Source organism: Myxocyprinus asiaticus, chromosome 36 (genome assembly GCF_019703515.2).
Source record: "Myxocyprinus asiaticus isolate MX2 ecotype Aquarium Trade chromosome 36, UBuf_Myxa_2, whole genome shotgun sequence".
Taxonomy (NCBI): domain Eukaryota; kingdom Metazoa; phylum Chordata; class Actinopteri; order Cypriniformes; family Catostomidae; genus Myxocyprinus; species Myxocyprinus asiaticus.
In genome coordinates this window covers 13,432,401-13,536,211 of record NC_059379.1, presented here as the reverse complement: position 1 = coordinate 13,536,211, position 103,811 = coordinate 13,432,401, and the positions used below count along the sequence as shown (strand labels likewise).

The following is a 103,811-nucleotide window of genomic DNA, read 5'->3' as shown; positions in this document are numbered from 1 at the left end:
CAGACTAATGGAAAACAGTAAGATACCGAAACACAGTAAAAACTTTTCTCTTTCCATGAATATACAGTAATATCCTTGAATAGTACCAAGCATTTTGAAAGAAATAAGTTTACAACAGATTAAATACATGCACGTATAATACCTGATTATTCCATGACCCCCACTGTGAGCATTCCAATTGTATGGTCCATAAACAGTACTGTAAATATTTACTTTAGGTGTAAGGATTTATCTACAGTAAATGGTGCAGAATTTTTCCTGTGGTCTTCCTGCTTATCTGGTCACACACAAATAGAATAACAATGCTCCCTGAATAACAGGAAAAAGGAAAATGTACTCCACACAGAACTTCTCTCATAACAAAGAATAATGTTTGGAGAGCTACACCTTCACTGAGACTAAAAATGAATTCAATCTGAATGAGTAAAATGTTGCCAGGAAAAATAGTAATGCATACTAACTATTATGAGATCACTTTCAATCATTGCATCAACAATTTACAGAATTACTTTTAATACCCTCGAATAAACTGTCAAAACAGTCACAAATTCAGTGACAGATTTCATTGTATGAGAATGTGTTAATGCACTTGACGCAGAGTTTATGAACAGATAAACAAGAATGAACGGGAACAAAGAGCATCAGGCTCACATGGTCTTTCTCAATGAAAATGTCACTGTAGGAGAGGACAACAGAAGCATTTCATGCTTCCAGGATATGACAGATCTGGCTTTTTCCCATAGATGCAGTGGGCATGTTGTGTCAGAGCAGCTTACAACACAGCTGAATGCAACAATGTGACCCATACAACAACAGTTATTATCTGCCAATGCTCTATTGGACTCCCACTTGGCTTCAGCTTTTTGACTGAATTATACTAGTGAGTCTGAGTCAAGCGATCCCATTCAGGTGACATATATTTGCAGGGGCGGATTATGACTAGCAAGGGCCCCAGGGCCAATTTTCTTTTAGGGCCCTTCTGGTCCAATTATCTTTTAAAGTTGAGATCTACAGAATCTGTTTTCATTGATTTAAGTCTCTTTTAATATCGGTTCTGTTATTTATAGACGGATTAATTCAAACACACAGCATAGATGTGGTAAGGAAACCACTTAACCGAAACACGCTGAACAGCCACTGTTCTTAAAGAGACAGTACCATTTTAACATTTGTTATACATCATGTAAACTCAATGTAAATACTACAAATTATGCATACAAAGTGCATATATTTAAAGGGGCCACAATAGATTATGAAATATTTTACTTCAAACACATTATTGATTAATTTAGCAAATATAGGCTCCTACAGTATCTATGCAAGTGTTTGGTGAAATTCGGCAAAGAGTTCAGGCAGTTCTGGCTTGCGCTGCTATATCTTTTCAACTCATCTGAATGATGGGGTGCTTTCCGTTCAGAAGTGATCATCCTTACACCCTTTACCCTCCATTGTGAGAGCTTTGAAGGGCTGAAAAGTGTGGGGCTCAAAAATAGTAGTCATTTGGTCATTTTTTGGGAAATTCTGTTTGTTTGGAACGACCGTACAGCTTGGCTACCATTATCATTCTTCCACTGAAAAGCCCTGCAAAGGTATCACTTAAGCCTTTTCAAAGTGTCCAAAAATTCCTTAGACCGTTGGTTCCCAACCCTGTTCCTGAAGGTCCCCCAACACTGCACATTTTGTGTATCTCCCTTTTCTGACACACCCAATTCAGGTGTTGGAGTCTCCACTAACGAGGGGATGAGCTGAATCAGGTGAGTTTGATTAGGGAGATATCCAAAATGTGTAGTGTTGGGGGGCCTCCAGAAACAGGGTTGGGAACCACTGGACTATATTACATTGACAGAATGTTTAAATGAGATACGAGTCTGTTTTGGAATGTTCGTAATTTCAAACTTCAGCTCTCAAAACTTACAGCCAAGCCCTTTAATCTGCTTTAAGATGCTATCTTCTTTCTTTCTTTCTTGGTTTCTTTCTTTCTTACTGTTAAACCTGTAAAAATGTCTAATTTCAAGCACATAAAACTATTTAAAACTTTCAGACAAGGTTTTGTCATAACCAACACTATAGTTTGTCTTGACAAACTTTACATATTTAATCAGTACTATTGAACCACACAAAGTAAAATATCAATATTTTCTTTTTCCCAACCACCTAAGCGCACTTATTTTTGTAATGTAGGGTAAACATTTAGTTATAACAATGCATAGTATAATAAACGTTTTTGTTCGACTTTTATACAAAGATTAATGCTTAACCATACAAAGCCTAACATATGAAATCATCTTTTTTCTATAAAATAATTAAATGTAGCTTGAATTCAATAAATAGTAATGAAATATCAGTAACTTGAAATATCAGTAACAATATAAACGTTATTGGCAATTTTACATAAAAAAAAGATGAGCGCATCAAAATATGAAGGTAGCCCTTTCGGAAATTATGTTACAAGGTCTTCTACTTCCAGAAGAGCACGGAAACTTTCACCAGGGATCAGTAGAAATCTCATACATATCATAATGATGTAGAGGCTATAGAAAGTCATGTATCAAATATGATATGTGCAGTGTTATACGGTTAAAGAGTTGCTCAACATTTTTTATTAGAAACAGGGAGGCAGAAGGTTCCTATAAGAGGGCTGGGGACCCTCATAGTCACAGTGACCTGTTGAGGGGGCCTTGTATAAGCTCTGGGGCCTACATATTTAAGCATAGATAAACATTTATTTCAAGGTTGATGAGACCTTGCAGCCCAGGTTATTTTTGTGTATAAGGAAGCTGTGCAGACGCAGCTAAAAATATCCTTACCTCAGACACTGCATATCTTAAAACAGTATGTTCCTTTTTATCAATAATATTGACATTAATACCGAGTCCACTCAAAGGTCTCTCTAAAACAATAATCCTTTCCACTATCAGCAGTTTAAAATGAAGAGTTGTCAGTATCCTTATTCTCAGAGGCCCAGATAAATGTGCATAAAACTTGTGCAATGCGCATTAAATCTGTGGTAATGTCTGAACACTAGACAAAACAAACTGTAGAACCCCCAACTTCTGTTTGATTTTATCAGTTAAGAAAATACATAGTTTGCAGCCTTCTTTATTTTAAAGGTGCACACAGTAATTTTTTATGACTGTCACCTTGGACATACACGGACACCTAGGGGCATGGGTGCAGCATCATTCAAATGCAAACATTTTTAGTTACCAAATAATGCCATTGTAGAAATTCATTATTCAGTCAGCCATGATGATTAATTTAATCCATGAATGAAAGTGTCCATTAACAGGGCGGTTTCTGAGATCAAGCGAATAGTATTCAGATGGTCATGTGATCTCAACATGGCAGCCCCCCTGAGGGGACCCTATCCATGTAGATTTATACAGCTTTTGGTGCGTTCAAGTCATGTCGCAATTATCATATTTACGAGTTGAGAACACATGAATGCCACCACAAAGTCGTAATTACGAGTGGGAAACTCATTCATTTTTTTTCAGCCCCGACATTCCAAGTTGAGGGCATGTCGCTTTAAGAATCATGGCGGAAGTAAATTGTTATTGGTAATAATAAAGTTATTGGTTTTGCTTGTGGATTGACTGTGCAGTCTGGTTTGTATGCATTTTTTATACTGTTAATGAAGAATAATAATAAAGCTTGCCATAAAATAAGACAAATGTTAGCTGGTTTATAAAGCGACAGGCTTGTGCAATAAAAACTACATTTCCCATCATTATATGGTGCACTGTCTTCTTTAAAAAAAATAATAATAAAATAAAATAAAATAAAATAAAATAAAAAAGAATAAAAAAAGAAACTCTCGTCCTCCTTGTTAGGGGTACTTCTCTAAACAATTTTGAAACTTGTATTGCAGCGCTTGTGTTACTACTGCCTTCTTGGATGATTCGTTTCTGTTGTTTTTGTCATTTGTAAGTCGCTATGGATCAATGCGTCTGCTAAATAGAAATATGAAATTGCATACATTGTTGAGGTAAAACAAATGGCAAAAGTAATTGTTCCACGTATTGCCCTTATCGTGTAGCAATCAAACCACAATAATATTAAAAAATAAAACATTAACAACAGAAACAAGATTAAGCCATATCAAAAAAAATTTCTATTGTTTTATATCTGAAAACAGATTTATCTAGTTTTTTTTTTTCTCCTTAAATGTAAACGTTCAAGATATCAAGAGTCAAGACACAATGCGCAGGAATTTCTTTCAGGCATGTTGAAGGCAGCCCTCTGCTTAGGGGTTAGGTCTCTGACTGTCAGCAGAGGGTGGTGTGTGTTGATTTGATGTCAGCATGGAGGGAGTAAAGGATCAGCCCGCAGCAGAGACTTCCATTGGGATGACAGCTGATGGCGCCGTGGCGTAGGTGACCAGCAGGGTTGGATCATCTGCAACGTGTGAGTCGAGTAATGACAGGCAGAAGAAAACTCCTGCCGCCCTGATCTGATATCTTGTTTTGCGTAAGCCACATTAAACGTTCAAACGATACAAACTTAATAGCAAAAGGGAAATTGGCACACAAGCATCAACTGGATTTTGAAAGTTCCCCTGGGTTTCCTTGGTCGCGCCTTTTCAAGGCTGTAAAACCACTTCGAGGTCATTTGTGATCACATAGGTGAGTGCATTTTTTATTTATTTATTTATTTTTTATTTTTTTATTTTTTTTGTGGCAGTGTTGGATCTATTTACAGCATCTAGAGCCCACACAGAATTCCAGAATCACTTAAGGAACGCTGAATGCAACATTGTAACATTGCTAAACCGCGAGTGGTTCAGTTGTAACATTGTTTCTTCTGTTTGAGTTTGTTACGCTGTTGTTGTTTTTTTTTTTCATTCCTGGTGGGAATTTCGCTTCGTGTGCGTCCAACGTCGACCAACATTTGTCTACTCTTTTGGAAAATGATTAGTAAACAAGCACTTCCTTAAAATGTTATTATTGTTTCGTACAAACAAATAAGAAATTATATTTTGCAGAAAGAAAATGAAGCCAATATTTAGGACTATTATGATTGTAACATCGTGTTATTATTTTCGTGACAGTTACACACACACACACACACACACACACACACACACACACAACCAACAATAAAACTTTAAATTATAAAGTATTTAGCATACATCATAGCAGCCCATGGCACTGGCTTTTTTTTTTTTTTAAGCTGATTTTAATATTTTTTTTATTTTGTATTTATTTATTTTTACTAACATTGTACATTGTGTAATACAGTAAAAAATGTGTTACTGTAATAAGAATAATCATTGAAAACAGTAATGGTAAAAATGCCTGGATGTGTTTTGTGTTTCCGGGCCAATAACCGATAACTTGCAACTCATTGCGGCCAATACCGATTAACCGATATTTAGGAGAAAAAGGAGAAAACAGAGGTTTTAATTTTCCATCCTTCAACCTGGAACTTCTTGCTAATTAATTAAAAGCTTCTCATTTTAAAATAGGTGTCATTTAAAAGCTTGGAGGTTGGCTGCCGATATATTGTGCATCCCTATTCATTTCTCTTTGTAAATATATAATTTCCTCTTTTTGGCATTGATTTGGGGTTAAATATGACCAGGACATTTTTTTTTACAGAAATCACTTTGTTCATGCATTCTAGCCCTGCTTACATTTGAGTGAAAAATTGAAAAGTGGTCCCTTGCATTAATCGTTCATTTCAAATGTGGCGACTCTAGGGCAACTTCAAACCATAAATCTCAATAATAATGCTGAAAATTACAGCACGTGTTTTATTAGACCACGAGCATGTTAAAACACCATGTCTTGAGGCTTGTCACCTGTCACATGGCAACTGTCTCCAGTTGTTTCGTCTCTCTTGCTGAGGGAGAGATTGTACTCCAGGCTTTGGGACACTATTCATTAGTGCAAAACAAACTATGCAGACTATTTATCAGCCCAGCATTAACTTGTATAGGTGTTGGCCTTTGTAACTGTGCTGTATTTACACAAAGATTAACTGAACACTCTTATTTGTCAAGTTTGTAATCCAACAGCCTATAGTCAAACATTGTTTGTTAGTCTGTCAGTCAATCTATACAGATTCATTTAGTTCTTATTAAACAGGTTTAAACCTTTAATTTTGTGAAGCTTTCAGTGTTAACCACTGAAATTCTGATGTTTAAAATAAGAACAAAGTGAACCCAAAAAGTATTTGGACACTTCAGTCACACTTAAATATATCTAAATATCATTGCATTAGACACAAAATATCAAACAGATGACATAAGACCTTTTCTCAGAGCTAACTTTTCTGAGCCATTCTTGCAATAAAGGTGTCGATGTGAATTTTAGTGGATGTATGAAGTTATTTCACAAAGATATCAGTAGTTCACTACATTAACTATGATCATGTTCAAAATGTTTGATAACCAGATAACTCTACAACTTTGTAGTCATCAACCAAATAGAGACCTGTCACTTAATTTTGAACAATATATCTATTTTACCATCCCTTTTTAGTGAAATAAAAAAAAAATTGGTTTGTGCTATATTTATTTAAAATGATGCCACTTGGTTTGATATTTTGTGATATAATGCAGAGACATCCATGCATTTTTAAGTGTAGCTGAAGTGTCCAAATCAGTTGGGAAACTGTTGTATAAACTGGATCAGTTGGGAAAATGCTGTAGCAGTTATTATAAATGATCCACATCTTCTGCATATATTTGTGAAATGCTGCATTAGTGAGTCCATTTACTTTCTTGCCAATATGCTGATAACTCTTAAAAATCAGCTTGTATAACCAACTATGGACTATGCAGGAAGATCGCGTTTACATGAGATTTGAAATCATATTCTTCTTTCGGCTGCTCCTGTTAGGGGTCGCCACAGCGGACCATCTGTGATAGAGGTTGGCCGATATATCGGTTTTGCCGATTAATTGGCACCGATAAAAGATTTCAGGAACAATCTGTTATCAGCAAAAGTTCCACACCGGTAGTATTTCCCCATTGTGTCCTGTGCTGGAGCAGCCGGGAAGGGTCCTCTGTTGTTATACAGTATGAGAGTGGCCCCTAGAGGTGAAATAAAAGTTCACTGATGCCTTGTGATGTTTGTTTTGACATGTGAGACTACACTCTGCATGGAGCGGAACACTTCAGATGCAGATTTAAAATGTCAACAATAAAAAGGTATGTATACAGTACACGTTGTCATATCATTATAAAGTAATTAATTTGTTGACTAAATGCTGCATTTGTAGAGAACAGTAGTATGTTTGCCGACAAGCAATTAGAACAATGTGACAAAAATACAGTCCTTCCCAAATGTTTAAATGTCACGATTGTTACCATCTATTTGCATTAGTTTATATCCAGCTGGTCATGTTTATGCATTCATTAGCCAGCAAAGTTGCATATATAAAGCTAGTGATGTGGAAAGCAAATTAATATCTTCATGCAGCTGAGAGAAGCGTATAAACAAATCAGAAATGCATCTGATTTCAATAAAAAAAAAAAATGTATCCTCACTGTAATACGATGACTTCAGATCGATCACATTCTTTTGCAAAAAAGGCTAGACACAGCGCAACGAAAACAGTTTAACAGCAAGCAGGTGTCTCAATATGCATTTTAAAGTTCTTTTTAATTAGACACATTATCTAAAAACAGCGCTCATGCACGAGATGCTGAATAAAAAAAGCAAAGGGAAACAAAGACGTTCGTCTAGTGCACGTTTACATAGAAAAACAAATGGATAGTTGCAGAAGTGTGCGGTGTGAACAGCCCCTTACAGTTGGTGGAGGTCTTTGGCTGTTGCGTCTTGCTCTCCTATAAGCGTTTCTCAGATTAAGCAATGAGTTGTTTAAATGCTTTGTCAGGAAAGATGTTCAACTTGGAAATGTGTTTCTCGAGATCCTCGCGTTCAGTTCCGGTCTGTTGTGTTCCGTCTGTTTGAACAGCCCCTGGCCTGGGCTCATAGACTGAGCCACTTCACCACCGAGTTAACCGAATACCACTGCTATCTGTGAATATTGTTACTCTACATACAACTGTAATGAATAAAAAACATTGTGGTATTTCACTGTTATTATGAAGCTTGAGTCTGGAGTAGTAGGAATCAATGCAAGTGTAACCCCATGTGAACTGTCTACTGAATTGTGTTCCCCTCTCATTTTACTTTTGACATAACATTTGAGAATATGGGCCAACTTAAACGTTTTATTTATTTATTTATGCACATTAGTTGAAAATGAAATGCTCTTTTTTTTTTTTTTTTTTTTTTAACAGCCAGTATAGGAATGTTCTATGCAATAATATAATGGTGCTTAATGGTTTATGTATTTATTGCGGCCTCTTATGGACTAAGGAAACAACGTCAATTTAAAAATCAGCTGACTTTAAAATTTGAATATTTGTTCATATATATTAATATTTATATATTTATTTCATTTAAAAAAGTACAATACATTTTCATGGTTCAGTCGGTACTCTTTAATTTATAATAAAGTTTTATTTTACTTTGAGTGTTATTTTTTCATTCAGTATCAATTAAAAAAATATCGGTTGATTAATCGGTTATCGACAGGTACTGCCCAACTTAGTTATCGGTATCGGTAAAATGCATCGGTCGACCTCTAATCCTTGATACGCATATTTGACTTGGCACAGGCCGGGTGCCCTTCCTGATGCAACCCCCAGAGGCTGGGGGACTCTCACTCACACCTACGGGGCAATTTAGAGTCTCCATTTCACTTAACCTGCATGTATTTGGATTTATGAGGGAAACCGGAGCTTACATGAGATTTGAAATAATCATGTTATTTTCTACTTTTGACATCAAAATGTGACGAGGCATGCACACAACACCTGCGTTCATTAGATAAGCTGGTAAGAATGCAGGTTAAGGTGATTATGTGCAATGCGAAATTGGGGTAATGGGTGTCGATCGGTTTATTCTTATGCCGTTTATGACCTTACACCTATAAAGGAAAGCAGTTTAATGCGTTTACATGACCACACACACGTCGTCGGCTTATTTAGCATAATACGTGCATGTGAATGTGCTCGGTAGCTTTAGTCTTCGAAATACCAGCTTGAGACTTCATACCTTTTTACACATGGAGGGGTTGAATTATTGATTTAGTTTTCACTAAGATTCCCTGTCCATGCTTGTCATTGGAGCTTTATTATGTTGATGTTGTAAGTTTAGGCAGCATGACAGCTAGGCCTGTTCAACATGACACCTAATACAGTGTGTTTACTGTTGTCTGATCACTACATCTGTACAGTTCTGCTAAACATGACTTGTTCAATTTTATGCAAAGGCAGTTATTGACCTGTGTCCTTAATCACAGATGTCATTTTGATTTAATTGGGTACACTGAAGAGTGCAGTGCTGGTAAAGTTCACAAAGTGTAGAGTCTTTGCTGTAGGGCTTCAGATTCTTCAGAAAAGAAACTTAAAAGATTCCAAAAACAATTTCCAGCCAGAACTGAAGTTCACATAGCTTTGGTAAAATGATATTAAAGCATCAGGGAAATGAGACTTGGCCTTGTCTGTGTGAGAATGCATTATTTCTAACGACACAAGCCTTACGAGGGAGATGGGGAGGTAGGGAAAAATGAACAAATGACATGCTCTGACTCAACAGTAAGCTTACAATGTCTCTGTCAGAACATGTACTGTCGTTGATTTCAGATATAGCCTTAGTTTGTTTTTAAGTCATCTGCACCATACAGATTCAGTGGTCAACAATAATCTCACAACATCTGATGACTAACATTTGTCGAGCTCCTGCTCAAAATTCTGCAGTGCCACAGAGTGCAACTCCTATAGCATAGTTTTCCATTAAATTCTACCCAAATCATTATTAAAGGACATATATTATTTACTCTAGCTCTGCCTACTCTCACTGGATGATATATTGTGTGAATGTATCTTTTATAGAGCCTACACAATGTTTTTTCAAGTTTGTCTTTTTGTGGTTTGACAGCTTGAATGAAACCTATTTAAGGCTACATACAGTGTAATTGTAAGTAGTACGTCATCATTTCTAATCATTTAGTTTGCGCAGTTACTCCAGTTTCATATACCAACCTGCAAACTCATCAACATCACTTTTTTATTCTTGAAGTACAAAAACCTTTGTAACTTTTGTATGTATGGTCACTAGATTCACAACTTTTGACTGCCACTCCTCTCGTCCTGTGTGTGACCGGCTTCTGTAAATGCTAGGCTATATTAAATCTCCCAAAGCTATTACGACAGACTACAGTACATTAAACGTAAGGCCAACAGTGAATTGTATAGCATAAATTAGGCTTCTAATTTAAATGTTGATGTTAATAAATGTCTAATGTTAATATATCGATGCCTCAGAAACACTTTGAGAAAATAACATGCCGATCAATAATCGATCCATCGATATTTTATGACATTCCTATTTTTCTGTCATTATGACTATCAACACATTTGCCTCCAATAAATCCCATGCTCATTACTGTAATGCGACAAAGATTTTTTTTATTGTAAAGTATTTATAAATCACTGTATTATTTTGCAATGCCCTATGCTGATTTAAAAAAACAAAACAAAAAACATTGAGTTAAAATAATTTTCAGTTTTTTTTATCTGTAATGCAGTAGGGGAAATTGTGCTTAATTGTCATGAAAATGATGTCATGGTCAATTTTTTATTTTTTTTTATATCCTGTGTTGTCCTTTTACTAAATATAATTCCTTATTTATTTTTATTTGGGGTGAAATGTTACCTGGACATGTTGTCGTGAGATTCTCCCACAAGCATGCTACATGCCACATGACATCACATGGTGATGGGGCCCAGCAGAATGGATTTTCGTTGTAAGATTGACGTGGCATTTGGACCGTTTCAGTCTCTTCTTGCTCTTTGGTTTTCATGCAGAGAATAAGTTATGGCCTGATGTGGATGATGCTCTTTTTTTTTTGTTTGTTTCTAAGAGACACTTTATAGGGCCACATTCCAGATCATTTGCTCTCACAGCTCTCTCTCCATAGCCAGCCTCACATGGATCTAAATGGCACCTCTCCAACTCAGTGTGAATTAGTGCTTGCATATGGTTTTGTGTGTTCAAAATGAAAGTCAAAGCAATATGATGCAACTATGATCGAACTACATATGGAGTTGGGGTGTAATGATCCATCGATGTGGATCGATGCATCGTTCAGATAACCAACGATTCAATGTTATCTATTTAACATTCAAGTTGCACTCCCATCAACCTGGCTTTCCTCCGGTAACAGGATAGCGCATGCGGCACATTTGATTTCTACTTGAGAATTTTCTATTTAAAGTGCTATGGAGCAGTTCAACCATGTCAAACAGACAGACAGCCCCGACATTCTTAACAGCACTGACAAGGGAAAGAAAACACCTGCCCTGCACCAGCATCAATTACAAGATTTTTAACATTTACACATCAGCACTCTTACTTTCATTCATTGCAGTAAACTGTAACAGAATTTTTCAATACAACTGTGGAAGTTGTAGCCAAGAAAAAACACTGATAGCACATACTTAACTGTAGTGTTTACCTTATTCCTTATAGTTGCATTTGTGAAATAATAAATGTAATTGATTGTGTAAAATAGGCACATCATTTCGTAATATTCATCGCAGGCCCCTGAATCGAATCAAAACTAAATCGCATCATGGCAGATTTTGAGGTTTTGCAAACATTGGATTGTTGGCTAAGAGAATTGATATAAGATCATATCGTGATGAAACTTGTGATTTACACCCCTAATATGGAGTAGTGCAATTTTCTTAAAGTTATATCGAGACGAGCAGTGAACTTAGAGGATTTTCAGTAGCGAGTTGCCACCAGGTAACAGGAACTTTAAATTCAAGCAATGCTCCTGGTCACCATTAATTGCAGTAGTAATTTGTTTCTGATCCTTTTTTCAGTAATGCAGACAAATTACTTTGAATTAAAACAGTAACAGGAACTAGCATTGCTGTCAAAAGAAGGTCCTGGTAGTATTTTAGGTGTTTTGCAGTCATCTGCCTCACTCAAAGCACTCATTGATTATTGTTTGATAGATTTGTCTTCATTTCCTAGAAACTTCTTTGGGTAAACGACATCCCAAACTATTCTTCCTTTGCATAACATTGGAGCTACTTTAAGCCTTCGTGGTGGGCAGTAGTCCAGTAACCTCATTAGATGCTCTGTTGGTGAGTTTTCTGCATAGCCTGTCAAAAAAGAACAGCCTCCTAAGGTTGTGTTTGTGGGGGGAGATGTGTCTGTGTGAATGTGACATTTCAGAAAGTCCTCTCTTACAGGCCCACAAACATCTTGATCTCCATAGCAACCTTGTCCATTTGGATTGCACTCTGTTTTTCCCTTTGTGCTTGTGCTGGGGAAGTTCTCCACCCCAACCATGGTCTCTTGAGTAACATGGATTTCCCCATAACTCCACTTGGACCTGTCAAAGAAACACCTCCCACCCTCCTTCTTGTGAAGTCAGCCTAGAAACATGGCACCCAGAGAAAGCAATGGAATGAGGAAGTTTGGGTGCTCTGAGAAATTATCTTTACAAAAAAAAGAAAAGAAAGGTTATTTAAAAAATGGTGAGAGAATGAGAGAGTGTTAGCACCTTCATTTATGTCTGCTGTCTTAAATTACTAAAAACCAAAGCAGAACTATGGAGAAATACAGAAGTACCAAACCAAACAGTCATAAATACCAACAAGAGTGAGGTACTCTCAACTCTGTCTCTCACATTTTACTGTTCAAATCCATTACACGTAATTCTGCAGGTTTTCTCCTAAAATCAGTACAGAAAATGCAAAAAAAAAAAAGGTTCCAGATTTGATCTGGGCCTGATTATTATGAGCACTGTTTTAAATTACTAAGAAGAGAACAAAACTGTGGGGAACTGAGAAGTCAAAATTATCTTAAATACAAGCCTAAAAGAACTCTGCATGGTAACATTCTATTTTTGTTTAGTCCAAAACCACATCTTTTAATATGTAGGCCTCGAGGCCTACCTTAAATTCAATTCACACCTTTCCCATAGCCTCAATCTGCATCCTTGGCAGACAATTTACTGTACAGTATGCAATGTGACAGAATGTGTGATGATGTTCAAGTTGAAACATCTTTTAGGCTTTGTTGCACAATAATGAGTTATTCTTCCAAGATTTCTCCATCAAACTGTTTATCTCACATATTTGGATCAGATCTTGGCTGTATCTAAAATCTGAAAAATGCTGCCTTAGGCAGTACAGTATATTGTATACAAAGGTATAAAGGCATCAAAGCATGTCTGAATTCAGTGGTTGCATCACATCCTTCATCTGGTCAGTCTTGGAGAGCAACATAGATGTTTCCTTCACTGCTTATGATATTTCACTATCCTGTGTGTGCAGAGTGGTGGTTTGTGGAAGGAGTAAATATGGAGTCTGATGGAGAAGCTGAAAGTTAAAATTTAGTCATTGTAATTAAGGTTCGTCTTTGGATCAGAGGAGGAAGCGGGAGCCGGTTTTCACAGTCCACGTGAGTCAGAGTTTTATTAATAAAATAATAGAAAAACGCTTTGCAGCTTTACACTAAAAGTCTGCTTTCCAGCATAAAGGATAAGACAGATCCGCTTTTCAGCACAACACTCTGGTAGCAGACACGTAGTCTCTGGCCTGTCTCTCTCTCTCTGCGGGCTGGGCCGTCTTTTATCTCCCCCGAATCTCACTGTGCACATAGAAACAGTAATTAGTAACAATTCATCTCAGTTGGATGTCCTTACTGCTTTCTCTCTCCCCAGACGGGTGCTCAACCACGCCCTCACCTCCACAGTCATATACATTGATCAGCCACAACATTAAAACCACCTGCATAATATTGTGTAGGTCCCCCTCGTGCTGCGAAAATGGCGCCAACCTGCCTATTCTTCTCACCACAATTGTACAGAGTGTTTTGCTGAGTTACCGTAGACTTTGTCAGTTCGAACCAGTCTTGCCATTCTCTGTTTTTGATGCTTGGTCAAAAACGTATTTTTTTTGCAGTGTATAATGGGGCGAAGACTACCCTCTCTCACCTTTCTGTTCACTTCAATCCATCTTTAGCTCACAAAAAACAAACTCTCTCTTATTAATAAAGCTGCATATTACCAATTTTCTTCACGATATGAAATGCACAGTTAAATAATGTTATGATTCAATGAGTCACGAGCCATCATTTTATAATGTAGCTGCAGAAAGTGTGCGCGCTCGAGGGAAGAATATTTTCAGTCTCTACCCCTTAGATCAGGAAACTTCACGCAATTCATAGTAGAGGCGTTGACCGCACAGAGAAATGCCAGTTTCGGAGTTTGTAGTTATTTACATGATCTGCTTACATATTATTTGAACTTTAATAAAGCTATAAAGCATTAAATATAACTGCATTTAAGATATAATGCTGGGGTGTTTCCTTTAAAGAGCTCCAGCTCTGCTTATTCAACAACTAGAGTGCTTCTGTTTTTACTTCGTGTTTTTGTATAATTCCCTCATACTTTGCGATCTACATCACCTGAAGCTGTTTGGAACGTTTAGAGTGCATCTAGACTGTGAGCTGTGTAATTCTTCCTCTCCTCAGTCAGGTGGGAACTGCAGTGCTGCTCTCATTTTTTTCAAAATTTTTGAAGAAAATTTTTTCCGATAACGTTGACTAATCGTTTCAGCCCTACTTTCCATCTAAGATGAGACCGAGCCCAGAGAAGTCCACAACACTTTTGGACAGTGTTGATGTAGGGCTTCTGCTTTGCATAGTAAAGTCTTAACTTGCAGCTGTGGATGCAGCAGCGAATGGTGTTGACTAACAAAGGTTTACTAAAGTAATCCCAAGCCCATGTTCATGATATCCATTACAGATGAATGCTGTTTTTTAAGACAGTGATGTCTGGGGATCAGAGATCACGTGCATTCAGAAGGGGTTTTCGTCTTGCCCTTTATGCACAGAGATTTTACCAGATTCCTTGAATCTTTTAAATATATTGTGCACTGTAGAGGGTGAAATGCCCAAAATCCTTCCAATTTGTCTTTGGGGAACATTGTTCTCAAAGTGCTGTATTATTTGCTGCTGAAGCATCTGTTGGCAAATTGACAAGTCTCGAATGATACTTGCTCTTGAAGGACTAGGCTGTTTTAGGAGGCATACTATATACTATGACATGATTGCCTCACCTGTTTAACATTTCCTGTTTCACATTGCCGTGTTATTTTAACTCGTCAAATTGTTATTAGTCTTAAATTGCCCGTCTCAACTTTTTTGGAGCGTGTTGCAATCATCTGATTTGAAATGACTGTACATTAAAAAAAATTAAATTACAAGGTAAAACATCATATAATGTTTAGTTTAGTGCTTTCAATATAGCAAAGGTGAATATAATTTACAAATCATTCCTTTTTGTTTTTGTTAGCATTTTTCATACTGTCCCAACTTTTTTGGAATTGGGTTTGTAGAGTAATTTCATCGTGGTTGATTAGCCTTATTGTTTCTTTAATCACAGCTAATACAAAATCCTGTTATCAAAGCCTTTTCGGTTCTTTGTTTATGGAGTAGTATTACAACCATGATCTTTTCAAAAGCTGCTGGAGTTGCTCACATCTCCATCACATGGAGTGAGCTCATCTAGAATGATCCAATTACACCTTGTGTTAGGGCTGTTTTTAAATGAATGCTTTTAAGTGGAGGCAGCATTCTCACATGCCACACTGTGGGCACAAACAATGCCAGTGTGGTAAACAACCAACAGTAATATAAAAAAGCAGCAGAAAACTGCTACAATATGGAAGCTTCCAGCCCTGAATGTGTGTTGCAATAGCGGACAGGGGCAGGGAGTGTCCAGCCGTCCCTCATCCACCCTCTGTTCCTCATCTATCCCCCCATTGTTGGCACGAAATTGGACCTGTTCGATAAATAAAAGCAGACGGTCAGCAGATCAGGTTCCAGAGAGGGAGCACTGCAGCAGAATTGGAAAAGAGTGAAGAGACAAGAGAGGAGTTAGGGTTGGGTTTTGGAAGGCGTATCTTGGATATGAAGGGAGATGGTTTGGAAGACTGTTGACATGTAGCCAGGGAAAGGATGTTAGACTACGTCCAGGGCTGGATCAAGGGCACTTATGACGGAGAGAGAGAAAGAGACGGATACAGAATGAGAAAAAAAATAGAGGTGACGCAGGCCTTAGAGAGTTTAGAAATGTCAGCAAGGGATGGTGGATATTTACACTTGAAAAAGGTTATTCCTGTTGGGCAAGGCAAAGCCATATGTTTTAGCTGGGGTCTTATACCAGACAAGTTTCCAGTGACAGGTATTTTTTTACTTGTTGGTAATTTACTCAACCTCTGAAGTGACTTTTCCTTTAGGCTGACGTCGGCAAACTCCTCTTTATTCTCAAACCTTTCCGATTACTTGTTATGTTGGCTGTGTCCACACTAATACGTTTTTGTTTGAAATTGCATATATTTTGCAATGTTTACGCCTCTCATCCACACTGGAACATTGTTTTCCTCCACCAAAAAAGGGCACTTTTGAAAATGCTTTCTAGTACCGAATACTTAGGAACACGATGACTCTAGGAAACGGAAAACAGGGTTTTCATTCGAAAACGTGTTAGTGTTTACGTAGCCATAGAAGACCATCTTTCACGATCCAATCAGTTCCTGATGGATAAAATCCAGCCTGTTTGTTTCTCTTTAAAAATCCTGTTTCAGTTAGAAATATGTCCCATGGAAGTAAAATGCTTTGTTTTCTTTAATATAAATTGAATATACAATTATGTGGAGCAGAATTTTGGACCAATGAGATCTGCATATACACACTCACTCATTGATACAAATACATGTGAATGCACAAATACACAGAAATACATCAGCGATGTTACATCAGTAATCCTCAATGCCGAAACTTTGTCTGATACACAGTTGCTTCAGTGTCTTTATGCCAGTTGTTTGAGTGTGTGTATGTGTGTGTGAGAGAGTGTGTGACCCCAGTGAAAGACCGCGAGTGAGTGTTAGGACTTTGTTTATAAAGCTGCCTGTCGTTATACCACCACTGTCACCCTAGTGCCAAGTGACACACACACACACACACACACACACACAGACAGACAGCCTCTCACTCACTCTGGTTTTCTTTGTTCATTCATCCTTATATATAAGAACTGGAATTTTGCTCATCATATTATGTTGATTTTAATTTTTAAAGGTTTTTTTTATTGAAGATTTGCGTTTATTGGCCAAGAAAGTTACACTTACAATGAATATAATTTCATGGGTTGCTTCCAAATGTCATATCAAATGCTTATAAATATACAAAAATGAACTGTGCGCATGCACAATATGCAGAATATGAAATGTACTGTACTATACACAGATGGGTGTGTAATAGTGTACCAGGTGAAAAAAATAGAAATTGTAATGAGAAAAATAGATAGACTCTGGTTGCAATAAATTACAAATAAGTAAACCGGTGAATAAATAAAAAACACTACACAAAATATGCATGTATATTATCCATTGTAGCAATGGATGTGGAAAGTCAGCAGTGAAGTTCAATAGCCAGGTGCAGATATTAATGGAATAGCAATAGTAATCCTTTTTATGACCTGAGATAGAAGGCGTGATCAGTGATTAGACGAGACAGAAAAGGCGTAATCGGTGACCACGTTGATTCCAGGGTTTTAGTAGAAAGCGGCATTCTGAAACGTAATGTAAACAAAAAAGCTGATTTCCTTATGCCTTTTAAGGGATTAAGAGAAAGTGATTTAACACACCTAGGTTTCTCTCTGAGAACGCGACATGTTGTGATCATGTAAACAAATAAGCTGCATTCTGATGGGTGTTTGAAGAGTGCGTGTGCATGGAACATGGATAACAAACGTCATAGGATTGAGCCCAACAACATGTCAACACAGCAGAAAGAATTCAGCATTTCTGGGAGTACAGAGGGAAAATCACATACACTAAAAACTATACCCATTTATACACGCGTCAAATATCGACTGTCCCTAACGTCCGCATATATGTGCTCGTACACTGGGGGAATCCCAGAGTTTAGTGTAAGAGGGGAAACCCCACTACGGTTGCAATAGTAAGTTAAGGAAACAAACACAGCAACAGCTCTGGAATATCTGGAAATGAAGTGAAACAACAGAGAGTAAAATAGTGAAGTCTTCTTCGGATGCCGTGTTTATTTACACAGGCATCACAGAAAAATGCTTTCTAAAAAACCCGCTTTCTAAAAATAAGCCGCTCTCTGTTGTCCATGTAAACATAATCAGTGATTGAATGGTAGAGAGAAGGCATGATCAGTGATTAGACGAAACAGAGAAGGCATTATCCTCATAAGAGGCTTGCGCATTGGTTTTAGTTGCCTTTTAGAAAAGAATGCATTTTAAGTGTTCAGCCTTGTAGCCAAGCTAAACACACAATCATTGAATGAGCATTGTAGAACCCAGCTGATTTCTATTTTCTTCGGAAATGTTGAACGTAAGAAGCAAACAACAGTGCTTGAGAATTAATGAGTACTCAAGTATTGAACTTAGATGAACTTAAAGTCCTTTAAAAGTTTGATGACATGTCTGTTGACTTGTTGTTTTTCTTGTAAATCAGTGGAAGCATTTTGTTTATTGCACCTAACACAGGTGTGTGCCAGCAGAAACCCTCTTTCCTTCTCCTGCCTGGTCAACTAGTGATCTTTACTTGAGTGGTAATCTGGCTTAGTGACCTCCTCACCCCCCAGCGGGACAATATGCTCTTTCTGTATTACTGAGAGCTCTGTGTGACAGAGGGCTTCTGGGACAGTGTCCTCTTGTCTTGCCTTCTGACTACAGGATAATGGAGTCTAGACAGTGTTACAACAGTTCAGATACTATATGTCTGTAAGGATAGAGGGTTGTCTTGGCCACAAGGAACAGTAAGTTAAAAATGTCCCATAGTAGTGCCAAGCAAATTACATTCAAACCAGTCCTGACATGAAATGACTAACCTTTAAATGTAAATTAATTGCAAGTTAGATATGTTATCTGATTTATTTTTAACATCTTCATTAGATCATTTGTATTAAGGATATATCTATGTAGGCCTCTGTAAGCTTTAGCCTACATATACAAATTTGAATAGGGATGTCTAAGCATAATGTAATTTATCATGAAGTATGGAGTTCTGCTGAGTTATTTCCATTGAGAATGTTCTATTCCTTCAATAGGTGAGGTGAAGACCCTTCTGTGTCAGAGGAACAGGAACTGGAAGAGAACAAGAAGCAAGCTATACATTTTTGTCAGTGAATGCATTGCTTGGGAATCAAGCCCATGACCCCTAAATTCACAGCCAAAACTTTTCAATGTGTACGTGGGCTATGTTAAGCAACCTACATTTTTACCAAAATTTTTAATAAAACTGAAAATGGATATGTGAGACATTCATAGACACTTTAGATATCTTAGACTCAATATCTCAGCTGTATTAAATCAGATCAGACCATATTCTTTGTGAATTATAAATTACTCACGTTCATCACAGTTGGCAGGTAGACTTTTAGCTTTTTTAGCTCTCTGCCTGATGTTCACACATGATGACTCATGGGAACTGAACTGATTAGTCAGATGGAAATATCCAGCCTTTTTTCTGGAATGAAAAGCTAGGATCTCCCAATTCTTTGGGATTTTTTTTTTTTTTTTTGTGTGTTTTTTTTTTAAGATCTTAACGTGTTATTGTAAAAGACATGCTGTTACTCACTCTCTCTTACACACGCACAGCCTGTGCCTTTCTTCATGTGTCTGAACATGTTCACATTTTCCCACCTATTATTGACAGCAACTTATTATTTTAAACTTGCAAATTAGTTTAGTCTTATTAAAGTTGTGTGTAGAGAGTGACTAATGACAAGAATCTATTACAAGTCTCAACAAGTATCCCATTTTTACATATTTGTTTTTCAAACGGGTTTCCCTTGTTTTGATCATAAAACAAGAAGAAAATACATGGTAAAATGGTTGTTTGAGTTTGTGGGTACTTTGTTCTCTTTCCATAGGTGTGATCAAAGCATATGAAATTTCTGAAAATCATTTTACCCTGTTAAGTGCTCTGATTCCACCTGTTTTCCCTTGCGAGTAAACAAAGCAACAAATAATGATCTGATTGCTCTGGGGAAATGCTTTGAAATGTGTGACTCAGGGTCAGAAATTAACCAGGGTTTGAAGCAAAACTGCATGATTTTTAAGATGCCACTGTGAATTCCACTTTTTATTTTGTCCAGCATTTGGTAGATTTCAGTGAATTCTATTCAGCACATCTAGATATGGGTTTAGTGACAATGCAGACACCATACGACCTGTAGCTTTCAGATTTCTGTATTGGCTGTCTCAAAGGCATTTGTGAATGCGTAGCTGTTATGATGTGAAATGTCATGCTTAGTGCCCGACCGATATATCGGTATCAGCGTATATGTTTACCGATATGCGCAGATATGAAAACTTTTTTCAGAACATATAATGCAGAAAACAGTGCTTTAGAATTGGTGTCATTATGTAGTTTGTCCAGCAGAGCGTGCTCCATCTCCATTGTTTACAGAGCTGACTCTGAGCTGATGGTGGCTCTGCAGACAGGGTGGAGTTAAGCGGTGTGGAGTTGAGTGGTATCTTTTCGGTAAGTTGCTAACTAGTTTGTGAAATGCATACTGGAAAGTTAATAAAAAATGACCCCATCATTTTCCCTTTTCAATATAACTAATATAACATTAACCTTGTCCCTGACAACCATGTCACTCATGTCTGTTTGCTGTTAGCCAGCTATAGTTTGTCAGTGCAGTAAGTAATGTAGCAGATTGAAGGGTAAACATCGGAGCATCTTTTTGCAGCTCAGCAGACAACGGTACGGTGGTGGATTGTGTCTGTTGAGTGTTGATTTCACGCTACGCTGTTACCTAGTTGGTGAGACGCAGTGCTGGTCCATCTTTTACTCTCCATGACAATGAGCTTATAGCTAACTAGCTAACCACGTAGCTACTTTCATTGCTTGTCAGCTGAGTGGAAGCTAATGTGTAAACATGTATTCACCAAACTGTTTTGGTCAGGATTCACAGTTTGGTGCCCCGTTCAACTGAACAATTCTAGTTGTTGCATTTATATAATGTAATATTTAAAAGTCTGGTTTTCCACCATTGAAAGTTTCCCCTGAACTTATATAGCAGAATACGGTGTAACACCACTGCCGCTGTGTTTCTCTTGTCTCGGCAGGTGTAAATGCTTCTTTTTTCTTTTTTTTTTACAATCTGCCCCTAATTGACTGGCAGAATTAAAATAGTCAGCATTTGACTGATACTAAACATACAGTACTGATGTTTATTTAGCTATTTATTTTATTTGAATTTATTCTTTATTTAAATGGTCAGCAACTGACTGATACTGAACATACAGTACTGATGTTTTTTTAAGCTATTTATTGTATTTTTATTTATTCTTTATTTTCTCAGTGTTCATTTCTAGAATTTGTTGACAATGTATAATAATAATGTCAAATATTCTTTGATAAAAAATATTTGTTTAAGAAAGGTACCTTCTGAGTACCTTTGCATAGTCATATCGGTGCAAAATTGGTGCACAATCCACATAGAAAAGGTCTGTTTTCATTCCAGCTCAAAAATTAACTATATCGGCCATTGTATCAGTAATCAGTGAATTTTCCCTTTCTAAAATCGGTATCGGTATCAGTCTCAAAAATCCCATATCGGTCGGGCTCTAGTCATGATATCATATGATATCCCAAGACTTGAAACAGTGATTATATCAAAATATACCAGGCCAGTTATTTAAAACAAAATATAATCAAGCCCAGTGTTTATTGTGTTATATCTAGTGTATTGTTTGATGCTACTTTTGTTTTTGATTTGATTTCATAGATAAGAGCCATAAATGATCAGATTAAGAATTTATTTATATTAATTCATTCAAATGAAGTAGCCTTTGTGAGATAAATGTGTTTTCATATGGTTGGAAAAAATGGCTTAATAAAGGTAAAAATGCCCCAGAAAATCAGAATCAGCTTTATTGCCAAGTATGCTTACACATACAAGGAATTTGTCTTGGTGACAGGAGCTTCCAGTGTACAACAATACAAAAACATCAGCAAGACATAGATAATAATAAAAAATAATTGTACACACGTACATACACACATACATACATACATACACACATACACATACGTAGTGCAAATCTATTACAAATCTGTTATCTGAATCAAACTATATTTTGAAACTACATGTTGAAAATCAACACTAGTTGGCAGTAATTATCACCCTTAATAAATAAAAGAGAGTTCATTCTGACAGTTCTTGGGTTAGTAGAATGATTATCTAAATGCCCTCAGTACCTCAGTAATGTTAAGGGTATATTGATGGTTCACTCTCTGCTGTGAATCCTGAAGCTTTGAAACTCCCTAACACTCTTGACCTATTTAAGTGCACATTCTTTCTGTAACTAACTCACATTGGCTCTTCACTATGGACTTAATAGAGAGTAGGAGCAAAAAGTGTACATGTTGCTACATGACTGGTCTAGGTCTGGAACATAGATTTTTTTCTAAATACCTCACAGATGCACATGAATGGGTTTTCATCTGCTTGTGTGATTCACTGTGAATTACTTTGCCTGTTTTAGGGCTATGACGATTAATTGCCTGTTTTAGGTCTTTCACGAATATGATGATTAATTGTCATACAAACTGTCACTTGCTTCATGCACACACAAAAAGTCATTTATAAAATAAGGGTATATGACTTCCTTTTCTGGCTTCAAAAATGTATGAGTAACAATAAAATAATAAAGTATGCATTTTAAAAATAATTAAAATAATAATTTAATTATCAACACATTTCTAAAAAACTAAAATATATATCTCTTATTTTTCAAATGTAATCTTGGTCCATTTTACGTTTTCTGTTGTTGTTTTTTGTAACCCAGCCAACCTGAATAGCTATTCTATTCTATTCTATTATATTTTGCAATAGTAAAATACAGTTCATAATTTAATAATCATGAACTATGTTGTTTAATATTGTGCTTCACTCTTGTCGTCTACAACCAAAAGCCATTCACACATCTGCCTAAAGTGACATGCCTTTCTTGTTATACTTTTGTCAGTATTCTGACCATTAACATGCTTTTATACACCCATCTTTGCAGTAGTATCAGTTTCATCAAAAAAATACAATAACAGGCAGCTGCCTTTGTAGGCCTATGCAGCTCACTAGGTTTTGGAAAAGTCCTAATTGCACACCTGGCAACCACTACCATAGCAACTACATAAGTCCTGCTATGACCCATGTCACCTCAGTAGGGTCACCTGTTACCCCTCACTCTGACATTTGAAAGGTCCCGAGTGAGAGACACACACTCCTACACACACACAGCAGACAGAGGGCTCTTTGAGCATCTGAAACGTGTCTCAGCTCTCATTTCCTCTCTGTATCATTCTCTGTCTCTCCCGCATTCACACTTTCGCAGTGGTATTTAATCCTCCATTCAGCCCAGATTGGCTTCATTAGTGGGATAGTTCAAGCACCATTTGTATCAGAGGAGTGTCGTGACAATTTAGCTATGCAATCCTGGCAAAAAAATATGCTCTTTATAAACATTTTCATATGCTCTAACAATTGTTTCACAGTTGCACACACACATTTAAACACTCGTGCGCACAGAACTTTATGACTCATCATTGTCTATTAACTTTGGACCGCACAGTCTCTCTCTAAGGGGATCCACCCCATTGCTTTTTTGTGAATTACTGAATGTGATTTAGAGGCTGTATAAACACATAATCTCATCTTGTAGAAGAGATGATGTCCAGAGAGATGTTAATCAGTCTCTCTGTTTCCTACCCCTATAAAAGCTATATATTTATTTAGTGAGTCATCAAAGGTTAAAATTAAGGATGGCTTTATGGCCCAGGGCCAGTGTTGGAGAGTTTGTGGCTAGTTAACAGAATTGTCACTTACCTAATCGGGCCAGTGCTGCATTTATGCCATGTTTGCGCATCCATAGAGATGCTGTTGGGTGAGCAGAGACCCAAAGGAGTGAGGGGCCACACACACAGGATATGTTCTTGCATACAAAATAGCTACACAGAGTGCAATGGAATGGAACAGAACACAGGTCTTAAGACTTATTTTTAAAACTTTTCTCACCATATTAAAAACACAACACTTATTTCGTGAAGGGTTAAAAAAAAAAACAGCAAGAAGCAATGCAAAGAGGTTTATCTAATGCATGTCCGGCATAGATAAAAAATTAAAAATACAGCTGTAGTGCATCCTGTGTGTGCGTTTTTTAGTTAATGTTAGGGCTGTCACGATTATGACGATTAATTGTCTGTTTGAGGGCTATGAAGATTAATTGTTCCTTTAGGGCTTTCATGATTAATTGTCATATAAATTGTCATATTTCTTAAGGCGCATGTGTGCTAAATACATTTTAAGAAGTCATTTTTACATATTTAACTTCAAATATATAAATCAAATAATAATACAACAGGGATATAAGAAGTCCTTTTAAGGCTTTAAAACTATATGAATGACATTAAAATATGTTTTTAGATATCAAAATATTTCTAAATACTTAAAATATGTCTTTTTGGTCAACTTTAGTTTTGGTAAATTTTACATTTATACTGTTGTTTTTGGAACTCATTTAAATATTTATATTTAAATATAATACAAAATATATTTTTATTGTATTTATATAATATAATGTAATATTATGTTATATTAAGCAATAGTAAAATATTTCTGTCCTAATTTCTTCACTTTCACATGTTATTTTAACCATTTCAAATGTACCGTCACACATATGTGACGGTTAAAAACTGGGCCCCGCAGAGTAGCGTCACACATATGTGTTTCTTAAACAGCCAGTTACGTTATAAGCTGACATATTCAAATCGGCTTTCGTGCCGACACGGGCTGTGCTGGTCAAAATGTATATTTGCTCAAACAGTTACTCATACAGTCTTTTAAACCACAGAAAAAGTTTATTTTGTATACATACATCCAACTCGTCACCAAAGTGCCACGATAAAAAGTTTACTGATCTTGTATGCACAGTCAATACATCAAATGCGATCTTCTTCCAATGCGTGCTGTCATTTGTTTACATTAGTAGCGGTTGTCATTCGTCAAACAAACAGCTACTCGAGTCTTTTCAAGCACATAATATGTTTATTTTATGTATCAAACAGCCAAATTGTCACAAATTCCACAACAGTTCACAGCTTGTATATGCCATCATATCTAAACGGGATCTTCCCATGCACGCAGCCACATCTACTTATTAGGTGCAGATGCAGTTCATTCCCACAAACAGCAACTCAAACAGTCTTTTCATGCATATAATATGTTTGTTTTCTGAAAGAGACAGCCCAAATATCACAAAAGCACCACGATAACAGTTTAAAATTAATATACTCACAGATGCTGATCGAGTGCGATTATCCATGCACGCAGCCAAGTCTGTTTTTATTAGCACTTGTCACACACACACACTATCTGTGATGTCAAACGCATGCGGCTGAAAGGATGCGTGTCTGAGCAGGTGGTTAGCTGCACTTTATACCTCAGACTTCCAATACATCTCGGAGTCCTGTCATCTGCAGAAATTTTCAGATGACTTTGCAGTTGTGGGGTGTGTCAGTAGTGGACAGGAGACTGAGTATAGGGAACTAGTGGACCGCTTTGTGGCATGGTGTGGGAACAACCACCTACTCTTAAATGTGACAGAAGAAGGAGATGGTTGTGGATTTTAGGAGGACCAGGACTAAGCCGAACACTATTTCCATCCTGGGAGAAGAGGTGGAAGTGGTGGAGGGCTATAGATACCTGGGCATTCACTTGGACAAAGGACTGGACTGGAAATGTAACACTGAGGCTGCCTACTGGAAGGAACAGAGCAGACTGTACATTTTGAGGAAGCTTAGGTCCATCAATATGTGCAGCAATATGTTGCATATATTCTACCAGTCTGTTGTGGCAAATGCAATTTCTTTGCAGCCATCTGTTGGGGCAGCAGCATCAGAGTCAGCAACTCTAAGAAACTGAACCAACTGATTGAGAAGGCTGGCTCTGTGCTGGGGAATGCATTGGAGCCCCTAGAGGTGGTTGTGGAAAGAAGGATGTTGCACAATCTGCTCAACATAATGGACAACACTACACACCCACTACACAACCTACTGGCCAACAGAGTGTCTTCAGTCGGAGGCTCCTTCAATTCCGCTGCAATAAGGACTGTTACAGGTCTTTCCTGCCCACTGCAATAGCCATCTACAATGACTCCTCTCTGTGCAGGGAGAGAAGACTCCTCTGAGTGGCAATGCACAATGCACATTTTACATTTAATTTGCACATTAATAGCAACATCTTGCCGTATAGTAGTTTTTTGTAGATATATGTGTATGGTGTGTGTGTGTGTGTGTATACATACATACATATGTATGTATGTGTGTGTGTGTGTATACATACATACATATGTATATGTGTATATGTATATGTATATATGTATATATATGCGTGTGTGTGTGTGTGTGTGTGTGTGTGTGTGTGTGTGTGTGTGTGTGTGTGTGTGTGTATATATATATATACACACACACACACACACACTCACTCACTCACTCACTCACTCACTCACTCTCTCTCTCTCTCTCTCTACCGGTCAAAAGTTTTGAAACACTCATTCTTTATTATAATTTTTATTCTTCACATTTTAGAATAATAGTAAAGTCATCAAAACTATGGAATAACATAAATGGAACTATGGGAATTATGTTGTGACTAAACAAAATCAAAAATAAATCAAAACTGTGTTATATTTTAGTATCTTCAAAGTAGACACCCTTTGCCTAGAATTTCCAGACATGTACTCTTGACATTTTCTCAACCAACTTCTTGAGGTATCACCCTGGGATGCTTTTTAAACAGTATTGAAGGAGTTCCCATCTATGTTGGGCACTTATTGGCTGCTTTTCTTTATTATTTGGTCCAAGTCATCAATTTCAAAAACTTGTTTTTTTTAATTACATTTTAGTTTTATAATGAAATAAATTAATATGGTGGCACGATTATATTTTTGTCTCCATCCATTCATCCATCCATAAACCTGACTGCTGATATTATTTGTTCATTTGTTTTTTACAGCTATAACTAAACCAAAAACAGCACAATAGACATAACCCATTTGTTCATGTTTATTATATTATATACAGTATTTTTGTTTTTGACAAGAAACCAAAACTTTAAATAAAATAATAAAAAAAATACACGTCTACACTCTGACTCCCTCTTTTGCAGTGTCACATGCAAACATAACTCACTCCAGGGGGCATTGCAGAGGGATTTAGACCCTACTCATGAAAAGGTTAATGCTCTTTGATGAAACCCAGGAGCCCTTATTTCTCATGAAGCAAAACCTTTGAGATTTCATCATTTTATCACTCCACGGAATGTTTGTCTTTGTTTGTTTATATTTTCACGGGAATTTGGCATGAGCCTCAGCTGATTGCTCGTGCATCAGAGCGTTTGAGAAGCATTTCACACGCTCTTCCAGACAGGAGCTGCTCAGGGTTGATGTACGCGGTGTGCCACTCGGAGTTCAATTGACTGATGCACAAACGTGCCGTTTATGGCATTTATATATTGGCTTAAAAGTCCCTTATTTGGGCATTAAAATATGATTGGAATTTAAAGTGCACAATAATCACAGTATTATCTCAAAAAAACATAGTTAGATCAAATAACCGCGATCAGACGATTAATTAATAACCGCGACAGGCTTAGTTCATGTTAAGTTTGCTCATCATAGAGAATTGTTGTAAGTTTCTAACAGCTGGTATGAAGTCATGTTTTGAGTTCATTGCTTTAGAATGTGATATGACTACATGCATACATAGGAAAAGGTATTAGTTAAGAACCAGAAAAGAAAAGCATTGAAATATAATTGTTTTTTTGTATGTCATCTCTGTTGTTTGTGATGGTCAGGTAATGAGTGAACATGGAGGCTGGAACGGTGGTGCGTGCCGTCTTCGAGTTCCTCCCGAGCGTATCCGAAGAACTGCCTCTTTTTACTGGAGATGTCATTGAAGTGGTCAGTGTTGTTGATGAATTTTGGCTGCTCGGAATCAAAGATGGAGTCACAGGTAAAACCTTGCCTTTAACCCTCAATACATGTAGTCTTATGTACCAGTGTTGATTATATTTTCATTACAGTGCTTTCAAGGCAGCACTATATTGCTAAATCTTTCTTGTTAGGGGTATTTCTAGACCCTTAACCCCAAGTATAAATGAATGTAATTAATTCATCTTAAACCGCTTAATTTACAGACTCCTCCTACTTCAAAATGTTGTTGTGGATAATTTAATCCTTAAGTGTGCTATAATTGGTTTATATTTTTATATATATATATATATATATATATATATATATATATATATATATATATATATATATATATACACACACACTATATTGCCAAAAGTATTCACTCACCCATCCAAATAATTGAATTCAGGTGTTCCAATCACTTCCATGGCCACAGGTGTATAAAATGAAGCGCCTAGGCATGCAGACTGCTTCTACAAACATTTGTGAAAGAATGGGCCGCTCTCAGGAGCTCAGTGAATTCCAGCGTGGTACTGTGATAGGATGCCACTTGTGCAAGTCCAGTCGTGAAATTTCCTCGCTACTAAATATTCCACAGTCAACTGTCAGTGGTATTATAACAAAGTGGAAGCGATTTGGAATGACAGCAACTCAGCCACGAAGTGGTAGGCCACGTAAAATGACAGAGCGGGGTCAGCAGATGCTGAGGCGCATAGTGCGCAGAGGTCGCCAACTTTCTGCAGAGTCAATCGCTACAGACCTCCAAAGTTCATGTGGCCTTCAGATTGGCTCAAGAACAGTGCGTAGAGAGCTTCATGGAATGGGTTTCCATGGCCGAGCAGCTGCATCCAAGCCATACATCACCAAGTGCAATGCAAAGCGTCGGATGCAGTGTTGTAAAGCACGCCTCCACTGGACTCTAGAGCAGTGGCGACGCGTTCTCTGGAGAGACGAATCACGCTTCTCCATCTGGCAATCTGATGGATGAGTCTGGGTTTGGCGGTTGCCAGGAGAACGGTACTTGTCTGATTGCATTGTGCCAACTGTGAAGTTTGGTGGAGGGGGGGATTATGGTGTGGGGTTGTTTTTCAGGAGCTGGGCTTGGCCCCTTAGTTCCAGTGAAAGGAACTCTGAATGCTTCAGCATACCAAGAGATTTTGGACAATTCCATGCTCCCAACTTTGTGGGAACAGTTTGGGGATGGCCCCTTCCTGTTCCAACATGACTGCGCACCAGTGCACAAAGCAAGGTCCATAAAGACATGGATGAGCGAGTTTGATGTGGAAGAACTTGACTGGCCTGCCCAGAGTCCTGACCTCAACCCGATAGAGCACCTTTGGGATGAATTAGAGCGAAGACTGCGAGCCAGGCCTTCTCGTCCAACATCAGTGTCTAACCTCACAAATGTGCTTCTGGAAGAATGGTCAAAAATTCCCATAAACACACTCCTAAACCTTGTGGAAAGCCTTCCCAGAAGAGTTGAAGCTGTTATAGCTGCAAAGGGTGGGTCGACGTCATATTAAACCCTATGGATTAAGAATGGGATGTCACTTAAGTTCATATGCATCTAAAGGCAGATGAGTGAATACTTTTGGCAATATAGTGTATATATATATTATACATTTTTTTTATTTTTTATATAAATGTTACACTTTTTAAGATGTTTAACTTTTTCAAGAATAAAGTTTGAAAATGTCATGTTGACATAATGAATAGAGCATTCAGCATTCATTTTCTAATTGACATTTTTTTCTGCCTTGCAAGTGCTGGTATTTCCTTCAGTAAATGCAAATCTAGTTCTTTCTTTTTTCTTGGTATTTCCTCAGGCCAGTTTCCCAGCACTTTTGTGGAACCTGTTACAATCCCAAGCACCAAGACAGGAGAGAATCTCTATGTGTGCATCAATGACTTTAACTCGGTGGAGCCTGGAAACTTACCATTAAAGAGAGGTACATACACCACTCTCTCTGTTACTGAACATGTTTTCTCCAGATCTGATAAGGTCACTCATTTAAGGGGGACTCACTATAATGCTGGGTACAGAAGGGACACAAGTTGGTGAAAATATAAAATATATATCAAAATATATATGGTGACATGGCTAAAAGAAACATACTAAGAAAATTGTTAAAGAAAAATATGTGGTCACTTATGCTCTTTTTAAACACTTCTTGTTTATTTAGGTTAATCTAACATAATAGATTCATCACTGACTGTTTGCCATAAACATTTTAGGTTGTTGACAATATTAAATCCCTTTGTACTGCCATTTTCTCTCTTCCTCAGCATAAATCCTGCTCACTCAAAGCGGCGTAATGTCATTTATGAGTGCTAATTTAGTTTTTTTAGAACAGAGAGCAGAGCTCTACGTCATAATTCACAAGATTGTAGCCACAGGAACATGGGGAAAAACACGAACTGCTGGGGATATAGAGGTTTAATCCATTTGTTTGCTATTTAAAAAAGTAGAGACTTGAATTTAAGTAAGGCACAATTCCATAAGGCAATGATAGATCATTTAAATCTTCATGAATTATTTTTTTCAGTGTTTGAGCACTGTGCTTTTTAAAAATAGCATGTATAATAAGTCTAGTTCCCAGTTCTCCACTAGATGTCACTAGTTGTGTGTTTATATTTAATGGTAAATGATCCTCCTATTTTCAATGAATAGTAAAGAACAGTAAAATTCTGAATGTATGTGTTTATTATATATTCTGTTCTGTAGTTTATTTCAGTTTTACTTTGTTCTCTCTTCTCATTGCTCACAAGCATCATTTTAGATTATTAATTTGTTTGTTTAGTGTTGTTCATTTGAATGTTATTCTCTGTGTAATGGTCTGTAGTGATTTTATGTGGAAACTATAATTTGTAGAGCACACACTTCCTTTGTTTTGATATGAAAATCACCATTATATGAATTTAGTTTTCTCTATCATGGTCAATGGGGATCAAAAATGCTGTGCTAGTTTATTTTCCAATGTGTGGAATGTGACCCCTGTGACCCTAGTGGACATTCTGGCTCCTGTTGTTGTCTGTGTGTGTGTGTGTATGTGTGTGTGTTTGCTGACTGAAACTGACCACAGTAATGACTTTACTACTGCCTAAATTAAGGTCAGAAGTGAGCTTAACACAGATGCAATCATGGTACATGGTACATTAAAACAAGCATTAAAGTATAATCGTAAATATCTTTATACTTTGTCTCAAAGAACTTGCAAGAAATTGGTTAGTCATTATTTATTTTAGTTATTTAAATGTATTTTTTACGAATAGATTTAGACAGATTTTTACAGGTAGAAAAGTATATGTATACAGGTGCATCTCAATAAATTAGAATGTCGATGGAAAAGTTCATTTATTTCAGTAATTCAACTCAAATTGTGAAACTCGTGTATTAAATAAATTCAATGCACACAGACTGAAGTAGTTTAAGTCTTTGGTTCTTTTAATTGTGATGATTTTGGCTCACATTTAACAAAAACCCACCAATTCACTATCTCAAAAAATTAGAATACATCATAAGACCAATAAAAAAAACATTTTTAGTGAATTGTTGGCCTTCTGGAAAGTATGTTCATTTACTGTATATGTACTCAATACTTGGTAGGGGCTCCTTTTGCTTTAATTACTGCCTCAATTCGGCGTGGCATGGAGGTGATCAGTTTGTGGCACTGCTGAGATGGTATGGAAGCCCAGGTTTCTTTGACAGTGGCCTTCAGCTCATCTGCATTTTTTGGTCTCTTGTTTCTCATTTTCCTCTTGACAATACCCCATAGATTCTCTATGGGGTTCAGGTCTGGTGAGTTTGCTGGCCAGTCAAGCACACCAACACCATGGTCATTTAACCAACTTTTGGTGCTTTTGGCAGTGTGGGCAGGTGCCAAATCCTGCTGGAAAATGAAATCAGCATCTTTAAAAAGCTGGTCAGCAGAAGGAAGCATGAAGTGCTCCAAAATTCCTTGGTAAACGGGTGCAGTGACTTTGGTTTTCAAAAAACACAATGGACCAACACCAGCAGATGACATTGCACCCCAAATCATCACAGACTGTGGAAACTAAACACTGGACTTCAAGCAACTTGGGCTATGAGCTTCTCCACCCTTCCTCCAGACTCTAGGACCTTGGTTTCCAAATTAAATATGAAACTTGCTCTCATCTGAAAAGAGGACTTTGGAACACTGGGCAACAGTCCAGTTCTTCTTCTCCTTAGCCCAGGTAAGACGCCTCTGACGTTGTCTGTGGTTCAGGAGTGGCTTAACAAGAGGAATACGACAACTGTAGCCAAATTCCTTGACACGTCTGTGTGTGGTGGCTCTTGATGCCTTGACCCCAGCCTCAGTCCATTCCTTGTGAAGTTCACCCAAATTCTTGAATCGATTTTGCTTGACAATCCTCATAAGGCTGCGGTTCTCTCGGTTGGTTGTGCATCTTTTTCTTCCACACTTTTTCCTTCCACTCAACTTTCTGTTAACATGCTTGGATACAGCACTCTGTGAACAGCCAGCTTCTTTGGCAATGAATGTTTGTGGCTTACCCTCCTTGTGAAGGGTGTCAGTGATTGCCATCTGGACAACTGTCAGATCAGCAGTCTTCCCCATGATTGTGTAGCCTAGTGAACCAAACTGAGAGACCATTTTGAAGGCTCAGGAAACCTTTGCAGGTGTTTTGAGTTGATTAGCTGATTGGCATGTCACCATATTCTAATTTTTTGAGATAGTGAATTGGTTGGTTTTTTCTTAAATGTGAGCCAAAATCATCACAATTAAAAGAACAAAATACTTAAACTACTTCAGTCTGTGTGCATTGAATTTATTTAATACATGAGTTTCACAATTTGAGTTGAATTACTGAAATAAATGAACTTTTCCACGACCTTCTAATTTATTGAGATGCACCTGTACATGCTATAAAATCAGTGGACATGTTGTAACTAAAAGTTGGGAAAAACTTCTGCCATTTTCCAGTGGACTTTTTTAATAGTAAGGTCATCAAATACTAGGCAGATTAAATTTATATCAAGCTTTACTGGCAAGATAAACTTAAGCGTACATTGCTAATGCATTATAAGACACTATACATACAGATATTATGCAAATTGAATGCTGAAGTTTAGAATCTCAAAACTATAATTTTTTTTTCTGGCTACGATTAAGTCTCCGTTGTGCACACGCTGGGTCTGTCTCGCACGGTTTCACTTTTGGCACTGGTTCAGATGACAATGAGCGAGTGTTTTCGGGTGATACAAAGAGATACGGGAGCTTGCCTGTATCTCTCCCAAACCTGGCTCCATTCTCCTTACAGTATTTCCGCTCCCGTGGTAATCATGCCTGGGACATGCAACACGCATAATGAATAATCTGTGCTAGGATGTGCAGTCGAGTCAGACGTGTACCTCCTGGAAATGTACATATGCCAATTTTAGCCACAGGAATTGGGGACAAACATTAGTGAAGTTTCAGGAAGGGATACTACATTAATTGTTTTTTTGTTTTTTAATCTCCCAGCCCTAGTATTAACACAGTTATCCTTCTGAAGTTATATCTTCTTAAACATTTTAGACATTTAGCAGACAGTGTTCTGCAAAGCAAGTAATTTATTAGTAATATATTACCAAGCATATATGTCTTATCACTTTTTCCTGCTGTAGGTGATGTGGTTGCTGCTGAAGGCAGTGTGGATGTGGTGTGGATGAGAGGGCATAATGCGTGGGGCTCATGTGGACTCTTCCCCACGTCATGTGTTAAAGAGCTGGAGCTTTCAGGTCGATCCAGACAGCTGTCAGAGCGCAGCGCGGCTGCCCAGGCCTCTGAACTCCCCCCACATGCACTTGGCCAGGCCCGTGCTCTCATGAGCCTCCACGCCCAACTGGATGAGGAGCTGGACTTCCGGGAGGGTGATGTCATCACCATCGTCGGCCTACCAGAGCATGGCTGGTTCCAGGGTGAGCTGGAAGGCAGAACTGGTGTTTTTCCTGAGGGCTTTGTGGAGCTGCTCGGACCCCTGCGCTCACCATTGGAGGGGCCCGAACCTGAAAGCCTGGAACAGTACCCGGCTTACATCATAGAAGAAGAAGAAAGAAGGGAAGAGGAAGAGAGAGACGAGGAAAATCCTAAATTGGAGATTCAACAACAGCAAGAGGAAGAGGAAGGAGCGCTATATGGTGTTGCGTTGTATGAATTCCGGGCCCTTGAGCCTGGCGAGCTGGACTTTGATGTAGGAGATAGGATCCGAATCCTGGCGACACTAGAGGATGGCTGGTTGGAGGGGCAAATACATGGCAGAAGAGGAGTTTTCCCCCATCGATTTGTCAAGATGGAGGGGCAGCTGCAGACTGTACCTCAAACTGAGATGTTAATGAATAAAATCAGTGTACCTGAGAGAGAGGAAGAGGAGTGCTATACTCCTGATGATAACCTGGCTCTTCAGGATCACACAGTGCCAGAATACGGCCAAGAGTGGGCAACTCAGGAGGACCATACTGTTTGGGACCTGGATTACTTTGAACGCAGGGAGGAGGAAAGAAAGGAAGACAATGTTAGCTACACACACTTCGATAGAAGTCCTCAAGACAGAGGAGTGATTCAAAATCAACCACAGGTTAAAAAACGAAGGATCGAGAGACCCCCACCCCCTCATACCCAACCCCATAGAGTTGGTAGCTCAGCCCAACGAGCAGTCCAAAGGACCAATACAGGAAGCCCCACATTTGGTAGACCCCAGTTGCCACCTAGGCCGAGTCTACATGCTCTCAATAAAAGACAATACAGCACAAGTTCCCATTTCAGCTTACAAGAACATCCCCCAGCACCCATCACAAGGAACCAAAGTCTGGACCCACCCACCAGAACGCCACCTAATTCCACGTGGACAAGAAACAATGGCCACTATGCCTCTCATGGCAGCAGAGATCCATTTAGCAGTAAAATCTCGACACGTTCTGGTCAGAAGAACAGGGAGAAGAAGTTGACTCGACATGCAAGTGTCAGCGATGCTGACTTAATCTCTGGTGGCCACAGGGACCACTGGGCATGGTCTCAGGGACAGAGCTCAAATGGGTTGCCGACATCTCAGACACTTGGGACTCTGGCTGTATCTGCTGGGGATCTTGAAGCCAAGCTTTCCCAGCAGCTGACAGAGTTTGAAAGGAGTTTGCCGGGTCATAGCAATGGAGCCACTGAACAAAATAGATGGGAGGAGGTTAGTGGCGGATGCGGCAAAGTTTCCCGCCATTTCTCCATTATGGACTACAGCAGTGAGAATGACATAATCCGTGGCTCCTCACACTCCTTAATGGACCGTCTGTCCCCTTCCACTTCCTCCCCTTCTGGCTCTGCCTCCTCCTCTTTAGAGAGACGGAAAACATTACGCCCACCTCCTCCTCGGCCACGGGTCTTAAGGCCACCAGCTCCTACAAACTTGCATTGTCTTTCCACCAATGACCGCATTGCTTCTCAACCTTATAAGCCTGCACGCCCAGCGCCACGTCCACCTCCTCCCTGCCCACGCACCAGCACCGTCACACCTTGTCCTCCTCCACCCACCTCCAACCCCTTCTACACCTTGCCAGATGAGGAAGAGATAGTTGAAGAGATGGAGGAGGCAGAAGATGCTCTGGAGAAAGAGATGGAGAGAGAAAGGGAGAGGGAACAGGAGCAATACAGGTTGCTCCTGAGGTTGGAGGAGGTGGAGAGGGACATTGATATGTACTCTCACACAGCCGAGGAGCTGCAGGCCATGCTGGAAGAGGAGCAGGATGAGCCTGCAAGACAACAGGCTCTGGAGAATCTAGAGTTCTGTACCTATTCCATGGAGACACTTACTCTAGAACAACAGCAGCTACAAGGTAAAAGTCTCAGATTATTCTCTATACTCACAGATATTGATTGACTGATATGGCTTTTTTAATGACTGATGTCGATATCTATATATCAGAATTATATCATGCAATTTAATATGATAGTATATGACATACATAACTCAAAATTTCACACAAAAACTTTAATTTATAAAACAAGAAAATACTGTAAATCTTAAAAGAATTGTGTCTTTTAAATGGTAGAAGATTCTCCTAGTTTCCGTTTAGTCATGACATTTTAGTAATTTGTTCACACAAAGAAATTGTTAAAACATATTAATAAAAGGAAGAAGAAAATATAGTGCACACAGTAGATCAGTAATCATGGAAGGTATTTAAAAGTAAAATCGGTCAACCTCTACTTACAAATTAATTGATTGATTGTTTTGAAGTTGAGGTCGACCGATCTTACTTTTTTTTTTTATGACAAATAGTGAGTATTTTTTAAATATCCAGTTTTTTTATAGTTGTATTTCTACTTTTTGAATATTATAACATTTTTGAAAATGATTGACGTCAGCATGTTCCACAAGTGTGACATTGTGCCATTTGGTACAAAATAAAAGCATTTCAAAACTAACTTCCTAGTTAAACATTAAAGCACAGTAGTGTGATAAATAGTACAGAATTATTACATATTTAATATTACCAAAACTATCCACAAATAATGCTTTTTTTTTTTTTGTCCTCACTCAATAACAGAGGTGCATAAGCTCAGGTCAGTGAGGCCTACGATCAATATATTGGTGATAATATAGCATAACGGGAGATTCATATGCAATGTTTTGACCGGAAACACCAAATTAGGTAAAAAATTTCAACACAACACAAGGGTTGACAGTTTCCTGTAACTTTGAACTTTCTTGACTAATGATAAAAAGGCAAATATCTTCTATAATATACCATCCACAAACATGCAGATATCTCATGTAAACAGATTTAATTCAAGAACCTCAAGAAAATCCAGCGCTTTCTTCCTGTTGAGCGCTCATATAATATCTTCCTCTGAAGCTGCTATCAGCCAGGATCAAAACTCACAGTTCCTCTGTTACATGATGAAAATATTACATGATGGTCAGTCCATGACAATCCAAGCAGGCGATCCGGGCCGTGTAAATTGTCAGAGCAACTTCAAAGTAAAAGTGCTTCACGTGCGCTACGAGTAAATGTCATATTCACTGTGCCATGGATGTGCAATTGGTTTGATTCTGTATTTTGTGAGAAAATGCATTTGCATTTGCACATGCCATCCATGGTTGCTAGACTACTGTGTGCAAGGTATGTCCTTCTTCCTAATGTATATTAACAATTTCTTTGTGCAAATAAATTACTAAAAGTGGATGACTAAACAGAAATCAGAAGAAACAGCTGTCTACCATTTAAAACACCATTTTTTTTTTTAAGATTCTTTTTTAAAAAGTTAAAGTTTTGAGTGAAATTATTGCTAAATAAGAGTTTATTAAAAATTTTTTTATAATTTTTCTTTTTTTTTTTTAGCAATTTTATGTACGTTATTTATTAAACAGTGTGATATATCGGCATTATATCGCCTATCGGCCACCCTGCTCTCTGGATAATGGCCATTAAAAAAAAACATATCGGTCAACCACTAGTGTTATGTAACCATTAAGTTTAAAATGCTTTGTGTTTTTCACTAAAAAATCAACTGCTGTCATGTTAGTTTTTTATGCAAACAATACATAAGTTACGTTCTCTGAATACCATTGTTTCCTGTTGAATGCACAGTGGTGGTGTTGGTTGTTAATCTGTCTCCAAAGCCCAAGTTGGGTACAGGTGCAGGGAAAAAAATATATCAAACATAGAAAAAAGGAATAGATGTTCGTACACTGATATTTAAAATCCAGATATATTATAAAAAAAAGTTACATTTCGACTAGTTAGGTCTTCATCAGGCAAAACCCCCATATTGAACTAGACCTTATAGGGACAGGTAATGACGTCATCCACAAGTTACCTTCCAACAGGAAGTCACATGATATTAAAAACAATTCAAAAAGATCATCAGTACATTACAAGGGATGTATGTTCATTACAGATACATACAAAACACATACTAAACCGCATATGTACCTATTACAGATATTTTTCTTATAAAACTATTTTTTTTATTCTGTTATATCAGCGTGCATAAATGTATTCCATTTTTTTCAATGTTTGCTATTCTTTAGAGACCAAATGGGGACATTTATTGGTAGACCCAATATTAAAGAACCAATTAAGTAGGAAGGGGTGAATATCAGTAAAAAACAAAAACAAAAAAAAACATTGGTCAAACGGATTATCAGTCTGTCTCTCTTTGAGATGGACAACAGGGAGTTCTCCCTGTAAGAATTAATGTCCCTTTTAACTCTTATCTGTTGGCAGGGTTGGAAGGTAACGGAATATATGTAATGGGATTATGTATTTAAAATACAAAATATAAGTAACTGTATTCCACTACAGTTACAATTTAAATCATTGGTAATTAGAATACAGTTACATTCAAAAAGTATTTTGATTCCTGAAGAGATTACTTTGCATTTTATTGTCATTTGTTTCATTTAATATTTAGTCCTTTCAGATGGAAAACATTTATACATATACATGATGCGATCCAAAGTGCATTTGGACAGCAGTGAAACACTTTCTTGTGATGTGTTACATTCATACGGGCAGACAGAGAAGTAAGTTTGAAGTAAGTTTGGAGCAGAAGAAAGAGAAATATACCTTGTGTAAATTGTCAGCTTTATGCTAAGCTAAAATGCTATTTCTAGCCATTTTACAAGAACGTTACCAGGCACGATCATATTTCTTATCAAGAAAATTCACGTTGGATCATAATTTCTTTTTTTCTAGTGAGACCTTTGATATTAGGGCAAAAATCGTATTCTTGATGATAATTTTTGTATTGTTTTCCTGAAAAAATATCTGAAAATCCTTAAAACAAGATCAATTAGATTGATCTTGTTTTAGAAACAACACTGCATAAGACATTTAGGTTTTTCAGAGAATGTATTTTTAACATGTGTATTTTGTCTTACTGTACTGGCAGAGTTTTTATAGTCAAAACAAGTGAAAAAAATCTACCAGTGCTGAAGAAGTAATCCAAAGTATTTAGAATACGTTACTGACCTTGAGTAATCTAACGGAATATGTTACAAATTACATTTTACAGCATGTATTCTGTACTCTGTAGTGGAATACATTTCAAAAGTAACCCCCCCAACCCTGTCTATTGGTCACTCACTGAATAAACAGAACCAACTTCAATCCTAGAAAGCAACCTGTGTGGCTGTGTGTGTTGCGGATGCAGAGGTTTGATTTGAATACCTGCATGCTTGGATTTGCATAGCAGTGCTGTTGCTTGTGTCAATGATTTGAATCGTATAAAATACCCATACCATTCAGCCACTATCCTCTTTTTGAGGTCAAATGAAGTTGCTGTGTTACAGGTGTTCCCTCTGAATACTTTCAATTATAACAGGGATGGGCAACTGGTGGCAACGGCCCTCTGTATCGTTGAATACGGCCCGTCGGACGAGACTGAGGGTTGATTTTATTTCTTTGAAAAAGGGATTATGTAAAGATTACATTCAGTTTATGATGTTATTACAACTATTGACCAAAAGAGGTCGCTTGTTCTTAGCAGACCTGCCGATCACTCTAGGATTCTAGCATGCAATATCTTACACTTGCTCATCATTTATAAAGCAAGTTGAGATAAATTTTACCTCAGCTTGTCAGCGACAAGAGCGCACTATTGTTAATGTACGCAGGTGGAACCCATGTCTTTTGTTTGCCTGGATACGAAATCTGTCATTAAAGATTTCAGTTTGATTCGCAAATACACCATTGATAAGTGATCAAAGAGGCTTACAGTATGAGAGATATATACACCAGAGCTGCCCTCCTCACAGATGTAAAGTTTAAATAAAATACAAGGGTAAAAGGCATCAAAAGTTTTTACAAAATCCGTGACAGTGCGGGAATCACCAAAGTCTGAAGTATATTGCTTGTCAATTGAACATGAATTTGTACATGTGAACGGCATGTTTTAGTAAAAACGCAAATTATAAAATAATTATATTAGTTTTTATAAATATTGTTAAAGATTTTAATATAGGTAAAAAAAACTTTAAAAGAACATTGCATTAATTGTGCATAGATTACCCACAATAATGTGGAAACTGAGTAAAGGGGTGAACATTGCAGATTTGTAATACGGCCCCTTGGTAGAATGGAGAAAAAAATGTTGGCCCTCGCCCCCTTCAAAGTTGCCCATCCCTGGATTATAGCATTGAAACCGTCATCCGAGATAAAGTTCACTGTACTGGGTGTGTCGATACATACAGCTTTTAGTTGAATTTCTCCTCACCATGTGAGTCAACATGACTTATTTCAAGGGAAATCTGTCTAATTGACTATGTATTGGCTGACTTTCCCACAACTTTTAAAAGTTTTTTTGCCAACAATATAATCTGAGAGAGGAAATTGGAAGGATCCTAGAATGGAGAGTATCAGTAGACAGTGGCATTTGGGATTTTTTTCTAAACCATTAGAGATTAGTAATATTTTTCTGTTGTTCAGTATTGTTTCACATTGATTCATTGGAGTGTTGTTTCACAGCTGTTGCTAGAATGTGACATGAGGCATTATGTTCATGGTTCACTGTTCAAAAGAACATTATGAGATCTCTGTGAGCCAGATCTCTCTGACCTGTTGCCCTTAACACTGGCCAGCTTTTAAACTGCTCTCAAGTTAATCTTAGCATGCTAAAAGATCATTTGCTGACCAGACAGAGATTTTGGACTGGTGACCCTTTCAGGGTTACAATGCAATGAAAATAAAGCACCATAAACATACTCCATTTGACTTGTGCGCTGTATTCCATGTCTTCTGAAGCACGATAGCTTTGTGTGAGGAACAGAAGAAAATGTAAGTCTTCACTGGAAATCTTCCACTCCACCATAGCTCTCAAACCTCATTTGCACATCTGCTTAATTGCTTCCATGTCATGATTGAAGATTTTCAGTGAATAATGACTACTTCCCTTACCAGTTTCAGACATCTATCTTTATTATGATTTAATAATTTACATTAAAAATAATTGAATAATGAAAAGCAAAGCAATATTTTATTTGCACTAAGACAATTACTTGCAAGTACTTTTAGCCTCACAACTCAGACAGATCTGATGGATGTGGTTGTGATTTAAAATTAATTGCCTCGTAATTGCCTTAGCGTGGGTATATTACTTTAGTGTGGAATGCTGGTCCTGTTGGTTAGACCTTTCCCACTTACATATGAAATACATTTTGAAACTATAGTGAGAGGAAGTGGTGACCAAGGGCCTCTCTTTAAGCCCTGTTACTGTTTTCCTCTCTCTCTCTCTCTCTCTCTCTCTCTCTCTCTCTCTCTCTCTCTCTCTCTCTCTCTCTCTCTCTCTCTCTCTCTCTCTACCTTTCTCTCCATATCTCTTTACCCTCATAATCCCTGTCTCAATCCAGCTTCCTTTTGGGGAAGTGGTAGAAATACCTCAGTAATCAGGGTTCTTTGGAGATCATGGGCACCAGTGGATTAAGAGCCAGACTTTGGAGCTCTTTGGTGCGGCCTATGGTGCGCCTCACGGCCCTTTTTGGCCATGTTCTTGGAACCAGAACCACACGTGTACCAGGTAAGACTTAGGGGCTTTTCACACAGAATACGCTCTTGCGTTTAAAAAAAAAAAAAAAAAAAAGCTAGGTGCAGCATAAAGGAATGGAGAAGAATACAGGTGTTTTAAGATGCTTTTTTATTTGCTGGTAGTTTTTGTATTAATATTTTGGTAAATCAGTCATACGAGTCATTCTGTACAAGTCTCTGCAAATTGCATGTACAGTAATTGTCCCAGTAGAGCCAAACCTCTTCAAATAAAAGCAATTTAGCAATTAACAAATTGACATGTCTAATATAGGAGCTGTATTCCAGGTTTTATTTATACTTTTGCATGCCATGTTTTTCTGTTTTCAACGTGAGACAAGTTTTTGACTTGATACAGCATCTTATAAACCCTGTGCTCATGGCACGAGATGCTGAAAAAGCAGCAAGATGAAGTTCAGTGGTCAAAGACGTCGGTATAGTGCATGTTTGCATAGAAAACCAATTCTAAAATGGTTGAAACGTGGCCTGTGTGAATGGCTCGTTAATAGGAGATGGATTGTGTATTAACTTCTCAGTATGTGGTGTAATAGATTTCGGCTAAGGATAATCTATGAACTTTTTTTTAATGTTTCCTTTCCATTCCAAAATTTATTTTGTGCTCCTTCGCTATTTTTGGCATACCGTAGTCAAGGCATTGCTCTTTTCTTTATGTGTGTTCATAGCATGTGACATCTTTGTGCGTCACACACAAATACACTGTTTGCACACAGCTGTGTACACATCTTCATTGATAAGTGTAACCTACTTCTTGCTAGGTATATCTATCTACTTTCAGAATAAGGGACAAGGAATTTCATCTCAAACTTGGATCATGTTTTGGACTTGATAATAGGATATAAACCTCTCAATATAAACCAAAGGATGGCTTGCTATGAATGATTATCAGGCACAATGATGCATGTCTTTGGTTTGGAGCAGTGCCCAAGGCATGCTGAATACCACCAGTTCTCTGTGATGTCTGTTTATCTTGGGTTAACTTCAGCAGATCTGAGCAACAGCATTTGTATACAGTATGTGAAATTGAATTTAATTTAAAGTCCTCTCTTTTCAGTCAGTCTTTTTCTTCTTTTTTTTATGCTTTTGTCTTTACTAATCAAAAGACCTTTTATGTAAGCTAGATTGGTGAATGTAAACAAGATTAAATTGATTTGTTACGCTTACACTCAGTGAATTACACATGCAGAGAGGTTCAAAAGCCTGAGTGCACTTTTTTTCTGCATTTGTTTTCATTTGTTTTAATTACAAATTATGTTTTCTGCATACCAATTTAAGTGAAAAGTTGAATTTAAAGATTCCCATGAATTTCTTCAGTTTTCGTTATTTTACTTTATAAAATATAAGGCATGGACTGGCATGTATATAATAATGTAAAGGCCATCTTATTTGCTTCAATGGAACAAGGAAATCTGACCTTTTGTACAATGCTGTTAACATTGTCAGTGTCACAATATCCTTATTTGATTATAACAACCATGAAATCGTAAATATTTGGTAACACTTTACAATAAGGTTGTATTCATTAACATTAGTAAATGCATTAGGTATCGTGAATAATGAATTGTTACAGAATGTATTAATTTGTTTATTTTAAAAATTGATACATTCGTTTTTTTTGTTTATTTATCATTACTATTGATTACTAACTAATACTATTTCATGTTAACGTATACAACTTTAAATGTAAATTAAATGTATATGTTTTATTAACATTACCCAATATTAATAAATGCTATAAAAGTATTGTTCCTTGTTTGTTCATTATTGTAAAGTGTTACTAAATATTTTCATTAATTTTATGTCATCAAATTTAGTTGTTTTGAATTTTTCAAAATCCTAAAACTTTCTTATATTGAGGTTTAAATTAGATTTTGAATCCCAGATTTTTTATGTGGACTCAGACTTTTGACACCCACTCTATAGTTGAATGATGCCAACAGAATTAATTAGTTACATACAATGTGTGTCAGGTCTAGACTTCCTTCAAACCCCAATCTCGTATTGAATCATCGTGCAAGTAGCAGCATTTCCTGATCTGTTTCTCTTATCCATTTAAGGGAGGTGTGTGTGTCTCCACATTCATCATAAAAGGGTGTGTTTCCCAGCAGGGAGGGCAGAAACAATGGTTATTTATTGTTACAGTATAGGGAGTCAAGAGCATATCAGCTATGTGGAGCCATGTTTGCTGTACAGTTGTTTTCAAGAGGTGGGAGGAGATTAATTTCTTATTTCATCATCTCTATAGGAATGGAAAAAAGAAATAGAAAAAAATTGGAATTAAGACAGGATTAGCAGTTATTTGACACAAGAAAGAGAGAAAGAAATGTTTATTTATTTAATAAAATATGTCCGTACATAAAATTTTACATTATAATTTATTATTATTTTTGTTTTGTTTTTTGTTTTAGAGCCAAAGATTTTATGTGGAAACAAATCTTCCCACAGTGAGATTATTGTAACACAGAAAGTTCTGTTTATGACGGGCGCAGTTATGCTTGTATATGGGATTTTGTGTCCCATTCCAGCCTTCAGCTGCCCTGTTCACCCTTGATCTAACTGGAACTGGTCTGTTTTGGTGCTCATAAAACGCATCAAGCTTATTTGTTTCCTTGATCTAATCTTTAGCACACAGCTTTTCTATGCCCGTCTCATGCATGAAACTATATTCAGGTTAACAGAAGGCTTTTTAAAGAGCTGCACGATCCCATCGCCTGCTGGAAAGGCTGTGAGGGAGCAGATGGAAGGCGGTTTTTAATAACAGAGATGAGAGGAGTGGTATACAAGACTTATGTCCTCACCTCTGTCTCAAGCATGCTTCTTATGCTGTAATTGCTTTTTGGATCCTGTTGTGTTCTATGATTACTTTGGACCAATAAAAATGTATGAGACAGGTACTCATTGAGAGACATTGCCTGTGCCTCAAATGCTTATGATCTAGAGGCCCAAAATGTGTCTTAAATGAGATTCATACTTTTTTTCTTAGAGCAACTGGTTTCACCTCCTTTTTTAAAAAAATCTTGGGACATTAAGAGCCACTCATTACAGAATAATGTTTGTTCACGTACACTTTCTGCCATTTGCATGCATCTATTCTTTTAAATATTAACCTAAAACATTCAACAGAATTTGATTAGCAATTTTTTTATGTGAATGCATGAAATGCATCTTTTGATGTAAGGCACCAGGTGTGAAATGTTTAAAAGTGAGTTCTGTTCTTAGTTTCAAAGGCTTGCACTTGTGTAAACAAACAAACTCATGTGCCTACCCTTACACAAGAGGAATGTCACTCTTGATGTCCCTGAAGTGAAAAAAACACTGTAGTTTCAGTCTGCCCTGTGTAAAGTAATGTGAGATCTTAAACACTGATTATCAAAATACCATAGTTCATAAAAAAAGAAAACAAGCAGTCAGGACCAGAAAATCTCCCATTCTCACTTTTCAACCTTAGCGTTTGTGATATCTTACATTTTAATCCCGTAAGTACTAGTAGCAAAACACTTCAGCACTTTTATTTCCTCTTTTAAACACATTTTCACAGTACTGGGATTGGTGTTCTGTAGCAAATTCCCTGTACTGTGTTCTGTAGTAAATCATAGAACTGTGTACTGTTTTGTCTTTACTGTTGAGGGGAGTGATATACTATACTGAAGCATATGAATAGCGGTTTTTTTCATCCTCGCGTGAAAAGATGCCATAGACTGTGAATCCAGGGGACGTCTTTAACAATGGCTCATTGTGGAGTATGAAGGCACTCATCAGAGTGTGGTGCTCTCTGGAATAATCGGCTTGTCAAACTTTCCCAGGTCATCTCGTTGAGACATGAATGCAGATTATGAAATCATGGGAACCTCACTCATCTGAGTATCAAACTAATGTGCATACATTGTTCACAAGTTACTAAACAGGTTCTGAATTATTATGAACAAGTTAGAGCAGATATGATTCTGCTTTTGAAAGAACAGATACTGCCAGGGTCTTCTTAGCTAATTTTTTTCTTTCTTGACTTTTTAAAGTCAAGTACTGTAGATTAGTAGACAGAGATTCAAGATGTTTCTTTTAGTTCCAAATTCAAAAGAGTTAAAATAGACCATACGCATCATCAAGAGGCAGATAAAGTTCTTCTCATGAGCATTGCTAAGTTTAAAAACACCTCAAAGAGGGAAGGCTGTGAATCCCAGCCTGTGTTTTCCTGCAAGCAGAGACTTCAGCCAATTGCAGCCTCCCTGTAATCCATTCATGTGACTGTGTTCAATGATTAACCCCAAATCCTCCCACTGGCCTCCCTCCATTCTTTCTGCCTCCCTCCCCCAGATCCTTTCCTCTCCTGTTCCTATTGGCTGAGTAGAGAGAGAGAGAGAGAGAGAGAGATTGAGTTTCTTAGGTCTAAACCAGACAGTCCTGTTTTGTCAGGCATCGGAGAAGGAGAGTTAGAGTGAGACAGATAGTTAGAGAGCATGTCTAACAGGTGGACTCCTCTAGATCTGGAATGTAAAGACTGGGGAAGCTAACACAGCTTGCCCTGCTTGTGGGAACAAAGTGAAGTCTCAAAGCCATTATGAAGGGACAGGTGGTCCTGGGACACCCTATACCATTTGCCCAAGTGCCTTGGGACTTCAGCAGAACTTCTCCCAAGAGAGGTAAGAGCGTGGAGGAATTGGTAAGTGAGAGCTGGGAGAAGGAGCGATGCATGGAGATGCTGCATTTTCAACAGCAGCAACAACTTCAACAGCAGCAGCACATCATATGCAAGCGGGACTTCAGACCTGCATCCGGACACTGGGAACACCAGGCCTACCTCGGACAACCCCTCGGACAAGCCAGTGGGTTCCATCAAACCTGCTGGGAGTACGAAGATTGGGACAGGGTCACTTATCGAGAGGCCCCTCCCCAGCAATTCTTCTATCAATCCCCAGAGGCTGTGTATCAGGAGCCCAGGAAGCCACAGGAATATACAGGCAATCATTGTTTTTATGAGTGTAGAGATGATGTGGATTACTCCGCCCACAGAGAGAACAGAGACTACGTTTCAAGCTCAAGTAGTAAGGAACTTCCTGGCCATGTGAACCGGTACAACTCTTGGGAATCAGATGATTACTGTGGAGAACGAGAGCCTTACAGTTGTAGAGATCTGTATGCACACCATTTCGACCATGAAAATGTGGACTACTACGATAAGGAGGGAGAAAATTACAGAGATGGGGACCGCAGAGGCCGGGATTACCATGATTTTAAAGAGCTAGATAAATATGACTGTTATGACCGTAGAGATAAGCATTATGACAGTAAATATCAAGAACATTATGAAAACAGAAAAAAGGACAGGTACAGATATAGAGAAACCGACCTGGATGATTCCAGAAACCGTGACCAGTATGATCGTAGAGAGAAAGACCGCTTTGAACACAGAAAAGGAGACCGCTATGACTATGTGGACTGTGAGGAAGGCCGTAGGAGAGGTAACAGCTACCAATATAGAGAAAGAGACTCATGTGAACGAAGAGACTATGGCCGATATGCACAAAGTAAAGGAAATTACTGTGACTACAGAGAAAAGGAGAAGATCCGCAAGGATTTTAGGAAAGCTGACTACTGTGACCATGGAGAAAGGGCAGATGCTGAACTTAGAGACAGAGACCACTCTAAATACAAGTCAGGTGACAACCTAGATGCCAAGGACAAGGACTGGTATGAATGCAAGAAAGAGAACCATAATGACCTAAATGAGAGGGACCGGTATGATTACAGAGAAAATAGCAAGCCTGAGAAGTGGTATTGCTTTGAGCCTAAGGAAAGAGACATAATTGATCTCCATAGGGGAAAAAAGCACTATCATGATTTTAGAGACGAGGATGAAAGAAACTTCTGGAAAGATGAACGATATGACAGTGGTGTCAAAGACTGCTACGAAGATAAGGGATGTGAGAGTGATCAGTATGACCAGAAAAGCTGGGAACAATATAGAGATCTAAGGTCTGTTTCAGAAGAATACAAACAAGAGGGTTACGATAGTGACTACAGCAGTGGAAGACACTGCAAGGAATGGGAAAAGGATGTTTATCACAAGGAGACACTCAGGGTGAGACGGTCTTATGAGGATCCTCTTAACCTTAGCTATGACCACAAGAACCAGGATGGTAATCATTTGGGTTCAGGAAAACTGGATGTGGAAAGTCAAGTTCGGACACGAAAGCCAGTTTATGTGGGTTCACTTGACAGGAACAGCTTCTATAGGAAGACAGCACCCAGCTTTCTGAGGAAGTCGGAGTATGCCACCAACAGGAAAAAGAAACCAGGTAAAATCTGCTCCACAAGCAGCAAATCCAGTACCATAACAATAAAACTATGAGTTCAGAACAGGGTCAAAACACACCTTGAGGTAGATATGGATGTTCTATGATGTAACGGAATTAGTTGAAAATGAAATAACAGAGCTATTAGTAAGCCAACCAACGCTGTATAGACTTATCCACATGGATATTGCCCATGTTTATAGCTAGCTTTTGACCTTCAGCTTTGCAGAGGATGTCTCAGATCAATACCACAGGTGCTGATCGTGCTGTCACCATCTTAATGCATAGGTATGCATGTCTGTGAGACTGGCTATTGAAGCTCTGAGTGTGGAGTCTCAGTTTCACTTGCGTTTTTCTTTTTGGAGAGGTGAACTTGGAACTGGTCGAACGGGTTATGTTACTTTTCTGAGTTTTTGTTGTCTGTCCCTTCACCCCTCCCTCTCTCTGTTTCTTTCTCTCTGTTCCTTTTTTGTCTTCTCTATTTTCCTTGGTAAACACTAGTCTTTGATAACCATTAGTGTTTGATGGGACTTTGATGTCAAACATGATAAAGAATAAGAAAAAACAATGAAAAACATCCACCAAGAGCCTTTCTTTGGCCCCCAAACATTATTTGGACACTTAATCCACACTTGTAAATATATGAATTTAATTGCATTAGATAAAATGTCAAACCAAGTCACGTTTATTTTAATAAAACAAGCTCTCTTTTCAAGCAAAAAGAAGTTTTTCACTGAAAGATGTTTGTTAGGGTCTAAATGAAAAAGCAATATTTAAACTGTTTAAAATTATGACATAAAAGTGTCTTTTGTGTCAAACTTTGTGGAATAGGTCTGTAGTTAATTAAATGAAGGACACGTGGTTAAACTGCCAGGACACCTGTTAAAAAAAATTAGAGGAACGGACTTCATTCTCAGAATTCTGAGAAAAGGTCTAGCATCATTTGATTTCAGATGACACTTACTTTGATGTTTTGTTATTTAATCCAATGAAATTCATGCATTTGAAGTGTGGCTTAAGTATCCATATGCTTTTGGAGTCACTGTACATCTTTACTGTTTACATTATGTCTGCTCCTTCAGGTTTCTCTGACAGTATAGAGCAGCAGAATGAAGGGTCCTGCCCATAGCAATTTCATCAGTGTGATTAGCTTTCAAACATGAGGCGTCAGTGTTTGCTTTCATTGTCAGGGTTGGCGATTGGTTCTTGCAATAGGTGTCTCACAGGAAGATTAGTTTTGCCAGTGTCATGTCTGATACAGAGCAGGTGGCTAGTTCAGCCCAGGGTAATCCTCTATAGCCCAGTGCACCAGTCAGCATCTAAAGGGGGAGGAGGATGACAAGAGTCTCAAGGGGAAATCTCTACTCTACTATTGAGTTTGGGGCACTATGAAGAGAAGGCCCAGGCTGACCCTCTCTGATTCACAGTGTAAAGTTATCGGTTTCAAGCTTGACAGAATTGTACTCCCCCCTCTCTTTTGGTTCACCTTCAGTCTTTCTTTGTCTAATTTTGTAAATGTTCCTCATGTAATCAAATCAAATCAAATCACTTTTATTGTCACACAACCATATACACAAGTGCAATAGTGTGTGAAATTCTTGGGTGCAGTTCCGAGCAACATAGTAGTCGTGACAGTGATGAGACATATACCAATTTACAATTAACATCAGATTTACAACACAATTTAAAATCTAATATACACATAATTACACATAACACAGTATACAAATAATAACATACAATGTACAGTATACAATTCACACAATATAGAATACACATTATACAATAAAAAAAAGTATATATAAAATATACAGTAGGTTGTATTGTACTGTATTGACATTCAGGCTGTCGGTTGATAGTAAGTTGCCAGTGTGTTGTTAAGAGAGAATATAATATAATAATAATAATATAATTTATGACAGTCCGGTGTGAGATATAAGAGTAAGAGTAATAAAGTGCAGTGCTGATGTATTTTGATCGTGGGAGATCAAGAGTTCAAAAGTCTGATTGCTTGGGGGAAGAAGCTGTCATGGAGTCGGCTGGTGCGGGTCCTGATGCTGTGATACCGCCTGCCTGATGGTAGCAGTAAGAACAGCCCATGGCTCAGGTGGCTGGAGTCTCTGATGATCCTCCGAGCTTTTTTCACACACCGCCTGGTGTATATGTCCTGGAGGGAGGGAAGCTCACCTCCGATGATGTGTCTGGCAGTTCGCACCACCAATAGAAAGTGTGCTGTCTAATAGCAGTTCCTAGAGATATCAGTGTTGGTGAAGTTACTGAAAGAATGTAATCCACTACATACTATATACTTTTAAATTAAATTACTTCTAATTACTTTTAGGTCTTATTTGTATTGTTTGGATAAACTGCAGCTTTCAAGCAAACATCTAGCCTTTTTCTAAACAACCTCTTGTTGTTATTTAGGATAGGTGCTGGTTGTGACACATCAGTCGTTAATCAACAATCAAGTTACTTGTAATTTTAGAGTTCATTTGTTGCTAACGATCTCACACTGATGATTATTTGCAAATTGTGTGTGCATGTGTACAGTATGTATGTGTTGGTGTGCCTATAATCCCTGTGCAGCTGGCCATGCCAGTGGGCTGGAAGGGGATTAGGTGGAAACCTTCAAGCAACCCTCACACAACATTTGTATAATGTTAAGTCAAGGGCCAGCTTGGCAGACAATAGCCTCAAGTCACAGGCTGAGGAGGTAATTAGTTAGTTAATGTAGGTCAGGAGCTCTCATGCACTCCTTGGAAAACAAATGCTGGAGGCCATGCGATTGCTTTCTGCCACACACCATTGCCTTTGCCCTTGACTTACTGCATTGTTTCAGAATATTTACTATTTGTTCAGAGGATTTTTTTTCTTTCATGTGTTAAACTAGCCCCAAACACAGACTGACATAGACAAGTGTGCATATATTGTATGCCATGTTTACCTACATAGTTTTGCATCCTACAGTCAGTAGCAGAGGTGGCACCTATTCAAAGAGAAGAGGCTCATGCCCCCTCAGTTTTGAGCCAAGTAAAGTTTGACTGCATCTTTCAAAAAAACAAAAAATTATTATAAATTATTTGGTCTGTCCAACTGAATCACACCTTTCACAGATAATTTGCTTTCAAATTCTGAACATTCTGTCAACAGAAAGTTCTACCTTCATCTGGCCATCTTTATATTGCTCAAAATTTGTATGACCGAAAGTCCAAAACATTTTCTACGCAAGTACATGAATTCAGACGCTTATAGCTACGCAAGCTCAATTTTGTGCATCGTTGCATTCCAAAATAGTCAGACCGCAGTTCATAACACAACTTAAGTACAGGTTGCATTCTTGAAGTTGCCGCAAGGTGCTATAGCAGACATCTATATGCTATAGCTTCTTCTGTGAGTTTTCTCATTGAAGTCAACGTGATGGCAGAGCAATAGCTTGAATAGAATATTGCTGAGCAGGTAGGTTAAAGTCAATATCTTTATAGCAACTTAACTGAATAACAACACATCCAGTTAAATGGCACAGACTTTTCAAAGTAACTCTTATCACGTGGACCGCGTGTTTGCAATGCGTTGGCCCAATTATATATTAGGTCAGGATTTGAACATGGGTCACCTTGAATTCTAAACAAATTTACCATTAGTTAAAATTTGTTTTTTGTTTTTTCTGTGGTCTATGTCTGATCTCATATAGGGCACCAAGTGAGACAGGACTGCCACTGGGTGCCCACTAAAAAAAAAAATTGTTACATGATGCCTCTGGTCACAAGTGTTTCAATTAGGGATGCACGATATTGGATTTTTGCCGATATTTTCCAACTCATTTTGGCCGATAGTCAATACCGATATACATACAGGTGCATCTCAATAAATTAGAATGTCATGGAAAAGTTCATTTATTTCAGTAATTCAACTCAAATTGTGAAACTCATGTATTAAATAAATTCAGTGCACACAGACTGAAGTAGTTTAAGTCTTTGGTTCTTTTAATTGTGATGATTTTGGCTCACATTTAACAAAAACCCACCAATTCACTATCTCAAAAAATTAGAATACATCATAAAACATTTTTAGTGAATTGTTGGCCTTCTGGAAAGTATGTTCATTTACTGTATATGTACTCAATACTTAGTAGGGGCTCCTTTTGCTTTAATTACTATCTCAATTTGGCGTGGCATGGAGGTGATCAGTTTGTGGCACTGCTGAGGTGGTATGGAAGCCCAGGTTTCTTTGACAGTGGCCTTCAGCTCATCTGCATTTTTTGGTCTCTTGTTTCTCATTTTCCACTTGACAATACCCCATAGATTCTCTATGAGGTTCAGGTCTGGTGAGTTTGCTGGCCAGTCAAGCACACCAACACCATGGTCATTTAACCAACTTTTGGTGCTTTTGGCAGTGTGGGCAGGTGCCAAATCCGGCTGGAAAATGAAATCAGCATCTTTAAAAAGCTGGTCAGCAGAAGGAAGCCTGAAGTGCTCCAAAATTACTTGGTAAACGGGTGCAGTGACATTGCACCCCAAATCATCACAGACTGTGGAAACTTAACACTGGACTTCAAGCAACTTGGGCTATGAGCTTCTCCACCCTTCCTCCAGACTCTAGGACCTTGGTTTCCAAATGAAATACAAAACTTGCTCTCATCTGAAAAGAGGACTTTGGACCACTGGGCAACAGTCCAGTTCTTCTTCTCCTTAGCCCAGGTAAGATGCCTCTGACGTTGTCTGTGGTTCAGGAGTGGCTTAACAAGAGGAATACGACAACTGTAGCCAAATTCCTTGACACGTCTGTGTGTGGTGGCTCTTGATGCCTTGACCCCAGCCTCAGTCCATTCCTTGTGAAGTTCACCCAAATTCTTGAATCGATTTTGCTTGACAATCCTCATAAGGCTGCGGTTCTCTCGGTTGGTTGTGCATCTTTTTCTTCCACACTTTTTCCTTCCACTCAACTTTCTGTTAACATGCTTGGATACAGCACTCTGTGAACAGCCAGCTTCTTTGGCAATGAATGTTTGTGGCTTACCCTCCTTGTGAAGGGTGTCAATGATTGTCTTCTGGACAACTGTCAGATCAGCAGTCTTCCCCATGATTGTGTAGCCTAGTGAACCAAACTGAGAGACCATTTTGAAGGCTCAGGAAACCTTTGCAGGTGTTTTGAGTTGATTAGCTTATTGGCATGTCACCATATTCTAATTTTTTTGAGATAGTGAATTGGTGGGTTTTTGTTAAATGTGAGCCAAAATCATCACAGTTAAAAGAACCAAAGACTTAAACTACTTCAGTCTGTGTGCATTGAATTTATTTAATACACGAGTTTCACAATTTGAGTTGAATTACTGAAATAAATGAACTTTTCCATGACATTCTAATTTATTGAGATGCACCTGTATCTCTTTTTTTTCCCCTTTGTTTGGAAAGAACACCAAGTCTCTCCTGTAGCAGAATTAACCGTTTACTCTTATTGTAATAACCTACTTGTTGCAGATGAAGACAGAAAAAACTCCAATTCAACCTAAAATTTATAGGCTACTTTACAAATGCACACATTCACTGACTAAAACAAGGAAATGACTTCAACTTGGGCAAGATGTGAAACATGACTTTTTTTTTTTTTGTGTTATGTTTTCAAACAACACAAAATATGTTGTGCTCGAGAGCACCAAGCAAAGGCAGCTTAATTTAGACTTCAGCTAAACATTTATTTAGAGAACAATGAACAAGGTTGGATAAACTTGAACAGTGAATGAGCTGACTTGGCCAAGCTGCACAGCTTAAAGCTGGGTCACCAGCAGCACTGTAATTTTAATTTAAGAATATTTACTAAATGAATTCAAAAATAGGAGCATACTGTGGCTACTTTAAACTGTAAAAACAAAACCAGAATCAGCTTTATTGCCAGGTATGCTTACACATACAAGGAATTTGTCTTGGTGACAGGAGCTTCCAGCGCACAACAATACAATACAGCAACAAGACTGTAAAAAATAAAATAAAAATGGAATAAAACAAAAATTTAATAGAAAATAAAGTATATATAGAATACACAATAAGACAAATACACACATATATATATATATATGTGTATATATATATATATATATATACACACACACACACACACATATATATATATACATACACACACATATATATATATACATATACATACACACATACACATACGTAGTGCAAATTTAAATACAAATCTGTTATATAGTGCAAGGGAATGTAATGGCAGAAGAGGTAGAATGTGTTGGATAAAGCCAATGAATGATGTTTAACAAAAAAAAAAACTGACTATAGCCTATTCCTTATTAAGCAGAGGTAGGTTTTTCTGAACAAAAATCAGCATCTCTGCTTTTTCGCCATCAATGCGATTCCTTTTTTTCGTCCATCACATGAGAGTCTGCGCTAAACAGGTGTTCGCTGTCAATGCTTGTGCTGGGTGCACTGAGGTATTTGCGTGCTGCATTTATTTTTTTGGGAGAAATTTTATTTGCCAGAAACATCAATAACGAATGATGATTTAGTATAATTTTTAAAGGCTTATACCATTGCCTACCTGTAAAGGTTTCGGTGTTGATTTGCTCTTCCAACAAGACATACTCCTCCAAAATACATGTCCAGCAGTGATGCTGTTCAGGTCTTCTACTCTGGTGGATCCTCTGTGTTGGCATCTCTGCACTGAACATCACTGCCCATCATTTCATTCACGACTTTAAGCAGCAGCTCGCGGGCACTCCTCTTCTTATCCTTGTCAAAATAACGGTCTTTGTATCGGGCATCGAGCATGGTTGCAACTAAATAAAGTGGTTTGCATTGCACACCATTGAAATGATTACTGACTGCTTTCAGTAGGGTACTTTTGGCTATCTACACGCCTCTGCCTGTGTCACTGCTCTTGCCAAGCAGCCGTGTCAGTGCCATAACAGCAGGAATCACATCAGCTGCAGAGGCCACTGCAGAAATGATTTCGCTGGTCAGCTGCTCAAAGGGGGAAAGTAGTGTGATCATATTTTCAAGAATTCCCCATTGATTTGCCGTCAAAGATGCAGGAAGTTCAAATTCAGCTGTATATGCAGCTAGTGCCCTCTTCTACTCAACCAAGCTTTGCATCATGTAAAACGTTGAATTCCACCTAGTTATGGCATCTAGTTGAAGTCGTTTTATTGGCATCCCGAACTGCTTCTGTATCCCTTGTAGGCGACTGCATGCAAGTTGCGAATGCCTGAAATGCCCCACCATTCTCCTTCCTAAGGCCACAACATCCGCAATGCTGCATTGCGAAAGGACATCTTCATGCACAGTCAACTGCAGCATGTGTGCCATTGTCTCATAGCACTACATGCACCTTCTCTTTGGGGATTTTCCACTTCTCAATCATCCCTTCAAACACGGACGCAATCGTTGCTGCTGTGTGAGAGCCCGGGCACTCTTGCGAGGGTAGAATCGCCTTTTTTAAGGATGAAATTCTTGTCAATCCACTGGGCAGTGGGGCTCAACATACTGATAGGGCTTACACTTGATGTCCAGATATCCATTGTAAAGCTCACAGAAGTGACATCAGTGAGGAGCTTCTCTATATATGGACATAGATGACACTATATAGTTCAGGTAAGGCCACATCTGAAAAGTGGCGACGGATAGGCATAGCATACCTTGGCTCTAAGTAGTAAATCAATCTGTGAAAGCCTACATCTTCCTCCACGCTAAAGGGTTGATTGTCAAGAGCAATCATTTCAATAATTTTTTTGTTGAGAGCTTTTGCGTGGTTGCTGCTGATTTTTTTATTTTGTTTCGAGTTTTCACTGGCGCTGTTTTTTCTTTTCACTTCATAAATAGGTAATGATAGAATCATGTTCAGGATGGCGATTCTTAAGATGCATCCCTAGTTTTGATAATTTTATGGCTGCCTAGTTTATCAGTGCTCTGACACTGCCAGATCTGTGCTGTTCAAGGCTTGAGGGTCTGTGACAGTGGACATGAGGATCTATGATTGTAGTAAAGATCATCTTTGTGTAGCTGTAGAGAGAGCGTTCACGGTGGAGCTGTATATCAAGTCTTTCTTTTTGTGCTTAGACATCTTGCTGTGTCCCTGTAGGCGCCCTGATAAAGGGGCCCGGGGTGTTAGGATGCGTGTAATTACAGCATCTCTGTAATGCTAATGTCAGCTTGTTTAGGGGATTATATAAGGCTAAATAACTTAAACTGCACAATTATGCACTTTGAGTCATGAGCATGATCTTATCAGATTCTGAAAACGAGGAAGGTGTGGGAAAGAAGTGGTTTTGTGAACTTGATATGCAGGCGTAGCATGTAGATTAGCTGGGTTAATGGTGAGATTTTGATGATGTTAAATGTGATGTGGGTAGATTTTACAAAGTATATGCCAGTGTTTTTGATGAAAGACAACTCTTGGTTTGTCCACAACAAGAGTAGACGAACTAACTTGTTGCCAGCTGACCGATAATAAGGGTGACTAGACGTCCCGGTTTACACAAGACAGTCCCGGTTTTACGATATGTGTCCCGACAATTCACAAATGTTTTGTATATTTCTTGATTTCTGCTATTAGATTCACCGCCTCACTTAGGGATCCTCAGTATCCTTGTATCCATCTCTGGAATCAATTGTGGTTCTCAATAGGATGACTTTGCAGAGAATGAAAACTTAATTAATTTACCTGTACTTTTATTTTAAAACTTATTCCAGCAAATAATCTTTTTGCCATAGCAATAACTTCACCCACCAATAGATGACAGGGGAGGGTTTGGGAGACCTGTTTGAAAACAAGCATTATTTTTGCAGTTCCATTTGGGGACGCTAGTGGTGCAGAAATTACACAATTCTGCTATAAGCTGTAAGTATTTAATGTAAAAAATACACACTTCATCTTTAAACTAAAAATATGACAAAAAATATTGGTATCTTATATCTAGGGTAATATCTGTTTACCCCATTGATTAATCATAAAAACTTTTTTAGGTACAGTAGTTGGTATTTGTGATTCAAGTACACTTGTAGCCAAGTGTGTACTTTGGTATCGATTTCAAAGCAATAATGGATTCCTTCAGAATGCTTAGTCTAAATCACTTCACTAAAGTTCCATTTGACATTCTTGTTTATTACTTTGCATAATTACCACAGAGGAGAGACCTTTTAGGGTGTCAAAATTTGGAGGTGACATTTAAGGCTACAATAATTCATCTGTTCTCACTCTTATAGCAAACAGGGACATCAGAACTATCTTTATTAAAATTTCCAAGTAAAGTTTCCAGGTAGGATGTTTTGAAACAAATATGAGTCTGAGTGGATGTGGAGTGGTTAGTCAGAATGCTTGCTCACGTTTAGCAGCCCTTTGAACAACAACAAAGAAAAAAGATTTAAAAACAATAACAACAGATTTCTACACCAGAATACAGTTGTGCTCAAAAGTTTGCATACCCTTGGAGAATTTGTAATATATGTACCATTTTTAAAGAAAACATGAGTGAGCAGGCAAAACACATTTCTTTTATTTCTTATGGGATTCATATTTAACTGTAGGTTATAACAGAATGGCACAATCATAAAACAAAACATGGTAACAAAGAAAAAAATGAAATGACCCCTGTTCAAAAGTCTGCATACCCTTAGTTCTTAATACTGTTTATTTCCCCCTTTAGCATCAATGACAGCTTGCAGTCTTTTCTAATAATTGTCTATGAGGCCCCAAATTCTTGCAGGTGGTATAGCTGCCCATTCGTCTTGGCAAAATGCCTCCAGGTCATGCAAAGTCTTTGGTCGTCTTGCATGAACTGCAAGTTTGAGATCTCCCCAGAGTGGCTCGATGATATTAAGGTCAGGAGACTGTGATGGCCACTCCAGAACCTTCACCTTTTTTTGCTGTAACCACTGGAGGGTCAACTTGTCCTTGTGCTTAGGGTCACTGTCATGCTGGAAAGTCCAAGAGCGTCCCATGCGCAGCTTTCGTGCAGAAGAATGCAAATTGTCTGCCAGTATTTTCTGATAACATGCTGCATTCATCTTGCCATCAATTTTCACAAGATTCCCCATGCCTTTAGAGCTCACACACCCCCAAAACATCAGTGAGCCACCACCATGCTTCACAGTGGGGATGGTATTCTTTTCACTATAGGCCTTGTTGACCCCTCTCCAAACATAGTGCTTATGGTTGTGACCATAAAACTCTATTTTGGTCTCGTCACTCCAAATTACAGTGTGTCGTAAGCTGTGAGGTGTGTCAAGATGTTGTCGGGCATATTGTAACTGGGCTTTTTTGTGGCATTGGCGCAGTAAAGGCTTCTTTCTGGCAACTCGACCATGCAGCTCATTTTTGTTCAAGTATTGTCGCATTGTGCTCCTTGAAACAACTGCGTCTTTTTCCAGAGCAGCCTGTATTTCTCCTGAGGTTATCTGTGGGTTTTTCTTTGTATCCCGAACAATTCTTCTGGCAGTTGTGGCTGAAATCTTTCTTGGTTTACCTGACCTTGGCTTGGTATCAAGAGATCCCTGAATTTTCCACTTCTTAATAAGTGATTGAACGGTACTGACTGGCATTTTCAAGGCTTTGGATGTCTTTTTATATCCTTTTCCATCTTGTTACGCAGGTCTTTTGACAGTTCTTTTCGCTCCCCTTGGCTCAGTATCTTGCCTGCTCAGTGCATCCACGTGAGAGCTAACAAACTCATTGACTATTTATACACAGACACTAATTGCAATTTAAAAAGCCACAGGTGTGGGAAATTAACCTTTAATTGCCATTTAAAACTGTGTGTGTGTCACCTTGTGTGTCTGTAACAAGGCCAAACATTCAAGGGTATGTCAACTTTTGATCAGGGCCATTTGGGTGATTTCTGTTGTCATTATGATTTAAAAAGGAGCCAAACAACTATGTGATAATAAATGGCTTCATATGATCACTATCCTTAAATAAAAGATGTTTTTTTTTTTTTTTTTCCATGATCAGTCATGTTTTCAAAATCAATGCCAAAATTTCACAATTTCTGCCAGGGTATGCAAACTTTTGAGCACAACTGTAAGACTGAGAGATGAGAGACTCAGAGTGTGTGGTGTTACTAGAATAGTTTGTAAAGACGTTGTAACAAGCACTGTTTCTGTTCTTATGTAATAGAATGGGAATAATTGTTTTATTTAATTTTAATAATACTTTTTAAGCCCTGCAATTTGCGTAGGATTTTACACAATGTCTTTTTCATTAATAATGAAGTATTATTTGGGTGACTTGCTTAATACTAATTCTGTTAATCTGCCTGAAGGATCTGGATATTATTTGTTAAATGAATTATTCCTCCGTGGCTTGCAAGAACAAGGAACTTGAATTTTACACAGACTTGTGTTCACTCACATACAATGTGTAACTTGCTCCCACACTTACTCTCAGTTGTCAAAGGCATCCATGATAGCTGGGCGTTCTTATGTGTACTTTGTGTTGAACACACAGCCCTGATAGTGTGTATGTGACCTTAAACTAGACAGGGACACACAAACAGCTCATTGAACACAGTCAGACCATAAAACACCCTTGAGTTACACATTAATATCAGTGTTATTGTTCTTTTTTTATTTCACAGAGTCATAAAATTGTGTTTTCTTAAGAACATTTTGTTTCTTTTGTAATACAGTTGTTCTTGCAATCTGGCCTAATTGGTTGACTTTGTAGATTTAAAGCTGGAGTGTGAAATAATTCTGTTTATTTGTTTAAATACTTTTACCTGTCCCTGCTTGATATGCAGAGACAACTATTAGTAAGCCATATGTAGGATGATTTCTCAAAAAGGTGTAAACACTGTGGTTCTGTGGTACATTTTTTCTGTTTGTTTGAAAATCCCAACCAGCCCGATTCAGCAACATTGTCCCAACCAATGCTATGAGTTTGGGGCATGACTATCTGTTTATTCGTCAAATGGCAGACTGGGGGAGTTTTTGGGAAACCTGTTTGAAAACTGTAATTTTTGCAGTTCCGTGTGGTGACCCTAGTGGTACTGAAATTACAAACTCCAGCTTTTTTTAAAGATTTATTTTAATCATGTTTATTGATAGACCAATACTGTATATCAGATAATCCATTTCACTATTTTGAAATTATTGGCATTGGGTGTTAAACATGCCCGTTTGTCTGATTAGCAGTAGTGTTAGCTCTCCCTTTTGCCAGTTGCAAAATCTATACCGATAGCAACAAAAAAATTTTTAATGTCAAATATGTTTAGTGAATTTTGTGTAAATATTGTGAAATCATCATATTGGAATTGTAGCCAACCAATAGACTGAACGTTATTTTAACAACATTTTTGCAAACTGAGTTTTATGTGCTGCGTTATATGTTTCGCCGCAGGTTCCTGGTAAAATTAACACTAGAGGCGCTACAAAAACTTAATACTTCATTTTATTCACTGTTACACAAATCACAACTACAACAGCTGATTATGACTTTATAAACACCTATTTTCTATTACTCCCACACTGCTATGTTATATCGAAACACTTTTACTATAACACAGAATTTGAAAAACGACACATTTTAACGCTTGCATTACAGACCCACCTACATTTACACACTTATTCCAACGTGATTGGCTTGCGTGGTAGCTCTTCCGATACAGTGTTAGAATTTAGACTTGGAAGTCCGTGGTTCAAGCCCAGCCAAACACGCCAGCTGACACATGAGATGAAAGAACGGACACTAAATGACATGATTGCTTCAGAAATTGTTTTCACCACAATTACAAAGTACAAAAAAATGCATAATATTTCTGAATTTTTGGGAAGAAGAAATTTCTAAGCGCTAAATCTGTTTATAAACTAAAACGCGCTGTGCACGGCATGACGGAAGCCCGCAGGGCACAGCAGCTCTCATAAACTGCCGCCGATGTCCTCTCTTCTCTAGCTTCTTTAAGACTTTCTGCCCTGTCACTATACAATAACTGTAATACTGTGATTTTCTGCATGTTTAATTTTATTCTGGAAAGGAGCCGTTCATTCAGGTACGTTTAACCACTGATCAAACTTGTTTTTAAAATAGGCAATGTTTTAACTGTGTCAAACATTAACACAATGTAGTTTGACATATATGTGGGGATATCTTGTTTACTTGCTACTATGTGTCTAAAACAAACTTTTTATATACCTTAGAAAGATACAGTGCCAATAGTGTTGGAAATTGACGGGGACGCAGGACAAAAATGCCACCGAAATTGACAAATTCAAAATATGGGGGCAAAAAGATGCCCACGCAATGAGTTCCCATTTTTTATTAATGATATCTGATATAGTTACAATTACATATACATTGCATATACAGTGCAATCTTCTTTTAAATTTCAATGAACATAATTTTTTTTCACTGCCGCCTGGTTCCTCACACCATTGCTCACACAGACGGGTCTGCTTCTGTCAATCCACATCAGTTCGGTATTGTACTCCCGCATTAAACTCCGTAATCGTTCACCCCTCTTGTTCAAAATAAACTGTCCTAGCGGGTAACACTCACGGTGCTGTACTGTACTTCCCTGCCCAGTCTCACCCGCTAGAGGCCAAAAGTGTGCAAGGGATGGATGATATATAAAGAAGGTATAAGAAATCTATGTAATGTAACCAAATGCTACAATTTACTTAAAATAATATCTCAATATGTTAAATAACCATAATGTTAATTAAGACTTTATTATTAGAACTGTAATACATATACAGAACAACCACTTGTAGTGTTTGAATCAATCATATCTCTCACTAAACTGTGTGAAATGTTTATTTTTGCCTTATTTTATTCAGTTGGCATGTAGGAGGTGATAATGGTTTACTTAATCTCGTGGATAATTGCTGCAATTTCATTGAGGATAAATTTCCTCCTCTTCGATATTGCATTATATTAGTTTTGTACAGTATGTTAACTTAGCCAAAATACTTGGACATACATGAATGAGATTAAACCTGAAATATGAATGTGTTTCAGTCACAATGCACATTATGTAGTTTAGAGATGATTTATAGACATTTGGAATGTTACAAATGGCTATTTCTATTTAAATAAATTTTGTATTCTTTTTCTTTTTTTTTTTTTCGCCCAATTTGGAATGCCCAATTCCCAGTGTGCTTTTAAGTCTTCGTGGTCGCGTAGTGATTTGCCTCAATCCGGGTGGCGGAGGATGAATCTCTGTTGCCTCCGCGTCTGAGACAATCAACCCGCGCATCTTATCACGTGGCTTGTTGAGCGCGTTGCCACAGAGACATAGCGCATGTGGAGGCTTCACGCCATCCACCGCGGCATCTGCGCTCAACTCACCACGCGCCCCACCGAGAACAAACCACATTATAGCGACCACGAGGAGGTTACCCCATGTGACTGTACCCTCCCTAGCAACCGGGCCAATTTGGTTGCTTAGGAGACCTGGCTGGAGTCACTCAGCACGCCCTGGGATTTGAACTAGCAAACTCCAGGGGTGGTAGCCAGCGTCTTTTACTACTGAGCTACCCAGGCATAAATGTTGTATTCTTAAAATGTTCTGTTTGTCCAAGAATCCTCTTGCAGCAATGCAGGTCTTTGGCATTTAGAAGCTGGTAGTTTAGAACCTGTGAGGAGTCTGTTTCTCAAACTAGAGACTGTGATTTACTTGTCTTTTTGTTGTGCATCTGGCCATCCACTTCCCTCTCTATCCTGGTTAGAAATAATTTTTTCAAAACAGTAATGCATGGAATAGCCTTCATCTCTCTAAAACAATAGACTTTAGGAGAAAATAGAATTTCAGGAGAAATATGTTTCTTTTTGCCTATTTTTAAAACCAAAATTTGACTTGCAAGTATAAATCAACTTGTAAGAGAATTCAATACCTCAGCAAATGGGGAAAAAACCCACTGTATTGTGATTTGCGCATGGTAGCGCAACCATTTTCAATTGGTCTAATAATAAGAACATTTTCTTGAGTACCAAATTAGCACTCTAGACTTCTTTTGTAAGGAATAGATGACACAGTATATGTTTGCCATTACAGGTAAAGAAAAAATTGAATAAACCACTGATTATGACACCATTTCACTCACTTTTGGTGCCCCCCACTGGACATTTAATGATACATTGGATGTGTAATGGAGGATGTAATTTCATTTAGCAAAAATGTTGCCACGGTCACGTAATGTTAATGATAACAGGCTGATTATAGCGCACTTCTGCCCCCTAGATATTAACTGGCATTGACCAATGAAAAACGCATATCGTCTACTTATCATGCTTGTAATTGAATGAACTCAAAGCTCATAAAATGAAATGAGTGCCCACCTGCTCCTGCTCTGGTACACCTGAACAAAGCATCACACTTAGAAAAGAAATACTGAGAGGCAAAGAGGCCTTGGCATTGACAGATCCTCAAGATCTTAATGGGATTCAGGCTGAATAGGGTGGGGCCAAGCCCCAAGGGGCTGGTCACTCCCAAAATGTGAACTAGACCTACCCAAATGAGTTGGCAATGCAGTGTGAGTGTGCAACAGCAACATAATTCCAGCTCCAGGCTTTAGTTTGCAGATAGCTTGGGCTATGCTCACTCAGTTGTGTGTGATGATGCTGGTTCCCATGCATTCAGATGGTAATGTGAGGACAGAATGAAGTTTGTCTCCTCGAGAGAGCCTTCCATGTTGATACATGTGGGATAGAGCGATTCAACTCAAGCTTTAGAAGAATGCACTGCCTGTGTCCTCTGTTGTGTGTGGCAAGGAAGACAAGATGTTTGAGGGGTAACAGGTGGGTCCTCTCACACTCTTTGAATGCTGCCGATGCAGAGGCGCCTCAAAGTCTTTTGAAGGGAAACTGTATAAATTGGTACTGGAGAATTGGTTCAGGATGATTTGCAAAGTATTGGTTAAAGTGGTGTTTTTAATAGAAAGTGTTCTGTTACTAGGCACATTGGCTTTTGCCTCTTGGCTTTGAAGATGAGCATCATGTTTAGTTTGATTAGCCATGACAGCACTGAGGCCTTATCAAATCAGTGTGCTTTGCTAATGTTTTTATAGTGTGTGAACTTCAAAAGGCTTCAAATCTTTATTCTCTGAAAGTCTTGCACAATTTTGCTTCAAGTAAATAAATCTTGCTGACAGATCTCACAGTGAATTCAGAAACAGTAGGTTGACTTTTCTAGAGCTGAATTTGGACTGTGCTTACCGAAATTCAAAGCACTGCCCCCTGTTGCCGAAGTGGGAAATGTTGTTTAATGAATGGGCACGTTTGAGCTCCAGTTTCCGGGTGAAATGCCCACAGAGGGGTGCCAAAAACGAATTGTAAGGCAAGTTGTTTTTAGCTGTAAAGGATGTAATACAGTGAAGAGGAATGCATGTTGTATTAAGCCTATCCCAAACCTGGACCGCAACCCTAAACCTAACCGCCAGTAGAGCAAAAATGTAAGCTTAGAGGGAAAATGGAACCTCATAATCACTCTCGTCAATGATAATGCAAACATGATTACTTCCTTGTTTCAATGCGGGACGAGAACCCGGATCTGTCACGTGGCTGATGCAATGCTCTTTCAGTCACACCACAGTAACTTGGCATAATGGGGTCCATGCGAGTGTACTGGAACATTCGGAAATAAAATTACGACTTCCCGTGTGATCATGTTGTATTTTCACTGGAAAACCAGACAAAAATGTATTGTAGTGTTGGTTTTTGGTTTGTTGACAAGCAGTCAGCAAGATGATCACCCTTGAAACTATTGATATTCTTTCTTTAGAGTACAATATGTTTATTGGTTCAGAATTTTAAACATGGCTTCCCCCTGTCTCATGTGAGCCACATGAAGCGCACTGGCTGGAGCACGACCCTAGAAGCAGACCAAGAATAATGTCACAATGAATTACATCCACAGAGACTGAAACAGAAGCCATTGTGTATGTGTGTGTGCCTGCTCGAGATTACCCTCTCTGCCATTCATCCGACCATGGCACACATTCTGATCTCTATGAGCACTGGCACACATAGTCCTGGCATTAAATCTTAGCTCTCCCACACTTTGATCTTACCGAATCTTCTCCCTCCCTCTCTCTGTGTCTCTGGCTATCTGTATGTATCACACATTGACACTCTACACCTTCACTAAATCTTAAAACTCTATACACCCATGGATTGTCAGCCACCCTGATTCGACTCAGTTTTCATTACACTTATTGGAAACCATGTAAGCTATCATTAAAAGTTTGTTTTATTCCTGTTTCACTATGATACAGCAAAAGTAATCTAACTATCCAAGGTTTTTCAGGATGAAATCGACCCATAAATGAGTCAGTTTCCTTGTCTGCTCGTGTTCATATTTGTTTTGAGTGGACATTCAACAGCTCTCGTCTGTCTGAGCTCAACGTTAAAAGGACAGATCTGTCATAATTTTCTTACCCTCATGTTCTGAAACCATACAACTTTCTTCCGTGCAACACATAAAATGAGATTTTAGGCTGAATGTTAGCCTCAGTCACCATACACTTTCATTGCATCTTTTTCCCAAACAATGTAAGTGAATGGTGACTGAGGTTAACATTTCTGCCTAGCATCACTGATTGGGTTTGAAATGACATGCGAGTGAGTGAATGATGAAAGAATATTCGTTTTTGGGTGAACTGTCTCTTTAAGCTTTATAGCAGTGTCGATACTCTAAGACCATCTGAATGAATCATTGTGGGAGAATTTACTCTTTGAAGATTATTTTGTTGAAAACAATGAATACACTAGGCCTGTTAAGCAAATGTGGGTCAGAACAGAATTGTAGAGCTTTGTGTGTGTGAGTGTGTGTATAAAGTAGAACAATTAGCGTATGGATTGGTGATGCTGTATAGACCAAACATTGTTGTTTTTTAAATTTTTTATCCCTAGTTATTATGGACCTCACACTGTGCATCATGTAAACGGGCTTTGTACAGACACTTGGAAAATAACTGTACATTACAGGTAAACACTATAAAAGTGAACAGTCTATACATGTTGTCAACAGGTTGGATCATTCCGAGTTTTAGTTCTATTGAGATAAGGAATAAGGATATGGGTGGTAAAAAATGGGAAAAGGCAGTTAATCATGCCATCCTGTAATGCATGGTGTGAGTTTAAAGACATTTAAATCAGAATTGAGCCCATTTACTTTATTAATAATGTGCCTGGTTTAAGTGTTACAAAACAAAAAAATATTTTTAATTTCATTAAAATTTCTCCGCCTCTGAAACTTCTTTTCATTACTGTTGACATAAACAAAGCTGCACTGGCAAAAAAAAAAAAAAAAAATATTAACCAACAATGTAATAGACCACTTGTCGTTATCCATTTAAATCCTGATGTACAAAATCGATCCCCACCCTAGATTATTTCCAAGTATTCTCGTAAATATAATGTTGCAAGCTTTTTCATGTGGTTGTTAACTTACTACACTGCAAACTTACACTCATCTTATAGATTTTTTACTTCCCCCATGTTCAGAAGAACATTTAATTTAGGCTGGGGTTTTTTTTTTTTTCAGGTTTGCTGAAACATTTCAGAGGTCAAATATGCAATGTAATTACAAAGCCAATGTAGCTCCAATCTCTCATCAGTCTTTTAACGAATCAGCAACAATACAGATTTATAGTAGCATGATGTCAGCATGAATCACCACATTAGATGGCTTGGAAGCCTTAAGCCTGAGACATGCTTAATCTCCTTATCTTTCTTTTTGACTCTAAGAAACACACACACATATCATGTGTGTATATAAACTCATATGAATCCTTGCAGTTTTGGTGAACCCAATATTTTCTGCATCATTTATTTTGAAGCTCGTATATAGTTTTCTATCTTAGCTTTCACAGTCTTATTCAGAGTCCCAGACCCCACCTCAAATGCCTCCCCTAGCCTCCTGAGAGGGCCCATGTCTCACTGCGTGTATTGACAGTCCTTTGTACCTCCATAAAGCACCATCTCAGGCAGCATTGTGGGGAGGCACCGATGCGTGATGACTGATCTCCCTCCCACAGTCTCCTGCCCCAGACCCGTTTGAGTGCCAGTTCGGAACGAAGAGATCAAAGAGCAGTCAAACTCAACTCCAAGCCATGACATCCTGCGGATGGCCAAGAGCAACACGCAGAGCAAACTGACTAAGATCTGCCCTCCCTTTCCTATTTTTACCTCCATTACTCCCATGCGCTTTCATCGTCTTTCATAAGTGACAAATGTAATCCATTCAGCCTGTTGTGAATTCCTTTATTGTGTCTAAACTATGACAGACCGATGTATCAGCTAGGCTAATATTTGGTCATTTTGAGACCGTGTTGGCATGGCTGATTAACAGAACTGATAGTTCCCCATTGTTTCAATTTCAAAATATACCAACTGCCTTGTTAATGATAAATTCAAATGATTTGAACTATTTTATTAAATATTATAGTAAATGTTGTCCTGTTTTTAAAATTCTGTTGTACACTAAATGTTCTTTTAATTTTCGCAACTTTGCGTATGTTATTTGATATTGCTCAAATGTATTGCATTTTAAATGGTTTTATTACATACATTATTATGTCGCCATCTGTCACACTGCTCTACATATCTCATTTTGGGCACTGGCCATTGAAAAACAAGTATTAGTCGACTACTAGTGTATAGTGGAAAAAACCAAAGCCAAACCTAGAGGTACTGTGCTATCTATCGCTAACTAAGTTGTAAGTTGTCTGCGGTTGACCAGGACATTCTCTTTCTCTTGCGTCAGAGATGACCCTGCTTGCCTCCCAGCCTAAGTCTCTGGAATCTTCCCCTGCTTCAGCAGCCACCACTGAAGACCCTGAACAGAGGATGCTGGAGAAAAGGTCAAAAGTCATTGAGGAGCTTCTGCAGACTGAGCATGACTACATAAAGGACCTTCAAATGTGTGTGAAGGAGATCATACTACCACTGCAGAAAAAGCAGGTCAGTAGCATTCCAGCAAACACTCAATGAACATGAATGGTGTATAAAGCCGGGTGGATATTTTTACGGTACTTTACGATTGTTGCTTGTCAATGTGTACAGTACCATTCCAGTGAGATCTTGGGTAAAAGCCATGGCACACTGCGACATTGTCAGACTGTATGATACACATCATAGCCAAAACTTTGGTCCCAATTTTCCAGATTGACAGCATGACTGGGTGTTTTATCTCATTTGGCTGTCGTAGGAGCCGTCACACTGCAAAAGGCAATTAATCAGCGGTCAGTTAACATGTCAAGCTAAGCGATCAAAGACTGCAGAGTTTACCCTACGATTAAATTTTTCTCAGATCTTAAATCTTAAAGAGCCCATATTATGCTCATTTACAGGTTCATAATTTTATTTTGGGGGTTTACTAGAATAGGTTTACATGCTTTAATGTTTAAAAAACTCATTATTTTTCTCATACTGTGCACCTCTTTTCACCCTCTGTCTGAAATGCTCTGTTTTAGTTCCTGTCTCTTTAAAGCCCCCCTTTCCGAAAAGCCCAGTCTGCTCTGATTGGTCAGCCGCTTAGAGCGTGTCGGAAATGTAATGCCGCGTCCCTTACCATAACTGAGTTTCAGTTCCCGAGGCTTGCTGTGTAGCTGTAAACACTATTGTAACTATGGTAATAATGCTGTCGGTTTTGCCCTTAGGCAGACATTATGCAAATGTGTTACATAGTGACATAGCATATCACGGAAGTGCAGACCTTTTACATGCACAAACAGCTATATTACACACTAAACGATAGGTAAAATCCCAAAAAGCGTAATAGGGCCTCTTTAAATCATACAGTGTGAACCCTGGCTTTACATGTTCACAGATCATATGTTAACTGCTTATCTTGAGTGCAATGAGAACGTTTCAAATCTTCATCCTCATCTTCATCTGAATTTCCTGTAGGTCCAGAGTATTGATTTTGATGGTCTCTTTGGAAACATTAACTCAGTAATTGACCTTTCTCGCCGACTCAACAAGACCCTCCAGGACACTGACTCAATAGGTAAGAGCAAAAATCTTGAAGATGTGGTCGAGCTCACAACATCTCATGAAGTTTCAGTTGCACACAGTTTCCAAATTGCTATTTTGCCATATTCAATTTCTTTGCTCATCCAGGTCAAGTGTTCCTAGACTACAAAGGTGAGTTGGAAGAGGTTTACAAGATCTATTGCCAAAATCACGATGACGCCATCTCTTTACTGGAGACCTACGAGAAGGACGAGAACATCCAGAAGCACATGCTGGAGTGTCTGGAGAAGCTCAGGTAATTTTCATTGAAGGACAGTTCATGGTTCCTCATGAATAAAAAAACCTTCAGATCAATGCATGGTGTGGTTACCACAAACATTGCATGCCCAAATCTGGTTGAGCATGTACAATAAATGCCAGATTTACTATAATGAGTCATTAAATAACAATTTAACCGTATGAGAGATGTTTTAAGTAAGACACTAATTGTGTGGTATGTATCAACATTACACACGATCAGTTTATTTCAATGGTATCTGGAATTGTCTGTTACGTGACTTTGACTGGATCGGTCTCTGGATCTTACTAGTAGAAATACATACGGTGAGGCAGTGCCACAGGGTGTGCAGCCTTACTCATGTCATCATTGTGATATGTCTCTGTGATGTGTGTCTTGATTCAGCTCTACTTTAAATGGACTTGTCTGGTTGGATACAAGATGACTGTTGGCATCTGTGGAATACCAAGAAAGGAAGCACCTTTGCCCTTCTCATTGTCTGCATTTTAAAGTTTTGATATTAAACTATAACCTGATTAGTATGCCTGATGCCAAATTCACAATATAAGAGAAATGGGATTGGATTTCTTTGAATGCATACTGTACTTATATAAAATTACTTAATATATTTCTTAACATAGAGAAAGCTTGTGTCTCTCTGTTTTCATTATTTGATCTCTTTTATAGTGGTTTAGTAATGCAAGGCAAGAGAGGAATGTGCCTCACCTAGTTTCAGCACTTTCTAGTTTCACTGTTTCAGTGAATGATTCTAGCAAACTTGTGTGTTTAACAACATTGTATTAGGCTTTATTTAAGCTTAAATGCAATTTACAAAGGCAACAACCACATTTCTTGACCAGTTTCTTTCTGTAAACATTGGTAATCTCTCATCCAATTCTTTTAAACTCAGTCACTTCCTCGGTTGCCCTTTGACAGACATAAGATCAATCAGAGAATAGAAGGAAATATTCACCTAGCAATGTCTTTTACTCCAAAAGCCTTTTATGGTGGGGAGTGGGAACATGAAGCTGTTTGTCCTCAGTATCAAGGAATTTGCAAAATGAGTGAGTACTTTGCCAAGACTCCAGTTCGGATTTATCATAAATGGCTCTGACTCCAGTCCAGAAATTGCAAGCATGTTGATTTTCTGGCAGGATGGTACTGTAATGAACTCAACCATGAAAAACAGATATAAATCCTCTAAAAAGCTCCTTAAGAATGATTTCTTCATGGTAGTGATATACTGCTCTATATTACTTATAGACTTCTCTGAGCAGATTCGAGTGCACTAGACTCTGACTGGCATTTAATTTTGGCTCTCTGTGGGAGATCAGATAGGGGCCAGTGGAGGCCCCAGCACCAGCTTAATGCACTCCTAAAACAGGTCACCCACGGCATGCATTGCCATGGCAACGAGCGGCATATTAATCAAGCACACAAATCGTTTTTCAGTTTTGTGTTTGTCATCTCGCCCTCTCGCCTGCTTCATTCATGTTCAGTACCGCATAAATAAGTCATGTGAATCGCAGTAGTTTTATCTAATTAGCTCATTAGCTTCTTTCTAATAAAAGATAGAGGTGGTTTAATTCGACACTGTGTTTTGTTCCCTCTTCTCTCTCTCTCTCTCTCTCTCTCTCTCTCTCTCTCTCTCTCTCTCTCTCTCTCTCTCTCTCTTTTCCTCACCCTTGACAGAGGGATATACCGAGAGTGGTAAGTCTAAAGCAATGCTAAAGCATCTGCATGTGAAGTGCCTGACAGCATGCTCAACAATTATTAACCTGCATAACCCTTTTCTCCTTGTGTGCTTGTGTGACCAGGGGGCCTTGTATGCTTTTTATGTGTGCTGTGTGTTTTGTGGTCACGGTTACCCCTTGTCACGAGTCATATTCTGGCTTACATTTATACAAATTAGACCCATGAACATGATTTGTGCAAATGCACTCCTAATTAAGTCAGAATATGGCCCCAGTGGGAATATTGGTTTATAATTGAAACAGTTTTATTTCATTTTCTGGAAGTTGACCTAATGCTTTCTGGTAGCATGTTAAACAATTATTAACACAATCTCTAAGCTGATGATATGTTACTTAAAGCAGTTAAACCATCAAAACAGCTCTGATATTTGGACAAACATAAATGTAATTGCAGTGAAAGACGCTTTTTGTTTGTATTCAAAGATATTCTTATTGCTCCATGATCTTGAGTTTTTTATAATATCCTCCAGTATTTAGCTCCAGATTTTTGAGTTTAGGAATATGTTGTTCTGTAACATTTAAAACATGCTCCAACTCTGGATTTGGATCGGCACTGTACATACACAGAAGTATGCAGATACTCAAAACTACACTTTAAAATATATGAAGATCGTTGCTTTAAATAGAAGACATCAAACCAAGTGGCATTTCTTTTAAAGAAATAGAGCGCATGCAAACATTTTAAGCAAATCCAAAATAAAACGTTTGTTAGGTTTTACATAATAAAACAATAGATATATTGTTTAAAATGAAGACATTTTCTGGCAATCAGTGTACATAATTAATGTGATGAACTATACCTGTGGTTACTCTGCTAGGAAACCTTAACACTTTAGGAAAACATCTACATAAATACCTTCATTCATCTACTAAAAATGACTAGTTGGTTAACAGAAGTCACAGAAAAAAAATGGTTCAGGAACGTTAAGTTAGTTCTGAGAAAAGTTATAGCATCATGTTTGTAGATGCCACTTGATTTGATATTTTATCATATAATGCAATGAAATTCAAATTGTAAATTTTTAAGTGTTATTAGTTTCAAAAAGTGTCCAAATACGTGTCCAAATACACTGGGCCCACTGTGCACCTCGTCCGTTTTCATCCCATCAGTCAGAAAGTGTGTGCTCTTGTTCTTTGTTAGTCTTAGTACTCTTTCTACTGTGACCAATTTTAAAAAATGGGTGACAGTGAGCCAATGGATAATTGATGGATGAAAACAATGTGTGTGTGTTCAGTGACCCAGCTTGCTGTCAGAGGAAGTGTAACCCTGAAATGTGACTAAATCTTCAGTACTTCTCACTTCTCTTTTTATCTTCCTCTGTTGTTCTGTCACAGGGGAAAGACAAACTACATTAATCTGGGTTCATTCTTGATAAAGCCAGTGCAGAGAGTAATGCGTTACCCCCTGCTCCTTATGGAATTGCTCAACACCACTCCAGAGTCGCATCACGACAGGAAGCAACTCGCTGAGGCAGTGATGTCCATTAAAGAGATTAATGTCAATATCAACGAATTCAAAAGGAGAAAGGACCTTGGTATGTGGGTGTAGCTGTGAACATGTTGAATTGTTAAAAAGGGATGTTACATGGGCTATCTTCCAAAACCTAGTGTGCTGCTTCGTTGTCTACTGCCTATATAGGCATCTACCTTTTAAGCGGCTGTGCATACCGAATGTGTTTTGCATCCATCTGTGCTGTTTTTCATTAGTTTCTCTATGTAGACATACACACGTCTAGTTGTTTGTTGTGCCATGTCTCTCTGTTTTTTTAGCATCTCATGCAGGATCGCAGCATTTTTTTAGATGCTGTGTCAAGTTAAAATAACGTACATTTTTAAAAACACATCTCGAGACACCTTCGTTTTGTTATATTCTTTGCCCTGCATCTAGATTTTATTAGAGCAAGAATGTGTTCAGTCTGAACGGCCCCTTACGTAGCATCCAGCCTTGATATGACTTGGCAGCAACTCTGCATGGCAAACAAATAGGAGTTAAATACATAGCACACACAAGTCACAGCGTAAAAAGAAACATTTGCAACATCTGAGACTAGAAGCTTTTTTTATTATTATATTGCACTACAGTATTTTTAGAGCTTCTGTACTTTTCAGTATTTAATGAAATAGGTATATTTATAATCAACATTTCTCTTATCATCTTACATAATGTATCTGTTTTTGGTAACACTTTACAATAAGGTTCCATTCGTTAACATTATCAAAAACAGGAAAACACGTGCAATTACTGCTCCAACAATAACTTTAATCCAAAACCATGTGGTTAACGTTTCGATGTCTTCTTCAGTCTTTTTCCATTCATTAACATTATCGTGAACAAACAATTAACAATATATTTCTTACAGCATTTATTAATCTTTGTTAATGTAAGTTAATAAAAATACAATTGTTCATTGTTCATTCATGTTAGTTCGTAGTGCATTAACTGATGTTAACAAATACAACTTTTGATTTTAAAAATGTATTAGTATATGTTGAAATTAACATTAAGGTTAATAAATGCTTAATAAGTATTGTTCATTGTTAATAACTAATGTTGTTAACTAATGTTAACATATGGAACCTTATTGTAAAGCGTTACCATATTTTTTTTGTTGATCTCGGCACAATGCATTGTAAGTTTGCCTTCTCTGTGAAGGATAAATGCTATGCTTATCTAGGGAAGCAGCATAATTCGCGTAATCGTGCCAACCTTTTGGAACGTCTTTGGTTTTGGAGCATTCCTAGGATGCCTTAAAGTGTCTCTGCAAAGTGTTGGGTCTATTGGGATTTAGAACAGAGCAGTATTGTTATCTTTCTGTAGTTTGGTTCTACGATCGTTCCATGACTCAGCGGTGCCACCTCTTGTTTATAGTGGTGAAGTACCGCAAAGGTGATGAAGACCGACTCATTGACAAGATCTCAAAGTTGAGCATGCACTCCATCATCAAGAAGTCAAACAGAGTGAGCAGCCATCTCAAGCACCTGACTGGGATTTCAGCTCAGGTACATCAGCGCTGTTATGAACTCCACCCATCCCTAACTGGATTTAGAGAACCAGTGTTGACCAAACTCTCCTTCACTCTCCCTCAGATCAAAGATGAAGCTTTCGATGATGCAGAGAAAAGATTTAGACTCCAGGAGCGACTGATCAAGTCCTTCATCAGGGACATCTCCCTCTATCTGCAGCACATACGGGTATTGATTTATTTTACATTAACCGCTCCTTGCAAGGTCCTCATGTGACTTGTTAATCTTAATCTTCTCACATGCTCCCATTCATTTTGTCAGTTAGTGTTAGTTTCTTTGTCTGATGATCAAAACAAGGGCTCAGGAATAAGCTTTTTTCTGCTGGCCCAGTCATAGTAGTTTAGCTTTTGGCTTTCTCAATGGGGGTTTAAGACATTAAGGCATGTTTGTGAAGCTGCTTTGAAACGATATGTATTGTGGAACGCACAATACAGATAAACTTGACTTTTAATTGCCCATTTTCTGCCACAATAAAACAAAAATGTAAATAAAAAAATATATATTTTTAACCATTCAAATATTTACAAAAAATATTTTTTATTTGAATAGTTTTTAATTATTTTTAATTTGCAAATCTAAATTTAAATTGCTGAAAGTTTTAAGACTAACTTGAAGTTTGAGGTGCCTTTGGGCCATACTTTTTTTTTTCCTGAAAACGATTTCACCACTTAGTAAATTAAGGCGTTTTTCTAATCTCAGCCTTTTCTAACTAATAGGAGTCCGCTTCAGTGAAGGTGCTAGCCGCCATCAGTTTCTGTGACATCTACACAGAGCGGCGACAGCAGATGGACCCCGAACGTTTCCAGAGAGCACATCGCTGCATCAGTGACAAACAGTTTACTGAGTTTGTGAGTACTGAAACTAAAAATCACCTCGCATTGCCGGCAACACCGCGATGAAGCACCAGCAGCAAAACCCCAAACACCAAGTATTAAACTTTGACACATAACTCGAACTGCACTGTTTGTGCAGCAGACATGAATGATACCTCAAATTATGTGAATTGTTGAGGAGAGAAGTGCTGTTACTTTTCTAACCAGTTGAAGTTACGATTTACACCAATTAAAACAAAGATTAAAATCTACAGCCTTACATTGGATGAACCCGAGCCATATTTACATTTAGTCATTAAGCAGACACTTTTATCAAAAGTGACTTATAAATGAGGAACAGATGGACCAGAATATCATAGAGACTTGAGGGTGAAATCTTCACTTGGGGCAGTAAGCTACCAACTAGTAACCATCTAGCAAGTCCCTAGCAATCAATCAATACACTATTCCAACCTCAGAACAACAGGCTAAAAAACACTCTAAACACCTCTTTGCAACTGCACAGCAACACGCTGCCAACCACCCACAACATTAGCATAGAATTTGTCATGGCAAGTTTAGCATGGGTAGACACCAATCACATCTAATCTGGTTTCCTAGTAGTTAGTTAATACAGTATATTGCAATTATTAGACAATTATTTGAATGAAATGCAGAATTCTATGTCACAATGAGTCTGTATCCTTGTGTATGTCTGTCTCTGAGCAGAAAGATAGGACAGAAGCTCTAGTCATCACTCCCCTCACCCAGCTGCTCAATATGTTCGCTGGGCCCCATAAACTCATCCAGAAGCGTAGAGACAAGCTGCTAGATTACGACAACTGTAAGGAGCGTGCTGAGAGGCTGAAGGACAAGCGTGTGCAGGAGGAACTGCAGACTGCACGGAATAACTACGAAGCTTTAAACGCCCAGCTGCTGGATGAGCTGCCCAAATTTCACCTCGCAGCCGAAGAACTGTTCACCAGCTGTGTAAGGGGCTTCACCCAAGCCCAGAGAGATTTCATTGCGCTCACGTTGGGGGAACTCACACCACTTCTGCAGGTAAATAGAGATGAAGTTTCACCACTTTCTTTGATCAACCTTCACGTCACCAGTGATGTATTTAGTTGAGTAATTGTTTTTTCTTCCCTATAGCTGTCTGGTTTGAGTGGCACAGAAGGGAATCTGGTGTCCTTGTTTCAAGAAGAGCACACTCGAGTGTTGGATTTGCTTCAGAGCTTCAGTTTCTTCCCCGACAACCTTCCCACTACTGTACGCAAGCCCTTTGAAAAGAAGACTCTGGAAAAACAGAACTCCAAGAAACAGCAAGGCCCTGTAAGTTGCCCAAATGCAGCCTGATCCAAAACAGACAGCTCTTCTTATCTATAATTTGCTTTAAGCCCATTCCTTGAACCTTATGATCCTGCTGAAACAGGTTAAACCAACCTACAGTGGTTAGGCTGGTCTGTTTTGATGATTTTATATGGGTTTTGGGCACTTGTTCAACACTAGCTTGGCCAGGCTTGGAGACCAGCCTAAACCTGCTAAGACCAACAAACCAACTTTGGCTGATTTAAGCATTTTGTTTTTTGCAGTCAACCACCACAAAGAACGATATTAATCAGACAGTATTGTGTCTTTTATTCATTCTCCTCTCTTCCTTTGCCAATTTTCCTCCCTGACTGTGTAGCCAAACTGCGTGCTACAGACGGATGAGCACAGAGCCGGGCTTCTGGTGAGATACGGGCCAGAGAAACTCTACCAGGCTGACAGGAACTTTAACGCAGCACAGGACCTGGATGTGTCCATACTGGAGGGAGACATCGTGGGTGTCATCAAGCAGCAAGACCCCATGGGCAGCCAGAACCGCTGGCTAATAGACAATGGAGGTTTGTATTGCATGATCTATCTATGATTCATAGAATGCATTTCCATTTCCTAATTTAGAAAGTTAATTAGTGATGCTATTACTGTTGTTCATACTAGGGTTGTCACCATACCAAAATTTTAATGGTCACTGCCAATACCAATGAAAATTCAATGAAAACTCTCGATACCAATTTCAGTATCACAGCAAAAACTAATATGCAATTGAACACACTCTATTATTTTAAATGGGGTTTTAATAAACCCGTAACTCTAAGAATGAAATTGTCACATAACTCGTTCCCCACCATTTGTGCTACGAACACAAATGATAACTCAAATCATGCTTGTTGAAATGTGGTTTGACTTTTCTAAGCAATCAAACATACAATCAAACAGTTTTCTCCTGGCTAACAAAACAAGCTAAAATATCCCATAGAATTGTATTAAACTTAATTGTATTCAATTAAAATTGCAATTTTTTACACTAAAATTTAAAAGCTCAACATTCGCGCACACTACGGGCTAAATCCAAAAAATTTCCAATTTTTTCAGAAAATCCCCCAATAATAATAAAAAAAAAGACTCCAATTATACTGTATGTGTTTATAATCTTATGATAAACAGAATTTTTTTTTTCTTTTTTTTTTTCTTTTTTGGTCTGAACTTTGTAAGCATGTAATTCTGGTTCTGTTCACTCGCTCACTTTGAAAAGTCTTATTTTGTTCCACTAGATGTCAGCAAGCACTAGAAATTTATTTATTTTTTCTCTATCACATTCCATCACAATATACAGATCTGAAATGTAGGTGGCGCTCTAATACATTTTAGCCCTCATAAATTTGCTCGTCCATAGACATTGTCTAATTTTCAGTTTATGCACTACCCTCATCGTTTCATTGAATATGTCGGGCTCTGAGATTAGAAGCTCAATCTAGGTGTCATTAGAAAGCTAAGATCCTCATCTTTGCAATGATATATAAAATTGTATCATCAATAGTCAAAAACACATTTTTATGATGATTTGTTTAGCATGCTTTTCCTGCTGGATGGCATATTTTGTTCTGGTCATCTAAAATTGGATTATTCAGCCAAGCAAGCTCACAGACAAGTAAAAAAAATTTTTTTTAGACAACTGCCTAAGGTAAATGCAGATATAGAGGTTATAGCTATTTAGGGCTTACAGCAGAAATAATCGGTGCATAAAAGAGACTTATGTATTTGATGACTTACAAAAATCATATTTCATTTTGTGATTCTTTTTGTGAAAATCTGAACAAGGTCTGGAATCTGATTCAAAGGATGAAGGGCAGGAATGATGGAGCTCAAATTCAACACATCAAATATCAAGACTCTATTCTAACTTAAAAACAAGAGATTGCAAATACCCTAGCAGAAAATTTTGAAAAGAACTCCATTGAGAATTGCCTTAATGCCTTCCAAGTTTTTCGAGCACAAGATAAAAAGGTATACATTTTTCATCTAATAATAAGGAACCCTATAATCAGCTGTTCACAATGGAAGAATTTACACGAGCTATAAACAGAGCACGTGATACGGCAGTTGGACCAGATGATATACACTATCAGTTTTTAAAAAATTTGCCTCACATTATCCTGTCTCTACTTTTAAAACTTTTTAACTCTATTTGGATATCAGGGAATATTCTTCTCTCTTGGAAAGAAGCGATAATCATTCCCATCCCAAAAACAGGAAAAGTGTGGCTTCAGAAAAGGGAGAAGTACTGTAGATCACCTCATCAGCCTTGAAAGCTATGTACGAGATGCTTTCATCAGAAAAGAACATGCAGTGGCTGTCTTTTTTGACTTGGAGAAAGCTTATGACACCACTTGGAAGATCAGTATTTTAAAGGATTTATATCAACTTGGTTTTAGAGGACACTTACCCATTTTTATTGCTAATTTTCTATCAAACAGACATTTTAAAGTCAGAGTAGGTAATACCCTATCTGACCCTCATAAATGAGCTAGGAGTACCAAAAGGAAGCATTTTATCAGTTACCCTTTTAGTATCAAAATCAACGGCATTGCAAAAGCCATCGGGTATCCATTGCAGTCTTTATGTTGATGACATTGGTATTTGCTACAGAAGCAAATCCATGAATAACATTGAACATAAAATCCAGCTGACAATTAACAGAATGCAGTCCTGGTCAGTATCAAATGGTTTTAAGTTTTCAAAGACTAAAACTGTTTGTATACATTTTTGGGGGGGGGGGTCACGTGACGCGATGCAAGAAGCAGATGTGTGAGCGACGAGCTCTGCGCACTTTGCTACATTTTTTACTATTTTCATGTTATAATCCGGTGAAATTTGATACACCCAGTTACACATTTGCTCTTTGAGGCAAAACATGGCAAAGAAGTCAAAATCCTCAGGCTCTGGAGACATTAAAAGACACTTATGTGTTCAGGATGAAAGCCCCGACAGGCCTACAGACCGGGGACTCAATTTGGATGGTGTGGCGGGAGAGAAAATCCAGCATCAGTTGTCCAACATGTCGGTGATGCTGAAGGTTCTTGCTGACTTGGAGGATCTCGCTGTAATACATCGATCGATTACGGCGATAGAAATAAAAGTCTCTGAATTAGTTACAAGAGTGACTGATGTTGAGAGATGAATGTTTGTCTGGAGTCTTCAGAGAGGGAATTAACCGCTAATCCACCCGTGACCAAAGTTGATTTGGAACATCTCCTTGAAAAGCTTGAAGATCTTGAGAATAGAAGCCACAGGAATAACATTCGAACTGTTGGAATTCCTGAGCATGAGGAGGGCAGAGATATGGTGAAATTCCTAGACAAGCTTTTCCCGAGTCTGCTCGACATAACAGGCCATAAACTAGAAATCGAGCGTGCTCACAGAGTCCCAGATCACAGATTTGTTGAGGGAGAAATGCCCCGATCAATCCTGGCCAAATTTCTGAGATCATCCGATAAAAATCTTGTGTTGCGCCAGGCAAGGAGCAAAGGGAAGCTTTCTTGGAAAAACCATAATATTTTCTTGTTCCCGGACTTTGCGAGTTCGACGAGAGAAACGCAATCGGTTCAAGGAATGTAAGAAACTCTTACATCAGCGAAAGATCACTTTTGCTCTGATGTTTCCGGCTAAACTGAGAATAGAAACGAAGGACAGTCGCAAAGTATTTGCATGTCCCAATCAGGCAATGTCTTTTATAGAATCAGTGGGTGAGTAAACCCATTGCAAACTTTTGCGTTGACGGAAGATTACTTTTGCATTGAAGTTCCGGCCAGTTTGAAAGTGGACACTACGGATGACTGCAAAATATCTACATGCTCACACAAAGGATGTCTTTTATAAAGTTGACGGATTGAGTAATCGTGATATATACTTTTACGTGGCCTCCGAGTGAATTGACTCGACCATCCGGGGAACCGGGATGCTGGTTTTGTTTCTCCAGCCTAGCGGCTGGAGCTTGTTCTATTGAATAACACTCCTTTGGAACAGCTGTGGATTAATCTGTAGAATGATTACGTCATCCGCTGAACTCATAACAGCTGACTCACTGAACATTCGTTTGTCTGTCCGAGGAATCTGAATGGTTTTATATCAGCTGGAATTTGTTTTGTGGAAGATCACACCTTTGAGACAGTTCTGTGAATGAATCTAAAAGTTCTTCCTATTGGCTGGGGTTTATTTTAAAAAGTATTTTCTGTTATGTAATTTTGCCTCACAAATTTGTGAGGCAAAATTGAGCAATCCGATGACAAAGTTGTCATGGGGGCTCGTGGGCGTTCATGGACCTTTTGAGTTTAGAGGGATTGTCACCGGTTGGCGCTTTCATGCGCGGGGTTAATGTTTTTGACACACAATTTATTTTTTCTACTATATCAAAATGTCAGATGTTAATATGAGTGGAGTGTCTCTCTCCACATGGAATGTAAATGGGTTGGGGCACCCCATAAAAAGAAGGAAGGTTATTACTTTTCTTAAACGTAAGAAATATGATATAGTGTTTCTTCAAGAAACACATCTCTCCCGCAGGAAGCTGGAAAATTTGGGAAGATATGGGTGGACATGTTTTCTTTAGTGCTGGCTCAATTAAGAACAAGGGAGTCATTATATTGATTAATAAACATCTACAATTCAAATGTCTCAAACAGACTAAAGATAAATTAGGGATTTATTCATTATTGTTTTAGCTGAAATTCACAGGCAATGGTTGATTTTGGCTAATATTTACGCACCTAATGCTGATGATCAGGGCTTTTTTATAGATCTTGGGATGTTGCATGCTGCTGGCACCCCTCATGATATAATATTGGGAGGAGACTTTAATCTTTTGATGGACTCAGCCCTTGATCATAGTGAAGCAAAAGGGTGTAAGCCCCCTAGAGCAACACTGACACTTCACAGGATGTTTAAAAATCTTGGTCTTGCAGATATCTGGCGACTTTTGAACCCATCTGGTAGGGACTATACATTTTTTTTCATCAGTTCATAAGATTTATTCTAGAATAGATTTTTAATTTTTTTTTATATCTAAGTCCCTCATTTCATCTGTTGTTGATTGCTCAATTGGAAATATCTTAGTCTCAGATCACACCCTGGTGAGTTTAGAGATGTTGCCACATACAGAGAAAAATAAATCATATAGTTGGCACTTTAATGTATCCCTTTTGCAAAATTCTGATTTCCAACAAATGAAATCAATGTTTATATGGAGACCAACTGGTCCTCAGTATCCTCTGTGGGCGTGGCTTGGGAAGCACTTAAGGCTGTTCTTAGGGGACGGATCATATAGTATGCCTCATTCACCAAAAAATCCAAAGCACGAGAACTAGTGGAATTGGAAGAGAATATTAAAAGTGCCGAGGCAGAGCTGAAGCGCCGAATGTCATCTGATGGCCTCAAGAGAATTGACCCGTTTGAAATTCAGATATAATACTATTTTGTCGCGGAAAGTGGAGTTTTGGTTGTTCAGGGCAAGACAGTCATACTTTGAGTTGTGGGACAAAGCAGGGAAGCTTTTGGCTAGATATATAAAGCAGAGAGAGTCTTTTTATACCATTCCTTCAGTGAAATCTGCTGGTGGTGAAATATTTACCTCGGCCATTGATATTAATAATGCTTTTAAAGAATTCTATCTTGATCTCTATAGTTCCACGTCTTTGTCTACTGATGATGACATTAGAAACTTTGTGGAACCATTAGAACTCCTTAAATTGACGACTGAGCAAAAAAATTCTCTTGATTCTGAGATAACCTTGGAGAAGCTTGATGAGGTAATTAAGGCCTTGTCTACAGGCAAGGCTCCAGGGCCAGATGGTTTTGCTGCTGAATTTTTTAGATCTTATGCTACAGAATTGGCTCCACTTTTGTTAGAAGTTTATACTGTATCATTAAAGAATGGAAAATTTCCGCCAACCATGACACAAGCCCGGATCAGTCTGATCCTTAAAAAGGACAAAGATCCAAGTGAGTGTAAGAGTTACCGTCCAATTTCCCTGAACCAGCTCAGTGGAGAGAGAGGTGTAGGGGTTTTATGTGTGTGATTAGTTTTATTTATTTTATTTTTGTTGTGTGTCTATGGTTGTGTCACCACTGGGGTGTTGGGGGGTCGGGTGGGGGATTGGGGGGGTAGTGGGGGTTGGATATTGATTCTGTATATGTGTGTTCTGCTATTTATATTTAATGGTTGAATCAATAAAAAATGTGAATCGCAAAATCTGAGGATCATGCATCATCTGCATTTGTGATCAACCATCAAAAAAAAAGGAATATCCATCCCCAATCACATCTCAATTTTTACAGCAGAGGCAAACACTATCGTCTTAGCACTGGACTTCATAAAGACTATGCAACAGAGAAACTTTCTGATCATTTCAGATTCAAAATTATGTCTTCAAGCAGTGTCATCTTTAAAAAATGATCACCCAATGCTTGTAAAGATTCTATGCAAACTGCTGTATTTGGAGGCCCAAAATTTCAATATCTGCTTCTGCTGGGTACGTGGAATCCCAGGAAATGAGGAAGCAGACACTGCTGCAAAAGAGGCTTTATCAGCGGATTTCAAAAAGTGTCCAATACCTCCCACTGACATAAATAATAAATTAATATATTAAAAACAAATGGCAAACTGAGTGGGATCAATGCACCATGAACAAACTCCATGAAATCAGCCCTATTGTTGGCAAAAGAAGTTCCTCTCTGTTTTCAAATCGCTGGGACCAGATCGTCTACACCCGCTGTCGAATAAGTCACTCCAGGATGACACACAAGTTTTTAATATTAGGAGAAGATTCACCAACATATATCTTCTGCCAGAATCCATTATCACTGAAACATGTTTTATTAGACTGTACTGGTCTTAACCCCTGAGAAACCTGTTTTATTCAGTCAGCACTCTGGAAGAAATTTTTAACAAAGTCAAACCGAACACAATTTTAGAGTTTTTAGGAAAAATAGATTTTAAAAACCATTTATAGAATTCCTTACCCATTTCTCGCCATGGAAATAGCCATAGAAGCTGGCATGGTGTTAAAAACAAACAAACAAACAAACCTCATGTGCCTGACCTATGCCGGCAGGTTCACAGAGTTTAAGGGGTTGGGACTCAAGCCATATCTAGGGACCAGAATATGATATTGACATGGATATTGGGTGGGCTATTTTAACTTGAACCAGTACAGTAAGTAACCACCTAGCAATCACCAAGAACACCCAAGTAACCACCAAGAACACCCTAGTAACCAAATGTCAAAGCCCTTGCAACCATCCACAACACCCTAACAACATGGGCAAGAAAGTTGTTGTCGTTGTAAATGTAATTTGACAAACAGTTTTTTCTTTGTTTCTGCAGTTACGAAGGGCTTTGTGTATAGTTCCTTCCTAAAGCCCTACAACCCACGCAGGAGTCATTCGGATGTCTCCATTGAGAGTCAGTCATCGAATGAGTCGGGCTACGGTGGCTCCTCCTCCCCCATGTTCTCACGACAGAATAGCAACAGCACTCTGACTTTCAACCAAGACACATCAACTGTCAGCTTCTCAACGGCCACACCTCCGAACCAAGCACACACTCGCCCGAGTCAGGACATCACCCCCAGGAAAAACAGAGAGTTTACATCCACCATTCAGAGGGATTCTGTCGAGCCCACCATCAGAAATTCCCCCAATCACAAAGAACTGTCTGAGACAGCCTATAGAAATACTGCAAATAACAGGGACTACTCTGAATCTTCATACAGAAATCACAGCAATCACAGAGACTCTTCAGACTCTGGTCAGAATACTCCAACCAATCACAGAGACCCCTCAGACTCTGAGACAGACTTGTGTTCCTTCAGTAAGAACTCCAGATTTGACTCATCTTCGAGGCACAACAATTCACGTGGTTCTTATGGCTCACAGCAGAGACGAAATGGAGACTATTTGGAACAGCAGAGGAAGCCACAGTACCCTCTTGAAGAATATATAGATCCAGAGCCTGATCCCGAACTGGATGGCCACCAGGTATGTTGCAGACAACTAAATCACTCTAAAATTCATGGTTGATTACTTCGTCAACATGAAACAACATTCGCAACCCATTTTAATTCTGTAGTGTGGAGTATTTCTGACTGAAACCAGATATCCAAACAAAATGTATGGTTGGACTTGATTTTATGCATTTGAAATTGATTGGATCATGACAAGGGGGTGCTCCATACCAGAGTTTCCTGTCAATTTGTGTAGGTCTGCTCTCCTCCTGAATCACTGACGGCATCCGTTGGTTGAAAACGAAATGGTCTTGGTGAAGTCACCCGAGAAGAAAAGTTGTTTTAGAGGCAGTGCAAATTATTACATTTTTGATTACAAAGATTATCTTTTTTTTTTCTCTGGAATAAAGTGCGCCAATGAATAGTTCACTATAAATGTAGAAACATGTATTACGAAGTAAATAAGGTCCATTTTCATTTCATGTTGACTTTAAAAGCTTCTATATCTCCCTAAAAAGATATTACATCATTTGTTCAAAATGTTTATATACATATGAAACTGTATTGCTTTACAATAGCTAATCATCTATGATTTTCCATATTAATTTTGCTACTCCGTGTTATCTTTCAGATTTATTATGCTCTCTACTCGTTCAGTGCACGGTGTGCAAATGAGCTAAGCATATCAGCCAATCAGCAGGTCCGAATCCTTGAGTTCCAGGACATGAATGGCAACCAGGAGTGGTGGCTGGGTGAGGCAGGAGGACGGAGGGGTTATGTCCCATCCAACTACATTCGCAAATCAGAGTACACATGAGCTGCAACATTTGTACTTCCAGAGCCCTGCAGCTACCCTAGACCACTACTAGCCAACTCAATAAGGGGGAAAACACTACAAAAGGATGTGTGCCTTAACTATAGTGGAGATGCACTGATGTGGTGAACTGATCATTGCTACTGATGGGAAGAAAATATTTTCCTCTATGACGACTATTTAAAAACTTCAGAAATCTCAGATGCATGTAACTCCTGAGTGCCTCCTAGTGGCCAAATATGGATCAGCAGAGGACTGTGCATGTGGATTTGAAGTAATGGAGTGAAGTGAACAAAGAAAAAGTTTGGACTGAGACCGTTTTGGTTGGAGAAATTCTGAGAAATTCTGAAAGTAGTCTGGCGTGTCCTGCTGTTCTCGGGCACTCCATTTACAGCTGAAGTCAGAAGTTTACATACACCTTAGCCAAATACATTTAAACTCAGTATTTCACAATTGCTGACATTTAATCATAGAAAACATTCCCTGTCTTAGGTCAGTTAGGATCACTACTTTATTTTAAGAATGTGAAATGTCAGAAAAATAGTAGAGAGTATGATATATTTCAGCTTTTATTTCTTTCATCACATTCCCAGTGGGTCAGAAGTTTACATACACTTTGTTAGTATTTGGTAGCATTGCCTTTAAATTGTTTAACTTGGGTCAAATGTTTTGGGTAGCCTTCCTCAAGCTTCTCACAATAAGTTGCTGGAATTTTGGCCCATTCCTCCAGACAGAACTGGTGTAACTGAGTCAGGTTTGTAGGCCTCCTTGCTTGCACATGCTTTTTCAGTTCTGCCGACAAATTTTCTATCGGATTGAGGTCAGGGCTTTGTGATGGCCACTCCAATATCTTGACTTTGTTGTCCTTAAGCCATTTTGCTACAACTTTGGAGGTATGCTTGGGGTCATTGTCCATTTGGAAGACCGATGTCTTGAGATGTTGCTTCAATATACCGTGGTGTGAAAAAGTGTTTGCCCCCTTCCTGATTTCTTATTTTTTTGCATGTTTGTCACAATCCAAACCTACATGGCCCTGTGTGAAAAAGTGATTGCCCCCTAAACCTAATAACTGGTTGGGCCACCCTTAGCAGCAACAACTGCAATCAAGCGTTTGCGATAACTTGCAATGAGTCTTTTAGAGCGCTGTGGAGGAATTTTGGCCCACTCATCTTTGCAGTATTGTTGTAATTCAGCCACATTGGAGGGTTTTTGAGCATGAACTGCCTTTTTAAGGTCATGCCACAGCATCTCAATAGGATTCAGGTCAGGACTTTGACTAGGCAACTCCAAAGTCTTCATTTTGTTTTTCTTCAGCCATTCAGAGGTGGACTTGCTGGTGTGTTTTGGATCATTGACCTGCTGCAGAACCCAAGTTCGCTTCAGCTTGAGGTCACGAACAGATGGCCAGATTTACCTCGGCCATTGATAAAAATTCTCCTTCAGGATTTTTTGGTAGACAGCAGAATTCATGGTTCCATTTATCACAGCAAGTCTTCCAGGTCCTGAAGCAGTAAAACAGCCCCAGACCATCACACTACCACCACCATATTTTACTGTTGGTATGATGTTCTTTTTCTGAAATGCGGTGTTACTTTTACGCCAGATGTAATGGGACACACACCTTCCAAAAAGTTCAGCTTTTGTCTCGTCAGTCCACAGAGTATTTTCCCAAAAGTCTTGGGGATCATCAAGATGTTTTCTGGCAAAAATGAGATGAGCCTTAATGTTCTTTTTGCTCAGCAGTGATTTTCGTCTTGGAACTCTGCCATGCAGGCCATTTTTGCCCAGTCTCTTTCTTATGGTGGAGTCATGAACACTGACCTTAACTGAGGCAAGTGAGGCCTGCAGTTCTTTGGATGTTGTTGTGGGGTCTTTTGTGACCTCTTGGATGAGTCGTCGCTGCGCTCTTGGGGTAATTTTGGTTGGCCGGCCACTCCTGGGAAGGTTCACCACTGTTCCATGTTTTCGCCATTTGTGGATAATGGCTCTCACTGTGGTTCTCTGGAGTCCCAAAGCTTTAGAAATGGCTTTATAACCTTTTCCAGACTGATAGATCTCAATTACTTTCTTTCTCATTTGTTCCTGAATTTCTTTGGATCTCGGCATGATGTCTAGCTTTTGAAGATCTTTTGGTCTACTTCACTTTGTCAGGCAGGTCCTATTTAAGTGATTTCTTGATTGAGAACAGGTGTGGCAGTAATCAGGCCTGGGTGTGGCTAGAGAAATTGTGATAAACCACAGTTATGTTTTAACAGGTGGGGCAAACACTTTTTCACACAGGGCCATGTAGGTTTGGAATTTGTTTTCCCTTAATAACAACCTTCATTTAAAAACTGCATTTTGTGTTTACTTGTGTTATCTTTGACTAATATTTAAACTAGTTTGATGATCTGAAACATTTAAGTGTGACAAACATGCAAAAAAATAAGAAATCAGGAAGAGGGCAAACATTTTTTCACACCACTGTATACACATAATTTTCCTTCCTCATTATGCCATCTATTTTGTGAAGTGCAACAGTCCCTCCTGCAGCAAAGCACCCCCACAACATGATGCTGCCACCCCCATGTTGGGATGGTGATCTCCGGCTTGCAAACCTCACCCTTTTTCCTCCAAACATAACAATGGTCATTATGGCCAAACTGTTAAATTTTTGTTGTTGAGGATATTTCTCCAAAAAGTAAGATATTTGTCCCCATGTGCACTTGCAAACTGTAGTCTGGCTTTTTTTATGGATGTTTTGGAGCCGTGGCTTCTTCCTTGCTGAGCAACTTTTCAGGTTTTGTCGATAAAGGACTCGTTTTACTGTGAATATAGATACTTGTCTACCTGTTTCCTCCAGCATTTCCTGTTTCCTCACAAGGTCCTTTGCTGTTGTTCTGGAATTTATTTGCACTTTTTGCACCAAACTACGTTCATCTCTAGGAGACAGAATGCAACTCCTTCCTGAGTGGTATGATGGCTGCGTGGTCCCATGGTGTTTATACTTGTGTACTATTGTTTGTACAGATGAACGTGGTACCTTCAGGCATTTGGAAATTGCTCCCAAGGATGAACCAGACTTGTGGAAGTCCACAATTTTTTTCTGAGGTCTTGGCTGATTTCTTCTGATTTTCCCATGATGTCAAGCAAAGAGGCACTGAGTTTGAAGGTAGGCCATCCACAGGTACACCTCCAATTGACTCCAATTAGCCTATCAGAAACTAATTGGCTAATTGCCTAAAGGCTTGACATCATTTTCTGAAATTTTCCAAGCTGCTTAAAGGCACAGTTAACTTAGTGTATGTAAACTTTTGACCCACTGGAATTGTGATATAGTCAATTAAAAGTTAAGCAATCTGTCTGTAAACAATTGTTGGAGAAATTACTCGTGTCATGCACAAAGTAGATGTCCTAAACGAGTTGCCAAACTATAGTTTGCTAATATGAAATTTGTGGATTGATTAGAAAAAATGAGTTTTAATGACTTCAACCTAAGTGTATGTAAATTTCTGACTTCAAATGTATAGTATCTTAGCGCTTAAATGCTCTGTAGGGAGCGTAGATCTCTTATGTTTAAGAGTTGAGGACTTGTATTGGGCATGTGCGAATGACACTGGAAAGAGACTTCCAGTGAGGTTCCAGGACTGGCATGAAGTGAGTGAGAGAGAGAGTGAATGAGTATTTGTTTGTTTGTTTGTGTGCTACTGAGATACAAATGCATTTGGTTGAGTGTTTGCTGTGTTTTGTGATGTTGCCTCCCTCATCTGACAATCTTAGTGTGCCTAGACAGAGAAAAAAAACTGTCTGGATATTAACATATGTGAACAAACTTTGGATTTAATCCCTATCATGGCTCTCAGATCATAATGATATTATCGCTGGTGACCATTTCAAATTCCTGAAAATATAAATGAAATGCAAGAGACACTTTTGTAAGGTTTTTGTAAAAACAATTTTAACTTTTTGATAGCATTGTTACATTTTCCACTTGCACTTGTGAATGGATTTACAAGTTAATTTTGACATGTTTTGAGCTTTTATGAGTAAGTTAATCAGGACACCAGTGAGCTCATTTTGATGTGTTCCTCCAAGAGAATATGATCTTGTCATATTTCTCTCTCATGCTGTATATACTAAGAATGTATTTCTGCACTCTAGTATAAACTGATCTGTTTCTCCTCTTTTGAATAAAAAAGAAATCAGTTGAAAATGTTGTTTGAGTGTTTTATCTTAAAATACAATATAGAGGTATCTACCTTGGCACTAAATAGTTTGGATATTTTCAGAACTGAATACTAGATTACTACTTTACACTGTCGACTATTTTTAAACAATAGTAAATGAAACAGTTGGTAGAGTACTCCATGATAAATTGAGTAAAACAGTTGTCACAAGACCTCATCACTTTGTACAGTATGCGAGTGGCATCCAGTTATCATCTTAAAAAATAAAAATGTCTGTTTTCCATTCATTTGATTTTGTGTAAAAAAAAATAATAAAAAAAGTTTGGCAATACAATGAAATTATATATATTATATATATAACACTGTAGAAATAGTAAAAGTAGTACAGATTAGTTTGCTATTCTGACCTAGCCTTAGTGTCCTTTTTCCAAACACTTCATTACATATGTGACATTCTAATATCACTGCAGTAAGATGTTATATAAGACGGTAGCAAAGATGTTCAGTCAGTCTTATCAAAAGTAAACTCTGTCAGAAAACAGACCTGCCGGGACACTGACCGGAAAGCTATTCGAATTGATCCTCATCTTACAGGTATTTAATAGAAAACATTCATGTTCATAGATGCTTTGTTTGGTTGAAGCATAGTAAGGAATTTGTCAATACCAAGGGTTCATTTAAACTGCTAAGTAGCAGGCCCATTAATTCGTGTTTTCATCTACCAATTATAGTGCAGTGACCTCAGCTTCACAACACATTTTCTATGGTCTAAATCTATTATTTAAATCCATTCCACAGAATTCTGCAAGTTTTCCCCCAAAATCAGTGCAGAAAATGTAAAAGCCTGCCGATTCCATATGGGCCAACTCATTTGCTTTGTACTGAACAGTGTTCAACTAAAATAACAAATGTATAAGTAGTGCTGGGTAGATTACTTCTGAACTGCAATCCAGTACTGATTACAAATTGCACGACTAAAACTGCAATCAGCAATGTAATGGCTTGGATTATATTTTTTAGGTAATCTAATCTCATTATTTTTGTACTTTTGGATTACCTCTGTCCTAATTCTTGTTTATTTTATGTCACATGCATTTGAGTAGGATAATCTATACAATTGACAGTGTTGCATAAATGTATTTAAGAAAACTTAATTAAAATATGATAATTGATATGATTTTTGTGTTGTACTCGCTATTTGTCTCTTATTGAGTGAAACAACAAAAGGCACTTAAAGGGTCATGAAACACAAACTGATATGTATGTTGTAGTCAAGATGGCAGAAAAAGATGGTGTGAATTATTGTACAGTAGTTCAGAATTTTCCACAAAAGGTCACTGGATATGATGTAGACATTTCAGTTCGGGAGAGAGACGCACGCCGCCATGTGTGTCTTAAATCGAGGGATGGGCAAGGATGAGGCGGTAATCAGCAGAACGCCAACGCGCGCGCACGCACACACACAGTGCGTGCCACCCTCACGACCCGGCCACGCCCCCCTACTCGTCACATAGTTTATATTCTCTTTAGTGGCAACATTCATCTTATTAATATCCTTTCCACTGTCATACAGTTTTAGCATTTAAGCAATTCCTCATAACATACAAATAATTCTAGAATTTATATTCAAACTTATATTAAAAGTATAATCAAAAACAAATTTGAATAATTTTTAAAGGTGCAATATGTAACAAATTTCATGTAATTTTCGCCTTTTTTTTTTTTTTTTTTTTTTTTGCCAATGTGTGAACGGCTTGTAACGCAACTTAAAAAATTAGCCCTTCCCGGACTTCCTAGGTTGCCTATTAAAGCCTGTAGACTGATTTTCATGCGAAGGGAGTGGGTCGCTTTTGCCGGGAAAATCCAAAGGATGTGACGTTTATGCGTCTCCCGAGAGCCTTGTCTGAGACAGTAATAGCTTCTCTTCCGCTATTCAACAGCGACAACAAACTACAACACTAGGTAACATTATCTTAGTGATGGAATCCAGCAAACGGCCGGCTCCCAGCACAACACCGACTCCTACACAAACTCTGAGTAAGCCCAAAAATAATATTAAAATAATAATAATAGTAATAATAATTATCTACTGAATCCAGTCTGGCTAAGCTGAAACGTGATCATGGGCGAGCGAAAACTAGAGTGAACATCGGCAAGGCATTTGATTACTGGAGGGACTTTAGTTCGGTTTTGGGGATTAAAACTGACCCTGAATTGGTGCTCTCCTTATTGGACAGGTAAGCTTACATAACTGCAAAGCATGTGAAATATAGTGCCATAAGGATTGATCTGTGTAATTTTAGCTTAACTACAATAACACATGAAATGAATGCTAAACAATGTTCAAGATAATGCAAAAAGACCCATTCATTAGTGTAACGTAACTTGGTTATACAGAAAATATATACATTCTATTATTATAAAACAATAGTGCATCGATATATCAAAATGACAGTTGTGAATCACATCAATACTGAATTGTGTCAACATATTTATAATGTACAGTCAATTTTATAAACAGCTACTGTCATCATCCACCAAATTTAGCTAACAGCCATTGATAAAGCTGGCTAGCTAGCTAACGCCGACATAGGCTATCATATAAATGCAGTCAATCATGCAAAGAAAAGTGATTACTTTAAACTACAGTCTCGCATAGCCAGACCTATATTCACACTTTGTTTTAGCCCTGTTCCAGCACTGGAGAGTCAAATATAATATACAGTCTCAAAGTTTGTAGTAAAACAATCATAATTGTGTCATTTTAATTATGCTACCTTATCTGTCATCATGATGCCGGTGAATCATGTTCAGTCAATTTGTACATTACCTCATTGTTTTGGTCGATGCACACTTGTGCACTCCCTATGGAGTGTGTGCACGAGCGCGAGCACGAGCAACAGGTAGCTGGTTGCAGTTCACTTAACGGCCACAGGTGTCATTAATAACAAGGGTTTCTGAATATTACATACTGCACCTTTAAGGTGAAAAATCAACAAAAAATGTTTTTCTAAAACTGTACATCCTCCACACAGTGCACCATGCTAAATATATACATATTTTGAAATGATCGTAAGGATGTAGTGTGACTGAGAAAAGCTTTTCATTGGTTTATTCTAATCATCTCTTCATTATTAACAATTGTATTGCCATTTTAGATGCATCACGTGCTTGCAAATGAAAGAAAATAAAGGTTAAATACTCATAGTGCATTAGAGGGTTAAAGCCATATTACACTGATACCTTAAAATATTCTAATAATATTTTCAGTAAGAGCTGCGAGAAAAAAGAAAGGACAAATTGATAATGAAATAGAAATAAAAACTACATTAAAATTAGAAAAAATAATAACTCTGGTTGTATGACTAACACAAGTTTCATTTACTTTAGTCTATGTTTGTTTTTGTCAAGTTTTTGTTACATTTATATTGACACATTTTTTTTCTTAGTTGTGAAGGTTAAAATAAGATTAAAATATTTTATGTTAAATTTATGGTTACAATTTTAATTCAGATTCGTGAACAGATTAATTCAGACTCGTCTCGGCCTGTTATGGACTCGGTCTTGAGTCCGACTCGACCCCAACACTAAGAACTACACATGGACACCTGAAGCCCTTTATAGTGATATAGGGTCAGTGATGTCTCATCACTGTCATGACTGCTATGTTGCTCAGAACTGCACCCAAGACTTTCACCCACTATTGCACTTGTGTATGTGGTTGTGTGACAATAAAAGTGATTTGATTTGACTTTGATTCGCTCTTTAAATCCATTTATCCATCCATCCTCTCAAGGTCTAAATTTTTTTTTTTTACTTTGACATGGCTTTTAATTAAAAGTTTCATTCTTTTTCTATGTATTGTTACAGTAGTATTTCATCTCTCACTTTCTCCTTAAGCTCTCCTAACTATGCTTTTCTTACCCACCTATGCCAGCTCTACTGAAACTGAAGGCAATAAATGGACAGTGCGCAAATGAGACCTGGTCTGTTAGGGCAGCATGTCTCCGCTCCGATTCATTGCCTGATATAACACGGTGCACCATATCAGGTGGAGCAACTGAGAAAGGTGTGGCTTCTGTATTAATTATTTCACTGTGGACATCCCCACCATAGCACAACCTGTCTATGGGTCTATTACAAGCTGTACTTCATTGCTCTTTCTTGTGGAGTATTCTAGCTCTTCTCAGCTACTGTATGCGAAGGTTCTCGTGATCTCTCAGGAACGTTGTATGTCTCATAATATCTATGGAAATAGAATGGATGATACCATGCTGTGTGCTGGACATATGCAGAGAAAGATCGACACTTGTCAGATGTGTGAACACTAGGTTGATTGTTGCTGTATCTCCCTAACACATTTTAGCTACTTTATGACTAAAATGTGAAAATATGCGTTCAGCTTTGATTTGTGCCTTTTGAGCTTCAATGACAGTAATGAAACAGCTGAAAGGGAACACTTTACCTGAGGAAAAACATTGCCCAATCATATACACTATATTGCCAAAAGTATTCGCTCACCCATCCAAATAATTGAATTCAGGTGTTCCAATCACTTCCATGGCCACAGGTGTATAAAATGAAGCACCTAGGCATGCAGACTGCTTCTACAAACATTTGTGAAAGAATGGGCCGCTCTCAGGAGCTCAGTGAATTCCAGCGTGGTACTGTGATAGGATGCCACCTGTGCAACAAGTCCAGTTGTGAAATTTCCTCGCTACTAAATATTCCACAGTCAACTGTCAGTGGTATTATAACAAAGTGGAAGCGATTGGGAATGACAGCAACTCAGCCATGAAGTGGTAGGCCACGTAAAATGACAGAGCGGGGTCAGTGGATGCTGAGGCGCATAGTGCCAACTTTCTGCAGAGTCAATCGCTACAGACCTCCAAAGTTCATGTGGCCTTCAGATTAGCTCAAGAACAGTGCGTAGAGAGCTTCATGGAATGGGTTTCCATGGCCGAGCAGCTGCATCCAAGCCATACATCACCAAGTGCAATGCAAAGCATCGGATGCAGTGGTGTAAAGCACGCCACCACTGGACTCTAGAGCAGTGGAGACGCGTTCTCTGGAGTGACGAATCACGCTTCTCCATCTGGCAATCTGATGGAGGAGTCTGGGTTTGGCGGTTGCCAGGAGAACGGTACTTGTCTGACTACATTGTGCCAACTGTGCAGTTTGGTGGAGGGGGGATTATGGTGTGGGGTTGTTTTTCAGGAGCTGGGCTTGGCCCCTTAGTTCCAGTGAAAGGAACTCTGAATGCTTCAGCATACCAAGAGATTTTGGACAATTCCATGCTCCCAACTTTGTGGGAACAGTTTGGGGATGGCCCCTTCCTGTTCCAACATGACTGCGCACCAGTGCACAAAGCAAGGTCCGTAAAGACATGGATGAGCGAGTTTGGTGTGGAAGAACTTGACTGACCTGTACAGAGTCCTGACCTCAACCCGATAGAGCGCCTTTGGGATGAATTAGAGCGAAGACTGCGAGCCAGACCTTCTCGTCCAACATCAGTGTCTGACCTCACAAATGCGCTTCTGGAAGAATGGTCAAAAATTCCCATAAACACACTCCTAAACCTTGTGGAAAGCCTTCCCAGAAGAGTTGAAGCTGTTATAGCTGCAAAGGGTGGGCCGACGTCATATTAAACCCTATGGATTAAGAATGGGATGTCACTTAAGTTCATATGCGTCTAAAGGCAGGTGAGCGAATACTTTTGGCAATATAGTGTATATGCGTGGTTGACTGTCTAGTAATACACAGAAAGGGCAGATACTACTTCAATATAAAAAGTTACCATACAGTTCTGGTTATTTTTCAGGGCCAAGCAGCAAATGCTTGTTTAGCAAAACAATTGGATTTTGTAAACTGAATTTTGCACCAATTACAAATGTTTATTTCATAACATATTGCATTAACAAGGATACAACATTACTAGCCCTCTTTCAACTAGTATACGTTACTTCCACCTTAACGCTGGTACTCCTTATGTTAAATGTTTTAAATTAATTCATGTAATTGGTTAAGTCTTAAAACTCATTGCTAGTAACATCTTAATTTCTTTAAGTCTGTTTGACAAATTAACCTTGTGAAATGTCAGATATCTATGAATTTTGTAGGGGACACGTTCTAGATTCAGAAGACCAAATATTGCCAATTGGTGATTAGTTTGCATCCTTCAATGATGATGAGCATCACTACACTGTGCATCAATAAACTTTATTTCCAGTTAGTAGGGATTGGTTTTCACCAAACAATATAAGGGGTACCAGCAAACCACTCAAGAATTTGCTATACACTAAATGCTCAGAGAAAGAAAACCTTTATTAGCATTCATTTGGAAATTACAACTAATGGTGTATATCAGTCAATAACTGCTACCAAAATAATATCTTGATCAACTTCCCAAGATGTAAAATGGGCACAGATATTCACAAAAGGACTTGCACAGAATCTTTCTGCAAAAAGAACAAAAATGCTGCAGCCAATCTTAATTTCAAATCAAGGCATTATACAGGAGCAATCAGGAGAATACTGGAAACAGCCAAGCACTCTGCACTGCAACACCACCTTAACAGCTAACCAGCAAAACACAACTGCTACGCAACTGCGCCTAGTGCATAAGAAATACACAAGAGAGAATATTAGAATCATGTTGCTGTGAAATTTTCATTTGAACCATAAAAACACTTGCCAAGTTAGCAACAGGTCATAATGACACTTTTACATAAGTATGATTTCGTATTTGAAGGCCATCACCCAGCCAAATTACATTCTTTACCCAGCCACATCTAATAAGGTCAACAAAAAAAACAAAACAAAAAAAAAAGCACAATATCCATTAATGATGTTTATTAAGAAAAAAGTTAATAAATTGTAATTAAAATGAACTTACTTTATAGTCTGGGAGTTTCAATAACATGAGGTAACAAACAAATGCAAATGCTACCAAAAATGAAGAGAAATGATTTCACCTAGTAGCCCCATTTAAGCATAAAGAATTTAATATCACATGGAATTCAAAGTATGATACAAAGAAATTCTGAGCAACAGAAAATAAACAACAAAAAGAAAATCATTTAAAAAGTTAAGACCAAATTACAATAACCTTTGGTCTTCTATATGGATAATTTGGATATCCTCAGACAGACATCTCCATTCGAAGCGATCCTTGAAGTTTCAATCACTTGCCATCATCTAGAAGAAAAAATAAGAATAAGTTAATTTCAAAGAGCACCAGAGCAGAGAATCCTAAGCAATACAAGCCACATTTTGCTTGTGCGTTTCCATAAAACAAATCATTGGCTCGATTTATGCCATGCTTGGATTTTGGTCATCGGTTTGGAGAAACTAACCATTTACATTAATCTGTGGATTTGCTTTTTATCTATGGTATTGCTTTTGCTCATGTACCCTATTTTGTTCTGCAAGAAACCTCAAGGAGAAAAGCCAAACCTGGGGGTGGAATACATACTTCTCAAAGCCACTTTAAGTGTCAGCAAGCTGAGGTATAATTCATTTGCTGCCAGTTAAGAGCATTATTTGGCCATTATGTAATTTAATAACTTACATTAAAGTCTATAAAAGCACACTCAACAGCCTGATTGCTTAAACTAGCTCCGAGAACACACCCCGTATCCGTCCTGCTTTTGCCTATGCCACGACAGACATGAGCTTGTGACAAGGATGATGGAAAGGTCTCAGTCCATTGTCCTTCAGACATACCTCAACACCACCTCAACACTCAATGAGACCGACCTGCTCCATAGCAACCGCCAATCAGCAGCAGGCAGCCAATGGTCGGATCACACACTAACTGCTCTCAAACTGCCCCAAACTCCTCTTTTGCAAACAGGAATCAGCAGCTTGGAGGAAAGAATTCCACATTTAGATGAAACGTGCACCACCCAAAATCCATTGATTTCAAAACAAACAAATACTTACTGTGTTGTACCCAATGATGGCTCCAAACCAAATATCCATTGTAAGGTTTAAAATATGCATTAAAAAGTACTTCAAAATAATACAGTTCTGAGATCAGCTCAGTGGAGTGGAGATTCCAGGCAGGATGCTGTGAATAACAGTTCCGTCATACTAAACTACCTCACGCCCTTATATCAAAAATTATGCTATTATAAACTGTAAAACCTCACACCATTAAGGGAATGCATCTACTGCCAGTTAACCTACATTAATATGAACTTTTGCCTTGCACTTCAATATCTTGAAGGGACTTGAAGGATAGTAGTAGAGTGGGACAATACATAGTGTATTTGAATTCTGTATATAAAAGCATTATAATTGATCAAATGATCTATGAATGGGTTCACTCTGCTCAAAATAGCAAAATCAATTAAGTTTTGGAGTATTGAGATATAAAAATTAAGAGAAGAAAATTACAGAGGACTCTCAAAGAATACATTACATTTCTAAGATGACCATACCAATTTGTATGAAATCTAGAAACAATTCTATGCAGTCTCTTTGGCTTACCTAAATTTCACGATTCAGCAGCGGCTCCTTTGTCCTCTGGAGACTTGGGTCTGCTTCTTGATCTGGATCGCGATTTGGATCCTTTGTTAGATCTAGGAGTGTGACTCCTGGAGCGAGACTTGGATTTGGACCTTGAGCGAGACCTGGAAGGCGATTTGGACTTGCTCCTGCGGGGTGTGCGGGACTTGGAGCGAGACCGTGAGTGGGAGTCGGACCTGGATCTAGACCGGCTGTAGCGGGATCTGCTGCGGGAATGGGATCGACTCCTGCTTCTGGATCTGCTGTGTCTCCTGCGACGAGGACTACGGCTAGAAACAGACAAAGCACAAGTCAGGACCAGAGTCTTATTTACACATAGGAATAGTCAGTTGTAGCATTAAAGATGCTACAAATGCATCAAGTATTACAAATTTAAACCAATGACTAACATTACAAAGCTTAACATATCAGTAGTTTATGTACATTAAATTATGAGGGCACACAAAAATATAAATCCAAGTTTCAAAACATTTCTAACTATCTGAATGTAGGCTATGCCTTAAACAAAAAGAAAAAAAAGGGGGTAGTCATTAGTTTTGAACAAATGCCGCAATTATAGTTATTACCATGTATCCATAATACAATGGGATCTTTTTCTAAACATTTCAGAGATTTCTGTCAACTTGCATTATTTCTTTTCTTGACAATAACTCCAGGAACTTAGAGTTATTTTATTTTATTTTTTAATGTATTTTTTCACTAGGAACCAAGAGTCATAATGTTACCATGATGTTTAGTGGTGAGTTTCGTAAGCAGTTGCAGCAATGTTTAACAAACTGGATTTGGCCCATTCAAATGGTTAAGCAATTGTTTGCTAGGGATGGGTGATACCACTTATTTTCTTTTCGAACTGATATCAATAATTTCAAATCCAATATCGTCGATATCAATACCAATATTAAATAGATTTTTTTGCGATTTCTTGGGATAAAATGGGTAATTTAAAATATTATTCTTTTGTCTTAATTCAGTCTTTTTTTTTTTTTTTTTTTTTTACATTTGTGAGCTTAAAGAGAAAACTATTAGACTGTTTTGTTTACCCTTACAAAAATTAACCATGGCTTCACTACAGTAACTATAATTTAACCATGGTATTTAGTTAAACCATAGTTACCACACAATTAACCATGGTTACTACAATATTACTTTAGTAAAACCATGGTTAACTATTTTTTTAATTACTTATTAACAACAATTACACACAATTATAAGAAATGTCACCTTTAGATATGTTATTTTAGCATGAATTTACTCCAGAAGCAGTGCTGTAGCAGTGTCTGAAGATGTAAGCATACTTTGAATTTCTGAAAGAAATAGTTCATGTTCATCCTGCACAAGTATTTGCAAATATAGCCTAATCCTTTTTATTTCACTTTGAAGCTTATGATTGTTGTTCATGGTAACCAAATAATATCCCTAGTTTAATTTTAATTTTTAATCGATATTTTTGAGTGAGGATCGATATTTTTGATACAACAGTATCGAAGTATCGATAATTTAGGATCGATCCGCCCATCCCTATTGTTTTCTGCTTGGCCAGACTTATGACGCATCTATACCAAGTTAAAACGGATTGAATAAAATTCCAAACGATTAAAATAACCTCTAAATAAATTGCATTGATCATGACACACGGTATAATACCAATCATTTTAACTAAAAAGTTAAAATATTATATATGTATAATGTATATATGAGAGAGAGAGAGCATGCGTCTCACCAACACAATGAGGCCTAAAGGCCTCAAACCTAAACTGCTCGCTAATATTCATTTTATACCAAAAAGTTTAAAAACGGTATGGTATTTTCAAAAATGGGGCATATCTGTGAGCTTTACCTGCGGCTTCTCCGTCCATATCCCCCAGATCTCCTCGGTGGGGCTCCGCGGCGGCTGTAGTGCGAGTCTGGCGGACGCCCGTATCGCGCCATCTGCACGCGCAGCTCGCGCCCGTCCAGCAGCGCACCGTCCATGGCGTCCATCGCGTCCTCCGCGTCCCGCTTATCGTGGAAACGGACAAAGGCGAACCCTCGACTCTCTTTCGTGTACCGGTCTCTCGGGATGTAAACGTCCCCGACCCGTCCGTACTTCTCGAAAACACGCCGCAGAGTTTCTGGAGACGTGCGGTAAGTCAGATTGTCAACTTTTAAAGATGTCATGCCTTCGACGTCGGGCGGAGGTCTGCCGTAACTCATCTTGAATCACGAATCCTACTGCTGCACACTACGCGAATAATAAAGCAATTTCTTGTGAGATTTGCGGGAGAAAATATTCAACCATTCGGGAGAGTCCAAAGAACACGCTGCGCTGTTAACCCTCTAAAATGGCGGTAAGAGGATTTCCGGGGTTGGTTAGGTTGGAGACAAAATGGGCTTTTCCCAATCAGTGGGCGTTTTCAAACCATTGAAATTCCTTAGTTTCATTAGATAGTTTAGAAAACGCCCATCCCGGTTTGAAAACGCCCACAGTTTTGAAAATACCCATTAGTGTTCTGCAGCGACCTATACTTTAGATTTGCCGGTTGCAGTCGGCGGAGGAGTTGAAAAGGAAGCTGTCAAGCCGGACGCGCTTCTCGTCGTCTGCTGAACCCATAAAAGTCACGAAATATCGCGGATGTTTGCTTTATTGCAGACGAAGTGGATTCAGATAGACAGATGTTTGAATTTTACATAAAACAACCAGAAACATTGTTCATTTGAAAAGGTTATGTGCTGCTTAATACATTACCTGTTGTTTATACAAGAAGAAAGTCCAATAAAAGCCTGTATTATTTTAATACCAATAAAGAAGTCAGTATTTTAGGGGTGCCCCCGCAAAATGCCCAACTGCCCATGTCGCCCATGCCTAAATCCGCCACTGATGATATTACTATGACAAACATAATATAGCATGAAATAAACATGATGTACTGTTATAAAAACATGGAGTTATAAGAGTTTTCACCGACTGAGGTATCAGAATAAATGCCACACACTCTCATGGCGAAATTGTCAGGATTCGTATGACTTTTCTAAATTTGGCTAATTCGTATGATATCGTGCCACTGCACTCGTTTGATTTCCTACGACTTTCACTACAGCTAATGACATCGCTGGACATCGTTTACATCTAATACGTGACAATTACTTGCTTCTGTCACACACAACAGCTTTCTGTCATGTTTACACACTCTACTGATTGGTTAGGTTTAGATAAGGAGTTTGAGTAAGGGCATAATATTAATAATCATGTCCTTAACGCCTTGTGCGTGAAACTCACGCTTACTTCCGCATTAGACATCCGGGAATTTGCACGTGATGAAGGCGTACGAGTTTATGCGAACAACATCGTGAGAGACATACAAAATTATGTACGAATTTTCATGAGATCGGGTTGGTAATGGCATACTACCACACTACTCTTATTTCTTCCATAGACAGACATAACAGAAGTAGTAAAAGTAGTATGTGAAGTATGCAATTAGTGATATCCAGTTCGTGAACGAATCGTTCTTTTGAACTGGTTCTTTTTAGTAAACGAGTTGAACTAGTTCACCAAATTGGACTGAATCGTTTGAAACAGTTCGCGTCTCAAGTCTACACTGATCCACAAGTTAATCTATCATAACCTGTCTCTCGGATGTGCCTGACACTCCAAATCAAAATGAGCCGAAAACTGGGAGTAATGTGATCCTAGAACTGGTGATATCTGCTTTTGCCAAATCTTCTTTGCAATTAACCGCTCCAACTAGTTCACAAATCGGACTGAACGCTCGGGTCCCAACAGCTCTCAAGTCTACAGTACAATGAGTTGCTTGTAACAGTTATCGAGTCAACAGTACACTGAACTGAGAATCACCTCTTTCGGAGGTGTCCGACATCCTGAGAACCGATGAGCTGCTGAAATTTAGCATGTGTGTGATTAAGGGGCGACATGTATGTTTCAGGTGTATTTTGCTGAACAACAGAGAGTGTAACAAATAAAACATACTGGAAATATGTTTATGACTTGATTGTATTACCGTTTTATCAACGTATGAAGATGATCCAGTCTACAGCTTTCGAGTCAACAGTACACTGATCCGAGGACAGCAGCTCTTGAGTCAACAGTACATTGAGTCGATCACAGCAGTTCTCGAGTCAGCAGTACACTGATCCGAGGACAGCAGTTCTCGAGTCAACAGTACACTGATCCGAGGACAGCAGCTCTTGAGTCAACAGTACACTGAGTCGATCACAGCAATTTGCGAGTCACCAGAACACTGAACTGAGAATCGCCTCTTTTGGACATAAAACTGAGAACTGCTGATCAGTGAGCAGTGATGCGTGAACCAAGGACTTGAATGAGGGGGCAAAACTTTTCAATCGAGAGATGTAAACAAATTTTACTGCTGAGTATTGTGCATGCAGATTATATCTGAAGTTGTGATGAGCTGGATCATGGTTTCTGTAAAAAAGGGTGAGTTGATTAAGACTATAGTTTAATCACTTTTTATGCTTTAAACATGTGTAGAACATCCATGTTTGTATATCAGTGTCAGTATTGGGTGCTTTAGGTGCAAAACCTTAATGTAGGATGCATTGTAAGATCACTAAATGAAACACTGATGACAATAAACACCCTTATTATTATAACTTAATTAAATAAAATGTTATAATCAGCAATATGCCCTTACATATGGCTTTATTGAATGTGTTTGTGCGTGTATTCTACGACACCGGCGTAATAGCATTATATACTATAGTGACATCATTACGTGATGACGTAAATTAACTGGTGAATCGGTTTTTGAACCAGTTCATTGAACCCACCTCTATTTGGAATCTTTTCCCTCAGCTTGCCTTCTCACAACTTGGTGGCGCAAAGTTTGTTCTTATATGTAATTATGATATTCAAAAACTCCCTGTCAAGCTATCTAACTTTCACCGACAAGTTATTTTGGCATGGACTCTCATTTACAAGCATATCTTTTCTCCTCATCGGTGTTACATATGGAAAAATAGGAACATTTTATTTAAGAATAAATCTTTGTTCTACAATCACTGGTTCAGTAATAGAATATTTCATGTTAGACAGCTCTTTAATAAAGAAGGTTTGCTTTTTAGGTATACCGAATTTCTTTCAGAATATAATATACCAGTAACTCCTAAAGAGTTTGGATGCCATTCCATCTGGCATACACATGCTTTTCAAAAATAATACTCTCTCTTTAGGTTCATTACCCTCTCCTGAACCTGTAAACACACCTATTGGTGAGATATGTTTCACTAAAAAAAAAGGAAGGAATCATAAAGTAAGAGCTCTATTCCTTGAGAACATTGTCTCTGCCCCTCCTGCAATCTCATATTGGAATAGACTCTTTGATCATTTAAATTGGAAAAATATATGGTCCATACAACAAAGATTTTTCCTCACAAACAAAGTAAAATAAATATCTTTTAAATTAATTCATAATATTTACCCTGTCAAAAAATTCAGATCTGATTTTGACACTAACTGCTCTTTTTGCCAGAATGACACTGAAACTCCTCTTCATTTGTTTTGGTCATGCAGTTATACTCTGCAACTTTGGAAAGATGTTAGTTTGTTTATCTCAAGCAATATCTTGCAAAGTTTTTCAATGAATCCCAAAACTGTTATTTTTGGATTTGTTGAAGCAGATCCAAATGCCTGCTTTATAATAAATCTAATTATTTTCCTATGTAGATTTTATATTCATAAATGTAAGTTTTCAATTTTAAACCTATTTATTTATTTATTTATTTTTTTTGGTGGTATTCTTACAAGAGATAAAACATTATTTGATTACAATTTCATCTTCTCTTAGCAAAAAAGCATTCAGAAAATGTACAATTTGCACGGCCGACAAACTTTTTACTTTAATGTGTAATTTTCTTTTAATTTAATAATACCCTCTTTCTTTCTTTTCTTTTCTTTTTTTTCTCGTTTATTATTTTAGTTACTGTCTAGTTTTGTTTCTGTTTTGAGCTATGGTGTTGGTAAAGTGTTTTCTTTAACTATTCTTTATATTGCTGATATTCTTAATACTTATTGTTGTTTTCTAATTTTGTTGTACCACACTGTAAACTCAATGTTCAAATAAAGCATTTTTAAAAAAAAAGAAAAAAGAAAAAAAGAAAAAAGAACCAGTTCATTGAAACAACCCGTCCGAAAGAACTGGTTCGCGGAAAAGATTCGGACTTCCCATCACTATATGCAGTTGCGAAAGCAGCGTATGAAACA

The 103,811-nt window shown here is 38.2% G+C and overlaps 2 protein-coding genes across 12 annotated transcripts; one reads left to right on the top strand and one right to left on the bottom strand.

Moving 5' to 3' along the window:
* Nucleotides 1-4,304: 4,304 nt before the first annotated feature.
* Nucleotides 4,305-89,121, top strand: LOC127426870 (dynamin-binding protein-like). Of its 4 annotated transcripts, XM_051673939.1 has the most exons (18): nucleotides 4,305-4,625; nucleotides 7,096-7,156; nucleotides 28,002-28,159; nucleotides 29,949-30,071; nucleotides 33,770-35,965; nucleotides 67,676-67,872; nucleotides 68,821-68,920; nucleotides 69,034-69,181; nucleotides 70,856-70,873; nucleotides 72,253-72,452; nucleotides 73,787-73,917; nucleotides 74,005-74,109; nucleotides 74,658-74,789; nucleotides 75,483-75,815; nucleotides 75,909-76,088; nucleotides 76,444-76,642; nucleotides 83,461-84,113; nucleotides 84,711-89,121. In XM_051673939.1, the coding sequence occupies exons 3-18, from the start codon at nucleotides 28,015-28,017 to the stop codon at nucleotides 84,894-84,896; spliced, it is 5,046 nt and encodes a 1,681-aa protein (XP_051529899.1). In that variant the 5' UTR covers nucleotides 4,305-4,625; nucleotides 7,096-7,156; nucleotides 28,002-28,014; the 3' UTR covers nucleotides 84,897-89,121. The 4 variants fall into 4 exon arrangements, with proteins under 4 accessions (XP_051529899.1, XP_051529900.1, XP_051529898.1 ...); XM_051673940.1 differs by lacking the exon at nucleotides 7,096-7,156; XM_051673938.1 differs by lacking the exon at nucleotides 4,305-4,625 and having other exon boundaries at nucleotides 4,663-7,156.
* Nucleotides 89,122-95,365: 6,244 nt separating this feature from the next.
* Nucleotides 95,366-99,934, bottom strand: LOC127426907 (serine/arginine-rich splicing factor 2-like). Of its 8 annotated transcripts, none has more exons than XR_007894872.1 (4): nucleotides 99,429-99,934; nucleotides 96,818-97,860; nucleotides 96,168-96,256; nucleotides 95,366-95,672 (listed from the first exon to the last, which is right to left on the bottom strand). XR_007894872.1 is itself a non-coding variant. In XM_051674040.1 (3 exons), exons 1-2 carry the CDS (start codon nucleotides 99,782-99,784, stop codon nucleotides 97,560-97,562), a joined length of 657 nt encoding a protein of 218 aa, XP_051530000.1. In that variant the 5' UTR covers nucleotides 99,785-99,934; the 3' UTR covers nucleotides 95,366-96,924; nucleotides 97,553-97,559. The 8 variants fall into 8 exon arrangements, 3 of the variants coding, with proteins under 3 accessions (XP_051530000.1, XP_051530001.1, XP_051529998.1); XR_007894870.1 differs by having other exon boundaries at nucleotides 95,366-96,256; nucleotides 96,818-96,924; nucleotides 97,553-97,860; XR_007894871.1 differs by having other exon boundaries at nucleotides 97,553-97,860.
* Nucleotides 99,935-103,811: the final 3,877 nt, after the last annotated feature.

Coding starts and splice junctions, on each gene's coding strand:
- LOC127426907 (XM_051674038.1), bottom strand. CDS start 99,784: ATGAGTTACGGCAGACCTCCGCCCGACGTCGAAGGCATGACATCTTTA. Junction 97,861..99,428: donor TATGGACGGAGAAGCCGCAG/GTAAAGCTCACA, acceptor GTCTGTTTCTAG/CCGTAGTCCTCGTCGCAGGA.
- LOC127426870 (XM_051673940.1), top strand. CDS start 28,015: ATGGAGGCTGGAACGGTGGTGCGTGCCGTCTTCGAGTTCCTCCCGAGC. Junction 28,160..29,948: donor AATCAAAGATGGAGTCACAG/GTAAAACCTTGC, acceptor GTATTTCCTCAG/GCCAGTTTCCCAGCACTTTT. Junction 76,089..76,443: donor CCAAGAAACAGCAAGGCCCT/GTAAGTTGCCCA, acceptor CTGACTGTGTAG/CCAAACTGCGTGCTACAGAC.